The 140,662-nt window shown below is 34.0% G+C and overlaps 10 protein-coding genes across 24 annotated transcripts; 2 read left to right on the top strand and 8 right to left on the bottom strand.

Annotated features, from left to right (window-relative positions):
- Positions 1 to 891: 891 nt before the first annotated feature.
- Positions 892 to 9,958, bottom strand: LOC108992689 (tRNA (guanine(37)-N1)-methyltransferase 2). 4 transcript variants are annotated; one of them, XM_018967316.2, is made up of 13 exons: positions 9,600 to 9,958; positions 7,555 to 7,674; positions 6,637 to 6,794; positions 6,457 to 6,554; positions 4,926 to 5,030; positions 4,606 to 4,668; positions 4,401 to 4,474; positions 3,157 to 3,685; positions 2,966 to 3,070; positions 2,576 to 2,734; positions 2,156 to 2,262; positions 1,504 to 1,578; positions 892 to 1,367 (listed from the first exon to the last, which is right to left on the bottom strand). In XM_018967316.2, exons 3-13 carry the CDS (start codon positions 6,729 to 6,731, stop codon positions 1,278 to 1,280), a joined length of 1,500 nt encoding a protein of 499 aa, XP_018822861.1. In that variant the 5' UTR covers positions 6,732 to 6,794; positions 7,555 to 7,674; positions 9,600 to 9,958; the 3' UTR covers positions 892 to 1,277. The 4 variants fall into 4 exon arrangements, with proteins under 4 accessions (XP_018822861.1, XP_018822860.1, XP_018822863.1 ...); XM_018967315.2 differs by lacking the exon at positions 7,555 to 7,674; XM_018967318.2 differs by lacking the exons at positions 6,637 to 6,794; positions 7,555 to 7,674.
- Positions 9,959 to 22,769: 12,811 nt separating this feature from the next.
- On the bottom strand, positions 22,770 to 35,362 carry LOC108992692. 2 transcript variants are annotated; one of them, XM_018967324.2, is made up of 15 exons: positions 35,040 to 35,362; positions 34,615 to 34,692; positions 33,319 to 33,368; positions 33,143 to 33,196; positions 32,532 to 32,584; positions 32,267 to 32,339; positions 31,846 to 31,907; positions 29,010 to 29,078; positions 28,240 to 28,345; positions 27,158 to 27,228; positions 26,726 to 26,826; positions 25,322 to 25,417; positions 24,233 to 24,300; positions 24,095 to 24,140; positions 22,770 to 22,988 (listed from the first exon to the last, which is right to left on the bottom strand). In XM_018967324.2, the coding sequence occupies exons 1-15, from the start codon at positions 35,106 to 35,108 to the stop codon at positions 22,908 to 22,910; spliced, it is 1,077 nt and encodes a 358-aa protein (XP_018822869.1). In that variant the 5' UTR covers positions 35,109 to 35,362; the 3' UTR covers positions 22,770 to 22,907. The 2 variants fall into 2 exon arrangements, with proteins under 2 accessions (XP_018822869.1, XP_018822868.1); XM_018967323.2 differs by having other exon boundaries at positions 28,995 to 29,078; positions 35,040 to 35,349.
- Positions 35,363 to 45,086: 9,724 nt separating this feature from the next.
- On the top strand, positions 45,087 to 50,219 carry LOC108992699 (nudix hydrolase 20, chloroplastic-like). 2 transcript variants are annotated; one of them, XM_018967329.2, is made up of 9 exons: positions 45,087 to 45,492; positions 45,685 to 45,749; positions 45,941 to 46,127; positions 46,521 to 46,601; positions 47,810 to 47,935; positions 48,208 to 48,287; positions 48,407 to 48,522; positions 48,655 to 48,775; positions 49,741 to 50,219. In XM_018967329.2, exons 1-9 carry the CDS (start codon positions 45,196 to 45,198, stop codon positions 49,808 to 49,810), a joined length of 1,143 nt encoding a protein of 380 aa, XP_018822874.1. In that variant the 5' UTR covers positions 45,087 to 45,195; the 3' UTR covers positions 49,811 to 50,219. The 2 variants fall into 2 exon arrangements, with proteins under 2 accessions (XP_018822874.1, XP_018822873.1); XM_018967328.2 differs by having other exon boundaries at positions 45,932 to 46,127.
- Positions 50,220 to 52,764: 2,545 nt separating this feature from the next.
- LOC108992697 (strigolactone esterase D14) lies at positions 52,765 to 55,059 on the bottom strand. The gene is made up of 2 exons (XM_018967326.2): positions 54,582 to 55,059; positions 52,765 to 53,360 (listed from the first exon to the last, which is right to left on the bottom strand). The coding sequence occupies exons 1-2, from the start codon at positions 54,965 to 54,967 to the stop codon at positions 52,916 to 52,918; spliced, it is 831 nt and encodes a 276-aa protein (XP_018822871.1). The 5' UTR covers positions 54,968 to 55,059; the 3' UTR covers positions 52,765 to 52,915.
- A 10,211-nt stretch (positions 55,060 to 65,270) lies between these two features.
- Positions 65,271 to 75,298, bottom strand: LOC108992683 (fe-S cluster assembly factor HCF101, chloroplastic). Its single transcript, XM_018967300.2, has 15 exons — positions 75,138 to 75,298; positions 74,902 to 75,042; positions 73,853 to 73,995; positions 73,721 to 73,771; positions 73,265 to 73,420; positions 70,535 to 70,678; positions 70,313 to 70,455; positions 69,987 to 70,056; positions 69,686 to 69,781; positions 69,414 to 69,503; positions 69,246 to 69,299; positions 68,666 to 68,789; positions 67,981 to 68,105; positions 66,212 to 66,334; positions 65,271 to 65,679 (listed from the first exon to the last, which is right to left on the bottom strand). The coding sequence occupies exons 1-15, from the start codon at positions 75,202 to 75,204 to the stop codon at positions 65,605 to 65,607; spliced, it is 1,602 nt and encodes a 533-aa protein (XP_018822845.1). The 5' UTR covers positions 75,205 to 75,298; the 3' UTR covers positions 65,271 to 65,604.
- A 1,020-nt stretch (positions 75,299 to 76,318) lies between these two features.
- On the bottom strand, positions 76,319 to 84,730 carry LOC108992679 (VIN3-like protein 1). 3 transcript variants are annotated; one of them, XM_018967295.2, is made up of 6 exons: positions 84,601 to 84,730; positions 83,443 to 83,519; positions 78,850 to 79,480; positions 78,040 to 78,350; positions 76,760 to 77,938; positions 76,319 to 76,637 (listed from the first exon to the last, which is right to left on the bottom strand). In XM_018967295.2, the coding sequence occupies exons 2-6, from the start codon at positions 83,477 to 83,479 to the stop codon at positions 76,624 to 76,626; spliced, it is 2,172 nt and encodes a 723-aa protein (XP_018822840.2). In that variant the 5' UTR covers positions 83,480 to 83,519; positions 84,601 to 84,730; the 3' UTR covers positions 76,319 to 76,623. The 3 variants fall into 3 exon arrangements, with proteins under 3 accessions (XP_018822840.2, XP_018822841.2, XP_018822838.2); XM_018967296.2 differs by having other exon boundaries at positions 76,760 to 77,935; XM_018967293.2 differs by lacking the exon at positions 76,319 to 76,637 and having other exon boundaries at positions 76,644 to 77,938.
- A 7,530-nt stretch (positions 84,731 to 92,260) lies between these two features.
- LOC109000172 lies at positions 92,261 to 96,414 on the bottom strand. The gene is made up of 2 exons (XM_035684467.1): positions 95,757 to 96,414; positions 92,261 to 92,670 (listed from the first exon to the last, which is right to left on the bottom strand). Exon 1 carries the CDS (start codon positions 96,210 to 96,212, stop codon positions 95,760 to 95,762), a length of 453 nt encoding a protein of 150 aa, XP_035540360.1. The 5' UTR covers positions 96,213 to 96,414; the 3' UTR covers positions 92,261 to 92,670; positions 95,757 to 95,759.
- A 6,812-nt stretch (positions 96,415 to 103,226) lies between these two features.
- Positions 103,227 to 105,266, bottom strand: LOC108992660 (protein SODIUM POTASSIUM ROOT DEFECTIVE 2). 5 transcript variants are annotated; one of them, XM_035695622.1, is made up of 4 exons: positions 104,812 to 105,259; positions 104,300 to 104,526; positions 104,089 to 104,164; positions 103,227 to 103,623 (listed from the first exon to the last, which is right to left on the bottom strand). In XM_035695622.1, exons 2-4 carry the CDS (start codon positions 104,498 to 104,500, stop codon positions 103,496 to 103,498), a joined length of 405 nt encoding a protein of 134 aa, XP_035551515.1. In that variant the 5' UTR covers positions 104,501 to 104,526; positions 104,812 to 105,259; the 3' UTR covers positions 103,227 to 103,495. The 5 variants fall into 5 exon arrangements, with proteins under 5 accessions (XP_035551515.1, XP_018822810.1, XP_035551512.1 ...); XM_018967265.2 differs by having other exon boundaries at positions 104,300 to 104,633; positions 104,812 to 105,258; XM_035695619.1 differs by lacking the exon at positions 104,812 to 105,259 and adding an exon at positions 104,790 to 104,807 and having other exon boundaries at positions 104,300 to 104,633.
- Positions 105,267 to 114,818: 9,552 nt separating this feature from the next.
- LOC108992670 (probable ADP-ribosylation factor GTPase-activating protein AGD14) lies at positions 114,819 to 124,677 on the top strand. 3 transcript variants are annotated; one of them, XM_035694904.1, is made up of 14 exons: positions 114,819 to 115,084; positions 115,678 to 115,787; positions 118,317 to 118,378; positions 118,521 to 118,608; positions 118,703 to 118,764; positions 118,842 to 118,938; positions 120,034 to 120,489; positions 121,730 to 122,392; positions 122,497 to 122,658; positions 122,748 to 122,846; positions 122,946 to 123,026; positions 123,457 to 123,628; positions 123,773 to 123,818; positions 123,998 to 124,677. In XM_035694904.1, exons 2-14 carry the CDS (start codon positions 115,689 to 115,691, stop codon positions 124,134 to 124,136), a joined length of 2,226 nt encoding a protein of 741 aa, XP_035550797.1. In that variant the 5' UTR covers positions 114,819 to 115,084; positions 115,678 to 115,688; the 3' UTR covers positions 124,137 to 124,677. The 3 variants fall into 3 exon arrangements, with proteins under 3 accessions (XP_035550797.1, XP_018822823.1, XP_018822824.1); XM_018967278.2 differs by having other exon boundaries at positions 114,826 to 115,084; positions 115,681 to 115,787; positions 122,494 to 122,658; XM_018967279.2 differs by having other exon boundaries at positions 114,826 to 115,084; positions 122,494 to 122,658.
- A 1,324-nt stretch (positions 124,678 to 126,001) lies between these two features.
- LOC108992671 (probable serine incorporator) lies at positions 126,002 to 132,984 on the bottom strand. Of its 2 annotated transcripts, XM_018967281.2 has the most exons (13): positions 132,758 to 132,980; positions 130,343 to 130,694; positions 129,781 to 129,854; positions 129,414 to 129,573; positions 129,256 to 129,280; positions 129,016 to 129,105; positions 128,405 to 128,576; positions 128,245 to 128,318; positions 127,938 to 128,007; positions 127,539 to 127,610; positions 127,332 to 127,465; positions 126,691 to 126,764; positions 126,002 to 126,545 (listed from the first exon to the last, which is right to left on the bottom strand). In XM_018967281.2, exons 2-13 carry the CDS (start codon positions 130,530 to 130,532, stop codon positions 126,487 to 126,489), a joined length of 1,194 nt encoding a protein of 397 aa, XP_018822826.1. In that variant the 5' UTR covers positions 130,533 to 130,694; positions 132,758 to 132,980; the 3' UTR covers positions 126,002 to 126,486. The 2 variants fall into 2 exon arrangements, with proteins under 2 accessions (XP_018822826.1, XP_018822827.1); XM_018967282.2 differs by lacking the exons at positions 126,002 to 126,545; positions 126,691 to 126,764 and having other exon boundaries at positions 127,354 to 127,460; positions 132,758 to 132,984.
- Positions 132,985 to 140,662: the final 7,678 nt, after the last annotated feature.

Here is a 140,662-nt window from a genome sequence, read left to right as displayed (position 1 = left end):
TGACTTCAACCTTGCAAAGACCTGAAAATATAAAGTGGATAACAATCCAAAGGCAAAGATAGGTAAGTGGAGTCTTTTGATGGCATTCCAATGAGTTTGGATCTTGAGTTCTTAACCGCGTAAAGTGAGAGAGAGATAAATACATGAAGTAGACAACACAACATTTATAACTACTCGAGTAAATTACATGAGTAAAGAGATAAATACATGAGTAAATGAGTAGACCACACAACATATATAATTATCTGAGTAAATTACATGTACAGCATAAATGCTCAATAAATGTTATGGAATCCACATCATGCATGTCTCACACTCTAGATTCGATTGAACTCTAGATAATCTCTCTCCTTCAAATGGCTGGAGGCCAACACGTAGTCAAATGCTAATAAGTTCTTGATAACTAGTGTGAGAAAGAGATAAATACATGAAGCAGATCACACAATATTTATACCTGTCCGAGTATATTGCATGCATGTCTCTCCCACTTTAAATTCGGTCAAGAACTCTAAAGAATTTCTATCCCCTTCAAATAGAGGGAGGCATTTCTCGAAATACAAGCATCAAGCAACACTTAGCCAAATGTTAAAGTTTAATACCCACTTAAATGACCAACTAGAATTAGACTAGCTTGACTGGTAGAAATGACCATTTTAACTTTTCTTAGCTTTGCAGTCAAGAAGCCATCTATGAGGATAATTGTCAAGAAGAAAAGGCTTCCAAATCTCTGTTAAGTTTTTATATCAAGTTGCATCTTGGGTCGGGTCAGATAAACCCGTCTAATGAAGAGCTGGGATGCCATGATGTATATACCCGTTAAGTTTAATACCCGTCTAATGGGTCAGACACGAACCCCCATTTGAGCCAACACAAATTGGTAGGCTTAGGGAAAACGCAAATCAAAAGACAATTATCCTGAGAAAACAACAGTTTTAGAAGTTGGACAGAGCACCAGTCGAATCTTTGTTTATGTTGAGATAGATCGTAGTCAGACAATGTTGACTCAGGTTTTTGTTGATGTTCCGATTGACCATAAGGCCCAACAAAAGGGAATGATACACTGTAGGGCTCATGGAAGAAAGGCACTTCAAATTGTTAATTTATCTCAATAATTCTCAACCTTTTTGCCATCAACTAACTCAAAGTGACCCATCGAGGCCATCCCCTATTTTTTGTTGGCAGTTTTCTTTGGGTTCAAGGTCACTTAACCCATTGTACCCGCACCTAATACTGCGTCAAACCCAATCTTGAAGCTTTGGCAAAATATGAAGTGCTAATCACTCTCCAGCAGCATTATGAATTACATTGTCAGTGGTATCTTCATTGAAGCATGCTTCTGGCAGCCTAAAACTCAAGCAAAACATTGCCTGCATATAGCAAGACAAAGTTAAGAAAACAGAAGGGCCACCAAGGCATGGCTATAACTACGGAGTAATATATATATATATATATATATATATATATATATATATATAAAAGATAAGTGGTAATAATAGGCGATACCTTGTTTGGAGCCACATCCCTAACCCTATGAAATATTGGGTCTTGTATACGGGCATTCAAGGCAGATTCTGCCTCCTGCAAATTGGTTGGAAAAGCAGTTTCAATCACAGTACAAGAATGAGAATGCTACTTATCATACCCACACCAGACACTACCATTTGATTTGTCATTTTTATCATTCTATTTAAACATATATATATACACATTAATATGTGTGTTTAAATAGAAGGGCAAAAATGACAAGTCATATGTTGGTGTGAGGATGATAAGTAGAATTTTTCAATTAAAAATGAATAAAAAGAATTTCCTACGCTGAACTGGAATAGTTAACAGTAAATCTACAATAAAATTGGCCGAATGGGGAGGCAAATGTGAGAAGGCAGTGCCCCTAGGGACCCACCCCCACTACTTCGCAAAAATACCGTCTAATGATAATATAAAAAAAATGAAAATTTTATTAATATGAATGAAGTAGGCAAAACCCATGTACACATGATGTATACAAAAGAACACCTAAATACATTCTAGGAACCAGAAATTAAAAACAGAAAATGATGATAAAAATATAACCAAGCTAAAGGACTTGCAGGAAACTAATCAGCATTGCAGATAGAAAAATGAACAAGGGAAAAACAGTGCAGAGTGAACTTACCGAAACTATAATTTCTTGGGTTTCATTTGCCCGCATGAAGCAATAGCAATGAATCCATGGAAGAGGTCCCTTCCAATATTCCCTATGGAGTATGCCCCTAAATACATCTGAGGAAACTTATTCTGTCACTAAATCTTACTGGACAGGGAACAGAGAAGCAAGCGAAAATGTGAACACGGAGAAACATATGACATGGCAATGTTTATCAAAGTGCTAACAATAGAAACAACAAAATCAAATCTTTATCTAAAATTGTGAAAGGCATTTATGATCTGGTCTTCCCAATTCTAAGAATGATAGTTACAATGTGACATACCAAAAAAATATACTAATTAAAGCACACAAATCAAAAGATGTTTACCCAACAGAACAGATGATGAGATGATCCATTAAAAGACAATTCGTTCAAAAGCACGTTACCAAGAAATTGAAGAGCAGAAGCAGGTAAGTTCATTATCAAATGATCAACATGTTCCCAAGTCTTAGCATTTGATATCTCAGAGCCTCTCATCCTCTTATTTGTGCTCCATTTTCTTCGACAAGCTTCAGAGGAATGAGTTCCGTCAGCACCCCCATTCTCTGTGGAGGAAAATATGTAGGAAAATGTAGCCATTTCGATTGTTGATATAGAGACTAGTCACATTTTATTAAAGGGATTTTTCATTTCTTTGGGCAGGCAAAGGTAAATTGCACATGCATCTAGCTCCAGCAGTGAACATACTGACACAATGAGGAGGCACTTCACTGCATCAGAATTAGTTACAGCCCATAGCCTGATTGCAGTGCATATGTTACCTTCTTGACAATTACCTGAAGGCCTTTTAACTGCAGAAACAGATGTATCTGCTTTCCTACTTGAGCCTTGCGCACACTCCAGATCACTAGTAATAGTATCTGGTACGTACTTCACCTCAACTGCAGGAAACAGAAAAATTGGATGAAACCCTACATCAGCATGGCATGCCTACAGCAAAATCAAAAATATGATTACACATTTATACCACCAGTTGGCTTCCCATTTTCCGACTTTGATTCCTCGTTGGCCTCCATCTCATATTTCTCACTACATTTCCTATTGAGGAAATCAGGATCCATTTTAATCTCACCATTTGGCACCGCCATCAATTGCATAATGAACTTTCTTGCATCCATGTTGTATGCACAAACAAGATCATCAACTTTGTTGATTTCTGCATTAATCTTCAGAAAACGAATGCTATCTGGATTCAAGTCATTTGCATACACTACGCATCCTTTCTGTGCTGCTGGAATAGCAAAGGGACCAACGCCAGCAAACATGTCACAAATGGTCTCCCCAGCTCGGAACTGAGAAACCAGCCGCATGTGTTCATGTTCCAATCTTGAATTCCAGTAGACCAAGCTGTAATCAAGCTTGAAAGTTGCCCTATATTGCTTCACTTCTGTAACCATATCATTTTGCCCCGCAAGAACTTCAAACTTTGGCACACGGAACTCATTTGTAATTGTACCAACTTTATTAACAACCGTTTTGATTCTTGGATAATTTTTCTGCAGATATTAAAAAATATTTAAAATATAAAAAGTCAAAACCACGCATAGAAACTCATGGTAACAACTACATATATATATATATATATATATAAAATGGTCTGTTCAACAGTAAAGAAGTGACCAATATGAAGACTAGAAAGTACAAATACTAATCTCTGTGAAGAGGAACAAAGATTGGCTCAAGGGCATAGCAACCCACATTAATGTTTCTAGGTCAGAGCATCCAGATAATCCCAGTATCAGGAGTAGCATTGTTGACAGGTCTAAGCAGCTGATGACCATACAAGTTTTTTGAACCCAGAAAGGAGCACTGTTAATGAGAAAAACTCTTTGTGTGTTTGTGAGAGAGAGAGAGCGAGAGAGAGTAGTAACGTTGACAGAATCAGTAAAAATATTTAGATAAATGATTTGACTTAAGTTACTGCTTATCTCATGACATTGCAAAGCAGGTCAGTTAGACCATGAGCCCCCCCCCAACACCACAAACACAAACCAAAAAAAAAAAGGAAGAAGAACATTTAACAAACAAAAATTAAGCAATGCAGCATTGGAGTCAGAAAGGGCAAAGTATCCTCTGTGCTAAAACATGTATCACATTCATCCTGTTAGATGGCATTCCACAAATAAACAGAACAAAGGCTCAGTTAATGTAAAATCCAGAAACGAAAACACAAAGGCTCAGTTAATGTAAAATCCAGAAACGAAAACATACATCATAGATAACCTTTGCAATAACATCCTTGTAGAGAAGTAATTCATCGTGTATATTCAGATGAGCAATGTGACCTGTATAAGCATGAAGATATGTTAATTCATCTTCAGTAAGAGATGCACAATCAGTAAGACAAACCAAGCAGTGCAAAGTAAGGTTTCTGCTAAATCACATAGCAATCATAGAACATAAACTAGATACTCAACTATCGTTTCAAAAGATGAAGGAACCTCCACTCCAGGAGGTAGAATCTGCTTCAATACATGATCTATAATCAAAAGAACCATTCAGAAAGTAGTCCATTAGTCACACAGTAAAATATTGGAAAGCAAATAGACATCATTATTATGTCGACATCGAAAATTTCAATATATAGTCCTTGGCACTTAAACCTCCATAGATCAGGTTTGTTATAAATGAAGACAGAACACAGGCAGAGCCTAAATCTGGATATTTGGGGGTTCTTATAAAGACAAAACAACTAATACTGGCTTGGCTGTATAATATGCAAAGAAGCCAACTAACCTGTACTCCAATATGAATATCCAAGTGTCAGTGAATAGGGAACTACTTCAATCTTGCATAAAACTTTCAGTTCACCAAGTTTTTCTTCTGGAATATCAGATAAATCTGCCCAAAGTAAAAAGTTGGCAAATAATGAGAGATATGCACAACAAGTGAAATGACACAGCCTAAAAACACAAATGACTAAATCCCAGAGCAAACACAAATTCATAAACCAAGATTTAGTCTCCTCTTAGTACAATCAAGAAAAAAAAGAAACTAAAAAATCCTTTAAAAAATGCAACAAATATAAGTACCAATAATCGGAAACCCAATTGAAGAACTAAGAAAATGCAGCTCAATCACAAAGGGAACCAGTCAATCTTCATAACAGCTCACGCCAAGTCCAATGTGTAGTGCATGTTTGGGATTGCGGTGGGGTAATATAGCTTTTAGGTTTAGGGCTTTTAGTTGTAGAGCTTAAGTAATAAGCTCTATTATTAAAAAGCTATTTACTGTTTGGTAACCATATGTCTAAAGCATTTTCAAACCTGTTACATTTGTTTGGAAACAATATAAAAAAGTGTTTTTTGAGGTAGAAATGACATAAAAGGTCTTCTGATTTTTTAAAGATTATGAAATCAAATTTTATAATCAAATAACAATGAAAATAGTCCAATAGGATTTTCAGTAAGTATAATGAAAAAAAAATCCCTTCGATGATGCATAAAGTGAAATAGCAATACAATTACACTCAATATTCATAGGGCAAAGCTGTAATTATTTGAAAGTTGTATAGGTATTTTCGGCCATTGACAATCTTCTTTAAAATTCGAATTACGTTCCACATTATTCGGAAAAGTACGTTTGAGGAAAAGCATTAAAATGATCAAAATGATGCTTTTCCTGAATCGTACTTTTTAGTTTTTTTAGATTAAAAAATACCGTTACATATAACAACCAGACAACCTAATTTTATCATTAAAGAGCTTTTGAGGCTATTTAAGCACTTTTTACGACCCCTAACGCAATCCCAAACAAGCCCCAGGTGTCTGGCCTGGTAGCCTTGGGCCCTCATCTAAAACAAATATGTATGAGATCTTTGTATCTTACACTTAGTGCCACAAGGATCCACCATATGATATAGGGAGACTGCTAAAACAACCAATAAAGCTCAGTACGCACTATGCCAATTACGCAATTGAGATCCTCCCGAATTCCTGCCAGAATTTGATGGTTTGGTTCAATTCGGAAAGAGAGGGACACAAATGCTCATTTGTGGTCCATACTGCCCAAAAATTCCAAACACTCAACATTAATTGGATCATCTAATTTGGTCTGGCAATTGGAAAGGATCTCTTTTCATAATTACATTTAATGTACAAAGAAACCTCAACATCCTGATCTTTGTAACTTCACAACACAACAGTCTAAAATATTTGAGTTTTAGTTGCTCTTTTATTTTCAATAAGGGGGACCATTATATCCATTTTCTGCAAAATACCAGAACAAATAATTCATCTAAATAAATTTTACTATTTCTTATTCGTACCAGGATTCTGAACTCTTTCAGATAAAATCATGTAACGGTTTTTCTCACATGTTGGATCTTCAGTGATAGGCTTAATGCGAGCCTTGTCAAGTAAATACCTGCAAATAAACATCCAGGACTTTAAAGAAATAAAATCAAAACTAGAAGATGAACAGAAAAAATAAACAATATCTCACCCACCCGTTTAAAATTCGAGTGCCAACCTTGCAAAACTCGCGAGGAACTCGAAGTGCCCACAGTTTTAGATGCACATCAAACTTGCTTTCATCCAACATTTCTTTATCTCACAGAGTATTGTTTAATTCACCAGTGAGTGAGCACTCAATTAAAACTCGAACCTACGATTTTTTAAACAGAGAAAGCGAAATGGGAACATCAAAAGAAAGAGCATGATAAACCCTCAATAACTAGGGCTCAAATTTAGAGCTAGAGATTTAGGAACTAAATTTAATCAAATATGTCGTAATGTAATCCTGGATAAACCCAGAAACCATCTATTGCAGCGGACAAGAAAGCGATGACTAGGGTTGCGGATCCAGGAGGGGTTTGTTTGGTTCGACGTCGTTTGGTATTGGGCTGAACACAGGCAGATTGGATTGGATTGGATTTTGGGGTTAAAAATCTGATCCAAAGCCCAATATCAAAGGTTTCCGATTCAATTCAAGTCGATATAAAAGATGAAAAGGATAATATTATGCCAGGTAGCATCCCTCCCGCCCCCCGGTGTCACAACCCGTACCCAGAGGGTTAGGGAGCGAGTTCCTTTTACCTAAAATCAGGTTTCCAACAATACAAGAATAGACTCCAAATGGTGACAGCGAGGCCCTATAACATGTAAAACTCATTTATTAAAAAATATACATTCCTCCACAGAGACATCCATGAACTCTATTAACATATAAAATCAAATAAAACTCCACAAAGTCTCAAATAACGTAGCATTATCTCATAATACTATTCAAAAAGAAAAGTAATTAATTTCCTGAATAAAAATCCTCCAATAGTCTCTTGTACTCTTTGGCACTTATTCCAATCTGTTAACGCACTTGTGGCTCTTGTCACTAAAGTGAGTGTACTCAAAACAGAGATCATGTTTACCTTGTGAGAGGAGGGTTGTGCATTATGAAGATAGCCAAGCAGAACATAAATCACTTTGTCACCGAGGTGATTGCACCCAAAACAAAGGCTATGTTTACTCCCATGGCAAGGTTGTGCATTCTACGGAGAGCCAAACAGAACATAAATCAATCACTCACTAAAGTGATTGCACTCAAAACAGATGTCATGTTTACCACATGGCAGGGTTGTGCATTTTGCAGATAGCCAAGCAAAATATACATCACTTTGTCACCAAAGTGATGACTCAAAATAGAGGTCATGTTTACCCCGTGGCAGGGTTGTACATTCTACAGATAGCCAAGCAGAACATACATCACTTTGTTACTAAAGTGATTGCACTCAAAACAGAGGTCATGCTTACCCCGTGCAAGGGTTGTGTATTCTACTAGTTACCCTCATGACAGGGTTGTGCATTCTATTGTTTACTCCCGTGGCAGGATTGTGCATTTTGCGAATAGCCAAGCTGAACATAAATCACTTTGTCACCAAAGTGATTGCACTCAAAACAAAGGCCATGGGATGGTGTGTTTGGAAGGGTTGGGCTGTGCTGGGTTATGCCAGAAGCAGTGGTCGACTTCCTAACATGTTGGACCAACTTTCAAATGAGTTCCCAAGTGGCAGCTGCATGGAAAATGATGCCATTGTGTATTATGTGGTGTATTTGGTTGGAAAGAAATGAGAGGTGCTTTAATGATCGGGAACGCAATAGAGATGCATTTTGGAAGTTTTTTATAAGCATTCTACTTAGCTGGTTCTCTGCTATTGTACTGAAGGGTGGGGCTGTAAACGAGTTCTTGTCTTCGTTTTTCTAAGTTTTAGAATGTATTAGGTGTTTCTTGTGTATACTTCCTGTGTACTCGGACTTTGCCTATTACATTGTGCTTAATAAAGTTATTACTTATCAAAAAAAATAATAGAGGCCACATTCTACACCTATGGCCAGATCTAGAGGTGTAACCGGTTTAGTTCGGTCCTCAAAAACAAATTACACACCGGTTACCCCCTTAAACCAGTACTTCCGGTTTTACCGGTTCTAGTCTGGTTCGGTCCAATTTTTCAGTTTTAATAAAATGCAAATTTGTTAAAAAAAAACCTGTTTTATACTTTTATTCCAAAATCTGATCAGTACAAAAAACTCAAAAGATAGCAATATAAATGACAAGAAAAGAATTGCAATATAAATGCATGATCAGTACAAAAAGTCAATTTTATATATCATATGTTGTCTAAACATACATACATACATATATTATATATATATATATAAGCAAGCTGCAGGTTTTAATTGTTAGGGGAACAGATGTTAGCTTATCCTGATAAATAGAAATGAATAGATCCTCTCTTTGCCATAAAACATGTTAGCTAGATCCTCTCTATGAATTTGTTTGAAGACCAAGACTTGTTGAGACTGTTGAGGGCCTATGTTGTATGAAAATGGATGGAGAGAATGGAATGAGTGTTATGTTGTAATCTGCACTGTACATAGATCTTCTCTCTATCAGTAAATCCAACATTCATGTTTATGGTTTAACATTTGCTACTTGAACCTTAGAACTTGTAGAAATTAATTCCTAGCAACCTCGAAATGTTGTGCATTGCTACTAACATATTATAAGTAATAAGAATAATATTCATATAATTATTTTACAACTTAATGTGATACATTCATTTCATTAAAAACATTAAAATTCAGATTTATTTAAATTCAAATTTTACATAACTACCCTCCATTTGGAACCGGGTTGTAAAAAGAGTTATAGCAAAATAACTTAACTCTATAACTAAATATAGGCAGCCTGCAATCTGAAAATTTGAAGGGCTACCATGCAAACTACATCGGATTAACACAAACATTTATAAAAAGTTCATCCAAGTTCATGAAAAACAACACACACACACACACATACATATACAGATATTACAGATCACTAGCTATATATAAAGTCTGATTATGATTCATACCATATTTCAAATAACTTAAATAAGTGAAATGGATGGAAAAAAAAATAAGTGTGAAAAATTACCGTCGAAGACAGAGAGACGTGAGAGAGGGGCTGAAGGCTGCGTGAGAGATGGGAGGGCTGCGTGAGAGTGAGATGGTGAGAGACAGAGCGGGCAGCGCAGCGTTGAGAGAGGCGCCGAGGGGCTGTGTGCGTGATGGGAACGGCTCGAGAGGTGAGGCCGTGAGGGGAGGTGCAACGGCGAGAGAGCGGGTCTGTGTTTCTGAGGGGGCGACGGCGAGAGGGAGGGGACTCAGACTGAGGGGTCGACGGCGAGATGTGCACAGTGCAACGGCGTGGGCCGTGGCCGCGTGAGAGGGCAGAGAGGTAGAATAAGAGAGTGAGGAAGAGAAGCGCGGGTCTTAGATTGGGAATTTGGGATACTGGAGAGGCAACGGCGCCGTTTCCTAATACAATAATGTATTTATCAAAATTATTACCAATAGTCTAATACTATTAGTATTAAAATAACTATATATTAGTATTTATTATAACTATATGATATATTAGAATAACTGTATATTAGTGTTTGTTATAGTGAGTTTAATTTATTATAACTACATTATTGATAGACTATAGTGATAGTATTAGTATGCAAATACTAAATTACTAATAGTATTAGTATTACTATATCATTATTTCATATGTAATTATTTAGTATACTGATTTATATATTAATTTATATATAGACTTAAATTATATTACTAATAGTAATATAATATTAGACTATTAGCATTAGGCCATAAAATGTAAATTAGTAATATATATTAATATTACTAATTTACTAATGTATTATCTACTTATCAAAAAAATATATATATTAAGAATTTATTAGGCCATAAAAATTTGGTAATGATATTTGAGTGATTTTCTTTCTTTTTTGGTAAATAATATTTTAATAATCTTATTTACAACTTTGGTATATTATAAATATCAAATCTTTTGATATTTAAGATTTGTTTTTCAATTTTAAACTGATTTTAAGTGATAAAAAAATATTGATGTGATTTATAAATTTCAGTTTAAAGTTTTACAATTTAAGTTTATTTTTAAATTAATTTATGATAAAATATTATTAATATATATATTTTATGTTTAAAACATATGATCAATTAAATTGTCATGTTTAAGATTAAACTTTTATTTTATAAATTATAATAATATTATCTTATATATAATTATATATTATATAGAATATTTAAAAAAATAAATTAAAATACATATTAAATGGAATCGGTCCGGTCCGGACCTAAAAAGCCTAGAATTGGGTCGTGCTTGCCTTACAAACTTAGGGTGGGCAGCGAGGGCCTGCCCCTCCCTACCTCACCCCTGTAAGGCAGTCTCGCACTACTTTATAATGGAGGTAGTCAACATGGGCTACCCCGCACTGCCCATGCTGGGGCGGAGGCCCCTGACCCGCATGCGAGATCCCAAGCGGGGGTGGGGGCGGGCTGACCCCAGCAGGGCCCCACCCCATCTCCCGCTCAGCACCCTTCCCTTATAATATAAAAAATAATATATATATAATTTGTTTAAAACTTGAAATTGAATTCAAGTTAATGAATTGTTTTGACCTCATATATAAAAGTTGGTCAATGCGGCTAAGACAATCCAAACTAAAATTCTAATGAGTTTATATTATTTTTTAATGTATAAATTTTAATTATATTATAATTTGAATCTAAAAAAAAATTATAGACCTAATGAGTAATTGAGTTAAGTGGGGAGCGAGGCGGGGGGCGAGATGGGGGTACGGGTAGCACCCTTATTACAGAGAGCCTATCCGTCCCAGTCATACAAACAAATCAATGGAGGGCAACAACCGGTCGCTCCTCCGTTTCTAAACCATTGACAACTAAAATCGAAACAAAAACATATTTAAACTGTAAGGGAACCCTATCGAATCATATTGCAAGTCCACGAAAGATTTCGGGGGAAGTAAGTCAGAGAGCTTGGTCAAGCTTAGCCAAGCCCAACTACCCTCCACTCGGAGGAGTCAGTGGGTCTCTACAGACTACTCGGCCTACGAGCAAAATCTACCCCCGAAGCAACCCATGCATCGGGAAAGTAGATAGTAGGGGGAGATGAAACGCGTCGTCCTGCACCACCCCCTAATATCCTACCCTTAGGAACCTGTGCAAGCAGGCGGGTCAGAAATATAGAGAACTCTTGATCTTCTGACAACAGGCATGGAAGGGCTCAACAGGGAACACCTGCTAGGTAAAGTGAATTAGGGAGCCACACTGGATTAATGACGCCACTTTCCAGACTCTATGCTACATTTAATGACGCTGCCCTAGAAGCCACACCGTAGTAAAAGATTCTGACAGAATGAACAGTGAAAAGGACATAAGCTCATCAAAGTCAGGTACTATCTGTCCCCATGAGAAATCTAGTATAAAAGTTGACATCCAGGAATGAGAAACTCTCATTGATTCCTTTAAGCTTACGTACAAACTACTAAGGAGATTTACTTACTTTAGCATCGGAGACTCCCCGTCCATCACCAAGGCCCCATATTCTCCATGTTTGCTTAAGTGTGCATGTCAAAGCTCGAAGACCCGAGTTGCAAGAACCTAACCCAAAGGCACGTGAAACACGACGCTAATAGTGGCGTCATCTATGGGATCTTTATAGACTTCATGTGTCCTTCGTATGCCTGCTACAACCCGCTCCCAAACAACTTGGGGACAATAAAAAACAAAATCAACAAACATGGAAGCGAGATTCACCGCAATGGAACAACTGAGGAGAAAATTGACTACTGAGGTGGAGACCCTCCAGAACGAAAACGAGATGCTCAAAGCAACCACCAATGAACCATAAAATGAAGTGGAACCGTGCAACAATGAGCACGTGGGACCCAGGAATGCAGGAGAAGGAGACGACACAGAAGAAGAAAGGAAAAACATGCAGGTCATGGCACGAGAGCGTTACGTGCGAGAGTTGAAGCCCAAGAGTGTTGAGGTACATGCGGTCCACTTCTCGATCGATGGCCATGACCTCCCACCCCAACTCGAGTAGACCTCAGCAGAGGGGGAGGTCCGAGACGAGTAAGGGCTCAAGAAGGTAGAGATGGACGAACTACTAGAGTTGATCCCTTTGAACCTGAGTTGCCTAGAAGCTACCAAAAAAATTAGCAACCGCCCAGGCTCCTATCCAAGACGAAGGAAAGCTGGGCCAATTATGGGAAGGCACCTACGTGGTCACCGCCAACAACCTCCCAGGCTCCTACTGACTTCTAGACTCTCAAGGGAACGGGCCGCCATACTTATGGAACACCAAACACCTGCGGAAGTTTTATTACTAAAAAACTTTGAGATATGTAACTTGCATTCTCGTATCAATAGTGTAAACTCCATTAATGAAAGTGTGACTTTTCATGGATAAAATACGTCTTGCCCATCAGCATACCTCCACCAACGTAATCTCTACCAACGAAATCTCCATCGATGTAATTTTCACCGACATAATCTCTATCAACGTAATTTCCATTAACGTAATCTCCATCAATGTAATATCTACCAACGTAATCTCCATTGACATAATCGCCATCAACGTAATCTCTATCAACGTAATTTCCATCAATGTAATCTCCATTGAAGTAATCTCAATCAGTTATCTCCATCAACGACTACCTACCCCCTCGTGAAGCACCAAAGGGATGAGTCAGGCCAGAGGCTGCTCTATCCTTGTGGCAGTGGAGAGCGGGCCAAACCTCAGCTGCTCGACACTTACGTTCCTTGTAAGGGTCAATAGGCAGGAGTGGGAGCGAGTCCTATCCCAGACTGCCCGACAACTTACCTCCCCACGTGAGATAAAGGGCGAGATGAGCCTTAAGGCCATTTCAACTGTCTGACAACTTACCTTGACTTCTACCATGATGAAAAGTGGGGTCAGTGCTAGCCTGACCCAACACTTACCTTCCTTATGATGTCAACGGGTGGGAGCGGGTCCAATCTCATGAAGATTAGAAGGCGGGCAAGCAGGCAGACGGCCCAACCTCACTCGTGGGGAGAGTGGGTCTAGTTCCTCAACTCCTCTAACAAATTACCCCGCCCCCATCACGATGAAGATTGGACCAGCTTCATAGTTGTCCAATACTTACCTCCCTACGATGCATCAAAGGGATGAGTCATGCTAGAGGTTGCTTTATCCTTCTTGCGGTAGAGAGCGGGAGTGGGTCCAGTCTCAAAATGCCCGACAACTTACCTCCCCGTGGGAGATATAGGGCGAGATGACTTAAGGCGCATCTCACCCCTCCCACGATGGAGAGCGGGTCTAGCCCTCGGCTGCCCGGCAACTTCTCACGTCGTTTGCCACGACGAAAAGTGAGATTAAGTTAGACGACCCAACACTTACATTCCCTGTGATGTCAACTGGTGGGAGTGAGTTTTGTCTCAAACTATTCGACAACTTACCCTAGCCTTATAAGGCGAAGAGCTTACTAGCTTCTCAGCCGTCCAACAAATTACCTCCTCGGGAGACCAAAAGGGCGGGCTTGGCCTAAGGCATCCAAACCCTTCCCCTGACTGAGAGCGGGTCTAGTCCTTCAACTACCCAAGCAACGCCTCAGACTCCTCGCCACGATCTTTCTCCACCAAACATAACTCCAAACGACTAACACCTCACAACTCCAGCAAAATATCCTAGGTTTGCAAATTTTACACTCGTATGTCGAGAATGAATTATGTTAACTTATTTATTTTTTCTAACGGTACATTAGACGTCTTCTCAGGGAGACCAAAGGAGCGGGCTTAGCCTAGGGAATCTCCTTTGACAGCCTGACATTACGTCATCTCTAATGACAGAATACCAAACAAGTAGTGCCTCAAAATCCTCTTCGAACTCCTCCTCTACCAAATGGAAAGCCAGAGCGAGACAACTCCTCGACTACACGGTGACTCACGCCCCTCGGGAAAACCAAAGAGAATGGCTTAGCCTAAGGCATCCCATCCTCTCTCCCCATAAAATGTGGGCCCGTTCTCTCCACTACCCAAGTTTATAATTGTAATAACAGAAAAACATTACTCGTTGTTGTTCATCATCCCTAGAAGAGAGAAAAACATACATGAGAAACTTCATTAATATTATAGCAAAGTACATTATAAACAGAAGAAAAAGAAATACATCGATATAGGAGGATGAATGTTCAGTTTGTCTAAGAGTGCACTTAGGATGAGCTCTTTCCCTATCAAGAAGCCATGCTTCAGTGCCGCTAGGTCCAGAGGGAGTTATTGCACTTTCAGTGCCCTCAAATTATTTTGGGGATTCAACAGCACATGATCTCTCATTCTCTCCAAATCCTTAAAGTAGTCGTAGTTCCAGGCATCGTCATGAGTCAAGCGGACGTGCGAGAACTCCTCACGCAATTGAGGAAGAGAGGCTTCAACGCTGTCAAGGCGAGAGCGCAAGTCCAAGATAGTGGCCTCATGGGTGGCTGTCGCACGATCAACCTTGGTTTTCTCAAACTCCAAGGCCTTCACTCTCTAGTCTTTAGGCTTGAGAGAATCCCTATTTCTCTGCAGAGACTTGAAGGCCTCCTCAAACCTCCTTTCCAACCACTTGTTCAGCCAGAAGTTGGAGTTGTGATGTTCTTGTAACTTCACTCTCAAGGGCCTCGGAAAAGCATCGTCCAAGTGGGCTTTTCACCCAAACATGAACGAACTCGATCCGACTCACTTCCTCTAGAGTCGCTGAGGGTAGGGAGCTCTTTTCATTACCCACGACTCCCCAGATGGAGCAAACGGGGTAGTCATGCTAATTGGACTACCCGACAGAGAACTCTCATACCCTATCGGACAAGAAAAAAAAGCGTCGGGTCCCTTCACCCTATTGTACTGCGGCTCCAAATGAGTCAATGCTTGAATAGATCTGAAACTACAAGTGTTGCCACTCTGCTTCAAAATATTATGGGTGATGAGGAACTCATGTGCGGTGAAATTAGGGTACTCGAAACTTGCCTTCTCCAGTGCTCGCCACCAGATGACGCAACACGATACCAAAATCCTCCAAGCATTTGGATGGAGTTGGGTGGGTGCCATGTGCAGGTAGTCCAACACATCACGAACTGGACGACAGAAAGGTAGCCTAAGGCCGTTAGAGAACATGCTAGGGTACATGGCCACCTTCGACGCATACCCTTTAGAGTCCACGGCGCCTTCATTGGGAGATGACACCTCAAACTCTATAATGCTTGACACATTGTAAGTTGACTTCAGCGACTCCAACTCACTAGGAGTCACGACTGACCGCCACGAGAACCCATCGAATCTTTGTGACTCGGTGCAACCTCAGAGGGGTCTAGGCCTCCGAGAACATGCGAAGAACCAGGGGGCTTGACCAGCTTAAGGTTTTTAGGGGCAGGACGGGAAAATTTCTTGAGAGCCACGTGAATATGAAAATGGAAAACGAGATGCACATAGAAGGAGATTTGAAAAGAAAAAGAGCAAGCACAAATAACTCTGAGAAATGAAGAGAAGGCAAAATGGACTCCAACATCGAAAGGAGAGGGGCTTAAATAGACCCCATTGACAGTTAGCCTCCCCAAGATCGTGTGAACGCATGCACTCCACAAAGCTGGTAGGATATGCATAAATCCCACATCATGTATTGTGCGACGCGGCATAGAAAGAAGGAGTTGTCTAACAGCATCAATGTTGAAAGGGTTGGAGGGATGCAATCAAGTGCAAAGTCCAACAATTAGAAACGTGCCAATGAAGTCGGAAGGAGAACCGTTGCCTGACATCCTTAAAATCGCGAAAACGCCATGCATACATGGTCTAGAGCACGGTACTTGACAAATAGAAAAGTTGGGAATGTAATAACTGCCTATTTATAGGGAATAGGATCTCAACTGCAGCGACTGCTGAAAAATATATAGCATAGTGACGAAGGCAAGAAGGAATTCCCATCGAACTAGTTCGATGAGAATTGATGGAATAACTGTAATTCTCCCTCTAATTGTCCCATATAGCAAGTCCATAAGGGACCACAAGGGAAGCAAGTCAGAGAGCCTAATTAAACCCAACAACCCTCCACTAAGAGGAGTCAGTTGGCCTCTGCAGAGTACTTGGCCCTTGAGCAAAACCCACCCCCGAAGCAACCCATGCATGAGGAAAGCAGACAATAGGGGGAGATGAGACTCGCTATCCTGACACCACCTTGCTAATACCATACTCTCAGAAACCTGTGTAGATAGGCAGGTGAGAAATATGGAGAACCTTTGATCTCTTGATAGCAGGCATGCCACTCTCCGGACTCCATGTCGCATTTAATGACGCCACCCCAGAAGCCACGTAGCATTAAAGGATTATGACAGAATGAACAATAGAAATGACATGTGCTCCTCATAGTTGGGTACGAGTTGTCCTCGTCAGAAACCTAGTATAAAATTTGACCCTCAGGTATGAGAAACTCTCCCTTATTCCTCTAAACTTACTCACAAATAACTAAGAAGATATACTGACTTGACTCCTCAGCCACCACCAAGGCTTCCCATTCTTCGTGTTTGCTTAAATGTGCAGGTGACAGCCTAAAAACCTGAGTTGCTGAAATCTGACCCAAAGGCAGGCGTAACACGACGTTAGCACAAACATAAATAGAAAATCCAAGCAACCAACTAAAATCGAATGAAAATCAAATAAAAAATTGAACAAAAAACAATTTAAAATCATAAAACGACAACTCCATTAGTCTCTAGCCAGGGACCAAAGAATGATGCCGCAACCAGAGACCCATAGTGCCATGGATCTCAGATTCGTGACTAGAGATCCACGACATTATTACCAAGAGAATGACCCATCCTATTTACTAGACCCACAATGCCATAAAAGAAGAAGAAGAAGAAGAAGAAATTGAAACGAGTGGAGAGCATAGGATGACAGAGGAGACGACAGAAGAGGGATGGATTTGATGAATTTGGATCACACATATATATCCTACTCATAACTAGGGGTGTAAGATTATCGGTTCGAATTGGAAAAACAGACCAGACCGATAGTCTTATTGGTCGATCTCGAAGTGTGGTTTTTTTCGACTGGACCGGACTGAGACAGACCAAATGTGTATATATATATTAAACATTATATGTAATATTACTTTATATAGTAGTTGTATAAATTAATTATGTAATTTTCATATAAGTGATTACCATTGTCCATATATACAATGAAATGATTTAATATTCATTAATCATATATAAAATGTTAAACATACCGCTTAATTTTAATTTTACTAATTTAATTAATTTTTTGTATTAATTTGTTGTTAAAATAAGAGGAAAAAAGTTCATAGACCGACCAGACCAATAGCTAATAATCCGATTTGACAAAAATAATAGACCTAAATTTTAGGTCCCTGACCTTTTCGAATCAATTACGCCCCCATCCTGGTAGGACCCTATGTTTTGTGGCCCATGGCCAAGCCACTAGCCATGTTAGCTACATGCTTGCCAGTCGTGCCAACCATGCCCATAGCCCATGCCATGGGCCAGCCTAGACCACCAAGGGCCAAAACATGTCATGGGCCACATTGGCCATGCAAGGCCTTATCATTTTATCATTTTTATTTTTTTATCATTTATTTTATTTAATAATATTCCAAAGGACCTATTGGGAGTTTCTACTTTGTAATCTCTATAAATGGGATACTTAGGTATTGAGTTGAGAAATTTTGATCATTTGACATTTTTCCCATTATGGATGGTTTAGGCTTGTTCCTGTGAACACTTCGGTGCTTTTGCACTTGGGCTACTTGGGTGGCATTCGTGAACTCCAAGGAGAGGATCATCACCTTGCAATTATTTGAATATGTGTTGTTCCATCTATCTATCTTTTGATTATTGTTTCATCATCACCTTGAAATCCGTGGATATGTGTGATTCTATTTTTATTTAATATATGTGGTTTATTCAACTCTTGTGAAATCTGTGGATCAATTGTTGAATTATTATCATTTGGTTCATTCAAGTTCTTAAGTATTATTACTTTTGTTCTTGGGTGTTCTTCATTGAGTTCTTGGTGTTCTTTTTATTGTTGCTCTTCCAATCCATCCAAACCTAATTTTCGACCAACCCAAGTGTTTGTCCATTTTCTATAAATCATTTGCTCCATACACTTTGTCCTAGCCGTAACCCACTTTCCTTATTGGTCACATTCAAATTCGGCAATCACTTGCCTTATTAGAATTGCCCTAGCCGTCCACTTCACTTCCCATATTAGTGTTCTTATAATTTAGGAACCCTAATTGCCCTCATCTTGTCATTCCCTTACTTACCATATTCGGCCATCATAAGCCTTCTCTCCATCAAATCCTAGTCACCCACCTCAAGGCCTATAAGGAAACTCATTCCTTTTAGGAGTCTTGACTTCCTCACAATCAAATTCAAATTACAATTCAAATCTCTAAATTCAAGGAACCATTCTTGTCAAATTCAAATTCCTAAACTTAAGGAACAACGCTAGACTTATTCAAACTCCATCTCATCTCCATAATCCAATCCCTTAAATCTCTCAACTTCTTCCAATCCATCTAGTCAACCAAGATCATATTTCAAAACCGAACCATCCTAACATTAAGGGTGAACCAAACCCAAAGTCGGCGTAACCCTAGCCACCAAACCCTAGTCTCATTCATCCACATCATCCTCAAACCCTAGCAACTCATCCTAGACTCCAACCCTAGTTCATCTCTTCCAATCTCGAAATCCTCAGCCACCACACAAAACCTTAGTTACACTACTCCATTCAAACCCTAATCATCATCCAAGAGGCGCTAACATCAAGGGCAACCCTCAAACCGTCCACATTGCATCAAACACTCATAATCATTATTTAGAACACTCATTCCATCATCATCATTATCATTCCATCACATAAATACTAAACATTCATCAATCTAGGAGCCCTTCATTCCCATTATTGTTCAAAGATCAAGCAAGAGGGTAAGGTCACTCAGTCATCATTCTCATCAAGGAGAGCTTGTGGACTTAGTGTTTAGGAACAAGACCGGAGTCCCTAACCCTCCCTGTTTTTTCTTTTAAAATTATTTTTATATCCATGATAAAAGGGTGGATTGTCTGCCTGATACAATGCAGGTTGGGCGGAACACACGAATAGACCGAGGGACGACCTATTTCCCTATCCTATCCTAGATAACATACCTTTCATTCGAACAAAGTAGAATCATGAACAAAACACACCAACCTTGAAAAATTGTTTTGGTGCCCGACAATGACAATGCCAAGATGCATATGGAGTGGTAACAAAATTGGATGGTGCTATTCAACGGTCCGGCCGATCACACAACTTCCATTTTTGTTTTCACATTTTTTTAAAAATATATTTTTAAGAAAATACGAACTCACTAAAAATTACTTAACTATTAACTATATCAGCCGGGCAGTTCGTCGGTCCCTGAACATTTTCCAACAAAATTTGAATTTCACTTCGTTAAGATGGGACAACTCAACGGGGGCAGGAAAAGTGAGCGTTTAGAAAAAAAGTGGATACAAATTTTCATAATGTACTTTATATTTGGGCCTTCGTCGTGGCAGTTGGTTTGCCTTTTAGTAACAACTTGTAATACTCTAGAACAAGAAATTTCCAAATCAAATTAGACTTTGCATCTTTTTTTTTTTTTTAATTTCCTTGGGCTAATCATGCTTTGCATCCATGGGTTTTCCAGCCACACCACTTTCCTGGGATGCTTATGCTGTTTTGTTTTGACATTCTATCTGCCGATTTTACTCAGAATATAAGCGTTTTTATTTCGAGTTTCCATTGCTGGGTTCTCTCTCAATTATCAGCAAAATCTCAACAAGTATGGTACTAACTTCGTTTCTCTTTCTTTTTCTTTCTCTTTGATTGAATCGGAAAAGGGTATACAAATCCAATACTACCCACCAAAACTTTGAAACAGGGGATGCCCTTAAACGACAGTGTAAATTGAAACCAAGAAAGAAAATTAAAGAGAAAAAACTGGGTGTTTAGCTCCATGAACAATCTAACAGTGTTTAGCTCCGAGACTGGATTCTCTATTACTAACTCTATATATATATACAAGTTCGTTCCAAATCTTCCTTTAGTGATCGATCTTCTACGTCTTGAGACTTCAAAAGAGCAGGTACATGTCCGCGCGCTGGTTCTGCAACTTTTCGACAACCAATTAATTTGGGTTGCAGCATACAATAGCATTAAAAAGCGAGCAACTTGGGAAGCTAATCCGAGAGATCGTGGTCGTGCCAGCACAAGAGCATAGAGATGCAACGTCCGAGGATGTAGAACCGGGTTTTCTGCTGCTTAGCCATTAGAAAGCAGCGTTTCCGGAACCCGGTTTTCCGGCGGGGTACTTGGGGTTTTGCAGGGATGTAAAGCATCGACATGGGGAGGGGATGGTTTGAGAAGAAAGGAAGGAAGCGAAGAGTAGAGCCGCTTTGGGTAGGATAAGCATGGACTTGATGGCGTGGCTATATATAAAAGCGTGAAGGACTTCAGACACCATGGTCCCACTTTTTAAGATAGAGGTCGTTTCTTGGGTTGAGTTGAGTTGGGGATAAATGCCTTGTCTCAAATTGACATTTCCACCCCTCAAATTATTATTGATGTAATTTCATTTTTTAGGTTTTGCAATTGGATTTTGAGGATATTAATGGAAAAATAAAGTAGATGGAATGTATATGTTAAGATGTGTAGTCTTGATAAAGGCTACCTAAAGGAAGCTTGATTTTTTTTTCTTTTTTGTTCATTCAATTTTTGAAATAACATCCAATTATAAAACTATATTCTATTAATAAAAAATATAAAAATTTTATTATAGACTTATTCAAGCATAATATTACAGTGAAACTATATTTTCCTTTTTTTTTTTTTTTTAACCAAGAGTTGAAAAAAGCTTCAAAGGTCATTTAGGTCATTGCACAAATAAACATACAAAAAGATATACGCAACACATACACTGGTCAAAGATCAGTGGCTTGGGGGGGCGGGGGAACATTTTCAACACACAGATGGAGACGTGAAAGCGTAGAGAAGCCGTGTGGGGATGCAAATCGCCAAGCACACAGCCTTTCAGTCCGCTGCTTTCTTTCCTCATCTATCCCACGTGGCTTTTTTTTCCTTTTTGTTTTGTCCTTGCTCAGGATGCCCACGTTCTCTGCTTAGGCTTTTTTAAGATGGCCGCCAATCTTCGGTTCATCGCACCTCTCTCTTTCGAGAAGGTGGGGCTGTCAGAAACTGCACGAGTGTCCAAGGGTGCATGTCGGCCGGTGTTTGTGTTCAGTTTTGCTCCAATGATCTCGACGTTTTGGAAGTGTCCGGCCGACTCCTCGTGACTTTCGTGTTTTTTATGTATTTAAAATACCAACAGAGTTCGCTTCTCACTTTTATATTGAGCGGAAGAAAGACCATCAAAAGATATTCTGCTTCATCGGCCCCACCTTATCCTCACACACGTTACATTAATAACTGCCCACCTTTAAAACCTTGACCTATGGCCTGTTTCGCACTAGGTAAACAGAAGCATTAAATAGGCAGTACACCTTTAAATAAAGACTACTCTGCCGCCCCCTAAATACCACTTGGTTTGACCGCTAGATATTTTTATTTTTTAATTTAACTTAATGATAAAAATAATAATTTTAAATATATTGATATAATTTTTTAAAAAAATAATTTGTACAAATTTTAAATAGATAAATTCTATACAAACTCTTATAAAAAATAGATCTTATCTTAAAAAGTATAAAAAAAATTATTATTTATTAGTGAGACCTATTTTTTTATAAAAATATTTGTATGAAATTTATCTATTTGAAACTTGTATCTAATATTATTCAATTTTTTATGAATTCTGTTACGGCTATCGAAAAAGTTTATTTTTAAAAAATATTTGAATACATTAAGAAATATAAATAAAAAATAAAAAATAATTACTTTTACAAATAACGGTAACATTGAGCGGTACCTTTAACAAAAGATATATATAAGTATGAGTAATGTTACGAGAGTGAAATTTATTATTAAAAAATTAATTAATTTTTTCATTTGAAGATCGTATTTATTTATTTTTTTAAAAATGATTGTAAAGTATTTCCATACTCACGACTGTAATTATCATATATATATATATATATATCCTTTAAAAATACTATCTATTTTTCATGTGAAATTGAACAATACAAATGAAAACCGAATATAAAGTCTTACACAAACAAACGATTTTTGGCATATTAACAAGTTAGTTCCATTTATGATGAATTTGCTATGTAGTTTCCCTTGCATTACAGAGCATTTATTTATCAATAAACGTCGTTATGGCAATATATACAATTTTCTACACTTTCAGGTGATAATATTTATCAAGTAGCTTCTCGGTATACTCTCCAAAAGTAAGAGCTCCACTTGATGGAATCAGCTGAGGAAAAAAGCAAACGTTTATATCAAATTAGTTGAGCCTCCAAAGTGCATAAAGAGAAGACTCCACCTCACAGATAAGGCGCCGTTACTATAAAGAGGAAATTAGTTAAGGAATCTAATATGGGCAAGAGGCAATTAGTTGGTGTTCTTTCATGGGGGAGACAAAGACATGCCTCGTAATTTTTATCAGAGGTTAAGCAGAATTAGGGTAGCCTCAGTACAGCAATCATATCAAGTGTTGCTTGAGATTTTACCAATTTCTTTCAACTTTCCGGAGACAGGACTTAGGAAAGGGAAGGATAGGCTAACAACACATTCACAACTTATAGATAACTTTAAATATAATAATATTTTTTATTATATTTAAGCACATCAAATCAAATTAAAAATATAAGTCAAAATCAAATTTAAAATAATATTATTTTATTATATAATTGTATACAAATTATTTAGTAATAACTTTATTATTTTTCCATAGGAAAGACCATATTGGAGGAAGGAATAAGATACTGAAAATATATTTATAAAAAATTCTATTCATTATTTATTTTTTTATCATTTTATAATGTGATATTAGATGATAAATTTATAAATATTATTTAATATCACATCATAAAATGATAAAAAAAAATGAAAATTTAGATAATGAATAAAATTTTGACCCCATATTTATTACGGTAAAAATACAGTCATGAGAAATTAAAAGCAGGCTGAGTATGCAGTTGCCCAAGTTTTAAGTAACAATTTATTAGAACAGCCAAGAAAACCATTTGACTGCATTAATGATATAAAGAACCGACACTATTGGTATATAAAAAATATTTGATTCAGATATAAAATTTAGCCACATTCCTCGAGATAAACATCCCTGAAATAACAGTGCGCCCTGGGCACATCTAAAATCAACCACTGATTCATGGCACATGTTATTTTCATCTGCGGTTTATCATAGCCTATATCACTTTGGGAAAGCTCAATTCTACAAAACCTCTTGAAGTTCTACATAATAGGCAGCTGATCAATGTCAGATAAACCTTTTTCCACAACGCAAATTCTCTAATCCTACATGCCAATTATTTTGAGATTAGAGTTGAAAATACATACCTCTTTATAAATATGCACATCCTCTGGAAAATTGAGGCTTTCATCCCTGCAAAACAAGGTTTGGTCAAGGTACAATCTCTGGTGGAACAAGTCAGGTCAATCAACAGAGTTTATGTTCCACTTTATTAATTTATGTACCAGTCCGGTTGCATGAACAATGCAAATGTTGAACGCTCAAGACCAGAAGCGTCCTCTCCTTTAGGTGCCTAAGAACAATCAGTTAAACACCGTTGCTATTAAGACAAATTGGCAATTGAAATTGAATAGATTCATAAAAGATGCAACTATAAATGTAACTGTCATTGTAATTGACAATACCACTTAACATGTAGCTATCGATACTAACTTTGAGTACGGAAATAATTGTCAATAAAACTATTAATATGATTATTCCAACTATATTCAGTATCATATATGTAAGGATTATCATTGGGATCACCACTATTAGATACATTATTCAAATAAAAAAATTCTGATAACTAGGAAAAGTTTCTAGTTAACTAAAAATAGAACTATCATTGTCAATCTCAAAACAATAAAAAGGAAATAAATGGAACTTGCTTTGCAACTTAAACATAGCTGTTCTATGATCTAAAAGACTGGTGTGGGTGGATCCTTGGTAAACCTGATGACCATAATTATGTCATTGAATTCAGCTGCACTCAGTGCTAATCACCACCTATTGCAGTGTCTTAATTTCTAGAAAATGGGTCTGCTATCACTTAATGAACTTGAATTTGAAACTTGGCTCTCAAGTTACAGAAGCAACAATGGTCCCTTGCCAGTTTGATTGGACCTCCCCCTCCCTATGTAACTATGTTGACGTATGCATTACCAATGGAAATCAGATAAAGCAGGAGGGAAACTGTGCAGCATGGAGGCATATGTACATATCAACTTGATGACAGCTTAATATAATATTTTAGAGAAATGAGAGATAATCAGTTTTGGGGAAAAAAAAAAAGAAAAGGTTCCTCATTTTCTTTCAACAATGATTCAACAAATTACATTTCTGTGTATGGTGACTGAATATGTGAACTCAGTCCCAGCTTCCACATAAAAACCTCATTTTGCATATTTGGAGTGACTGCGTTTCTGAGGCTCAAAAGCTTAGAAACTAGGGATTATGACATATGTTATACACCAACACATGCATGTAGACACTGATATTCCACCAAAGGTTGTGCAACATCGTTCCAGGATATAAAATAAGACAGTGGCAAGTACCTGAACACAATGAGGTGTCGCACAAAGATAACCTCTTGACAGTATTTCAGTAGTTTCACCAATCTGGTATGCTATTTCATCTTCTCCAAAGACAACCTGATGCAAAAGAAAAAAACCCAAGTTACTATAAATAACCATATCCATATGGAAAATGCTTGGGTGTCCTCCAAATGTGCCCCAAAAAAGTGCCCCCTAGTGTAATTTATTTATTTTTAAAAATGTTTAAAAAAATTACCACTAGTGAATTTGTGTGTTTTTTTAACATGAAAAAAAAAAAATCAAAATACACTAGGGGCCACTTTTGGGGGGCATATTTGGAGGGCATCCTAGCATCATCCTATCCATATCCAGTCCTATGAAGCATTATTACTATGAGGTATTCAAGTTGCCATGCATCTGGTGGTAATTCATTTGAAGTAATCTTTGAGTTGTAGATTCAAGTGTACAGAGGCAGTGTAATACTCTTGATTGAGTATACAAGGGTAGTGAATGAGATCCCACATTTCCTGTAAGGAAGAAGTTTTTGCAGTTTATAATGATTCCAAGGTGTTCTAATTGTAACTTTGACTGATCCTTTTCGAGTGTGAACCCAAATGTGGCCTGGACTTTCCTTGGGTTGTTACAGGTACGGCAATAGAAGTTTTGTGAACCAATTTGGAAAGAAGTCATTTTAGCTCCTCTCTATGAATGTAGGTATGCTATCATACTCCACAAAACTCACTATATAGTGTATGTAACTGACTGAGGTAGATTTCATGGTTGACTCAAGAGGCCCAATCTAGTTTCTGTTGCATTCTGTCCTCGCCCACAACATCAATGGAGGAGCAAAACAAGGAAATGAAAGTTGATTTATGTTAATTGTTCACTCTAGCATATGATTACATCACTTTTTAACTCCCTACATCTCCATATCGCTCTTTACCTTCCGAATTGCTTCAGATTTCTTGAGACCTACTGCAAGATTTATAACATTTATCTCTTTTTTGTTCTATTTTTCTTTTTTATCTTTTGGTTTTGTCATGTTTTGTTTTTGCAGCATTTCCAAATCCTAAAATGTTTTGGAGAGATAAATCCTTCCAACAAGTTAATCCCATTAGAGAAAGGTACAACTCCTAGAATGACAGGTACAACTCCTAGAATGGATGCAACATGCACTAAAGAAATTTGGAAACAATGAATTATATGTTATCATTTTTTTTTTTGTCTTGCACTAAAGAAATTTCGAAACAATGACAATGTTTTATCATATCTTGGGATATTGACACATATAATTGAAAAAAATGACAGGTACAACTCCTAGAATGGATGCAACATGCACAAAAGAAATTTCGAAACAATGAATTATGTGTTTTCATTTTTTTTTTTTGTCTTGCATTGCTGGAATTTAGGAACAAGAAAGTATACCTTGACAATTTGATCAGTTCGTGTTCTAATATAAAGACCGGCAGCACTATCAGGGCAAGGTATTTCTACAGCATCTCTCGTAAACATGGCACAAGTCAGACCTACATGTTGAATTGAAGCAGAAATCAGACAAATCAGAAAAAATTGTCAACTCTACTGTAGGTATTGTAAGATAGTAATCTATATATATATATATACATATATTTTATTTTACTTTATTGTGTAGGTATTGTAAGATAGTAATCTATATATATATATATATACATATATTTTATTTTACTTTATTGTGTAGGCTTATTTCAACAATAGAACATAGCACAATTCACAATTGTATTTCTGCTAAAGTACTGCCTTCCACAAATCACAACTTGATGAGCGGCTCATAGGCTATGAAGAGAAATAAGTTAAGTACATGAGAAGAAAATCAATAACCTGTCAGGGAACCATGGTCAGTATGCCAGCCGCACCAGGATGATGTGGAATCACCATCTTGTGTACAATTACTGCAAGTCATACTCTACTAGATAAAATTTCACCTCCCTAAGCATAAACCAACTATTCTACCTTAGAAACAGATACAGTGACATTCTCAGCCTTAAAAACTTATTATTTAAACCATTACCAAAAGTTGAGTTCCTTTTTCTAAACAGAAATGTTACAACATAACACTTATACACAATGATAAAAGTTTTAGTACAAGATTCACGAGTAGTGTCCAAAACTAGAGCTAGAGGTTATAACTAAAAGATAAGAGGAAGAAACCCCCAAATCAGAAATCCATAATTTCCCATCCAAGTACCCAACTATGATTGCTCTCTCATCAATTCATGCAAACCCAAAAAAATCAGACCTAGCCATGAAATTCCAAAATTGATGTATAAAAAAAAAATCTCCATCATATAGCTGAACATGATACACTTAAAGACCCACACAACTTAACGGAGCTAGAGAAACAAAAAACAGCTACGTGAGCAACAGTTTAAAAGAAAAGCTTTTCCTGATAATATGTTCCTTCTTGTGCTACATGTAAGTCTTCCGTTGCCTTATTAGTATGATCTTGCCCATCAAGTAATTGGCATTCACTTTTATTCATATTAACATGCCCATAAACATGTTACAGTATTTTTCAGGACCTCAGTTTATGACCCTTTTTTTATAGGTAAGCAATCGTTTTATCAGTTAATGAACTTCATAGCAATCTTGAGATTCTATCTGAGCCCTGCTGCAGTATAGTAATAAAGCTTCCTACAGAAACTTGAACATAAAAGTTTTTGGAAGATATGCTCATTACTTGATTTAAAGAGATCATGCATTCAAGGGATTACTAAAGCAAGTTAAAGTAAACATGTATCTGCTAACTTCAACCGTGTCAATTTCATTATCCTTCTTAATGCAGTTCCATAATTGATTATGCTACTAACAAGCATCAAAGCACAAAGTGATAAGGATCTCTTCGGCCTGTTGAGTTTATCAACTATGGAAAAAATGTGATGAGAAAAATAAAATAAGATCACCTCTGTTGTGCCGGAAAATAATAAAGCAGGCGCCCTTTATGACACCGAGAACGAAGAAGTGTTTGCTCAAGGCCTTGATCCTCATGCATATTCATCCCTTTGGATGCTAATCAAATGCCATAAAAAATTACGGGTCACAAGAGATCACAACAGAATAAGAACAACCACCACATATTATAGTTAAAGAAAATTGAATTTAAGAAACTAACACGAGCAACAAGAAGGCTACAGTTGGGCAGTTTTTTTGCATAGGGCTAAATGCTTGTGGTGCTTAACATGATCTAGAAATGAAATAAAAATAATTACTAAAATTGATAACTGTCTTTTAATGGATAGAAAAGGTAATCTTTTAAAAAAACATTTGAGATCGAAGCATTTATCTTCCCCAAGTGCTTGAGAATTTAGTTGGTGTTTGTTTTGGGGAAACTTGAAGCTCTCATCTTGCAAGGGAGAACCATTACCCACAGATCTCAATCTAAATCTACTCGGAAACCTTTCCACAAACTACCCCACAATTTCCTGGCTTGGCGAGAAAGATGTTTTATTCTTTTGAGGGAAGAAACATTGACACTGTCCCAACTGTTCCAACAACGACAAACTACCCCACAATTTCCTGGCTTGGTGAGAAAGATGTTTTATTCTTTTGAGGGAAGAAACATTGACACCGTCCCAACTGTTCCAACAAAATCTGTTGAAAGAAAGACCTACAAAATACAAGCTCACTTCTAAAATGTACTAACACAAAAAGTACTTACATATGGAGATCTTACCATATCGGTCACAGTGATATGCCACCATTAACCCAACATCAAGGATCAACTTTCCAAGAGCCTTGAAAGCTGCACATGAAAAATTGGTGTTTGGTAATTATATAATAATGCAACATTCAGGATCAAGAGTTTTATAAAGCAAGGCATTGTTAATCATTATCTCAAGCCATAACGACCAATCAAAGGATCAATATATGGTTAGATGCATTAGCTTTATAGAACAGAGAGAAATTATAAACAAGTCAAACAAAAACATAAGAAACCAAAACAGAGCAGTGTACTAAAATTTCATTCCCATTAATAACTGTTTGATCATAAAGTTTACCATGAATACAAATTACAAGGATGAATTTTTGTAAGCAAACTTTTTAAGGCAACGGCATAAGGGATTATCTTCTACAAGCACCAGTTTTCGCCTGACTCGAGTAAAAAATTATTCACTACCAAACACTATACTTCGGTAGTATTCAATTTAAATAACAAATACACTAAAATTAATGCAAGGAATATAATAAACTGAATGTAATGACCCGGTCCAATAATTCTAAGGTTGGAATATTGATAATTTTTATTGGGCTTAAACTATATTTAATGGGCCATATTGGATAAGCTCACGAGCGATAAATTATTGAGGTTGATTAGGAGTTTTAATTAGGTCCAATAACTAGGTTAAATCCCATTTATTATTTATTGAACGAGTTAGACTCCTTTTAGAATTTAAAAATCGGCCATTAGAAATTTATTTCAATTTAAAAGCATCACTGATTGAAATCCCCTACATAGTCTTAGTCACTGCAATCCTACATTGAATGAACTACTAGATCATATTTTTAAATTCAAACTCTTTTCTTGAATGATGTGACCAAGTCGAACTCGTCAGCATCCTATTCCAACAGGGATACAACTCTACAAGTCATCTTCACGTTAAAACTCTTTAACCGACTGCCTTCTCAAACTCTAAGCCATGCACATCTCCACCTTCTGCTAGGATTCATGCCCCAATTGAACTTTCTTACAATTCTACAAATCATCTTCACATTAAAACTCTTAAACCGACTCCTTATATATACGCTCAGCCCCATGCACTTTACGTGTGTCTCATTCCTCTTCAAGCCCCAATGTAGTTTCTGCTTACCCAAAATCACACAGAGTACCTCTAGTCCACAAGCATCCCTCATGTTTTTTCTTTCCTTCTAGTTCATGTGATCAATTTCATGCTAGAATATTGGATTAACGCTGCAAAGTAAGTAGCATGATCATACTCTTACACATATGTACGATAAACGACATGTCTTTTATTAAAATATTATGCATGTATGCCCTCCATTGGAAGCCCCTTTTATGTGAAGCTGTCTTCTATGGGAGTCACTTCGTCGGATAGTCATAAATATAATGATTTTATGCATAAGTTTCATGTTAGTTGCAAGACATGCATTAAATATTTTATGAAAATCCATGATTTATGTGAATGTTTATGCATTAAATTATTTATGAAAATTCATAGTTTTATGAAAGGAGTTGTGCATCAAAATATTTATGAAAAATCATGATTTTATGTGAGGAAATATGTATCACGAAATTTTATGAAATAATGCAATTTCATTTGAAATTTTTGATATGACAAGTATGCAAGTATGATTATGATGAAGTATGAATGATAAGATACGTAATGGCCTATGTTATGATATGAAGACGATACTATATGTTATGGGCATATTGCATTGTCAGGTTGTACATGCTGGTAGTGCACCAAGTGTGTCTTCCTTATGTATGGATTCCACAATCTGCGGCCATGGGCGGAATCGGAATCTACTTAGATTCGCTAACCCTAACTCACAGGGGTCAACAGTGAGTACCAGCCTATGACAAGTGAAAGATAAGTTCATGTTCATGGTATTTACGTATGTATTTATGAGTATGCATATTTTTTAAGAAACCCTATGTTTATCGTATGATGTTACTTATTGAGTATTCGACTCATTTTTTTGTATGTTTTAATTTTTTAACCACCCCAGGTGATGATATTTATGAGGATGAGACTGCAAGACATGACTTGGCCAGGGAAGCGAGGTAGAGGCCTAGATAGTTTATGTCATGCTCAGTTTTATGATTTAAAGTTTAATAAGTTATTTTGATAAGCATATGAGATTTTATTGAATTTAGGTAAGTGCTTCCGCAGACTGTCTTTTGGATTTTAAGTATTTAATAAAGATTGTATCATAATGAATCTTTGTACCTAGCGCTTCCTTTAGAATAAAAGAAATTATTTTTAAGTCAAGTTCAGTAGTAGCACTTTGGCTCTAAGAATTTCTAAAGGTGATTTTATTCTTAAACCTGAGGAGCGGGGTGTTACATTGAAACACGCGCTCCAGAGAAACCAATGGACACTGCAAGACATGATTATAATGGTTTATGACAAACATCATAAACATGATGGTACGTGTTTCATTAGCTTGATAAGTGCCCACTTTATGGGAACAGTGTCATGCAATGAGGGTAGTCCAAAGACTCCTCAGAACTTACATTTGTGTATCCAGCAGTATGCTATACAAAATGTCAGGAAAAAAAATAACAGAAAAGGCATGATTATAATAATTTACAACAAATATCATAAACATGACTTGTTTCATTAGCTTGATAAGTGCCCACTTTATGGGAACAGTGGCATGCAATGAGGATAGTCAAAAGACTCCTCACAACTTAGATTTGTGTATCCAGCAGTATGCTATGCAAAATGTCAGGAAAAAATAACAGAAAAGACAACTGCCATATATAAAGCATGATTTAGCACCACAATTTGCAGCTAAGAAAACCATATAATCAATTACAGACATACCCACTTCAAGTTCTGGCAATGCCCTATCAGGCCAAATATTTGACCCACAGTATGATGGATACCTACAAGACCATGGGTTAAAAACCAGTGGATAGATAAACAATGTTTTTGTATGCACAATGGATGGGCATGCAAATTGGCTAGAACCACTTAAGCATTCTACAGCATAAACAAGAAGTTACCTGGTCAATTGTGTAGAACTCTATGAAAAAACATGTAAGCATTTCACTGAGGATTTGGGATAGGGGGAGAGAATATTTAAATTCATATACCAGTGATTATGAATAATAACATTTCCTTTTTATTAATCTACTTTCCCAAAAATCAATTGGCCCAAACCAGCCTATCGAAATTGGCATCTTTTGCAATGAGTATAAGATAGAAGTACTAAAACAAGAAATATGGTCTTTGCTGTTTTTACCGTTGTATCACAGATGCCTCCATAGTAGGCGTATCTAATATTGGATTTGCATAAAAAGAGCTCTTCAACAAATCTGCACAACAAAATACAAAGCAATACAACAACGTCATAATAAAAGGTAAAAACTCTACCAATTAATAGGGCCAATCGGTTGGAGAGTAATTAGAGTTTGCATTCCATATACTGAACTACATGTGCGTACTTCATTCACAAATAAATATAGACTGCTTAGGGAGTTCTAAAATCTAACACGTCAAGATTTTACCAGGCTTCCCAGATTCAAGCTTCTCTTTCCCATGACTCCACCCAAAGTTGTACCTACAAGTTGGGGGCACCCGGGAACAGTTGGTGAAAGGAACAGAAAATTAAAGCACCTATACAGATGGGTTACCAAAATGGAAAAATACAATCAGCTATAGAAGTAGGAATTCTTACTGCAGCTCTACTTGCACAATACAAGCAGATAGAATCTCTATGAAAAGTGATAAATGTTATAACAATATTTCACACCCACACATTTATCTTGGGTTCCGTATTTTTTATAGGGCTGGAAGGTGTCTTTGAAGGGAAATTAGTGAAAAAATAACAAAAAAGCCTAATCTTTTTTCTTTCTTCTTCAGCTTTGGGCCAGGCACCCTCAACCACCTTGGTGCTGTCCCAAGTTGCCGAAGATGAGAAGAATCTTTGTCGTTGTAGAGTAGGTCAAATTAACCTCTGTGTCTACACACAGCATTACCATGGAGGTGACAGTAGCAAGTAGATTTACTTTCTAACCAAACAAATTTAACCTACCAAGTGGAAAAAGTAATTGAAATGGAACAATCAACAGGAATTGAGACTTGGGTTGTAAAATACTTGAGAAGAAAAATATGTTACCTACTGTGAGGATCTTCAAGTTCCTTCTTCGTCTCTTCAGGCAGGCCAGCCAATCTGGAGAGAGAGGGAGGGGGGAATCATATGAAGAATATGGTAAAAAGTAGTTTCAAATATACTCCTTAGTGAGACACATTTGAGAGCACTCAAAATGACTTGGAATATTTCAAAGGTTATACCTAGGTGAAAGACGTAACAGATTTTGACGCAATGCACTAAATCCTGGAACCTACAGTTAAATAAGGTTAAACTCACAGAAGCAATTAAGATAATACTAGAAAACACAGTCATAAATTCAATATAGAATAGTTGAGCTCTGCCATGCACGGGTTCAAGATACACAGCTTCAGAATACAAAAGAGATCTGACATGAGATTAACACCTTACTCACAAATTGAGGAAGTTCTGATTGCAAAGACAAGGACAATTGGGCAATCGTGTTATCAAAACATAAAGCGAAAATCAGGCATCTAAGTTTGCAGGATAGGTGAAAACTTTCACTGCAGCCTATGAGCACGGAGAGTATACATTTCGATTGTTGCCTAGTTCATGGCAGAATCCTATATTCTAATTATAGAGAATAGTATTTTCAATAAAGCAGCAAATTGGCCCTGTTGTGGTGATAATTAAGAGCAAACCTACACTTAGTCCCAAAGAAAAATTAAAGATACAAGTGAACATATCTCTGAAATAAGTACACCCCTAGAGAAATACGAGGAACTCCACAAAATTTTTTGATAAGCAACTTCACTTTTTTTTTTTTAATCAGAAACAGATTTCAAAGGTTCTTTTTGCTCATGGTATTTTACATTTTAAGATTAATTCAATAAACCTTGTGAACGAGACCAATTTTCATTTGATCATTAAAGATGCCATATATGGTACTCATACCTACCAATAACAAACAACACACCGATATAGAAGTGTTCCAATTAAAACAGACAACGATATATTATCTATTTTTCACCGATGCATTACATGGTCACCATATTTCAATTAAGTTCAATGCAGAGGGTGCCTTACGTTCTCCGAACATTTGTAATGCCACAGACATCACAACTAACATCTATTTCCACAAAGCTTAAAATCACATCAAGAGCTAGCTCCATTTACTTGAAGCCATAACCTAATGACTTAAACTGTCGCAAACAAATTGCTGATATGAAACTAACTTTACAGCATATTAGGATGCTGATTACCATAATATGCTGATTACCATAAAAAAAAAAAAAAACAAAGGGAACAGAAGAAAGAAATAAAAAGAAACTATCCCGTGCAAAAAATAATGGGTATGTCTGTTCCTCCAAAACGATAACCATGATTGATGGTGGCAAGGAAGGAACATATCAAATGTGCTAGCTGCAAATGATACGTTAAGATCATAGTAAAAGTAGATTCATTAACAATTGTATATAAAAAGAGAATAACGAGACAGTAACTTAAACAAGCAGTTTGCATGCGACACAATTTCGTACCTCAGTAATCGATAGAATTCCCAGCCCGTTTGGTCCAAAACCTTCTTCGATTTTCATCGACAAGTTAGCGCTCTTGTCCTGTTACAATCAATTCCGAGAATTCCATCAAGGTGATGGGACGTTAAAAACAAACTATCTATGAAGCGATTATAATCTAAACTATACTGCACAAATAGGATTGCTGTCGAATTTGGCGTACGTTATAATTGTGTTCAACAACATTTTATAATGTATGCGAACAATTCGATCCCCGTTTATAATGTCATTTTAGTTTCAATAACAAAAAAGTCAACTCGTCCAAGTCTTGTTCAGCCGAATTAACATGAACGTTTAGTTTTCTCCACAAAAAGGGCCAGGCAACACCATTATTCTGCTTACCAATAATCTTCTTAGGGGCCAAACAGAGCCCAAGAGAGAATACATACCTTGAGCTCTGAGTACGATATGGTGACAGTTCTGAGAGTAGGGAAGGCGGTTTGGGACGAGCACGACATTTTCCGACACTTCACCGGGCTGGAAACACGGCAACCGGGCGGTGACGGAGAGGGAGAACCAGCGGGAACAAATAGGGGTTTGGGAAGAAGGCCGGTTTAGTTGAAGGATGGTGGCAGGTGGGAAATCATTGATCGAGTGCGACTTTCAAATTTGAAAGGAATAGTGACGCCCCCGGCATCAGGTGCCTTTGGGGCCTTGGGCTTTGCGTGAGCCAGGAGAGAATCACACACAATCCAAAGAGCAAATGATAAATGATTGCTTCCTCCAAAAAAACTACAAAATAATTCGGCATACAATTACGTGAGTCATACGCCGTTGACCGTTTCAAAAATTTTATTATCGACTTTGTTCATACTCTTAGGCCGAAAATATTTTATCTTACCGTTATAATTTTTTTTATATAAAATATAATAAATAATTTAATTGTTTTAAATCTTAAAATAATAATAATATTTTATTTAATTATTAACTTTTATCTCAATTTATTATCTAAATGATATTTTAATAAAATATAAAAAATAAATTTTAAATTTTATAAATTAAATTTTAATATTTAAATAATATAAATATTATATTCTAGTTTCTACCCACTGACTTAAAAGAATATAATACTACGTTATGCCGTAAAGATGAAGGTAAAAAGTTTTTTTTTAAGTCAAAAGCAGGATACTTTTATTAATGAGGTAATAAGTCATTCCAATTCTTTTTCACCTAATCATTAGTTAATTATTATAAATTTTTTAAATTTTTAAATAAAATATAAAAAATAATTTAATTTTTTAAAATTCTAAAATAAAAATTATATAAAAAAATTATATTCAACCCTCTTTTAATTATATAATTTTCTTATTCAATTTTTTTCTCTTCTTTTTCGAAACTTTATAAAATATTTTAATTCAAACTATATTATTACTATTCACAAATTATTTCACTAATATTGACAGATTTCTAATCTCATCTCCTCGAGCGGAAATCAACCGAAAGTACACAAAATTGAAGGTAACTCATAAATCTCTTCAACAAAAACATAATTCCTGGCAGGCAATTGATGAAAGGTAATGGCTCGGCAAAACTTAAAACAACTTATCCAAGATCATATAGGCTGTAATTGATAGGGACTTGTTAAGAACAACAACTTCGTATTTCATCTGGAACCATTTCATTTCGTCCTCCTTTGTAACTCTGCAGAATTCCAATGCATCTACGACAATGATCCACACGGTATCCAGCTCTCTCCAACACAACAAAAAAGTTCATGCCAAAGATACCAGTTGAAGGACCATATATACCTGATGCAAGAGGAAGAAGACACCAGTTAGTGCTAATGTTGCAAGGCAAGCTACTTTTTCATATGCCATCATGGTGGGAAGAAGTTGACATCACTGGCATTAAAGAGACCAAACACCTTAGAATATGAGAAATGCTTGAGATCTCGAAAATGGGTCCTGAATATTTCTCTCGAAATTTTTTTTATTTTATTTTACTTAACAATTAAAGAAATATTTTTTTAATGATATTGTGAATTTTTTATTTTCTTAAAAAATATTTATGATAATTAAAAAAATACATAAAAAAATAAAATGAATTATTCGGGACATCACTCGAGAGATGTTTTCGGCGACTGTAGCACCACTCTTAGAATATTAACATTGGGCAAGTGCATTACGGCTAAACCACTCAAGAGTGCTCGAATAAACATAAAAATAGTTGTAGAATTCTCTCTCTTTTTTTGGGTAATTCAGATTTCATTAACCAAAAATAGGGATCCTATATTATATACAGAGAGTTACAGATCAACACTACCATGCAGGGCAATTCAACTGGATAGAACGCATGCCAGCTCCAAAAATACCCAAAGTGTTTTTGCTAAACACAGAAATATTGAGCAAACTTTGCTAAAGCACAAACCAAAGGCAACACAACAATTTCTCAAAAAATACCCAAGTATCCCATCTGCAGAGAGGCTTTAAAAGTCTATCAAGAGTTGGCAATGAACCATCATAACAAGAGCAGATCACGAAAAGGGAACTCAAGTAACAGTCAACAGTAGCACCATCAGAGGGGATATTCAGATAAATATTAATGCAATAACAAATAACATTTCCAAACAAAATATATACCGCCTTACTCATAAAGCCTTGCAAGATTAAGGTCCTATTTGATATAGAAACAGTTTCGTTTCGTTTCATCATTATAATTTTTTAAAATTTTTACACAAAATATAATAAATAATTTAATTTTTTCAAATCTTAAAATAATAATATTAAAAAATAATATTTTAACAATTTTTTATTTAATTTTTAATTTTTATCTTAAATCATTACATCTTATCTCAACTCACTGACCTAAGGTTTTAGCACAATGACCTAACACCAGCATCAAACATCAAGATAACAGGCAACAATAGATATCATTAAAGTAAGAGTTTTGTTATACAACCTCCACCACACTCCACACTCCATATTTTTTTAAAATTTTTTAAATTTTTAATATTTTTTTTAAAATTTTTTTTGAGTTTATTCTTTTTAAATTATTTCAAATTTTATATTTATTATTCATATAATAAATATTTGATAAAAGAAAAAATAATAATAATTAAAAATAATATAGAATATTGAGTATTATGAGATTGTGAAAATTTATTTTTAAAGTAAATCTCAATAAAGGAAGTGACTAATTAATTAAGATTCAAAATTTTAAAAGTCAACCTCAGTAAAGGAAGTGACTAATTAATTAAGATTCAAATTTGTGGTGTTATTGTAAGTAAACAATCTTAAATTAAGAAATTAAAGGACATCGATCTGCAAGATTGGTCTTATTCAAATTAACATCATTTTTCTTCCCATAAGTCTTAGGGCTGGATACTTAAAATATATTAATATATATGTGAATAGTAGTGAAATAATTTGAGTTAAGATGTTTTATCAAGTTTTGGAAAATGAAAAAGAAAAATTTGAATAACAACATTATAAAGTTAAAAAATCGTTTGAATATAATTTTTGAATATAATTTTTGTTTTGAAATTTGAAAAAATTAGTATTACTTTTTGTATTTTGTTTGGTAGTTTAAAAAAATTGTAATGATTAAGTAATAATTAGATGAAAATAATAAAGACTTGAGAACAATTATGTTGCCAAACGGATCCCTAGACTACAAGATGGTCTTACCCTTAGACTTCAATCGTTCACATTCAAAATATTCTTTAAAGTTATCTCTCCACAGAAAAAACAAAAGTCAAGTTAAAAACATAATTAATTGAAATGACTATATCAAAATATTTTTTAAATATGAATCTTACAAGTTTCTAATTTTAATTTTCAACATCTTCCATTATATATTGAAAGTAATAATTAATTGAGGGAGCCTTTAACCACTTTTGTGTACAGATAAGAGCTTCAACTGTTGTCAGGACCAATGAACTACGAAATAAACCTAACACATGACCTTCACACTAAATGCCGACTCAAAACCAATAATAGAAATGAAAGTAGCTAACACATCTCATATATATTGGCAAGGATTGGTAACTTGGTTGAATTCACATTCCACCATATTAAAATGTTAAAGTTGGGCATCAATCAAGGCTCCCTATAAAATATCGATCCAACTCTGACTTGGACTCTACAACACTCTTTCATGCTTGATACTTTTGATACCTACTATAAAGATCATTCTCATTATCATAGGATTTTGTGTTTTTTTGGGTCTAACCATCATTTCATTGGCTCCTACTTGAACCTATTAACCCAGATAACCCATATCATCCAGCTCAACACATAGAAGAAACACTCTCAACAACACTCCTAGAATCACGGCCTCAACACATAGCAATTTCAATCTCAACTACACTCCCACAATCACGGCCTTAACACACTCGCCAGATATGGGAAGCACCAAACGGCTACCTACACAATATTACCAACATTAAAGAATCACTAAATATAGTATCTTATTTTGTATAATGTATAACGGCAAAATAATAGAAGAAACACTCTCAATACTCTCACAGTGACTGAGTATTTTTCTCAAACACCTTGTGTTGATTGTCTTCATGGTATCAGAGCCTATGTGAGAGTAAAAGAGTCTTCCTCCCATGGCTACCATCTCCCTCAACGTTTGGAATTTTGTTACCTTGTGCCTCACCAACTCCAATTACCCATTGTGGCGTGAGCAAATTTTGGCCTTAGCCGAGAGCCAAGACTTGGTTGATCATCTTCTCGGTGAGAGCTCTGTACCTCCAAAATATGGTGCTCTTGATGCAGCTTCTGGCGTTGATCATTGCTCCTTCAGTGGCATAAATTCAATCGCTTACTTTGTGGGTGGATTATAGGCACTCTTTCATAAAAGGCACTGGGTTTGGTTGTCAGTCTGGAATCCACATCTCAAGTCTAGTCCTCTCTGAAAGAAGCCTATGCTCAAGATTCACAAGAACGTAAATTTCACCTTACTCAGCAGCTCACTTATCTGTGAAAGGAACCGAACACCTCCCTCACTAAACATTTACGAACCTTCAAAGGCTTACGTGACAACCTTGCTGCCATTGGCCTCCCTGTGCAAGATAAAAATGAGGTTTTTTCTCTCTTGATTAGCCTTGGGGCCAAGTATGAGCCCTTTATGACGTCTATGTTGAAGCCGCCCATGCCCACTTACACTGGAGTGATCCCTTTACTTCAAGGCTTTGAGATTTGCTCTCTACTACATGAGGCTTCATTTGGCTCAACTTTTACTTTCTATGGACAGAAATCTAACCACTCTAGTGTTAAAGACCACCGCAACAATGAGCGAAACCAATCCCACATGTTTTCTTCCAAGGGTTGTGGCTTCACACCAGCAACAAACACCACTCGCACTGAATCTGTTTCTCACACTTTGAATACTCGTGCGCCAATTGATCGAGTTAATTCTTCTACCAAAGGATGTGAATCTACTCAGGTGGACATTTATCAAATATTTAGAAAAAAAAAAAAAAAAGACGTGTATCTTAAATGTTGGAACATGTATCGGTGCTTGTTGCACTCACTCTTGAGAATTCCTCCTATGATACTGAATGGGTTGCAGATACCGGTGTTTCAGCTCACATGACATGTAATGCAGGTATACTTGACAACCTTCATTGTTATTTTGGTCAAGATGTTATTGTTGATGATGGTAGTTCACAAGTTATTACACATATTGGTGACACGTATATTGGTAATGGCACATCTTGAATTAAATTAAAAGGTGTTCTCTTAGTTCCTGATTTAGCCAAAATTTTGTTATCTATAGGACAACTTACTTTTGATTATCCTTATAACTATGAATTTTATAGAATTGGTTTTGTTGTTAAGGAACAGAAGACCAACCACGTCCTTTTCACCAGATGACGGAAGGGTAACCTCTATACATTGTCACCTTCCTATGAAGCTCATTTCTCCACCCGGTTCTAGTCGATCTCTAAAGAAGTGTGGCATCAACGTTCGGGACATCCCTAGGCCTCTACTCTTCAAGTCCTCAAGTCTAATGTCCTTATTCAAACTGTTGGTTCTAATAAAATGTCTTCTATTTGTGAAAGTTTCAAGTTCAGGAAACTTAGTAAACTACCTTTATTAACATCTTCTAGTGTTACACATGATGTTTTTGAAAAAATCTATTGTGACTAATGGGGACTTGCTCCTGTGATTTTTGTTGAAAAATTTCACTATCATGCATGTCTTGCATATACTCATTTTAAATACATGTGGCTTATTCATTAAAAAATCTGATTTTTTTTAACATGTTTGTCTTATTGAAAAATATGTTGAGCACCAATTTAATAAAAAAAATTTAATCTAATGGGGTGGCAAATTTTCTAACCATCAATATATGTCTCATCTTCAATGACAATGTATTCTCCACCATTTTTCTTGTCCTTATACCCCAAACAAAATGGTGTTGTTGAGCGTCGTTATCGCACCATTTGCGAACTCGACATGACTATGCTCTTCCATAGTGGTGTCCCAAAGCATTTTTGGGTTGAAGTCTTTTTCACTGCAACTTTCCTCATTAATCATTTACCATCATCTTCTCTTGATTTACAATCTCCATTTTCTATCTTATTTGGAACCTACCCCGACTATAGCTCATTCCGTGTTTTTATGTCTAAATACTATCCTTATATTTGGGATGCCAAAAAAAAAAAAAAAAAAGTTTGACCTTAAAACCTTACCTTGTGTATTTTTCGGGTCTAGTGATCGACACCAAGGATACAAATGTTATCACCCACCTTCTTGCCGCACTTTCATTTCTCGACATGTGGTTTTTGACAAACTTGCGTTCTTTATAAAAATCCGGGTAATTTACATCTACCTTCTCCCTTAGAACAAGTTCTATCTACCTTTGATATGTGGAGTCTTCCTCCACCGTCTGTTTCTAGTACCCCCTTCTCCCACTATGTTGGATATACCTATTCCCTTTTACCCCTCGCTCACCTTACTTCCTTGTTTTGATCCTTCACCACCCTTAGGCACTTCTTCACCCACCATCATTCCACAATCTCAACACAACACGTTTCCCTCAGATGCTTCACTCACCCCATCTATTTCTTCCATCTCTACTTCTTCACTTATGATCTCTAAGCACCCAATGATCACTCGCTCTAAGCATGGGATTCACAAATCTAATCCCAAGTATGCTAATCTTCATGATACTTCTCAAATATCCAAAGAGCCCAAAATCGTTCATTTCGCTCTCGTCCACAGCTTGGTCTCAAGCTATGAATGATGAACTCAAATCTTTACATGACAACAACACGTGGACCCTTGTTCCTCGTAACCCTCACATGTCGGTCATTGGCTGCAAATGGATTTTTAAAACTAAACCCAATGCCAATGGCACACTTGATTGCCTTAAAGCATGCTTAGTTGCTAAAGGTTTTCTTTAAGAAGATGATACTAATTATAATTAAGCTTTTTCTCCGGTTATCAAACTGAGCACAATTCAGATTGTTATTACACTTGCCTTGATCAATCGGTGGTCCATTCATCAACTAGATGTCAATAATGCATTCTTGCATGGAAATATTCAAGAATCAGTCTACATGAAACAACCTTCAGGTTTTGTACACCCTACTCTCTCATCTTATGTATGTAAATTAAATAAAACTCTTTATGGATTAAAACAAGCGTTGTGTGCTTAGTTTGATAAGTTTAGTAGTTTCTTGCTTGGTTATGGATTTATTTGTAGCACGACTGACTCTTTCCTATTTGTTTGTCATTCTCATCGTAGCACTCTTATTTTATTGTTATATATCGATGATATTCTCTTAACCGAATCTAACACTGCATCTCTTAATGATTTTATCTTTGTTTTGAGTCAACAGTTTGCTATGAAAGATCTTGGTCTCTTGCACTATTTCCCTGGTATTCAAGTCACTCCAACTAGCACGGGTCTTGTTTTGTTCTTGATTATATATTCTCTAGACATTTTAAAGCGTGCTCAAATGACTAATTGCAAACCCATGAGGACCCACATGATGCCCAAGACTAAAGGTCTTACTTCGAACACTCTGTTCTCATACCCTGGTCACTATCGTAGCATAGTTGATGCTTTTCAATATCTTATTAGGTGTCGTTTGGATAGTGATTTGAGATGAAAGTTGAATAAAATATTTGTTAGAATATTATTTTTTAATATTATTATTGTTTTGAGATTTGAAAAAATTGAATTGTTTATTATATTTTATGTGAAAATTTAAGAAATTCTTGTGTGGGATGAGATGAATTGTTTATTATACTCGTCTTGATTATCTTATAGTGTTAATTATGTTTCTCAATTTATGCACTTGCCAACAAAAGCTCATTATAAAATGGTCAAACGTATATTACGATATTTACAAGGTACAACTAATTTTGTATTACATTTTAGTTCAAATTCTACACTTGATTTATATGCCTTTTCAGATATAGATTGGGCAGGTTGTCCTTTCACTGGGCGCTCCACTACTGGGTACTATGCTTTTCTTAGAAGCAATTGCATTTCTTGGTCTGCCAAGAAGCATCATACAGTTTCACGTTCTAGCTCTGAAGCTGAATACCGCGCTATGGCTTAGACTACCGCTGAGCTCACTTGGATTTCATTTCTCTTACGTGACATTAGTGTTGCTCTTTTCTCTCCACCACTTCTTCTTTGTGGCAATTTGAGTGCTCTCTATATGACAGTCAATCCTATCTTTCATGTTTGAAGCAAACACATCGAAATTAACTACCATTATGTACGTGAACGTGTTACACTAGGACTTCTCCATACACGGCATATTTCCACTTCTCTCCAACTTGCTAATCTTCTTACTAAAGCACTCAGACGACTTGCACTTTCTTCTCTTCGAGCCAAACTTGGCCTTGTACCTCGACCTAGTTTGAAGGGGAGTATTAACCTAGACCACTTAGATCATCCAGCTCAAGTCAGAAGAAATCGCCTCAACGACACTCCTACAATCACATCCTTAACATAGCTCAACATACAACAACTCCAATCTCAACGACGCTCCTACAATCATGACCTCAACATGCCCTCCAGATATGGGAATCACCAAACGGCTTCTACACAATATTACAGACATTAAAACATAAACATAGTATCTTATTTTGTATGATGTATAACTGTAAAATACAGATTGTATTTGATATTAGGAGGCTCAAACATACTCTATAAATAATAGAAGAAATACCCTTAGTACTCTCAAGGTGAGTAAATATTTTTCTCAAACACCTTGTGTTGATTTTCTTCAGAATCTACATTGAATTTTGAATATTGGTTATAATTCTACTTAATCATCCTCCTTAACCTTGTAATAAGTTCAGACGCTTACTCATGGCCAAGAAAATTGGTAAACCAAAACTCTAAAACTTCCAACTTAGAGTGCGGATCAAGCATAGCCACAATAAATAAGATTTTGTTTACTTTCTCAATATCTCTTCGATACTTGACATATATCAACAACATCCTTTTTTGACATGATTTTTTAACCTACCATCCTCAGATTCCTCACTGATAGAATGACCAATACTTATTTGATACCTCTGACGATTGTGTTTTTCCAGGTCTAGGTATTTTAAATATATTCTTAGATCAAACATGTTCTTTCTATCAATTGTAGTTTGAAGTCACAAGCAAACGGTCAACTTGTTAAATCAACGCAAACCGCCTTTGATAATTCTCTAGTAGGATTGTCCCTTTTTTTTTTTTTTCATGCTAGCGTTATTGTAAATTTGTAATGGAGTTTTTGTACTAGACATCTTATCCTCTCCTGTATCTTTCATTTAATTTAATACATCGTTAACTAAAAAATAGCAATAGCTAAATCTTAACAGATTGGACAATTTATTTGAAGAGTAACTAACCTTATTAAAAAATGTTTTGCTATCATCATCCTACACTATACATCACATATGTTTTAATTTTCTTTGTTAAATTAATTGAATTTTTTTATTCATCATTCCTAAATCACATAATAAAAAAAGATAAAAAAAAATATGTAGTATATGATATAAGGATGATTACTATAATTATTCTATCAAAAATATCTACCCAATAAAAACATAATTAGGAAAAAAATGCACTAAGTAAATAATCTCTAATCCAATGTGTACTTGGTCTAGAAATTTTTTTTCGTAAATTATCTGGAATGTACTTGCAAAAAATATATTACTGAATATCTGTGTACTCCCAAGATTAGTTGGATGCTATTCTTGCACCCAGCGTCAATAAAAAAATAATAATCTCTAATCCAAAAGATAAGAACATTAAAGTTGTGTTTGGTTGTTAAATTAAATTCAACTCATTTTAAACCAATCATTAATAAGTTCTATTATTTTTTAACTTCTCATAAAAGAATAAATTTATCTCAATTTATTTCATATATTTTAATCTAAAAACTTAAACTCATCTTTGTAAAATTTACAGAATATTAATATTTGTAATTCAATTCAACTAGAATCAACCTCCAAACCGGGTGGGGAAACCCGGGACGGACCGGACGTGTTCTCGCGCCGGAACGGACGAAATTAGCATGGAGGGAGTGATATCACGGTTATCACTTATCCTTGCTTGCCCAGTTGCCGAAGCTCTCTGATGGCCCGCAGTTGCACTCTTCTCCTCTCTCACAAATTCCAAAACTCGTTCGTTCCCTCCCTCTGCATCTCTAAAGCTTCTCCTGCTTTTCCCATGAGAACTTCGACACCGTTTCCATCACGTTTTCTCACTCACACTTGCTTCAAATCCAAGTCCACTACTCTTTCAGTATCCGCCGCCGGTACTTCCTTCACTTGGGACGACGTCTTGCGAATTTCTCAACCGGAAAGCCTTCCAGACGATCCTTCGGATATCTCGGGATTCTTCCAGAAGGTCAAAATCTGCAATCGTGGATCAGTTAAGTCCTTTGGAGTCCCTCTTTTCCTCTGCTTGGTTCCCCAGAAATTCAAAACGTGAAAGGAATTAAGAAGCATTTTGGCTGTTTTTGGACCTACTTCTCGCAGTTTTTGACTCCTTCTCAAGCCAAACGGACCGTTTTTCATTTCCTTTTGTTAGATTTACTCATTTCTCTTTTGGAATCGCTCCCAGGAAATGCAATCCGAGTTCCTTCCATTTGTCATCGAGGACCAAATCGTTGGTTATCTTCATAATGGGTAAGGCTTAGAGCTTATAGAGAAATTCGTATATGGTTTTTTTTATTACTGACCTCACTGATATGTTTCGGTCAAATTCTCCGAGAACTGAATTTCTGTCATGTTGAATTGTATTGCGGAATTGATTTTGTTTGTATCTATTCGGGAACCAAAACAGTAGGTTTATTAGGTAATTTTTCAAGTTCTCGCAGTTTCGCTCAACATTTAAGGAGATTCAAGGATGTCTTCATTTTCCCTAGAGATGATTCTTATGGAGGACGCATTGGTGCCCATGTGACCTTACATCCAATGCTGGGGAAACCCGAGGATAGGACTGGTGCAGTTGGAGATGTGGTCAAATGCTTGGGGGAAGAACTGATTCCAGGTATACGGAACGAGGTACTCATTGTAATTAAGCGACGCACTGATTCGCTCATGTTATTTTTTTGTGCGTACCAAGTGGATGTGTGTTGGAATATCAAATATATTAAGATATAAATTAAATAATATAATATATCTCTTCCATCAGTTTAAAATTTTAACGTGTCAGTGATTTTACATGGTATTAGAGCAGAGATCTGAGTTTGAACCCTAGATTGCACTGACTCACACGTGAGGGAAAGCATTAAGGACAAATGATGATTTCACAGAATATTTGTGCGTGAGGATTACATGCTAGAATATGTCACCCTTCGCCCACTCCCTTATTTAGAAGTTTCCACCTATGTTTATGTTTCCAAGTATCCAATCGTTGTTTCCTTGACTGATATCAATTCTACTGATTTTATTCAGCTTTACCCTGTGACATCTTCCTTTGGTTCGCGTGTCTTTTTTTCACTGGAACGTGCTGCAGCTCCCTACTTTGGAATAAAGGTGGGTGGCATTGTGGAATGTCTCATCTTTTGGATACACAGTTCTCTGGAGACAAAGTTGACACCATTGTTTTGTAGTCCTAAATTTTAAGAAAACATGTCAAATATGATTAGACACTTGCAACTTGATTTGGTTCTAGATTCGTTTGCTTTAAAAACCAAGTGGTTTTCTTTAGCTTTTATAAAGGAAAAAAAGTCCTCTCCATTGATAGATTTTTTTTATAATCTATCAATGGAGGGGAAAATTCAGTAAAAAAAATCTATCAATGGAGGGGAAAATTCAGTGGTTAATACTTGTTATCTTTTGGATGCTCTGCTTTCGCTAAGCTTATATTCTTCAATGACAAAGGTTCCTGAGACTGACCTAAAAAGAGGTGATTCTGTCAACTCAGGACTTGAAATTATATAAAACAAAATGCTGAAGGTGAATTGTCCAACCTGTTGCTTAGGAATCATTTCCCAATATGACTGGCCTTTTCACTATTTTGTTATCTTTTGTTCTCTTTTTCATCATTTAATGTGTGGAACTCTTATAGACAATTAGTAAAATGATCACGCCTAAGAATTTCATCACAACAAGCTCTGCACTTTTTTTTACCAGTAGTCAAGGATTTTCTTACATTTGTTAGGCAACTATAAAGTGAGTTGAGTCCCATAGAGTGACGAGTCAATATTACATATTAAATCCATGGTTTCGGCTAATCAAGACTGAGGTCTGTAGACCAATTGGCATCTCCTCCCTATAAAGTGGGCTCAGTGGTGAGGTCATAGGTTCATCCCCATATAATTTTGTGCAAGTTGTATCACCTATAAACACGAAATGGGCTTCTGCTATGAAAGAAGTGGAGTGAACTTTCATCACATGCTACAGAGAAAAAAAAAATGGGCTTCATGACTTCTTGATTACCTTTTGACTGTATTATTAACTGTAGGACAGTGTAAATATAGTACATCGGTCTTACTGGCTTTAAACTTCTTCCTCTTTGCAATACCATTTGTGCTAAACTTATGGACCTGAATATTACCATCGTATTTCATGTTTACCCCCAGATATCTGCATTACTGATTGAAGACAGAATATCAGTATTTGAACATACCAAGCAATACATTTTGTTTTTCTATCTGATTGATGATCCTGACTGTATTGCAATCAGGTTATTGATGACTATAAGTTTTGCCTTCTTTTCTCTTATGCTTTCCTGTGTATAGGCTTATGGAGTTCACATGAATGGCTACGTTGAAAGGGATAGGCAAAAACTTTTATGGATAGGGAAGAGAAGTCAAGGGAAAGCTACTTTTCCAGGGATGCTTGATCATCTAGTTGCTGGAGGACTGGTTTGTAATGACTTAGTTATGATTTAAAACCTGAGGCGGGTGGGAATCTGAGGATTTCTTCCTCGCTGCAAATTTTTGGAGGTCAATTCAGTTTTTCTTGTTGAAGCAGTTAAATTGAGCAGGGTTATTTATGCCCAATCTTGATCAAAAATTACAAAAAGATAAAGCTCTTATGGTCAAGTCATTACTAAGGCCTATTAGCTGGTTTATGTTATGCCCATAATGATTACGTTCCAGCCACTCATTTCGTATTTCCACAATGGTAATTGCAGCCTCATGGGATTTCTTGTGCGGAGAATCTTGTGAAGGAATGTGAAGAGGAGGCAGGAATTCCCAGATCCATAGCTAATGAGTAAGTTTTCGCTATCATTGTTTCATGTTACCTAGTAGTGGCATCTGCCATTGGTTGAGAAAGGATTCTTACAACCTCTCTCTCCGCCTCTCACTGATTCATAAATGCATTTCATACAGAGCTATACCAGTAGGCGCTGTTTCCTATATGGACATTGATGGCTACAGATATAAGAGAGATGTTCTACTTTGTTATGATTTGAAGCTTCCTGAAAGTTTTAGACCCGAGAATCAAGGTAGGATGATTCAAGCACACCCTTCTTTAATGCTTGTATCTGTTCCTAACCACAGTCTTTTCTAGTTTTTCTTATTCATTTGATGGTTGCATCTCAGTAATCTTCATTTGTGAACTGTTTGTTGAGAGACAGATGGAGAGGTGGATAGCTTCAAGTTGATTCCTGCGAGACATGTAGCCAATGTCATTCGCAGAACACAGTTCTTCAAGCCAAATTGCTCTCTTGTCATCATTGATTTCTTGTTTCGACACGGGTATTTCTCTTTTGAATTCTGATATTTTCTTAACTTCCAGCAATCGGTTGAACAAGAACCCAAAACAACTTCTTGCCGAGGGCCTGTGCAACCCTAGGATTAGTTGGGACTTTGTTCTCGAACACCCGGTGTCAATAAAAAAAAAAAAAAGAACCCAAAACACATTTCTATCCTACCCACTGACTTTACTGCTGATGCTTCGAGATAACTGTGGCCATTATGCTTTTCAGCTTAGAACCAATCCTACCCAATTTCCACCGTTAACAAATTATTGAAATAAGTTTTTGAGCCTAATATTTCACTTTCAAGATCACTTCATTTTCCCTCATTTTTATCTGGTAATCTCTCTCTCTCTCTCTCTCAAATTGAAAAATAAAAAATAAAAAGAACTTACAAGCTTAATGTGTATTTCTAGAATCTTTTGCATACTAACATTGTTGTCAATGTTGATACACGATTTTTATTTATGCTCAAGTTTCTACCTAGAGATTCCCTTGCTTATTCCTGGAGAGCTAAAGACTTGTGCCCATACCAAATGACCGAGTCTTACTAAAGCCTGCTTATCTACCCTCAGTTGTTACTTCATGCATGAATCTCATTGTGGAGAGTGTAAAATATAGCATATATATGCTTTCTGAATTTGTAGAACTAGGCAAAGTACGAATAGGATTGCAATGCACCCCCAGTAGCTTCTTGTTACAAGAAAAAGGGAAAGAAAAGGCAGCCCCATCCTATCACCGCCATGACCATCAAAACAGTTATAATTTATGTTACACTTGGAACAATGATTATGGAATTAAGTTGATATGCCTCTCTGAATTCTTCCCCTGCTTTCATCAATTTTTGGGTGTGTAAAATAGCTTTCCAATTAATAGAAGTAGATAGTTTTTCAATGAATTCCATGCAACACATATATGGCATAACTATCAACTTAGGCTACTAATTTTTATCTACAAATATTGCAGATACATGAAACCTGAACATTTTGGATACCTGGATCTACTACAAAGTTTGAGGAGTGGGGATTGCTCCTAATGATACTCGTGCATCGTTTCAAACCCAACCCACCCCCACCCCAGGCGCCTCTCGGTCCGCTCACTTGTTTTGTGAAGGAAGAAAGGGTGTGTTCTAAGAATCGATGTTGTGAGTTAAAAGCCAATTTCTTTGAAGTGGAAAAATGTTGTGCTACCAATCATTTAGGGGATAAAAATAGTACTACAGTCGTCTATTGAAAAGTGTTTGGAAAAAATCCTACTAGTTTAGTGGGGGAAAAAATAAAAAGAAAACGGTTGTTCTCAACAACTCGTAGAAACCAACTGTTAATCAGAGTCACCATCATCAAGAAGAATACCATACACTGGTCACTGAGTGGGATGGCTTTTGCTCATGTAAAATGAACTATTTTTTCCACAGTCGGAAATATAATATACTTCAATAGCATCCACAGCCCATCTCTCAGTTGTTGATGAACAAGGAAAAAGCTGCCGCGAAAGTAATAATATATTATCCCATCTTAACTCCTCGGCTCGTGGGCTCAGTGGGTCAAGAGTAGAACTTCACTGTGATTGAGTTCATCCACACTTTCAGGATTCCCTTTATTTTTATTTTATATTTTTTTTTATAAGAAATAGACTTTATTCATTCATAAAAGAAAAGTTACAATTGTAACCTAATATATACAAAGAAAATCTTAGATTACAAGTCAACTACTCACGATTGAGATTCCACCAGTACACAAATTCCTTTGTGGTTGATATGGTCTTAATTTTTATAACTCTCTACATATAAACTATCTGAGAGACTACATTTTGGCTAAATTAGAGATTTCAAACCCCACCCTCTAGATAAGGAGAAGACTCTCACTCTATGGACAAAATGTCCAAGAGACTATTTCTTTTTTATATTTATCAAAAAAAAAAAAAAGGAAATAACAATAAACATAAAGATAAATGTGAAAATGACGGATTTTAAGTGTAGATCCAAAATTTTAGTTTGAAGGAAAGCAAAACACAAGAAACAAAGAGACTGTGGTGACTCGTGAGGGATACGCGCCACACTAGGAGTGTGGCAGCCAGTCGAGTATGAAGAAATCGAGGTCCTTGGTCCAAAAAATGCAGCTCATGGCGGCAATAGAAGCTTCCTAGTGCGGTGGCGCATGGATTTCACGCACTTCTTTGACCTGCGCATGTGACTCATGCGTCACTCCGTTTGACGAAAACATTCAGTCGTCCGAAGGATCGGTAGATTGGGACTCCTATGGTGGGGCGCGTGGTGATCGTTGGGTTTCAGAAAATAACAGATTGGCGTTTCGCCATATTTTGAATAAAAAAACAAACAAAAACAGGAAAATAAAGGGCTACACAATCTCTAGTCTAAACCCCCCTCCCTCTCGCAGGTTGGGTTTTTTGCTGAGGCCAGTCTCTAAAGAGAAAAGGGTGAAAAGAGCTACCAACATATGGACTTTGAGTTGCTGAGTCTTTTCAAGATTCCCCTTTGGATTGGTTATATATATAAAGTCAATATATGTTTTAGGTGTCATTTAGATAGTGAGTTGATATGAGATTAGATGAAATGATTTTAGATAAGTTGAATAAAATATTATTAGAATATTATTATTATTTTGATATTTGAAAAAGTAAATTGATTATTATATTTTGTATGAGAATTTAAAAAAATTATAATAATGAGTTGAGATCACTTTTTAATCCAAACGGATACAATCTCACTTGTGGTAGAAGTAATTGTGGTTACAAAGCAAGCAAGCGTCCAAGACATCCATATAAGTTTTTAACGATGGATTCCCCCCTCTGGGTTCTGCAGAGGCATAATAATCATGAAAAATTCCACGCAAAAAAAGTTATACGTAAAAGGCCCCCCCTTCCCCATCCCGAAAAAAAAAAAAAAGAACATTATGATATCATCATATATCAATATTTAAAAAAAAAAAAAAGGGGATAATTCTATTGGTAAATCTATGTTTTAACACATAAACGATGTGGAGGATATAGAGATATTTTGAGGATATAGAAATATGTCACACCTACTAATAAATAAAGTTAATTAACTAGGATCCTACTACAACAAGTGTGTTGACACGCCAGACTTAAAAATAGCATAACTATTTTCAAAACCCAAAGAGGTAAACCCTCTTGGATAATGATATGATTACCATTTTCTTATTACTTATTTACTATTCTTTTTATATTTGATTTTATTTTTTATTTTTTATTTTACTTAATGGTTAAGAAAGTGATTATTAATAAAATTATATATTTTTTTAATTTTTTCTTAATGATTAAGTATGTTAAAAAAATACTTAAAAGAAAATAAATAAATAAATAAATAATTTCAAATAAATTATGAAGAGTAAATGGATTGTAATAGGGTAGCAACCCTATCACTACCCAAACTCTCTTATCTCCATGGTTTCTCGGAAAAATTAATGAGAAATTTGAGAGTAACCAAATCAAAATCTCTACCCAAAACAAAGACACCACTGACCACTGGAAGCACGATCAATTCAAAGGCTAACTATATCGAGGATTTTATATATCTATTGGTTTGAGTCACGTGAAACAACGTGTTTCGCTACTGCCTACTGGATCATATCTTCTTGCTCCTTTCTTTGCCTGTTTTATTTGGTCGACATTGTTGGTATAACTATTATTCTTATTCGTTTATATTTTTACTTAGTGTGTGGATTTTGTCCTTTCAAAATTTGTGAGCTTTGGAGTTTGGACTTTACAGGCTGAAGGCCCGTTGATCACCGAATGATTACGGGCTTGACACATGCATGCATGTACCATTTGATGTCTTCAAAAGTATGATACAGTCTTAATGTATACAAGAATCTCGTGCAGTCTTTTTGAAAAAAATGAGATTTATTGTATGAGATTTACATACTCGAAAACTCTACAAATCATTTTCTTATCAAATGGTATGTTTTTTTTTTTTTTTTCAGATAGACAAATAGTATGTTAGATCATAGGTTGACACGGCAAAGACTAGCAATTTATTTCCACCAATTCGTTTACAAGCACCATACTAACAATTTCAGGACAACATTAATTATAAGCACAAAACATTAATAAAATAACAATTCCCATGATATTATCTTATTATATATTTTTTCTTAATTAATTAATCACGACTAAGATCAAAACCCAGGACACGCCCTAGCACCTCAAGGAGCTGGAGGTGAGCAGTTAGCTGTGGAAAATGCCCATCACCCTCTATCATCTCCACAGTCGATTTTCCCTTGATTTTCTTCTGCATGTAGAGTGCCACTGAATTTGGGACGACACAATCATTGGTGGTCTGGATGATTGTGCATGGTGTAATCACCTTTTCAAGAACCTCTCGTTCATCGCTTTGAAATACAATCTTGGCTAAGGGAAGTGCCACTTCGGGTCTCATTCTTTTCAAGCATTTTGCAAACTTATCAACCGAGAGGGGATCTTTTGCGTCGACTACAAGAGAAGCAAAGGCTGAGGTCCAGTTTTGATAATTGGATTCAATGTTTGAGATGATCTGATCAATGTCCGAGTTCCCAAATCCGCCTTCGTAATCGTCCATGTTTATGTACCTGTGATGTAGCATCAGAAATTCTGAGACTTGAATATTTGAGGTGGATGCTAATTAGCTAGGCATGCATTATACCACGCAAAGAGAAAATTAGCGGTTTGGCAAAAAAGAAAATTTTAAAATTTAAATAAGGAATAATATTATTTATGGTTTGTTAAAAGAATAATGCTACATGCAGTCGTGAAGTGCATAAGCGTTGTGCAGTCGCTTTGAAAAAGAATATGGTTCACTATTAAAAAATTAATTTTTTTTTATGTAGGTTTCATATATATTCATTTTTTTCAAAGTGATTATGCGGCGCTTGCACACTCACAACTGTAATTATCATTTATTTTATTAAAATAGAAAAAGTAGGTTTAATAGTCATAATTCGAAGAAATTTTAGAAAACGAGACCTGAATGCGCTAATACCAACCCTATAAAAAAAAAAAAAATTCATATGCAAACGATAATTACAAAAACACAAGTAGAAAGCTAAAAGCAGAGAAATGGGATGTTTGTCTCATTGTTAAGAGACTTTACAGTGAAAACTTCATCAAAGTCAATAATGCTTTGAGGCAGCTTCAATGATATTTTGATGTCAACAATCTCAATAGCATGCTCTATTTATAAGGCATGCATCCAAACTAAAGGGTCTCAAAATGCGAAAAAAGTCAAAATTAGAGGAAAGGAAAACTTGTCTTTATTTCAGTTCAAGAATGCGCATGCGCGCCCTCGAGCTATCGGATCTGATGTCAAGTCTTCATTTTGGTTGTGGACACAAACAGTAGCCCTAAAAGCTGCACTGGCCCACGTATAGAGACCAAACATAAACAGAACATGACAAAGGAAAGTTAGAAACCCGGCAGGCCGGCACCAACATGAAACCATATAGTACGTGTCCACATGTTTGATTGGCTCTACTTGGATAAAGCACATCAAATTTCTCCATTCGTATCAAAACCTATCACTTAAGTACTTCTTCTTCTAGCTTGAATCCATGTCCCTTAAGAGACAGGCCAGGAATAGTAAGCTCTCTAAATTATGTTTGGTACAAAAGAAAACCAACTTGATGCCAATCTGGAAATAGCATGCTTTTTACAGTTAAAATTTAAAATGGATGTGCCTGGAATCATGTTTCAAAAAGAACGAAAAAGATAGAAAGACAAAACAATATATAATTAAGAATCAAGGAACAGCCGACCATTTGTAAGCAACAGAAAGGTAATCTTTTTCCAAGTACCTTGGAGAAGATACAATGAGTACGAGCCTCTTAAAGAGCTCAGGTCTTTTGATGGAAGCGATGCATCCAATCATGCCAGACATGGAATGCCCGATGAAAACCAAGGATTGAAGGTTCATCTCATCCAGGAGAGAAATCAAGTCATCGGCAAAAGCATCGTACGAAGAGTACTTGACAGGATCGTAGAGGTTCGGATCTTCGACAGCACCAGAAAAGGTCCAGTCGAAGACAAGAACACGGCAATGTTGAGCCAAGGAGGGCAGGATTTTGTCCCAGACAGACTGGTCTCCTCCATACCCATGTGCTAGAACTATGACTTCACTGCCCGAGCCAATGATTTTTGAGTTCATGGCAGTTGAGATGATGCCATTTTCTAGCAGTACCATGTTTGGAAGAGGAAGAAGAAAAGCGAGCTATCTAGCTAGGCAGAAAATTAGTACATAGAGGAGAGTTGAAAGCAAGGCCCTCTTTAGTGTGGTTTGTGCTTGGTTTGGCCTCTAATATATAGGAACAAGGAGTCACGTCAAGTTTATAATTAGCAAATAAAGAAAGATGGCTTCTCGGATTGAATATAGAAAAGTAGTAAAAGGGAGCAGTTATTCAAGAGACTCTAATTCTAACATTTACGTTAAGTTTAGTTTGGGTAGTGAGAATTTTTCAGAATATCTTATTATTATTTATTATTATTTAATATTATATCATTACTATTCACATAATATCTAAAAATATTTTACTATCCATTTGAAAGTTCAAGTCCGATGACTTCATAGATATTGGATATTCTTGATCTTTTTGTTGGTAATATTACTTTTCAAGACATGATGATGTACTTGTTATGATGACACTTGTATTTGCATTATTCCTATGCATTGAACACATGAATGTGTGTAACAAAATTACTAAAATCTTGAAGATGAATTTTCATTAAACAATAACTAACCTCAAGAACTATCGCACTCATCACCACTATTTTATTCTTTGACGAGCATATATAGATTTGGCTTTAGAAACGAATGAAATAAGGGTCGTCCGATCCTCTCAATTAGAGTAATTTTGTAGTATATATTATCTCTCTAATATTCTTAGTTTAATTGTTAATCCAGCTTCCTAATGAGCCTGGTTTCTACTACTTGTACGTAGTCATTGCTAGCTGCAGTACTGCACTACATTTACGAGAAAATATAAAACTGAACTAATTACTCGCAGAGACAGGTAACCCATCTAATTAATTCCTACTTCAAGAATCATCAAGATTTTTTTTTTTTTTTTTAAGTTTTTGTCCGAGCATTTCAATCATAGATAAATAAAGTTTAATCTAAAGTATTTATTGTTGTATGCGTGGATTTTTTTAGTAGGTTAATAAATATTATACAAATTATTTCGTATATTTATTTTGTACTTGAGTCATTTTCTTAAAAAGACAAAAAAAAAAAAAAAGGTTATAAATGCAAGGAGTTTAAGTAGTTCTGTCTATTTATTATTAAAGAATAGGCTCGAATAATAAAAATTGTATGTACAGTCATTTTTATATATTATTAATGTGATTGATTGCGTTAATTTTTTTAATATAAAATAATTATTTTAGTCAATCACGTCAGTAAAATACGTAAAAATAATTGTATGTAACAGAATTCTGTAAAAAAAATACAAAATATCTGTGTAGCTAGTCATTATTTATTATACATTCTATTAATGTCATTGATTATATTATTTTTCTAATATAAAATAATTATTTTAATTAATTATATCAATGCAATGTATTAAATATGTAAAAATGATTATAAATAACCTATCTCATAAAAGAAGATAATAAAAGAAGAAAAATGTTTTCAGGATCCAAATTTATGTCTCGAATGTTATTTTTTTTATTTTTTATTTTTATTTAATGGTTAAGAAAGTATTTTTTAACAATATTATAAATTTTTTATTTTTTAAAAAAATATATATAAAAAAAAAATAGACTATCGAAACACAAATTCGAGATCTTTTCGGTAGGCGGAACTCATAAAAGAAGAATATTCAATGCCACATGTTATATGTGGGAAATATTTGTGGCCTTCAAGTCGTGGGACCACCCTCTGTGGACCACAAAACTCGTGGAATCTCGCCACGTACTCCACGACTAGGTGCCGGAGATTGAGATGGGAACATGCTCATTTAATGTAGCCGTTGCCAGCATTTATCACCACTGGACTGCTTTGAGAGGTCCTCTTCACTTTTCATATCTGGAGGCTTCTGAAAGAGCTTGTAAAAATGTTACAGAAATTAGGAAAAATTATTTGTATTGGTTTATGGGTTTTTTTTATTAAGAGAAAAAAAAAGTGTGATTTTAAAAAAATAAATTTATAAATTAATATATTATATCATATTGTTAAGTTATTTTTATTATAAAATTAATATAACGTAATAATTTATAATATATTTTTATGAAATCTCTTTATGATTATAATAATTCTCTATTTCTTTAACTGATTTATGTGATAAAAAAAATGTTTCCAAACTCCCTCTAATATAATTTTTATATATCAAGATGGTTCTTCCCTTCAAGTCCTACTATTCTTTCTTCTCGGAAATTATATATATAAATACATATTTTTTTTCTTGTTTTGATATACCTTGAACTTGAATTTGGATCCTATTTATAACTTCTTCTTTTTTTGTCAAAAATAGCTCTGATAAGTACATCTTTCTAGTAGAATTAAAGATTTATATCAATAAATGCAAAGGCTACTGATATTTTATAAGGAACAAGAGAACTTTTTCTTTTTTCGAATTAAGCTATCTCCATATATTACTAATTTAGACAAGGAAAAAATATATTTACAAAGTCTCGCATCGATTAGTATAAAATTTTTACTCTTTTAAATAATGATATTGAAGATATTTATGTAAAATAATGTTGATTTTTTAAGTTATTTTATAAAAATATCTCTCATTTAAAATATAAATAAGTAATAGATTGTGAAAATAGTTGAATGCGTATTATTTTACTTTTTAATATAATAATAAATATCACAATAAATAATTTATTTACACGTCAATATTTTAAAACTGAAATAAAAATTGGTATCAAATTTAGGTGTAAGAATAGTACGGAAAGATATAGCCATTAAGAATCGGTTTAGATTAAAAGATCCTCTCAATTTATTTCGTTACTATTTAAAAATTTTAACTCATAAATTTTATTACTATTAAAAAATTATCGTAATCCTATCTCCTCCTATGATCCCCCAATCCAAATCGTCCTAAGAAAGAGATCAGCAGAGCCATAGGAAGAGGTCGACTTTATGATCAGCGGGAGATGAATTCAGATACAAAAGCACCATTTTGTCGTCTTGTTTTGTTAATAATGTTTGACAATGAGACCTGGAAAAGTCCAAGTCCTACCTTTTCTGCATTAAAAGCTGGCATGCCCCACCACGTTCCGTCTCACAACCAACCTGAAATACTTGCATGTTTACCGTGAAAATCTCTCTCTCTCTCAAGAAAACATGTATGACAAAGATAGGCACTTCTAGCAGTATGTTTGGTAATAAGCATATTTGCAATAACTATAATATGGTTGCAAATATGTTATATGTAATATTTTATTATGAAAAATGTTTTAATCATAAAAGTAATTATATAAAAATAAATTCATAAATTGATATAATACGTCAGATTGTAAAATTATTTTTATTATAATATAAATCTAACGTATCACATAAAGTTACGTCAATTAATAAACTTATTTTAATGAGTTCTCTTTATAGTTGTAGTAGTACTGCTATTATATTATTGACACTAGATAATTGATATGTTTACAAGCATCCCACGCAAAATTAAAGAAGTGAGAGCATTGTATCTGTTTAATGGTGATGATGATGCATCGATATCAATTACAACATTTAGACGTTGGATAGTTGAGAAAGTACATCCTTAAAGAACTACATTGTCGGACATCAACTTAATTTGTGTTGCAAATGACAAAAAAGGGCAGCTTGAGACCTTTTCTATCAAGAGGTGGATGTGTAGCAATCCAAATATAGAGCGCCTTGCCAATGTAGTTGTAGCAAATCATTTAAATGGTGTCTTGGCGAAATTAGAAGGGTTGTGTCGTGTTCTCAACAGAAGATGAAAAACAGATGATGAGGCTTTTGAATAAGACACGATGTTCCTAGGCCTCATAACATTTAGGACCCGCCCAAGGACACTGCAAAGCAAGCTTTGTGGCGATTGGTTGAGAAATGGGTGAAAGCCAAATATTGACCGGTGATTCACTCTCCTTGGCAATAAAGATTTGGAAGGAAGTAGGCATCAAAACAACCCATGTAATTACTAGACCTGAACTAGAGCTACTAGACTAGGATTCCTTCCATGAGATTGTCAAAGGAGCTGCAGTTCTAGCTAGACACACCCCAACCTAGAAATTCAGAATAGTAAAGTCATTGCAGACAGTTGGTAACCATGTCGTTGGTTTTTGGGTGATGGCGTAAATGACTCCCTTGCACTAGATACGACCAATGTGGGTATATCAGTTGACTCTGGTGTAAATGACGAAGTTCCCATGGGTGGCGGAAGAGAGCAGTGCGATCTGAGAGAGAGATGTGGGTGGCAAAGGGAGAAGTAGAATATGGATATGGGAGAATGGGAAAATGGGGTGTAGAAATGGAGAGATGAACGGGAAAACAAAGAACATTCCATCTTCTATCTTCTTCTTCTTTTTTTTTTTTTTAAAAAAAAAAATTAGTTGTAAGCAGATTTGCGCACTAATAAGCACACCAATATTAAGGCGGAAAGGTAGATTTTAATGAAACGGTGTGAATTTAAAAATAAAAATTTGACAAAATGGTCCACATCAATATTGGTATATATATTGGTCTGCGAATATGCTTATATGTAGAAGAGCTTTTTTTTTTAATATAAAATATCCTGCCACGTCAGTGGAGTGCATAAGTAAAATAACCACATAATTACATATTTCCGTTATTTGGTTAGAATTTTACTATTAAGTAAAATAAAAAGAAAATTATTCTTCATTTTCAAATTTGAATATTTAAGAAATAATGATCGGATTCTACTACATGCAGGTGTAGATGATGCGACAGAATTCTATATTAGTTGTCATCAATGTTACGAGGTGCCAATCGAATTTAGTAATCTCTATTATGGCTTTTGTTTTCAACTTGTGTTATTTTATTAGACCATTGGTAAAATAAAACTTGGAGCTGTTATTAATTGATTTTGGGTCTGGTTTAACAGGCAAAAACACCTCTATATATATGTATGTATGTATGTTATTAATTATACAAAAGGACATTGTTACAAAGTTACTGAGCTTTTGTACCGACGGTGTTAAATTTTTTTTTTACAGTAATTTTTTTTGGTGTATTTTAAAAAAATAAAACAAAAATAAACAAATACTAATACAATAAAAAATAATAATAATAAAAGATATTTTGATAGCTTTAGGAAATGTTTGCATTCAGAGATAAGTTGAGATGGATTGAGATGGTTTGTGAATAGTAGAATAAAAATTTAATTATTTATTATATTTAATGTGTAAATTTAAAAAAATTATTTTATAATTTAAAAATGTTAAATTATTTATTATATTTTATGTAGAAATTTAAAAAAATTATAATAATAAAATAAAATAAATTAAGATAAATTTTGAATTCAAAAACATCTAATCTTTTAGGATATTAGAAATCATCGTGGCTATATCATTTTGCTTTTAAAAAAACAGCTGTAAAATGAAATATTTTACTGCAATTATAAAGCAAGAATTTGGACCTTTCTTGTGACAGGGAAACGGGGTGGGGACATGCCAGCTGAAAAGGTAAGGATTGGACTTATGTTAGGTCTGAACGACAAGCATTATCAACACAAGCAGACAAGGGGAACCTTTTGCGTCTGAATACGTCTCCTGCTCATAAATCCACGGCCTCTTGTCGTTCGTGTTAGCGCTTTCTTTCTTTTTGGCCCCCACGTTGAGGGGCGATCATTATCAGTATTGCTACGGGCAGGAGAGTTGGCGCAGGAAGTTGTGCACGCCTACCACATCTACAATGAAACACACCGTATCATTTTACGCTTGCGCAACTTCCTGCACCAACTCACCTACATTTATCATTTTCCATATATATATATATAAATATGTATATAGACCCAACAAAAACCCAACAAAATATCGTCATTCAACGTACGATTTTGCGCATTTTGTCACCACAAAATGCCGAAAAATCTCTTCTCCGTTCGACCATCTTTATTCCATAAGAATTGTACACCATTCATGAAATGTTAAAGCTGGGGAAGCAGAGCCACTGTTCAATGTTCATAAACCCGACAAGTTTTACTCCAACTTGGAAAGTACAAAGGTTTTTTTTTTCTTAAAAAAAAAAAAAAATTCATTCCCCTTCAAAGAGTATTCAATTATCACTCAATTACAGATATTTTTATTTCATTCAAATCTCCTTGATTATGATAAAAGCAATATTTTTAAACTTTGTGTTCAAACATATACCTAACGCTCTTCAGATGTTATAAATGCATGATCTTTTTGGTTTGAATGGAGACTCCAACGCAAGGTGAATGCCATGTGTAAGGTGTTTTTTTCCCCTATCGGCCTATACATTTAAGTTATATGTATTGTGTGCTCTACACACCTGTTTGAGAATAGAATAAATATTAACTCCTAACAAAAATGTCATTTGAACTTAATAATAAAATTTCGATCATTCTGTGATCTGCACACTCTTTTTAAGAAGATTTTAAATTTGTTATAAAATAATTTCGACATAAAAAAATCAAAACCTTAAAAGGGAATAAAATTATAAATACAATATTACTTCCAATACTAGTAGAATGGATGTGCCAAAATTTGAAATAGTTTTGCTAGTGCATTAGACACTAAAATTTGGAAAGAGAAGTGCTACTGTCATGAAAAGATCATACAAAAGTACAGTAAAAATTTGACATGATTTTATATGATACGTTAAATTTACTTTATAATGAAATTAATTTTACAATTTAACATAATACATTAAATTAAGTCAATTTATAAATTTATTTTTATATAATATACTTGTTATTAAGGCCTTGTTTGATTGTTAAACTCATTTGAGTTGAACTCAATTTAGTCTAATTTTAAGTTATGTCTAATATCTAAATACTCAACTCTCAAATTATTAAACTCGTATTAACTTAAAACCTATTTATAAGTGAGACTCACAATATTTTTCAATTCAACACTTCTTTACACGTGTGACTTACAATCTTTTTCAATTTTTTATAAATATATATAAATTCATCTTAACATCTAAATCCATTTAGATACGTTTAGATCATAAACCTATTTCAACTCATCATTATAACTTTTTCAAATTTCATTACAAAATATAATAAATAATTTAATTTTTTCAAATTTTAAAATATTAAAATATTAAAAAATAATATTATAATAATATTTTATAATCTTAATTCAATTCAAATCAATTTAACATTCAAGCTTAACCTTAAATTCATTTTAAGTAAATCCTATCAAACGCAGCCTAAAGTAGTTTGGAATTAGAAAAACATCACATAGATATTGTTAATGAGAGGTTTGGATTCAAAACTCACATTAACTCATCTCATCTCATTATTACAACTTTTTTAAATTCTCACATAAAATATAATAAATAATTTAATTTTTTCAAATTTCAAAACAATTTTTTTAAATTTCTACACAAAATATAATAAATAATTCAACTTTTATTTTACTATTTATAAAATATTTCAATTCATCTTAATTTATCTTTAAATTTAAATCTTTTTGAAGAAGAAGAAGAAGAAGAAGAAGAAAAAAAAAAAAAAAAGAAAAAAAAAAGGAGAAATGTCATGTGACAGCGCATGCATGACAAAGCTAAAAGGAAAAATGAACCTTCACAGAAAAGCATGACATAGATATTGTTAAAAGGGTAGTGCTACCGCTCGGGCTGTAGTATTATTTAATATATATTTTATTTAAATAATTTTTATATAGATTTTTTAATATTTTAAAATATTTTAAAAAAATAAAATAAAATAAAAATATTATTAAGAAAATGTTTTTTTAATTCAAAAGTAAAAAATATATATTAAAAAATATTTTCTTAATCATGAAGTAAAATAAAAAATTATAAAAAAATATTTTTTTATAATTTTTTATTTTACTTCATGATTAAGAAAATATTTTTTAATAATATTATGATTTTTTTTAAAAATATTTAAAATAGTCATATTACAGCCCCCGTTGGGGGCTCTCGTTGAGCTTAACATGTACTTTTTTATGTGTAATTTTTTAATTTATTTTTTATATAGATTTTTTTTACACTTATAAATATTTTTAAAAAATAAAATAAATTTAAAATATCATTAAAAAACACTTCCTTAATCAGAAAGTAAAAAAAAATATATTAAAAAACACTTCCTTAATTAGAAAGTAAAAAAAAATCATTAAAAAACACTTCCTTAATCAGAAAGTAAAAAAAAAAAATACTTCCTTAATCAGAAAGTAAAATACAAATCATTAAATATTAATTTTTATTCTACTTCATAATTAAGAAAATATTTTTAAATAATATTATAACTTTTATTTTATTTTTTAAAATATTTAAAATTATTAAAAATATCTATATAAAAATAAATTTAAAAAATATATATAAAAAAATGCTACATGCCCCAGCGGGAGCGCTGGGGGCTCCCGCTGGGGCATGTAGCATTTTCCTTGTTAAAATAGGAAAAATGACAAGTGACAGCGCATGCATGACATCACTGAAGCCAAAAGGTGAAATGAACCTTCACAGAAATGCAATTAACATGGGATCTCATTCAAACAAAGACCAGCCAATGCCTGTGCCCATTAACCGATTATCAGGGACTTAATTGGCAAGTGGGGACGCACCAAAAAAGTTAGTTTGAAAGTCAGTTTTAAAAGGCTATAAAAAGGTGAAAGAAAATGAATGCTGAGGATTGCGGTTGAGTAAGGAAGGGGACCTCTTTGACACAAGCTGAACATGACAGTCACAGTTCCTTCTCGATTAAAAAAGCTGCTTCAGATATTTCCCAGCAAATGATATTAATGGGACTGTTTTTATTCTGTTTATAATGTTTATGATATTATTTAAATTTATTTGTATATTTATTTTTATAAATTTTATTTTAAATTAAATATTTCTCAAATCTTTTCTTTTGGGACTTCATTTGTAAACCCTACAGAGCAAGAGTTGCACTAATATTACTCTTATTTTTCACTATTATGATGATTATTATCTAACAAAATTTAATGTGATGGGGGCAGCATTACTCAATGCTACGTTTCAACAGTCTGACCAAGAGGCACTGATAGTGAAATATACAGATGGGTGCTGCTATTATTCAACGAATTCAGATTATTTGGGGTTGGGTTCTTGCACCACTTGTTTTGGGGTGGGAGCCACCCCCAAATTTCTATAGTTCTTGCATCTATTAACAAAAAACCCACCAAAAAAATATTTTAATTTAAGTTATATTACAAATATTAGGGTTCTTAAGATGGATCCCTAAGATTATTATATAATATTAGCCTTTGTTAATATGAAGAAGATGCTAATTAAGTATTATAGATTTTATTCATACATATCTATAACAAAAAAGAAAGGTTTTGTATTTGAAATAGAAGTGGCATTTTAAGATATGATTTAATAATGCATGTGTAAATTTTACATATGGTTACGACTAGGGCAGGTTTGGAGGGTGGAATGAGACACAAAATTCTCATCTCATCTCATCTCATCTCATCATTACACATTTTTCAAATTCTCATACAAAATATAATAAACATTTCAACTTTTTCAAATCTCAATTCAACTTTTTCAAATCTCAATACAATAATAATACTAAAACATAATATTTTAAACACTAAAACAAAACACAAAATTTTCATTTAACCCCCAAACCTATCCTAAAAGTTATGATAAAATAAAATTTAAAACTTGTCTATTTTATTCACATAAACACGTGCACAAAAACGCTTATGCTAGGTGCCTACACCATGCAAATGAATCCCCATTGCAGCATACTGCTTATCATTAAGTATTTTTTTTTTTTTATCTTGTATTTAAAAATCCTAGTTTCCTTTTATCAAATTATATAAAATGAAGAAGAACTCTATGGATCAGCAACAGTTGCTTATCCCACACCACACACCTGACGTGTGGGATTTTATTTATTTATTTTTTTCTTCTCTTCCCTTTTAACATGTTATAAAACAAAAATTGAGGAAAGCTTGAGGAGTGAGAGGTCGAAGAGATAGGCTGAGAGGAGAGAGAGAGAGAGATTGAGGGGAGAGAGAGGTTGAAGGTGATGATGATGGGTCTGACATAAAGCTGAAAAAGCAAAATGTGGGGTGTAGGGTAAAACAGTGGTTGATGTATAGCAAGACTCTAAAATGAATCCGGCTTTCAGTGGTTGTTCTCCATGCAAATTTATGCATGCCAAGAAAGATGTCATGTGGCCACTGTGCTGAATTATTGTGCAAAACAACAGCCTGAGCTGGAGTTTTAGTTAGAGGATTATCGGAGTTTGGATGTCAAGCTTTCTTATTGAGCTTTACCATTCTCAGCTAGCTGCCTATATATATACACGCATACAGGGAAATATTGGATAAGTAAAGACTATTGCTGTACGTCAAATGAAATCCAAAAGTCAGAAAAAAAGAATAAAATACCGAGACATGAGATACCTTGCATATGTGTAGCAAAGAAAAAAAATAGGAATCTCTCATACATAATTGCCTAAACTGTATAGAATGGAAAAAAATAAACTAATATGAGTAGAGAGTCCCAGGATGTCTGACTCATAAAAGATCAGGTAACTGTTTAGACTTACCTATTGATCTCAAGATTCTATTAATCTACACTTGATAGTATCATGCCCGCAGGCGAGCAACAAAAAAAAAAAAGGGTTCTAAACTTGCATTCTTTATCGTCCTAAAGGCATTGATGCAGTCCACCCAACCGAGTTGTATGTTGACAAATACTGGTCAAGCCTGTGCTGGAGTTGGTTGAGGACAATCGACTAACCTCTCCATCATTTGCAGCTGATCATAGGGTGCGATCTGCACCATAAGATGAAACTCAGATAGTGACATAGAACAGTTATGGAGAAATAAATCTGTTATTACTGTTATCCCTTCATTAGTCACCAAATATAGACAATGAACACAAATAAATTTGGAGATATGCTACCGAACAAGCACATGCATCTATGCTTGACGGCAAGTATGCATATAATGCTCATATCGTAGTTAAAATCAAAAGATATAAATTTGCATTTAGACTACTCGGTTACAAGAATTAAACTCAAGATACTAGTCACTCGCATATAGATTATTGACTGCTACTATATGAGCAATTTCAAAGAAAGACTGCCCAATCACTATGTATCCCTCCTATAGGAACAGGACAGCCAGTGACCAAAAGCAATTTTATCCAACCAAATCAGTGAGCTCAACTGCTGCTGTCGGACCCCCAGTTTTATATCATCGTATTAATTTCATGATAAAAGTTGCCAGCCACTGGCTTAGACTTTTCATGGCAATCCCCTTCACTTTTTTCCCATTTCTAGCATTAGTTAAAATGTCAAGTCACCTGGCTGAATCCATCAGGCCATGTTATCGAAACAGCATAGTTCCCCATAGGACGAATATCTTCAGGTTCAATATCTTCTGGAACATCTGTATATTGCAGTTTTTGCTCCCCTGTCCATTCATCCTGTTATGAGCCAAATTAGCCCCAATTAGTCAAGGGGTTGAAAGGTCAGATATGAAGAATTCAAACACATGGTAGCATGAACTGAAATTGACGCCAGTGTAGGATTTGTAGAGGCCTTATTTTTCCTAGAAAGTTACATTGTTTGCTTTGAATAATCAGCATTGGGAAGAACTAGTATGCAATTTGGATGCTTCTACAACCTATCACAGCGACTTGAGTCTCTTTTGACTGGAATCACATGTATTTCAGCAGCCACCCACTACATCTATCTATTGATTTATCTAACAGTAAACAGTGCAAGTATCTGATGTCAGTTTCTGACTTCTTTATGGTTCTGCACAAGGTAACGGAGAAATAAAGTACTTAACAATGCTGATGCAAAAAGATGAGAGCATTCTCAAGAATAAAATCAACGCGATATCCTATACTGTGGCATTAAAAAAAATTGACTGCCCACTAAAAATTTTAATTTATTACGTTTACATGCACATATATCTCCTTATTGTGTTCAAAGCTAAACATCACCTGCAGATTTCTTGAAGAACGTATGAAATCAGTTATGGCCCATAAAAAATATAAAACCGGCTATTTATTCTGCTACAAACCAACTCTTGTTTTTAACTTTTGGACGTCATTATTTGCAAATACTATTTTAATATGTAATAAATCACTAAAAAGTGCAAAAGGTGCAACCCAAGTACAATCAGTATTTGCAAATATATCCTCTATAAATATAAACTAAGCAACAATTTCGATAGAGAGAGAGAAGGAATTTTCCAACAAAATTATAGTATAAGGTTTGCTTTATGGTATTTGCAAGTTTTCTTAAAGAGATCTGTGATAACGCCTCTGATATGATAATAAATTCAGAAATTAGAAACAATTTTCCATGTATAATACCTTTCATACGTTTATAAAGGGGAAACAAAAAGCCAGAGGCTACAAGTTCAGAGTGCCATGCATTTTCTGTTAGTCTAGAAGAAGTTTGAAACCCCACATCATATAGCATTCAGCAACCATGAAAACAAATCCTCAGCAGCAGTGCATATACAACCAGCAATATAATTATTAACATGCTGTCCATCAGTTTTAGCATTAAATTTTGGACAGGTCCTGAGCATAAAGGCAATAGTAATCACCATCTCTATGCCATTGCTGTCTTGTATGTTAGTACATTACTAAAATTAAGGTTTTACAACTGCTGGTTTGGATGTTGAGATGATCTCATCTCATCTCATCTTAACATCCAAACATCACTCAAACATAAACACTTTTCAATTTCAAATCTTCAACTTTTTATCTAATCATTACAACTTTCTCAAACTTCCAAATAAAACAAAAAATAATTCAACTTTTTCAAATCTCAAAATAAAAATAATATTAAAAAATTATATTCTAACAATATTTTAACTTTATAATATTTTTATTCAACTTTTTCTCTCTCCTTTCCCAAAACCCCATAAAACATCTTAACTCAAATCATTTCACTACTAGTCACAGATTTTTCATTTCAACACATCTCATCTCAACATCCAAATGAGGCCTAAGGCAGATGTAACAACTTATCTTACGTTATCATGGCATACAATGTAATTATTTCAATTAGAACCATTTATATTATATAAATTGAATGAAACTCGTCATACCACACTTTGGGCAGAACGATCATTCCGTCTAACAGTTGCAGGATGCAGAAGGAATTCTTCATCTGAATCCGGTACCTTCACCCTGATTGCATTGATAGATTTATCGTATCTGACAGCTGTAGACACTAGAAAACAAAATGATTTCTCATCAAACTGAGGTCAAAGGAAACATATGGGAATCACAATAACCAATGCAGAAAAAAAGCCTAGGATTATAATGATCTAGTCCTAACTCCAAGAGCAATCCGAACATGTCTCCATTTTACTTACAAGGATAAAAAATTCTGAATTTTTTAAGATAATGATAAAAGAAAAGAAATCTCTTTGAGTATTACGCCTCGTCCGTTTTCGTAGATGAGACGAATTGAGATAAAAGTTGAAAATTGAATAAAATAATTTTAGAATATATTTTTTTAATATTATTATTATTTTAGGATTTGAAAAAATTGAATTATTTATTTTATTCTGTGTGAGAATTTGAAAAAGTTGTAATGATTAGATGAGATAAAATAAATAAGATGAGATGTGTTGTGAAAACAAACGAGGCCTTAATCGTTGAATGTTTTATTTGAGCAATTGCAAAGAAATTTATAACCTTCTTTATATGGGTGTGAAGAGAAGTAGCTTTCTACTCTCACTGTCTTGGGAACACTTTTCTCAAGATTTTCAAGCACAGATAGGGTACCTTGTTGGCGAATCTTGGCACACTGTTGCACAACACAAATTCCAAGGTTCTGAAATGTCTTTGCAACTTCACCTTGAGGATTGGCCACAACTTCAGGCATTCCGCTATCTCCAGAAGCAGACAGCTGTCAATAGGTAATCAACAAATATAAAATTGACTCTTGTTGCTTATCAGATATGTACAATGTCCAAATTCTAATAAGCTAAAATCAAACGAATTATCTAGATATACAGAAGGTTTCTACACGGAATTAATGGAGAAATTATAATGGAAAATTAATGGTCAAAACACAACCTGCCATTAATAAATAAAAAGAAAAACGAAAATCTTTTCGAGCAATAAAAAGGTAGTTAAATTTATGTGAGAAAGTTGAAACATAAAGGCGCTTGATCTAGGTGTAACAAAAAGCATAAAGCATGCAACTTATACAACTTGGAGAGGGAAAAATCTACTATTGCTAACAATAGAAATCACAGTCAAGTTTTTTTTTATCAGTAGAAATCACAGTCAAGTTTCAAGTGAGCATCCAGAGTACATTCCAGACAATTAGCAGCAGTGAGTAACTTATCACAGGACATACGGTTGGTCTGATGGGAAGATCAAACAGATGAGGGATTCCAAATTGCTCGACCACCTGCAAAGATGTGTATTATTTTCTTGTATATATTTTTCATATAAAAATTTACCGATAATGCTAAAATCATGAGATTTTCAAGTTTTAGATTTTGCAAATAGAAGATTTTGGTACCTGAGAGCCTGAACCTCTTCCAAATGGATAATAGCGTTTTCCATCAGCATCAAAGTGGCACATATTCTCAACGACAGCAACACATGGTACCTAATGTATATGAATAGAATCGCAAACATATGCTTAACAAGAATTTGAAGATGACAACAAATAGAAACTCATGAATATCACTTGTTGAAAATTTGCAACACATTTTAATCCTCAAACATGTCAAAAAACTGATCCAGAATCATATCTATAAAGAATATAGTGATTTAAAACAGAAATGTCACCTTAAGCTTTGAAAACATGCGAACTCCTTTTGCTACATCAATAAATGCTAGCTTTTGAGGGGTGGTAACAATAACAGCCGCAGTTAAAGGGACTACCTGAGAAATGTGATTTACCCATCTTTAAAAGTAGAGTGGTAAGATTAAGAAGCAATGTGCTCTGGACAAGTATTTTTCTAGCTATCCACATACGCATAATCATTCAAAAACCATAGAAGGCAATAAATTAACAGAAGATCAAGATTATGAAACTAATAGGGTGCTATAAATTTAGGCACAGAAGTAGTGAATTTAAAAACAGAACCTGGCATAAAGTGAGCTGGATATCACCAGTTCCAGGGGGCATGTCAACAACCAGATAATCCAACTCTCCCCTGCATTTTGGAATAAAGGATTAGACATTGCATCTCTTTGAAAGACAACAATTGAGAATTTAGCCATAAATTCATGAGGTGCCCGGAAAGATAACCACATCAGTGAAGTGTGATGGGAATGGGATGAGAGTGTAGTATATAGCATAACTCAACAATATAACTCCAGCAGAACTGAAACTCTAATAAAAATCATGAGTAAACAAATCTTACCCTAGTTTTTCTTTCTTTCTAATTCATTAATGGAAGCATATCATACCACTCAGCAGTAGTCAGAAGTTGGTTGATGACCCCGGAAACCATTGGACCTCGCATTATTGCACGGCCTTGTCCAGCAAATCCAAAAGAAACCAATTTAACTCCCAAGTATTCAGTTGGAATGATGGTACCCTTCTCTGGATTCTGTATAAGGTTTTACCATCATTAATGCATCTCTTCACTAACTTGCATATAAAATTCATTTTAAACTTTGAAACATTACCATTTCTAACAGTCGGTTTTCAGGGGACACCATTGTCGGTAAACTGGGACCATAGACATCAGCGTCAAAGATACCAACTCTGGCGCCCATACCAGCCAAACTGTAAGCCAGGTTTACTGCCACCGTTGATTTTCCCACACCTCCCTGCGCAATTATCCAGAAGCAGCTTAAAATAGGAAGGTATTAGTAAATTAATTTTTAATATTTTTACAAAACAAGAAGATAATCGGATCACCTTCGTTGGGATTGGTGAAGCAGGTAAAATATACATAAGTTAGTGCTGTGTTAAAAAAGGAAACACTTCCTCAAGTTATTTTACCTAAAATATCTGATAAGGACCAGTATGAACGTTTATATTCCTTTTCCTCTTACAGTAGAAAGCCATGAGAACCTTACATTCCTTTCCCACCGAAATTGAAGGGGAAGCATCAACTTTACAAGTAATTGCCTTTTCTCTGACACTTCAATCAGGGAGACTATGATTTTAAGAAATCTTTCATAAAGATAGATTTCCTCATAATGATAAGTTAAATACATAAGCAGTGCCTAGGTTTTTGTCTTCCCCAGTTCTTAATGTTATCAATTTACTCTGTGGTTTGCAAAATTTATCAATCAGATCATTCAACATTAAATAAACTAACGGTAGCCTTTCCACATGTCCAGTGGCGGAACCAGCAACTTTTCTTAGAGGGGCCAACTTTTCTATCTCACGAGATGTTTATGTAAAATGAAAAAATATTACAAAATCATAAAGCATATATAAAATTAAATCTCGATAATTTGCCAAATAATGAAGAAATGAAATTTTTAAAACACAACTTAATGCCTGTTTCAGATTTTTCATGACAATATTTCATAGAATAATATTCATCCATTATTATTTTTGTAAATATGAAATATTTAGAAATTGTATTCTTTTAGAATGTCATCTTTCATTCTAATATCTAAGCTAGTTTATCAAATTTCATGTAAAATCTATCTATTTTGGTGTCACATTAAGCATATAATACTACAACTAAAACCTTAAATAAACTTTTCCTTGCTCAATGAAGTTTAGAGGATAAATCATCTCCACTATTTTTAATATAAATCATCAATCTTAAATGGGTTTTTCTGGTAATTTTACTTTGGATTCTTTATTAAGAAACTTAATATTGTATAATAAAAAACTTTAGGGTCCCATGTTAATAGTTTATTATTTCTCCTAATCTTAGTTTTAATTTAATTTTAGTGCGGTCACATCCTTGAAAATAGATAATATATAGAAATTGTACAAAATATAGGGGTTATAGGGAAAAAATTAGAGAGACATTTCTATGTATATTGAAATTTTACAAAATTTTAGAAAGCATATGGGAATAAGGAAATTATAAATTTTTTTGGGGGGTCAATTTCTATATACGTGGAATTATGAATAAAATTTAGGGGCTATTTTGAACTATGAAAAAAATTTGGGGGGGGCAATGGCCATATGTAGATCCACCACTGCACATGTACCCAAAGCCACATGGCACCCAATGAGAGCACGATAAATGTTAAAAAGTTGACGTGTCAGCTTTAAAACTTAGAAAAAGAAAAACAAAATTGCCAAGTCAACTTAACAAACAATATTTTTGAAAATATTAAATGGTAATCAAGAGATAAAAAAAAATGCCATGCTAGCTAGCCCCTTATACAAATAAATAAATAAATAACATATAGCAAAAAAAAAAAAAAAACCTCCAAGGAGGGGCTAAGGAGGAGGAAGGAGTAAAACTCATATCCCAGCCTTTGGGTGGATTTAGGGCAACACATCCAAGCCACCCCAGAGGTGGCTCCTGAAAGTCACCTCCATGGTGTATCAGTAGATCTCGTCACCCCAGAATTGACTTGGTGTGACCAAATCATTCCACCTCTGAGTGGTTCAGACCACTTCTAGGGTGGCCAGATCCACCCACCAAGGGATGGAGGCCCCCGGCCCCTCCACCTCCTCAAATTTTTGCTTAATTTTGTTTTTAATATTTATCATTTAATTATTTGTTAAATTTTGTTTTTTTATTAAAGGTTTGAAGTGCAGATTTTTTGTTTTAAATTATTTTTATTTTCAAAAACAAAATTATTGTTTTTAAGCTGACGTGGAATTTTTTATGTTTGAAAGCTGAAGTGTCAAATTTTTGACACGTGTTCTACTCTCATTGGTATCACGTAAGTTTGGGGACACATGGGAATGCTGCTGTTAATTTATTTAACAAAATATGAACAAAAGAATCTAATTGATGAATTTTGCAAATCCAAGAAGTAAATTGATAAAATGAAAACGTAGAGTCTTTTGGAAAAACGTGAAAAACCCTAGACTATTGTAGCACTTAATCCTAAAAAACACATAACCTAAAGGGAGATCTTTATTTTGTAGTATAATGGAAATTCTCCAGGCATATAAACAACTGAAGTTTGAACAATAGAGAGATAACTTTTTTTTTTTTTTTTTATAACTATAGAGAGATAACTGTCAGACTAGACCACATATGCCCAATTCGTCGGTGGAAGTACTACTAATACATGATAATAGGATTAACAATTCAATGTGTCTATAAGTAACAATTCAATATGTCAACCTATAAGAGTCGGTGGTAGCACTACTAATACATGATAATAAGAATAACAATTCAGTGCGACTATGAGTAACAATTCAATATGTCAACCTTTAAGGAGAAAAGGGAAAAATCGTCTGAAAAATCAAGGAAAATCTACCTTGCAACTTGAAACTGCCACAATACTTGAGATTTTTTGTAAACCCACTGGGAGTTGCTCAGAAAAAATTGGTCGTGCAGGTTGTGCTGACATTGTCACATTCACGTTCTTCACCCAAGGAAGCATTGCAACCACCTCATTTGCCTTCTGCTCAAACTGTCATAAGTACATCTAATTATAATTCCCATGCAAAAACTAGATTAAAGCAATCATATAATCTGCACAAGCAAAAGCATAATTATGTTGAAAAATGCTCATGAGTCTTCCAAGATACACCATTAAAAAAATTGGGTATCATTTTCAGGGAAAAGAATTGATGTTTAGGACAGGGAAGGAAGAAAAAATGAGAGGTGGATATTGTTTCCGAGTAATTTTAAGTGAATTTTATGAAATAAAAGTCTACCCTTCCCAACATATGTCAGATCCTGATCAAACAACGGTGGGTGTGTCATTTACCATGTCCTTGATTGGACATGCTGGTGTAGTAAGCTCCAACCGAAATGAAACCTGAAATGTAAAGTCATGACATTTAAATCTGGACATATTTTTATATTAGTAGAAATTTGTCACATTCAGATTCTAAATGACCTCTCCTGAAGACACATTGATGTCCAGATCTTTCACAAAACCACACGATACAATATCTGTCCCAAAGTCGGGGTCAATGATTTGAGACAAGGCTTTCAGCACATCACTCTCAGCCACTCCAGTAGTTATCTCTGAAGCACCAGCTACACATATGTAAAAAATAAATATATTAAAAAGGACAAGAAAATGAACTCTGGTAAACATTGTCCCTGAAAGTACAAACCCCGTGATTGTTAAAAGGTGGACAGAACAGTGGCAGGAACAAAATTTTGTAATGGGAGCAACAGCACCACAAAAAGACTTGGTTATCTCTATAGGTGCTCATTTGCAAATGGTGAGCACACAATGGTTTAAGCTTTTGAATTAAAGTGATGTTTAACATGCATTTCAAAGACCTTCCTCAACCCTTCCATATGAATGATAGTCTCCCACAACAATCTGGTAGCTAACATGACCACTTACTGCAAGCTTACATGCATGGTACATACTGATAATGCGATCAAAAGAGGCTTTTGCATAATAAGATAGCTCCTATGAAATTAAATCAATCCTTATCATTTGAACACGTTTAAGGTTATAAATCTCTCTCACATGCACACTTACGCAAACTATCCCTACATGAGCTACTAATTCTAGAGGCCAAAGTCATATATTTTTATTCAATTACATGCCATCTAAATTGTATAACATTAGATCACGATTTTTTTTTGGAAAAAATACATCCCCTAAAAACATCTTTAAATTTTACCTATAAAAAAATATCTTTAAATTTTACTAGAAAAATGATTTAAGATAAATCCTGTAAATTTTACCACATATTGATGTGAGGGAAGACACCGACCTATCTGATACTAGTGCATTACATTTCAATGAATCAACCAAAACGTTATCAGAAACAGAATTTGATTTGGGTTCTTCGGAACCTCAGAAATCCCCGCCTAATTCAATTGAATTTTTCAAATTCTTAGAATGGCTTTGTTTCTTTATACCAGTGAGCCTATGGCTTGCCTTGAAAGGGTTGTTGGGGGGGGTGTTGTTGGTGGCTTTACCTTCTACAGAGGCAGCTTTAGTAGTAGCAGAGCTAAAAACGGACCGTTTGCTCGATGCCCATATGGAGTTTTCAAGTCTTTTAGGCGGAATAGAATAGTATATATCTGACGATAGAAGACAATTCTCTGGTGAAAGTAGTCCTACAACAACAAAGCAGGCAACAAAGCAAGTAAGCAACTCAGTGTTTACAAACTTGAGAAAGAGTAGGGAACTTGAGCGTGGTGTAAGAAGTTACCTGCTCTGGGTCGTGATTTTGTGCTTAGTAAGGAGAGATATGGTGAAGATGGAGCATGGAGTAGCATTTTAGAAGAAAGGAAGGACAGGGATAGAGAGAGAGAGAGCGAGAGATGCAATGCAAGAAACGAACGGGAGGTGAGTGGTCTCGACCCTCCGTGAGCCAAGCTGTTGTGTCGTGTAATCGCTCAAAATCCAATCCGATTAGCCAGAACGACAACGTCTTGCTGACTGTGTTCGCTTTGTTTTTCATTTTCCTTTTTTTGTGTGTGACCCCAGTTTTGCCTACTTGGCAAAGATGTTTCTTTTTTAATATTTTTTTATAAGAAAGTTGTCGTAGACATAAATATAATTTTAAAAAAAATAATATTTACGATTCGTATACTCATTTAAAAAAAAAAATTTGGAACTAACATAAAAAAAAAAAAAAATTATTTTTTAATAATATTTCTCACTTTTTTTCAAAAAAATATACAAAAATTATATATTCCAAATCTATATATAACATTACTTTTAGTTTTATTCATAAGACAATACTATCCCATTAGTTGATTTTAAAATATATTATTATTATTATATCATAATTTTAATAAGATAACACTACCCTACACCAAAATACAACTTCCTCGTAGATTGAAAATTCAATTGGACAATTAATGAGAACCGACCTCTTTATAAACGAATTACCGAATCAGGATTCCTTAAATTTCATAGGAAATAATTAATCAAATTTACCAGCATAAACAAGAATGATTATTTCCAAATTCACTGTGGCAATTACTAAGATAAGAAACACTTAAACTTAATAGTGATAAAAAAAATATCAATATGATAAAATCTCTAACATTGATGTCAGGAGAAAAAAAGTTGTAAGAAATTTGGGAGATTTTCATCCACAAACGATCATTCACCAAGACATAGATGAAACCAACATAAGCGCAGCGATGGACCGAGTATTGCAAATTTCTCAAAATTTGCCATACCAGCCCGTAGCAAATTGACAATTTGACCCTTTTGTTTCCAAATGCTAAATCAATTGATAGTTTTTTTTTTTTTTTTGGAGGGGAACTCCAGACCTCCATTTTGGAGGCTGGGGGTAATGCCAACCTGTGGCCCTTTGGCATGTTAAATCAATTGATAGTTGAAAAATAAAGATTAGGGAATAAAAAGAACAAGGTAGAATATGAAAAATAGGAAGATAATGTAATGATGTAAAATCCAGGATCAATTTCATGTACCCTTCTTTGATTTAAAGAAGGCAATGCAAAAGTAACTAATACATATATCCTCCAATCCATGATTGAGTAAATGCTATGCTGCTCCTACTTCAATGTAAATTAGGATAATATAGGAGATGGAAAGTGCCTTTTACAGCACGAACCTCAAGTGCTAGGCCCTCCCCGTTCCAGGAATCATCAGGAACTGTCCCCACAATCAGCAACTCAAATCTATGCCCAGCGATATAAATGAATAACTTCCAACGGTGACTAAGAAAAAATGCCTGTACAAAGAAGGGTGAAAACACTCAGTGGTAGTTTATGGCAGAGAGAGAAAATTAAACACAGGAAAATTAGCAATCCTGTAAATTAGACTGCTGCACCCTTGTTTAATGCCACAACTTACTACAGAATTCGTTTTGTGGCCTCTTGAAGGATATAATATCTGAAAAGGAGTCGACTAGTTGTCCTGCTAAGCTACTAGGATCATCAATCAGTGTTTGAATGAATGTGTTGACCACCCTACGTTCTTGCTCCGTTGATCTCAAGCTAAACCATGTTAACAATTTCAATCTAAATTCCTGTTTAATGTGACCCTCACATTCCAGCCATCGGATTATCTTCACACAGTACTCAAAGTTTTCATCCAAGCAACAAGAACCATTAGAGGTTCGGAGTGGTGACCCGTTTATCAAAGTGCTATCACAATCATGTGTCTCTTCATTAGAGTTTGCAGCTCTTTTCCTGCAAAATTCTGCCCCGGAATCAACAGCTGGGACTTCTATAGCTGGCCCATGTATCCAAGTCTGCAAGTCGCCACTACCGTGTGATCTACCTAAACCATTCTTCTGTAAGTCACGAGAAGCTGCATCATCATCTGCCTCAACAGCCTGCTGCAAAGTGCATCCGTTATCTTCATCCCTGGAGGACTCGAATGGAGGGGTGAGCTCTTCATTCAAATCTGGCACCGAAACAACATTCAAGTCAAGCCCACGTGAAACAAAAGGTGACCGCTCTACTTCAAGAGCTTCAGGCTTGATCACTTCGCTTACTCCACAGCATTTTTCCACCTCTGGATTGCAAAACCCCTCAAAACATTCTTCCTCTTGGGCCCAAGCCAAATGCAGGATCTTTGCAAGGTCTCGAACCTTAAATCCAGAAGAAAAACCAAGTTCTGCTGTATTCCTAGGCTCCCTTTTGGCACTCAAAGAACTGCCATCAACAATGGGATTCTCTTTGTTACAGTTCAGGACAACTGCTGAATTAGGATTCTTGCTAATTATCTCGACACTCTTGGTAAAGCACTTGGCCTCGGAGTGACCCAAATCACCAGCCTCCGTATAAGAAATTATTCGGAAGGTATACTCCGTGCAGGGCTGCAGATTTGAGATTTTTATCCTTCTCTGAGCTTTTGGAAAAACATATATGGGCTCTTTTGTGTGTATCTCTCTACTTTTGCAATACCAAAGCTTGTAGCCCTTAATATCATCAGATGATGCATTAGACAGTTCGATCAAGATAATCACAACTGAGGATGATGTTACTTCTTCAAAAAAGAACTTGCAAGCAGCAGGAAGTGAATCTTCTGCAAAGGAAACCAAGAAAATTAGTTAAGCGTTTAACTAAAGCTTGTATATGTTCTTCAAAACAATTAAAGATAGAATACCAGTTAGTATGTTTCCCAACCTCTGCAATTTGTATTCACATTGGAAACAGTGGCCAACCATTCATCTGCTTTCCCAATTGCAAGAGAACAGAGTTTCTGCACATCGCCTGCAATAGAGAGTCTGCTGACAATGCCACGTGCCATCTTGGCAGATACCCCATTAACTGGGCCCACTTCAGTTTCTAGTTTAGCCTTCGCATCTTTTACAATCTCATGCAGTTCTTTAAACCTGAATGTGCCTTCCAGAAGCCTGGAACTCAAGTATATCCTATAACAGAGAACATCAACACGGCGAGCATCCTTTGCTATTGTTAGCTGCTTCTTCCAACATCTGCCACATAAAATCACAAAATTCCCATCAGCCCTACAACTATCGTTAAAAATCAGTTAACAGAACACAAGAATAACTTCATCCATGCTCCTTTTATTTCTTTATTTATGTTTCTGGATTCCATCACGATCTGGAACCAGAGAGATTTCCTTATTCACCACCACTCAGTTCGCTAAAGGCCAGGATCTCATAGCAATAATTTCCAGCAAAGAAATTTACACCCATAGAAAGTTGTGATGATGCTTCGTTTAGAGCCGGGGAAAACAATTAAAGGTCACTCCTCAAAATTCTTATAGAAAGATAACGTGTATATATATATATATATATATATATATATATATATATAAGATAACTCATCTAAAGGGAGAAAATGATAAAAATAAAAAGAAAGGGAGCCTTATTCATAGCTGAGCAACAATTTCCACAGGCAAGAGAAGCCTGTGAAGTGTCAAGAACTAAAACTGCATCGATAACTCAGGAGAAGCAAGAAAATACATACCCAAGTATCCCTGAAACTTTTCCACAAGAAGCACAGCAATAGCTACCATCTAGCTGCATCAATTGCCCAAGATCAACAACACCCACTCTTTCACGTTGAAGGGCACACTCAATGTGACAAGATAACCCACAGGAGTCTCCCTGACCAGATTCAGATGTGCATACCAACCAAAGACTAGGGTCCTTATTATCATCAAATAAGTGACATATACAACAAGAGCACCTCTTGCAAAATGTGTCATCTGTGGATAGAACAGCTCTACAAGCAGAATTTTTACAGATCCATGAGTTTATATGTCCAAAATCTGGAGACTGGTCTGCAGCTGATGGGAGTCGCATGGGATTTTCCCCCTTTCGTTGTTGCTTCCTCGAAGACTGAAGGTTGGAACTAGAAGAAGCTTTTCTTGAGTCTTGCTTCTTAATTGTCTTGTTACTAGTCTTGTGGAGTTCTGTCATTTTCCTTTTTGATGAGCTTTTCCTTTCCTTATCAAAGCATGTTCGAAGAAGTTCCTTCTTTGGACCAGACTTCAGAAACTCTTGGAGGAGTTCTGGACTTCTTGATGCGTCATCTGAATGCCCATTTTTCTCTGGGGTGCTTTGCACACTGGAAGAAAGGCTCTGAACACCAGAAACTAGAAGGGCAAAGAAACAAACTAAGAACATGAGAACATATTTGGTGAAAACAGATATTACAAACAAAACTGAACACAAATTTTAAATGTATATTATCCATAAATGTTGATGTTAATTAAGTCTATAAAATGTCAACTATCTACTTTTCTCCTTTTTTTCTATAAAAATGTGGAAAAATTGTTAAGTCTACTTTTCTCCTTTTTTCTATTCCATAAAAATGTTAAGTCTACAAATGTGGTTGTTAAGTCTATAAAAATTTTAAGTGTATATTATCCAAATTTTTTGTGCATTCTTTTTTTTTTTTTTTTTCTGATAGGTAGTTGCTGCATTGCTTTTACTATTTATATAACAAGTTAGATCCTAACTGCAACATTTTCCCTGATTGATTTCATTTTCTAGGTTGACGTCCTTATTGTTGCTACTCAGATACACCTGATCTTCATCTCAATTACACCAACGCTATTAAAATACATCATAGCATGTTTGCCAGCATATTGCTCCACTAATCTTAACGTAACAGAAGAATATTGTGTCCCACAAAGGTTTCTATCTATATTTACTTAAATTTAAATTAAAAAATAATCCAAACATCTTCAAACCCAGCCCAACACTAGCCCTATGCCTCTATTGGTGAAATTCAGCCTCAATCCCGCACTAGGACAATTGAGCGTGAAAGTTAGGGATATTGCTCAAATAGTTATAACATCAATAACAACAACAACAACAACAATAACAATAGTAAATATAGTCATAGAGAAAGGCAGCTCCCAGTTATTACAACATTGAATCAGCCAACAAATACAAATATATTTTCCATCTCATTTGTCTCTTCGACAAGTTAAAACTCTCAGAAACACAAATGCAGGAAGAATTGATCAGCCATGTCTCTGACCTGCAAAATTGCCACCTGTCCAGAGACCAAAGTAACCATTCGTCCTAAATCACCTATCAGTAACTAGTCGAAAGTTCGATATTGAATCATAAACAGGTAACAAATAATGCTAGAATGTGTTAACAATACTAGATTGCGGCATATTGAATACCTTTATTTTTTTTTTCAATTAGTACATTGAGTACCTTTTCAGAAGGGAAAAAAAGTCTAGGCCTTTGGCCCCTTCCCATTAGAAAAAAGGATTAAGTAATTCAACATTACCCCAAACTTTAATTATATTCAAACGTCATAATACTAAATCATACCTTCAAGAAGAAAATGTGACAAAAGGGTAAATTCATTTATTAAAAATGAACAGAATAATTAGTACGTAATTTCAAGCCATCTTGAACTAGAAGCACAATCAACAACAATGGTCAAAGTTTCCGCATAAAACGGGTTTTTGGAAGAAACAACATAAATAAAGATCAGGTCTTCTCAATTAGAAAAGAGCAATATGATTTGACATAAAACCCAAACAACAGACATGATTTTTCAGAAATTAGTGCATACCGGATGAACAACAGATCTTTCTTTTCTATAAGAACAAAATGAGGGTTAAATAAATGAAACTGAAGGAGCATCTAAGAAGTCGTCTGGAGGCTAGTGGAGGAGCCGCCTCTAGTCAAGATACTCAAGACTGCTAGGGTTTAGATAGGGCTCTCCACGTATAATTTATCTATTTGCACTTGCGGGAAACTCTTTGCCGAGGACCTATGCACCCCTGGGATTAGTCAGGACGCTGTTTCTGGACACCCAGTGCCAATTAAAAAACAAAACGTATGTGTATGTATGTACGCACATTTGCATGTGTATGTGTATTGATATGCCTGCATATAGTGTCTTCAACTACAATATTACCTGGCCATTGTTTTAGCCCAATCAGATTGTGAACTTGGTAGTTAATGGATCTAACAAACTGGATACCAATTACAAAATTCATAAGATGAAATAGGTCAGACCAAAGATCGGTCTACTATCATGCCTACTTGTCAATCACGTACATGAACTCCTTTATGACAACATGCCATCTGTTATCCCATAATATTGTCATAATCCCATAAAAACAGAAAGTTTGAGGTACACATAGATATTCCTTCAATGTAATCACTAAAACAATTGAGAATTCAAATATATGAAACATGGTCTAGCCAACCATCCTTTCCCTATTTGGCAGTCATCAAAGTTCAAGATTCAGTTTTATTAGGCATTTTACACTACACGACACCAGTGTAAAAATTTCATAGAAGATTTAAAAAGTTCTGCTCTGACATGTTTTTTCTTTGGAAACTAAAGACGCGTTCTAGATGTCTGAAAACATCAAATAATATTTTTCTGGATATGACAAAAAAAGAAATATGATTGATATCTGGAATTTTCTCTTGTACTTTTTCAAAACGGGAATAAACTTTTTTTTTTTTTTTGATAAGTAAAACAAGAATTTATTAATATACCAAATGTCGAATACAGAGAAAATGCCCTAATTATGTAGGCACATTAGAAACTAGGAAAACATGAAGGTCCATGCCATTAAAGTCTACAGCAATGGCCCAAGTACAAAGAGTCCTAAAGAAAAACAGTTTAAGCTCCTCTAAAGATCACTCTTTGTCCTCAAATGTCCTCTCATTACTTATGAAACATAAACAATGGACAGCAAATTGTAAGAAAATATTAGAGGATAAAAAGGGGGATGGGATTTGTTAAACAACATGCTCTATCTCTGATATTTTTTTTAATAAATTCGTGACATTACTTTATGGCCTCTATTGTGGTCTCTTGAAATAATATATACAAGACAACACCAAATTAAAAACTAAATATGCCACATACACTTCATAATTTGTTTTATGAGTATTAAAAGCAGAGAGTAGAATAAGATGCAGTGAGCGTGGATCAACATAGATAGATATTTTAATATAATTAAGATAACTTCCTTTGAATCCTACATTTTGCTTTACAACTTTTGATTCATTCAGATGTCTCTTCGAGAAGCTTGCTATCTGACTCTGAACTGCTTATCATAACCACCTAATTGGTTCTTTCTTCCACATTATATTTCATCTTTGGACTAAGGTTTCAACTTAATAACCTACATATTTTTATTTTATCTAAATACAACTATGCACCCTATGGGTTTTGGACCCACGACCTCAGCCCCCCCCCCCCATCTCACTCATAGCTCATACTTGTGACAGCCAACTCTAAGCCTATTAACTTTGACCATTGAACTTTTAATTAGAATATAAGAAGTACTGACAAACTTATAACGCTGATATTAACTGATTCTTGACCAACATTAAGTATATGAATTCAATTTCCAGTGTATATATAGGAGCTCAAAAGAAGCAAAACTCCAAAAACTAGGTAAATGAAATCCTTACCCCAACTTTGGGGGCCAATAGACAATTTTCCTCCCAATCACCTTCATGTGAGACTGAATAAGTTATTAAAAAACCCCCTAGAAAGATTTAATATCTAGACAAAAGCATTGCTCCCCAAATCCTAAGTCCAAAATCTCTGAGCCTACCAGAGCTTGTTGACTGTGCATCATAAATGCCAAGGAAAATACAACATTAGAACCTAAATGAGAAAAAAATGCAGCAAGCACAAAATTTCCATTTATAGGAAGTGCTTCAACATATACAAGGCAACCCAAGAATAATAATAATAATAATGTTGATAAACAAAAAGAACTTCAATACTAATTAGAAATGACCAAAAGTACTTAATACGCAGCATTTTTCTTTGGTAGAAGACTGGCACAGTAACACACCAGCGGATAGCCATAAATGACAAATTACAAGAATATTAAGAAATATTTTCCAACAGAACAAAGTCAATTATATTTCAACCAACAACACGCCATTTAGGTAGAGTACGCAGTGTCATAAAACACCATTAATGGTTACCCAGCTCCTGTTCTTTTGACTACTAGCCACCTGTTCTACCAAGACTTTGAAAGGCGATAAAAGCAAAGGTAAAATGTGTACCTATCACACAAAAGCACAGAGGATGGATGAAAGACTTTACCTTTAGCGATAAATTTATCTTCCACGTCCATTTTCATAAGCTAGCCAGCTAACTGAAGTCTGAAGCTGCGCTCCCCTCTGACAATAAATAAGCATTAAAAATCTTAGTACATTTACATTTTTTTTTTTTTTTTACAAGTCAATTACATAATAGGAGAGCGGGCAAAAATCAAGGGTAGCTAGATAAAAATCTATTGCCATGGCTACTTCTCACGTTGGTCGATGTAAGAAAGACGAAAATAAATAGATAGCAAAGCTTAAATTTTATTCCCATGTTCGATATTTCGGCTGAATTATTTAGCTGAATGGAGAACCACAAATTCCATTTACACCGAGCTGAACGTCCTTAACTAGTTGGCTTAGCTGAGCTCAGTTTTACCAAACATAAAAAAGCATAACCACAGTCATTGAAGATCTATTTCTGGTTCCGTACCCCATTTTATTTTCTCATCACAATAAGTCAAACAAAAAATTGACTTCCCTCGCCACAATGCAGATCACGAAACCAACCGAATGAAACAAAAATTACAGTACAGCTACAAAATCAGCATTTGAAACTTAACAACAAGATCATCAAGAACACAAAAAAAAATCGGAAAAAAAAAAACCAAAAATCATAAAACATGGAAAAAAAATTTACTTATGCTTTATAAGAAAGTGACATACTTCCATGCCCATTTTTTAAGCCGAATTTAATACGAAGAGCATGCTTACCATGAGTCGTGAAATCTCGTACGAGAGAAAATACTTCCGAAAACAAAAGGCAAAAAAAGTATCTTTACATATATGTATATATAGATTACTAAGATTAGAACTGAATCAAATTTAAAATAGTGGAACCGAAAGCAGCAAAAACGAGAGCATCTTTGCTTCTTCAAAACTCTTCGGCACATACATTGTGTCAATTAACGGTAAGATAAACCAAAAACGTCATATGAAAGCAAAATAATTTAAACACGGGAATTTAGACGGATAGAACGATGTTAAAACTTCCGAAATTTGTGAGCGAATGCGAATAAAATTTTGACAAGCGAAAGCAAAATGAGAATAAAACAGAGAGAACGGAAACAGGAACGGATCTGGGCGAAGGAGTCGTCCAAAAATCACGAAAATCGTTTCGTAAAAACAAAGAAAACAAAAACGAATCCGGAAAAAGTACCTGAAGAGAATGGGAGCGAATCTAGGGTTTCGATAAGCCAAAGCAGAAGAATTCGCTCCGCGAGCGCATGAATCCGAGAGAGAGAGAAGAGAGAGAGAAACTTCTTCGTTTTTGTTAGTTGGCTTGTTAGAAAGAGGGGGGGGGGGGGGGGGAGCCTTCTACGAGTTCACGTTTGGAGAGGATAGGAGGCGAGACTTCACGCGCGGTTGTGGCACGTACAGTTTTCTGGGTCAGTTCAAGAGCAGGGTTGGTTCTGCGGAGCAGAAAAAATACATGGAGCACGGCCTGGTGTTGTGATTGGTCAGTGTTTCAATACGCGCTTTATCGGCGGGTGAGAAAAATATTCACCCTCTATTTTATCCAGTTATATACCCCCCTACTTTTTTAATATTTTGTTCACCGGTGTCTGTTGGAAACAAATGTGTCACCAAGTCCACGTCATTCGGCATTTTAGTGCATTCGGATTCGTCTAACAATAAACTTATGTGAACCGTCGGATCTAGACCCGTTCAGCATCGATCTCTTTTTTATTATTATTATTGTTATTATTATTATTGGGTATCTAGGGCTTTTTGTCCGCGGATTCTCTAGTACATGCAGTATCCCGTGCATACGTATTGGATTCCTTCGCCATGAACAATAAGCAAAGGATCACTTTTGTTATAAAAAGAAACATATAACAACGTTATTGATCATGGTTTAATATATCATTCTTTAAAAGTAAAATATATAATAATAATATTCTTAGTTCTAAACCATGTCATTTTTATTTGCACTTATAGATATGACATATTTTGAGCAGTTGTCTAGAAGAAATTAATTACGTGGGCTGATTTGGATAGTGAGATGAGATGAGATGAGATGATTTTAGATGAAAGTTAAAAGTTGAATAAAATATTATTTTTTTAATATTATTATTATTTTTTAAATTTAAAAAAGTTGAATTATTTATTATATTTTATGTATAAAAAGTTGTAATGATAATATGAAATGAGATAAAATACTCTCTGAATCCAAACAAACTAATCCCATCCTATCCTTAATTTAAAATATGATTAAATTATAAAATTCAAGCTAAATAATAATATAACTAAAAAAAAACAATGGATAATATTTTTAAAAATAAAAGCAATCTCATCCTATCCTTAATTTACTTTATTTACAAAGAGAAAAAGTATGATCCATTGAACCAAGATACATCGGCGACGAATGAATGATACGCTGATAGCGCCATGATTTGAAGAATTCCTCAATAAGATAGATAACAAATGAATGTAACATTTTAAATAAATTAATTAATTAAGAAGCAATTATGGTCATCATGGGTTTCACGCGAAAAAAAACAAATAACTTAGAATCTTCAAAGTTATAGAAAGAATCGGTCAGCAAAAGAATGCATGTACTTTCTTTTTTCTCCATGCATGACTGAGTCGCAGTCCAACTTTTTGTGCTTTTGTACACGGAATTGCACTCTGGATAACTTCATCAACCGGCCTAGTAACCTCATTGGTGGGTGTGCGAACTGCAAAATGACAAGTCTCAGGGGTCGATAGGAATACATCATCATGCATCCAAACTTTGGAATTTGGAAGTGCATGCTCCTTTGCCTTGTACCAATGTATAATGCATGAATCTCAAGCATTACCATGCATGCACTCATACTCAAAAGCTGTCATTATTGGGCAATATAGATATTGGTAGAAATTAAAATCCCATTTGCTAAACATTCAGGTTGATAAATTTGACCATTTCGAACGTTAAAGTTTGTGATTTTAAAGTTAGTGCTTGAAATAAAGGGTAATAGACACATGATAATCATGAGTCTAAGATAATTAATGTAACTATATGATACGTTAGCTTGGACCCATTATTAATAAAGTAATGTGAAACATGGTAAGTTTGACCCAAAGATTCAAAATTGAAGGAAAATAATATGCATGTGATTCGTGATTTTTTTAATGGTAATCTAAGACTTATTTTTCAAATGATTCATCAATATTATAATTGAAGTCAATTAAAATATTTAGTAGTACACAAAAAAGATATTTTCATTTTAAGTCAACTTTGGACATTTTTGTCCGTCAATTTTTTGTAGCCCTAAGAGCACTAGTATTGAATTATGTATCTGGATATGTATCTACATATTTGCATAGTATAACTTTAAATTGGGTTGTATTAGATTATATAGATATCCCAAAATTTGTATGCTTATGAATAATGTTTCTTTAAATTTAAAAATATATTGTTCACTCTCTAAATCTTATTTTATTATTATTTTTTCTCTCTTTCCCCCCTCTCTCTCTCTCTCTCCACCAATGAAAACAAATCATCTCTAGAAACATTTCTTTCACCTTACTCTCTCTCTCTCGACACCAACAAAAAGTAATCCAAAATAAAAAATAATAATTTTTAAAAAAAAATAAATAATAGCTCAAAGATATATGATCTAATGTAAGAGCTTTTATTGATATGTAAAATCAATATTCAAAAAATATGATTTTATATATGCATATAAAGAAACCAATATATACTAGTGCTCTAATGATTGTTGCCCAAGCAACATACAATGTTAAAAATGCATAAACAGCACATTGTTTCTAAACTTTTTATAAGGAGAAGTGATATACCAACAAAAAGATCGATCTCATAAAAGTAAATTTACATACTGATATGATTATTTAATCATATGATATTACGTTATATCTACTTTATAATAAAAATAGTTTTATAATCTAAACTGGGTATTGTTTACCATTTTTTATCCACGTCATGTGTTGCCCGCATAAAGATCGGTAATCATCTCTCTTTGTGTAGTTAGTGCAATTTGAGTCACACATTCTTGCACTAGTGATTAACTTTAATACCATTTAATTATAGTGATCGAAGAAAATTATAAATCACCGATCAATTCATATTATGAAAAGACTAATCAATGTTACAGTACTCAAAATTTCTTAAAATTATAATTATAAATTAACCACAAGATCAGTTTCTCTTTTTCACCAACGTGGAATTTGATCATCATTCTCCTGTGTCTCCCGATACTTTACTAGATAAAGCGGCCTAGCTAGCTAGCTTATATATAATAATGCATGTATCAATTAAAAGGAACATTAATTAACATATATAGACCGATTGCACATAATAACTTGCATGCGACCATGGCAAAGGGACATGATACTTTGGACAAAGAGTGCGACAGTACTACTCATGTTGCATGGCCATGCATTCAATGGCCGTAACGTACGCGCGTGCATGCATGCTTTTGGCCAATATTTTAGATATCACACAGTCACCCCCGAGACAGGTGAACAGATATCGGAAGTGAGCCTGCAGCACCACACTGATCATGACACCAAACACGTACATCATGCACCTGCATGCATGCGAGACTGCATCTTTCTTAATTCGCATGCAGCTAAAAAATTGAGTACTTTGTTAATGTAGTTATCTATATATCGTGATCTATATGCATGCAGGCCATCCATAACTAAATCAAGAGTGCTTTATAATAATACTCATGATCATGATTTTATTAATTACCATTTTAATTAAAGTAAAGTCTGTTATAATAAGCATACGTGCATTAATATTGCATTAACCATGTAAACTTTATACATGCATATATATATATATATATGGTTGCTTGCATGCATGCAGAAAAGATAAGCTTTAATTCGGATCATATATAGCGGAACAAATAGTAGTAGTTAAATGATCAGTATTTATTTCCCACCTAACATTTACGTACGCATTGCTCTATAATTTTCTTCTTCTTTTTTCCCCCTTAATTCATTTCCATCCAGCTCACAACATGATGCAGAAATCAAAGGCAGATCTAGAAGGCTAGCTAGCTGAAACATCTATTATTGCTATTTATGATTTCTATTCCCTTATTGTTCCACTTAACGTGTGCGCGGTTCGCTTCACATTAATTGGTTTCGACCAGTACTAGTACTACATACCATAAAGGGTGAGAATTATTAGGTAATTTGTAGTAAATTATTTTATTTTTAAGTATATGTGTAGATTACTTTATTTACATCATTTAAATAATAAAATTTGATTTATAAAATTTAAAATTTAAAATTTATCTTTTAAATTTAATTATATCACGTACACATGCAGTGTGTAAAAATATATTTAAAACTACTTATATATGAATCAAATTTAATTAACTTGAAATTATATAATGCGATAAAAATTTCACGTATTAATCGTACTTATGCTAATCTATTAATTACTCCAATATAAAAGCTCGCAGTGGCTGATCTGGTACTTATAACGAGTACTCGGCATTCCATGATTTTTGTTTATTGGCAAATTCAACTATACTAATTAACTACTTCCATGATTTCTGGATGGAGTTTTCTGGATATATGCCCCCAGAATCTTGTGGAGAGAAGAATCAACAATAATAACCAAAGTGCATATATCTCTCTCATGATTACTTCTCTACAAAATTATATAGCTTGCACTTAAGGGATCTATATATGAGCATACTCCTTTTAACATTTATTTATCTTTCATATCTTTTTATAATTAGTTAATAATTTTTGTTTTCTAAACAACCAAATATATATTCAGATAAGGAAAATGATATATTTGAATAGGGGGTGATGTTCCTCAACAAACACTCTATTACAACAACCACAGCGAAAAGTGAAAAAAAAAAACAAAACAAAACAAAAAATGGGTTTTGAGACCAAATACTTGGTCTCCACCCATATCTTGCAAAAAAGGCACCATCTTAAATGACGGTTTTTTATAGTTTATATTATTGTGAGAGCTGTGGAGCTACCGTTAGAGCACTAGCATTGGACTCATCAAATGAGTTCAATCTTCAAAATTTGATGATTTTGGTTTTAAAATCCTGGCATTGGATTCACCATATGCTCAAATGTCAAGTTTTTAGCTACAGTACATTCATCTTCATCTTCAAATTTGAAGACTCACTATTCACACTCTATAACCATTATTTTATTTATTTAAATTATTGTTACTCAATTTTGAGCCACAATATATTTAAGTTAGGAAATAATAATTTAAATATTAAATTAAATTATTAATTAATATATAGTTAGTGTAATTGTCAAATATGAAAAAAATAAATTAAAAATATTATTATTAACGAAATAATATTATATTATTATTTTGATGAATCTAATGGTTAATCCAATGTGGGGTTATGGATAGAGAGGTTTTGAATTTATGAAAAATATATACTTTTCATCAAATTTTAAAGATAAAAATGATAAATTCAATACTAATGCTCTTAGAAACGATGTAAGTTGAAGGTACACTACAAATTATTGTATTGAGATGTTTCCTCAAAAAATCTATATTTCGTCCTTCAAGATTATCGATTAGTGAAAGTAGAAATATAATAAAAACTAAAAAGACCGATATGGAATGGACAAGACTGTTACAAGCCAAGTTTCCTGTGATTATAAGATAGGGTGGGATAGATCTGCAAGATCTTTAGATGAAAAATTTACTGACACAGCGCGTGTAGCTAACAGATTATGGTGCCAGTTAATGCATGTAGCCGCGCCAGTTAATAAAAGGTTTATGTGGAAGAATAGTATGCATGTATTTATATACGCGTGATTGAATGCAAAGGACTCTGACAACTACCAGTCATTATCCCTATATGAATTACTATCACTCCAACGTTTCCCACTAGCCATGAGGTCCAATCACATTAACAGCTAGATTTCAGCAATCAATCGCTTTTAATACATGATTTAGAAATCATGGTTGTTCTTATTCAACATCCGGATCCAGATCTTATGTTCATATATATAGTTTTTTTGCCACCTGGTTAATAATAATAATAATAAAGTATTTCATTCATTGTCTATTTATTAAACATTTATTATTTGTTTATTGTCGAATGATCTCTCCCTCTCTTTTTTAAGCAACCTATACTTTTAAGTAAAATTGATAGTATATATATATATATATATATATATGTATATGTATAATATAAAACATGAGGTATTAATTAAAGACTATCTGAATATAAAAATAATTTTATCTCATCTTATCTCATCTCATTATTATAATTTTCTTAAATTCTCATACAAAATATAATAAGTAATTCAAATTTTTTAAATTTTAAAATAATAATAATATTAAAAATAATATTATAATAATATTTTATTCAATTTTTATTTAAAATTATCTCATCTCATTATCCAAACAGAACCTAATTTGACGGTTTTATGTAACCTCGCAACGTAAAATAACAATATTTCATATTTTACAATTTACACTGAATGTATGTTATGATCCTTCTCCTATTTCTCTTATTCTCCCATTCCTTTATAATTCTTCCATTCATTATTCCCTGCCATCGTCCCTACCTTCCTCAAGTTGGCATTTCCAATGGCATAATTATCAGATGGAGAGTATTTTGGTGTGCCCCTTTCATGTATGAGCTGTCATTGGTGCACGTGGCACCATCCGTTTATCTCCTTCCTATATTTTTTTTTCTCAATTAGTAAGTTTTATTATTATTAAGATATAATTTAAATAATTAAATTTATATTTGTTTATCAATTTAAGTTTTTTAAAATAAATAATAAATAATATATATATATATAGAAAAGTGATTCACACTTTATCCTAATTAAATATTTCACATCTTAAATAAAATAATGTATATTGGTAATTTAAAAAGAGAACAAAATTGGATGTGAAGGTTATCCCTCATTCCACGAAGGTTACTTCTTTGTACTCTCAAAAAGTACAACCACCCTCCGAGGGCTGTGCAAATATACAGAAGTGGCAATATCTCCTGTAATCTTACCAAATTTTTGAAGGCTGTGTGATATCGATTTAGCTATCGTTTTAAAATAGTCTATATATAATAAATTAATTATATATATTATATTTAAAAATAATATCAATATAAATCTTAAAAAGTTAAAATATATATTTATAAAATTTAATAATACTTCTAAATTCTCAATCTAATTATTTAAAAAAATAATTACTCATATTCATTACGAAAAGAGAAGTAGAGATTTAATTTTCAGTACTCAAGAAAAAAAGATTAAAAAAAATTAAAAAAAAAGTAATCTTCAAGTGTGAAAATTATGAAAAAGACAGACTTTTTACATTAATTATAAAAATAATAATTTTGACCAGTACACTAAAAATCGATCGATATTGACTAAAACGCATCAGTACAATCAATATTTGATCCGGTACAAAATTCCTATCTCACCCGTATCGGCTACACGGCACGGCACGTCACGTCCGGTATTCAAAACATTGAATTTTACTCAATAAAGTCGTAGATTTCCTTTGGTTGACCGTACAATCATGTTACAGAAGTGGCACCAAAGTACTAATTGTAGCACCAATTGTCTACAACAGTCATATTTGCATGCAAATCCCATTCGAATACACACCAATACCATTGTAGTTAATTTACCCTAGTGATATTCCTCCTAACCTCGAGAGCGAATAAAAAGAGAACATTCGATTGACTTGTACATCTTCATAAAGTTTATGCCTTACTTAAGCATGTGTATAAAATAATAAAAAGTAATCGTTACAAAAAACTAACAATAATCTAGCACCATTTGGCAAATTTGTTAGCCACTCACTCAGGTAAAAGGTATGATACTCCCAAAGAAAACAATCAAAGTAAAAAGATAAATATACACTGCATCTTTAAATTATTAAGGCTCTAAGCAATTCAAATTGACAGATTATATCTTCAAGCACTTTATGCATTCAACATGCATGGCGCAGTGCCAAGTATCATTTTTTGGGAGTGAGAGAGTGTAATAATGTGCTAGTTTTGATAATTTTGGGTGCAAAGTGCAGAGTTCCTGTGCTTTTCTATAAAATAAGGACAAAGTGGAATAATGACTGCAGATACACAGTGGAGTTATACACATAACAAGACAGGAAAATTCGAATTTATTACCCACAATTCAGACTCTACGTGCTGCTAACACTCTACTCTGATTCCATAGGTACTTTTCAGACTTATGCTTAGACACTATGTCACTACCCCCATCTTTTAGTCCAATGAAGCAGCAAATAGATGCCCTGCAAAAGAGGGGAACCAATTTAAAAGTAAGTATGCTGCCAATTTATTCACAAAAAGATGTTATAATGGGTATCCATTATAGTTCAACATTCATTAAGTCAATTGATTAACCGCTACTACCTACTTTATGCATCCAAATACTGTACAGAGAAGCAGAGAAGATGGTGATACAATGCCTAACACTCGAGTACAGAGAAGCAGAAAGATTCACTCAGTTTTTAATTATCATATATAAGATAGCTTGAAGGTGAAGGAACATCAAGTCAAATTTGAGAAAAAAAAAATTAAAATGAAATAAAAATAGAATAGAATCTTGAGACCTTTTCAACGAGTTTTTTTTTTTTTGTTTAGAAGTAGAAACAATGACTCATGGGCCCAATTCAAGTTCCAAAACCCCACGCGCCCCAAAAATAAAAAACCATATTCTTATCAACATGACTTCAGGCTCTTTTTTTCACGGATAAGAATACAAAGATACAAAGATATAGGGACTTCAGGCTCTTAGAAACATATAGCTCAGGATTATCCTGATCCAGGACTATAGTAATTGACTTGATCAGCACCGCAACCATGTACAGCAGTAAACAAATGGGCCCAAAACTGAGTCTCCAGCTTTGAGAATTCACAAACAAGCACTCAAGCTTTCTGTGAAGCGCCTACCCAAAAGTGCACCCAACGATTCTCCATAACCAAATAGAAAAATAAGAGAACATGGCAAAGTATTCCTACCAACAGCCTGTACAAAGTCCAATCTGAACATGAATACTTTTAATCGCTACTGCAGTCAAATTTCACATTTGCAGTCCAATTAATAGGCAACCTTAACACTCAATTTGAAACTAATAAAAATTTGAAAAAGCATAGAAATTAGCAGAAGTTGAAAACCAAACACTAGCACAATTGCTTCTTGCGTCAAGGGACAACACCCTGTCGTGAGATTTTTGGGTATTCTAGTCCAATTTGTATTACTCTTTTTTTTCTTTGTATATTTTAATGTGTAACTTATTTTATTTCTTTACTTCTTGAATGGGTCACTGTCGTAGGTCGTCAAATCCTCAAGTTGTGCATATCCAGTAGTTATTTGGAAATGCTGTCAATGTGTCATGACTCTAATTGTTAAGATTTGTTGACACTTTTTGCCAATACATACAAGTACAATTTTCAGACCCCCTACTTCCATAAAGATAGTAAAGATAAGAGAAACACCAAGCTGGAAAGTTAAGGATACCCATGATACCAGACTTGTTTTTTACAAGTAATTGAAAATTTTCTTTAAAAACGTAAAGGTGTAGTCCAAGTACAACAAGAATATAACAAAAGGATCCAAAATTGCATGATCCAATTTAAGAAATAATTAAAAATCCACACAAATGGCTGGAAATGGTATTTTACCATGTTCAACAATAAGTAACAGTCATAAACAACTTAACCCATTTAAAAAAATCTGGCAGGAAAATGGTATTCTACTATGGCCAACAATAAACAATAATTACTTATTAAAAAACCTAAACAATACACACAAGGAACTTATCAGCACAAATGAGCTAAAAAAAATGTAACACACCCAAATCCTACCGAAAGTACCTAAAAGGCCTAAATAAATCTGCCTAACACCCTCTTAAATCATTCTTATGTCATAGAGATTGACCATTCCATATTAGTATTATACAGGATTTGTTTTGTTCAAATGTGCTGGCGCGCAAGGGAATACAAGGACTGGAGCTAGGGAATACAAGGATCGGATAAAAAAGTCTTAGTTTAAACCAAGAGAATTCAGTAAGCAAAAGGCAATCACAAGTCAAAAGGCTGAAATATATCAAGCCACAACAAATGATATCATACCACCAACTAACGTATAGGTTACAATAATATGGAATGGTCAATCTCCAAAAACCCATTTAGGCTTTGTTTAGGAGTTTATAAAGGAATGGAATGATCCCTATATGCATCATGTGGTGTTTGTGGCAGGAGCGCAATGAACGGACGTTCAAGGACAAAGAGAGATCGATGGAGGAATTGAAAGCTTTTTTTATTAGAACTCTTTGTACTTGGGTCATTGCTGTTGACTTTAATGGCCTAGATTTTCATGATTTTCTTATCTCTATTGCTCCAACTTAGCTAGGGCAAACTATACATTGTATCAGGTTTGCCTATTCTTTGATTAATATAATTTATTTACTTATATAAAAAAAAAGGAATGGAATGGAATAAAAAAAAATAAGGGGAAAAATGAATGGAATGGAATTGAATGGGTATAATTAATGGAAAGGAAATGAATAAAATGGAATGGAATCAATGCAAATCTTGTTTAGATATTTTGAAAGGATGAAATGGAAATTTATAGAAATAAATAACCTTATTTACTATTATAATAAAAGTGAATAGATATAGAATATTCTGTAAATGGTTTTTTAATTTTCTTTGGTATATTTATGAATTGTACGAGCTTTCACATATCATTTGTACCAAGTACAAATTATTGAGATGGAGTTTTAAACATATTGTCAAAAAAAGACAAACAAAAGGGATTCACGGTCAAAGGTAGTGCCCGAAGAAACCACCCGTATAAGTACAATTGGTAAAGACTAGGCAACCCTCAGAGCATAGCAACAAATTTGGGAACTTTCCGGCAACGCCATCATTTGCAATTTGGAAGTTTATTCAGGAAGAGTACATATTGGAGGGAGTGAAGTGAATAGATGCTTATTAATTATAGATGACGGCATTTGGAAGTTTCTTCAGGAAGAGTACAAATTTTAGATGAATAGTGGCTGGTGATTCGGTGAATAGCAAAATCCTGTTTCATCCATACCATGCAGCACATTCAGGTAAAATTCAGGAAAAAATCGAGACAGAGAGCTCAAATTCGGTTCCCTTTTATATAAAGGAAGAACAATGGATAACTAATTAAATGAAAGAGATATTCAATAATTTAATAAAACATCGTGTTCAACTTAAGCAATGAACAATTAATTGACACCACAAATATCTATCCATGCAAAAAAAAAAAACCCTGCCCGCAAATTACTTGCCCAAACCGAAACCCTAAGAAGGCTGAATCAAATTGAATGTCAAAGACCCAAACCTCTCAGGAAGCAGAGTGCTTTCCCTCGCAAGCCGGGCTCTCGTAGAAATTCTTGGAGGGGTACTTGGCGGTGACCATACCGACCTCGAACACCAAGTCATCGCCGCTGGACCGGATCCCGGTGATGGACCACCACTTGAAAAATGCTCGGACCCGGATACCATCGATGTCGGCTATTCTACCAGCCACGATCTTGCCGGTTATTTTCTTTGAATAGGTGGCCAAATAGTTGTCCGGCGGGAGAGTAACCTTGCAGGAGCCGCCGAGGTCGACGGAAAAGTCTCCAGTGGTAGTATTAACGGAGTAGCCGAGAACGGAGGAAGGTAAAAGGCCGATGGGGAAGCCATAGTTCGTGAGCTCAGAGTGGGCTGGAGTCGGGTTCTGGGAAGAGAAAGGTAAGAGGAGAAGGAGAAGGAAGAGGGTGTAGAAGGAGAAAATGAGACATTTTGTGGCCATAGTGCTATTTTCGTTTAGTTGAGGTTTGTAAATTTTTTACTCGGAAAAATGAGAGTCTGAGACGTGTGCAGACTCTGCTTTCTTATATGCCTTTATTTCTCTGGTTTGCTTTTGGTGTATGCGTTGGCACGTTGTAGCAACTGACACCAAAGGAGATAAGGAATTCCGTCTTTGATTTTGTCAAAGACTGCTGCTATACAACCTCCTGCTATCCCGATGTCAGGGGGCGGAGTAGGAAACAAAACGATTGGCAAAACGACGTCGCCAAGTTAACAGATGGGGGGAGAAAAGTAGAGAGGGGGGAACGTTATCCGATTGTGCAGATTTACAAACATCATTTTGATGCCTGGCTGGTGGATGTAAATTTACAAACCAAATGGAGAATTACTGCTGTTTATGGACACCCAGTGGTGAGTCGTAGAAAGGAAATTTGAGCATTGATAAAAAATATTTCTGTCTGTTGAGAGTCCATGACTCTGTTTTAGTGATTTTAACGAGGAGATTTTAAATGAGAAAAATAAGGAGTAGGAATCGACGTGAATGGCAAATTAGGCTTGTTTATAAAACCCAACCCAATCTGGAACCCGGATAATGTATGAGTTTCAATTACAAGTTCCGGCCCGGAACAAATCCAGGCGGGTACCCGCATAAAAAACCCGAGTACACCCGGTTTGGATACTGGATTTTAAACCCGACACTTTTTTTCTTTTTTTTTTCGGTTTACAACTTTCTCACATCCTTTAATTTACTTTCTTTCAACATCAGACATTTTGAAACATGCACTCCTTTATAATTTGTTAAGATGTAAAATTAGTTACTCAAGGGAACACCAAGCAGCTAGCTACTGCTTTTCCTACTCCTTCTTCAACTGCAACAATTTCCTTCACCCCATTATCATCAATCTCAAGTATTTTCAATTGCTCAAGACAACTTATGACTGAGGTTGGAAATAAACTTTTCATGAAAAAATATTAATAACATGCAGCATTTGATTTTAAAAAAAAATGTGCAACCTAAAACTTGGGTTCCGGCTCGGTTTTGAAACCTAGGTTCCGGTCTGGGTCGAAATCCAGATGAACAGTCCTATGGAAAATGAGGGATTTTAGATAGGCTTTGGATTATTGTCATATGCAAAGTATAAACACAAAGCGGCATTATTTTACATGGTCTAATATAAGGAATAATATTCACGAGAGATTAGATAGATTTATTGCTAACTTCGATTGGTTTTCTTTGTATCCATCTATGAAAGTCAGTAATTTTATGGTCACACATTTTGATCATAATTGTTTATTGCTTGATACAACTGGTTTAGTTTATGATCCAAGATGCTAGGGGTTGAAAGCCTTGCACATTTGAATCTATGTGGATTGGGGCAATGAGATGGGAAGAAATTATTGCTTCTATATGGGGTAAATGTACTAATGAGGTATTAGTTGATGATTTGAATGAGTCTATATCTTGTTGTAAACTCTAGCTCCAATCTTGGAAGTATAAACAGTTTGGTAGAATTCAAAAGCAATTGATAGAAAATAGGGTTGAATGTATAGATTAGTTCCTGATTCTGATACAGTTTCAGAAATCAGGGGGCTTAAATATGATATTAATTTATTATTGGAACATGAGGAAATTATATGAAAGTAGAGATCTAGGGCGTTGTGGTTACGTTCGAGTGATAAAAATATGAAATTTTTTCATTATAAAGCTTTTCAGCGAAGAAACAAAAATCATATTTCTAAACTTCAAGATGTGAGGGGTGTATGGAAAGAGGGAGAGAGGAATTGGATGAGGTTATGGTTCCCTATTTTTCAAATCTATTTTCCACTATTTATCCTAACATGATGGATCCAATTACAAATATTTTGCAAAAAAAGTTACTAATGAGATGAATCAATCACTATTAAAGTCCTAATCTGTTGAGGAAGTTAAAGAAGCTTTATTCTAAATGCAACCTATGAAAGCATCGGGCCCATATGGGATGTCATAGGTCTTTTTTCAAAAATATTGGCACATAGTGGGGGAAAAGGTTAGCAACACAATTTTGTCTATTCTGCATCAAGGGATAATTCGTAAGGAGTTGAATGACATTTTTATTGTCCTTATTCCAAAGAAAAATAAGCTTGAAAAAACTCAAGATTTTCAACCTATTAGTTTATGCAATGTGGTTTATAAGATAATTACTACGACGATTGCTAATAGGTTGAAATTAAATTTGCCAAGCATTATCTCCTCTAGCCAATCAACTTTTGTACCAAGAAGAATTATTACTTATAATATTATTCTTGCATATGAGGTTGTACATTCTATAAAACGGAGAATGAGGGGAAAATGTGGTGTTATGTCAATTAAATTAGACATGAGTAAGGCTTATGATAGGTTGGAGTAGAAGTTCCTTGAAAGGGTGTTAGTCAAAATGGAGTTTGATTCTAAATGGGTAGTGCTGATTTTGTCATGTATCTCTTTAGTTTCTTATAAGATTTTAATAAATAGTATGCCCTCTTCATCGTTTGTTCACCATGGGGTATTCGACAAGGAAATCATTATCACCATACTTGTTTGTCTTGTGTGTGGAAGGATTATATGCTCTTATTCAAGATGCCGTGAATAGGAGAGTGTTAACGGAGATTAAAATTTGTAAAGTTGCACTAGTTATTAGCCATTTGTTCTTCGATAATGATAGTTTATTATTTTGCAAAGCTATTGTGACTGAAAATGGAGCTATTATGAGGTTTTTATAAATTTATGAATAGGCTTCTAGACAACAATTAAATTTGGAAAAAACTGATATTGCTAAGTAGAAATGTGGATTTTGAAGAAGTTGAAACTATTAAGGATATATGACATGTGGTCTCTATTCAAACACGTTATCATTATTTGGGATTATCATCTTTTGTAGGGCGCTCCAAAACAGAAACTTTCCAAGACTTGAAGTATCGTATTTAGAATAAACTACAAGGGTGGAAAGAAAAATTGATATCACAAGCGGGTAGAGAGATATTGATTAAAGTTGTGGCCAAAAATCTTCCTACATTCACTATGAGTTGTTTCAAACTGCTCAAAGTGTTGTTTAAAGAATTGAAACATGTGTTTGCTCGATTTTGGTGGGGTCAAAGAGGATCTGAATGTAAAATGCATTAGATTAGTTGGAGTAAATTATGTGTTTCTAAACTGCATGATGGTATGGATTTTAGGGATTTGGAACTATTAATCATGCGCTTCTTTCAAAACAAGGATGGAGAATCATGACTAATCCAGATTCATGACTAATCATGATTTGGTACAAAAAGCTTTTTCCTCTTTTGTGGCAGCTTCCATTTTACAAACTTCTTTGCATTTTTAGGCTATGGATAAGTTTGTTTGGAAGGAAAATAAGAGTGTACAATACACTGCCAAATCTAGTTATCATTTTAGGTTGAGACTTAATTCAAAACCTGATCAGATGGAAAGTATGGAGTCCAGAAAGTATCCAACTTATTGGAAAAAAATTGTGGCATTTGGATCTACTTCCAAAGGTAAAAAATTTTTGCATGGAGGGCTAGTCGAAATAGTCTACCAACGAAGTGAAACTTATTGAAGCGGGGTGTGTTGTCAGAAGGATTGTGTGGAATTTGCAACACTCAAATAGAGGATCAGCTTCATGTTTTGTGTTTATGCTCAAAGGTAACTCCGATCTGGTTATCTCATTGTAGTCAAGTGTTTCCTCTCTTTTGTACTACTACTTGCTTTGATGGGTTAGTGTGTAATCTTTGGTTTTATCATTTATTACTATTGCTTGGGATGTGAGGAAACTTAGAAACCAAAGCTTATTTGAGACAACAACTCACTCTCTTGAAGTATATGTTGATCATTATATTAAGTATGTAGCTAGCTTTAATTTTAAAGAAGTGTTGAGAAAAGAAAGGATTTTATCATGGAAATCTCCACCAGTTGGTTTTGTTAAATTGAATTTTGATGGGCTCTCTTTAGGGAGATTGGAGCTGCTGGAGTGGGGACAATTTTTAGGGATGATAAATGGATTGTTTTGTTTGCTTCAAGTAGGAAGGAAGTTGGGAGTTTTTCAATAGATGATATTGAAGCTTTAGCAATATTAAGAGGTCTACAGATGATTTTACACATGGGGTATACAAGATTAAAACTGGAAGGGGATTCTTTGACAGTTCTTGAAGCTATAAATTCTCAAGTTCACAATATTACATCTCAGGAGCCTTTGATCATGGAGATTCAGTGTATTTTATACTGCTTTTAAATGTTTGATGTCATTCATGTGAGAAAACAAGGTAATAAGGCAGCACACCTACTAGCTCAACATGCCAAATAGATTGATCTTCTACACATCAACGGTGGCACTCTTATTCGAATTTTATCTCTAGTAGGGTGTTTATAGATTCTAATTTGATGTAATCATTACTGTTTATTTCGTTTTGGGACGGAGTTTGTACTTTCTTCTGTTGTTTGATCTATTATGAATGAATCAAGTTTATAAAAAAAAAATAAAAATGTTGCCTAATATCACATTTATTATCTTTTGTTTATCCTATTTGAAATATAATTTTATATTAGTTTATCCATCTAAATTCTATATAATGATAAAATATTATTTATTTTATTTTTTAATTAAATAAAAATATATTTTATTTTAATTATTATAATTTATAATATGCATTTTTTTATGAATTTTTTTAAAACATAACGGTTATATTATTCATTCTAATTAGATTATTATTATTTATTTATATTTTCAATAATTTTTATTTGCAAGTGAGAATCTAATAGTAAATATTTAAAATTCTATGGAGTTGTTAATTTAACTTTATATAAACTTTTATTCGGATTGGTGAAATAAGAATAAAAAATTAAAATGCCCTTTTTATAGTTGAGGCCAAATTTATTGAATCTCTTTCAATTACTGTAATTAAAAGTCAGAATAATTATATATTGTCTAATCCAATGCAAGTCATTAAAGTCAATATTGATTTTTTTTTTATAAAAAAATAATAGTACGACTTTTAAATATATTTATTAAATGTGCTCACTCATATTATTTTATTTTATTTTATTTTTTTAATAGTTAAAAATGTTGAAATAAAAAAAACTCATTTACGCTAATGTACATATTTAGAATGGATATTTGATGTACATCCTAACATTGTCCTTCTTAATAATTGACAAAAAGTAAAGAAAAACTATTTTACTTTCTACCCAAAAAAAAAGCGCAAAAAAACAACAAATAATGATTGGTATGTCTGACGTTAATTTGCCTGAGCATGGTTCTCAATTTAGTAGTAAATTAGGCTTTGGGCAGAAGAACTCAGAAAGAAAGGCAAGCATTATTATTGTTGATGGGCCAGCAGAGGAGAGCAAAGCATGGGCAGTAGCGGCCCCCACAACCCATCTCCTATTGGTATTTACGTTTGTACGTTGAAGTGGTCTAGATGATTTATAACTAGTAATAAAAAAAAAAAAGTAATGGATAATAAAAAATAATAATATATAGTTTATAAATAATAATAAAATAGTGTATTCTCATATTACTTCATTTATCAAACATAGTCTAAGGTTGGCAAACATACTTCAAATCATCTCAAATTAATCATTGATGAGATCTATTACTTTTTCAACTTCTCATAAAAAGTTAAATTCATCACAATCTATTTTATACATTCAAACACATATCAATAGGACCTACACAATATTACTATTCACAAATCAACTCAAATTATCTAAGATCACCTTAACATCCAAACGCAATCTAAACTTTCCTACATTTACCATGAATTTCTAATTTACCTTTCTTTTGTTGGCCTTTTAACAAAGGTGGACTGTAATTGCGTTTTTTTTTTTTTCTAAACTCTTAAAGTTTTAAGAGAATTGTTATACTTATAAAGAGATTTTATAAAAGTAAATTTATAAATTGACATAACTTTATATGATACATTAGATTTACTTTACAATAAAAATAATTTTACAATCTATTAATATTATCAAATCATATTAGTTTGTGAATTTATTTTTGTGAGATTTATTTGTAACTAAAGTATTTATAGATTTCAAATGTATAATTTAATATTTATTGGCATTATCTTTCAAATTAAGTTACACCTGAATGACCATATTGACATATCAATTAATGTAGACATAAACTACTTGCTTCAATAATTATAGATGTTATAAATAATGTTTCGTGGTTAGAATCCACTCACGTTGACTTATGTGCCTTGGTTTTGTTGTTCAGGCTAAAGGGTCGGATTCAAATGGATTATGGATTATGGATTATGGATCATTGCTTTTGGGCTTGTGTGCTTATTCCCTTAGAACCTATGAACCCATTCTTTAAAGACTAGTCGCCATAAGGTTGCTTTTGTTATTTCACGACACTAGATTGGATCAAAACTAAAATGAACATTTAGGCTGGTTTGGTTATATAAAATTATTTCATCTCATATTATTTTTATTATTTTTTTAAATTTTTACATAAAATATGATAAATAATTCAACTTTTTCAAATCATAAAATAAAAATAATATTAAAATTTTATATTATAACAATATTTTATACTTTCAAAAAAACATCTCATATGATCTGAACTGTGTACTAAATGAGGTCTATAAGATGAGATGATTTTAAATGAGTTGAATAAAATATTATTAAAATATTATTTTTTAATATTATTATTGTTTTAAGATTTAAAAAAGTTGAATTGTTTATTATATTTTGTATGAGAATTTAAGAAAGTTGTATCGATGAGACGAGATGAAATGAGATGAAATCCTATCTAAATCCAAGAGGCCTTATTTGCATAGAGGAATACAATCATTCATCTAAATTCAAACATGTCACACATGCTGATGTTACAGATATTAAGTGAGTATCAGTTAATATAAATTAATTGATTGAAGAAGCTGGCATTTGAAGTATGATACATTAACGTGTTCGACTGAGGATGATAATGTGTTTTAGGATGAAAAATCGCATTGCTTACACATCTATTAATTTTTACTTAAAATCAGCCGGAAATATATTAATTTGTTTGCAAATAACTATTTACATGATACTGCATTTGAGCTCAAGATAGCATGCAGATTCATGGAGGGATGCAGACTTTTGTTTCCCTCTTCCTGCAGAAGATCAGGACAGCAAACAGGAACTAACACGTATTTGATATATGTAGTAGTGTACATTAATGACAACCATAAAAGATACATGAGAGCATTTGTTTAATGTCTTCTTCTCTTTCTGTGGGTGGATTAGCAATTTGGGTTCGAAAACTGTTGTTCGATCATTGATCAAGATGGAGAGTTCCAAAGCTCTGCGTTTTTTACCTTAGAGACACTCTCCAGCACGTCCAAAGGAAGAATGTCTCCGATGACAACCACCATCTTGCTTGCCAAGTCTACTTTGTACGAGGTCACTCCTGTTTTTTAGGAGATCAGGGAGAGAAAGAGATCGGAAAGTTCAGTTTCCAGCAAAGTCAACATGGAAGAAATCAAAGCCAAGTTAAGGTTAACATTAGGAAAACAAGTCTCATATATATGCTTTGGTTTCGTCTGGTTTGTGATTCGATCTTGTGGTCTTTTTTACTCACATTCAAAAACTGCATACACAGAAACGAACACACAAAGCTTTTTCACAGCATTGATCTTTCCTTTTGTGGGATTACCTGATTCATCATTGGCATTCAATGCCCGTTAATCACGAGAAAGAAGAGGAAAGAGAAACCATAGGGAAATTGCTTCTTTTTTTTCTTTTTTTTTTTTTTTATGAATTTGTTAAAAAATAGTTGAAGAAATTGTATTACAGTCTCAAATAAGAACTGTTCAAATAGCTGATCTTTAGAGAAAGGGAAAAACAAAATTGTAAAAAGCCCATTTTTACGCACCTTCAATCTTTGAGATGTGTTTCTCAACTTTTCTTGCACAACCATGGCAGTGCATGGACACCCTTAGCATCACCGTCTGCACAGTTCATGATCAACACAACGGAAATTGTAAAAACTAGTAATTCTTCTCTCTCTCTCTCTCTCTCTCTCTCTCTCTCTCTCTCTCTCTCTCTCTGTGTGGAAAAAGAAAGCTCAGAGAAAAGAACCTCACCTTGGGCTTCAATTGAAAAGCCAAGGTCTGGCTTCCAGCAACGAAATCTTTCAATCTCGGCAGCTGGCCTTTGTCACTTGCGATCAATGACCTAGTCTCAAACTCGTCTTGGCTTTCCATAGAGTTCATGCAGAAGCAAGGGCTTGAACAAGATGAAAGAAAAAAACACTCTAACGCCCTCCCAAAGTTGAGCTTCCCCATTTTCAACTAGATCAAGTTCTTACTCACTGATCAGACAAATCCAAAGGTAAACAGAATCTCCCCGCATAAGAAACCAAAACCTTCTTACCTACTTAACCAACTGCTTCGGTAATATAAAGTCCACGGCAGAGTACTTGTATTGAGAATATTATGTAAGGGTGGAGAGAGAGAGAGAGAGACAGAGAGACAGAGGGGGGTGGGGGGGAACAAAGGAGCTAAACGTCAAATATTCATTGGGGGAAACAAAAGTTGAACAAGACCCAATGAAGCCTATGAAGAAAAAAATTACCAATTAGCAAGATCACCAGTACCTCAGATGTAACCAATTGGTCAAAAAATGTAGACCGTGATCCAGAAGTCCAAAAGGGCGCTCTTAGCTCTTATCAATACTCCAACTAGATTTTGTCATGTGATGAACTACAAAAAAGCTCATGTTTTGAGATCGAGTTCTCCATATATCCAAACTCGCGAGTCTCCCTGATCATGAGAATGTTCTGCTAATCAAAGAATCCCAGAGTGCATTAAAAGTGATTAAACCTATTTCAGATGATCGAGAGGTAAAAAGAGGATCAGTGATCTCCAATGGAAGAGAGAGTGACACTGAACTTTATGAAGTGATTAATGGCTAAGCTAGATAGCCAGCCAAGTACCCAAGATTGGGAAAAAGATACTCAGAGAGTGACACTGAATTTTATGATGAAGGAAGGGCAGGCATTCCTCGTGAGAAAAAGGTTAAGTAGAAGACGTACATATATCAGAGATGAGGAATATTTTTGGTAACCCAACGTAGAAAATAATCAAACTTTTAGTACGTAGCATTAATTTTTCAAATCAGTACTTGAAGCCCTACGAGATATATAAGAAATAGTTCTTTCAAGTGGCCTTTGGTGTGGAGCAATGGATAGAATATAATAATTGAAAACACTTTGCATGAGACTAGAAGTTGTACGTGTTGACATATTTGTCATTGTCTTTAATAATAATTAAAAAGAAATAGTATAGTGGCAATGGGACATGCATGCATGAAGCCTTGAATTATTGGGTGGCCATGACCTCATCAACAGGTTTTTATGAATTATTAGATGATTGAAAGATTCTGTTAATTAATGGATCTTTTCTCTACAGGTTGGTCCATGTGATATGATGGTTTCTCACGATTGGATCACATGACTTCGGCTCTGCAACAGTTAAAGTTGTTCGGTATGAAGAGAGTACTCATTTGGATGCATTTGAACATACAATGGAATCGTTTTCATTAATTTACTATAAACATAGGGTATTTTAGTTATGAGTAATGCTATATCTCCCGAACGATATAGCCCAAAAATCCATGGAAAAGGTAAAATGTATTTTTTTATTTTTTTTATTTTATATATTTTTTTAATCATCATAAACATTTAAAAAAAAAAGTAAAAAAATTTATAACATCATTAAAAAACATTTACTTAATCATTAAGTAAAAAAAAAAAAACATTCAGGATATAAATTCAGGTCTCAAAGCATTTCTCTTTAGTTATTAACGCATAATATATATAAGTGAAAGATGAATTTCTATATATCAGTTACTATTCACTTTCACACTTCTACATTTATAATTTTTTTTTCATAAAGTATAAATATGTTTTTCATAATGTGTGGTATGTATGGTAGTAGAATTTAAATAAGGGTAGTGATAGGGTTACTACCCATTCACTACCCACCTACTACCCAAGCACATTTCAAATTTTTTTATTTTTTTATTATTTTCTTTTAAGTATTTTTTTATCATCCTTAATTATTAAGAAAAAATTAAAAAAATATATAATTTTATTAATATTCACTTCCTTAATCATTAAGTAAAATTAAAAATTAAAATAAAAATCAAATACAATTTGAGTAGTAATAGAGTAATAACCCTATCATTATTCTTTAAATAATGAATGATAAGAATAATTTTTTATAAGTGAAATAATCGTGATCTGAATATTTTATATGTGTTTTTATACTGAATAGATACGATTAATTTTATATAGAGGATCTTTATACGGGATCGAGTACGTACACTTTCATTTTTTGAATCAATATTTCCTCAAATTCTTTTACTTAAAAAAAAAAAAAAAATCCTTCAAATTCTTGCTAATTCAAGCAAGAAGTCATAGATAAAGTGGATCTTACATAATAATTTATTGCTCGAAATATTGATATGGACAGTAATAAATGATGTAGATCTGAAGTATCTATCTCTTTATCATGATGACTTGAGGGCCGAGATCTTTTTCTTTCATTTTTGTAAGTTGTCAGGTTTTTGTTCATGGCCAACTGTACTGCACCAGCCAACCAGCTCCTTCGTACGTAGTGCATGGAGCACTTTCGTTATATAGTACAAAACTAAGGAAGTTTTAATTCGGTCATAGTAAGAGTGGCAACAACATACATCACATGACGGCAATCGGTTTTAATTCCTTCAAAGGGACCCGGCCCATAAGAAAAACAGGAATATGCATGGCTGGCCACCAAATGATCCTAGCCCTTTTTTCAGGATTACAGACTGACTTTTTCCGATAATTATCATAAAAATTACCCATAGTTGAGTACGTATAAATCACATGATGATCATGTATTAATAGACTGTTAAAAATTCAGCTCTGCTTATTGGAATATGTTAGAAATATTAGATCAAACTATACAGCGAAATCGATATTATCTTATCGTAAATATTTAAGATCTAGTGTGGTTGTTTTACAAATTCTTCGTCGCCATTGTCGTCGTTCATCCGGAATCTCCTGTATCGATGGTGGAGTGTGTTATGTGAAAATACTAGAACAACACTCACATATTCTACTACCTAAATGTCAAGATTAGAGAGAACCATTTGAGATAGAGATTTCTTGTTTGTGATGCCAGTTTCATCCAAAGGGGAGAGGAGCTATGTAAATAGTCCTTCTAAATATAACCTCCGACTGGCCCTTAATGACCAATCATTAAGTTTCATGAAATAGTTTAAGAATCATTGTATAACTACTAAGAGAATGTGAAAGGGTATTCATTATAGGTGCCCTTTTCTTACATAATAAGACAGCTCGGCTTAGCTTCACTTCTCCAAATATAGATATTTGCGCGCGGTCAAGTTCCGCCGGTGACTTTACTAACCTTTTTTGGGCTCGGAGTACAAAACGTTAAAGGAGCTCAAGGTAATTTTAGAAAAGTTGGAAAAAATTAGAAGAAAATTTCAACGAAGTTCAAAAGATTACAAGCAATGTTAATATATATATATATATATATTCTTTTTTTCAGAAAAATTTTTGGGCAAAATTAACTTAAAAGTTTTTAGTATATTTGGAATTAGATTTGAGATTTATCAGAAATATAATGTTACAAGTCTGGATGATAGCCCCGTAACAAAGATGCATTTAACGATAAAAATAGGTTATTCGAGATCGATAATCTAAACATTATATAAACATAAATATTTTAAAAATAAATATAAACAAATTCTTTTTATTAATCCAATAAGTACTTTTAGGTCTTTTAGCCAAGTTGATAAGTCAAGAGTGCTACTAACCACTCCATGCAATTAGGAGTGTAAACTCAAACTGAAAAATCGGATTGGATCGGACCGAACCGGACCGGTTTTACCGGTTTTGAACCAGTCCAATCCAAAACCGGTTTTTAAAACGAAAAAACCGGCCGGTTCCGATTTTGGGATTTTTTGGACCGGACCGATTGATTAAAAAAAATAAAAAATAATATTTTTATATATAAGTTTTATACAAAATATTATATATATATTAAATATTAATATATATAAGTTTTATATATAATGTATAATTATAAATTTTTATGTGAAATTTTATATATAACATATATATTCATATATGAAATAATTTCTTATTATAATTTATAAATTATTACATAAAATGTTAATACTAAATCACTAAAAGTTTATAACTAATATTAATATATAACTTATAACTATACCAATAGTCTAATATTAATACTATTATATAGTTTAATATATTAATAAAAGTATCAAATAATTTTTTTCAAATAATTTTTTTTTTATAAACAAATTTTTAATGATAAATTGTGAAATTTACATTTTAAAAAAACTGAAAAAATGACTGGAAGTACCTGTTTAGGAGGATAACCTGTACGTAATCGATTTTGAAAAATATAAAACCAGTACATATCGATTCAATCCTAAATTTTATCTAAAACTAAATCAAACCGGACCAATTACATCTCTACATGCAACCACCTGATCATGTAAAATTTCAATTGGGAATATTGTTCATAGGAAAATGCCATGTTGCCTGTTAATTTTGTCCGCTAATGTATATTTTTTATTTAAAAAAATAAAAATATATTAACGGTACAAACCCATGATCCGGCTACAGGACCTTGTTCATAAGGTCCATTCTAGGCCGTCCAGCTGCAAGTTCTAAGTTCATCTAGGCTTTCTTAGCTTCTAGCTAGTGATAGCTTCTTCGATTGAGAATCAAGATGATAATTGACAAATCAAGATTATAAATAATTCTATTTAATAGTCTTTACATAATATATTATTCACACGATATAATTTAATTTAAAATATAAATTTTAAAATTTGAATTTTATAAATTAAATTATACTATATAGATAGTGTATAATGTAAACACTGCTCCCAATTTATTTACACAAACAATAATAGATCTAACTAGATAGTTCTCGTGATCTTTAAACTATAAATCTTAAAATTTAGAAATAAACCAAAAAATATATTGATGGGACAAGTACACCTATGAGCCAGCGAAGGGAAGACAATTGCAGGCGGATCTACAAGGGAAGACAACTCAAATGCCAGCGAAAAAATCGAAGGAGTACTCGATTTTTGCACCGAAAGCAAATAGACAATGGATGATGCTTCTTAGGCATATTAATGTATAGCACGATGCCAAGTTGATAAAAGGAATGAAGACAACCTGACATGACTCACTCCCCTTCAATGCAACGATATATGTCAGTAGATTTAAGTTTATTGTTTTAAATATATGAGCTAAAACAACCACAAAACCTTTTTTTTTATCCTTTTGGGAAATAAGAGTGCTACAAGCCTACGTCCACAAATAAATTACATAAAAATAATCTTACAAAAAAAGATGTAACTTAATGTAATCTGTTAGATCTACTTTATAATAAAAATAATTTTATAATTTGACAAACTACATCAAACTACATTAATTTATGAAATTACTTTTGTATAATTACTTTATAACTAGAGTATTTCGCAACCGACAAATTGCAATATCATCTCTTCAAGTAGATTCATCTGTTCAGTTTAACTTGTCATTTTTTTTCCCATTTTAATTCATCTTTCCACGAGTCCCTTCCATTAGGATCCTCCTGAACAAATAATAAATTTCTCAAGGAAAAATAAGAAACATAAATTAATGAGATTACCTGTACAAGGATGGGCTTAGAGCCCATTTTGAATTACAGAGCCCATTTTGAATTACGATGTCTTTCTATGTCTCGTCCTGAGTTCCATGTGGGCCGCAAAAGAGACTGGGGATGGACCCAAAAGTACCAAGCCCAATGGTAAGGTCATACCGATTAATCTGACATGTCAGAAAGGCAGAAGATGTATCTTAATTCGTACCATTAACGTCCGGTTCGATAGTAAAATTCTTCGTATCTCATTTTATTTTGTGTCAATATTTAAATATCATAAATATAAATATTTTTAATTTTAATTTTTAATTTTTAATTTTTAAATTATTTTTTATTTAATTATTATCTAATTATTATAATTTTTTTAAAATTTCTAAATAAAATATAAAAATAATTCAATTTTTTCAAATATTAAAATAAAAATAATTTTATTTAACTTTTCTCTCTCATTTCTCATGACCTTATAAAATAATATCTCAACTTAAACTATTTCATTACTATTTATAAATTATTTTACTATTATTCATATATTATCTCATTTCACTATCTAAAGAAAAATGCTAATTTATCTATTCAACTTGTCCCCTCATTTTGACACATCATATATTTTTATTATTTTTATTTAATAGTTAAAGAATTGACTATTATTATATTGATATTTTTTGATATTTTTTAATTATTTTTTAAAATGATACAAAATATGAATAAAAAAAATTAAAAAATATATGTATAATTTTAACCTATCGATCGATTGGAGCGATCAGTTGAAGCGACAGAATAGCACCGCTCCTATCCAAATACCCTTAGTCCAACTGTACAAGTGTGAAATCAACTTCACCAAACGGTAAGAATATGTTTATCCCCGTATTTTTCTATCTGATAACTCATTTTTTAATGAAAATAATTGTTGCCATTGCGATGGCAGTCAAGAGACAAGAGATACCATCGTATTAGTTTTCCAACACTCAACGTTATATTTATATCCAAGGTACAAATGTACTTCTGCTCACCGTTGTAGGAATTAGTAAAGGAGGCATACACTCGAGGGAAAGCCACGAGAACAATCTTACAGAGCATCAAATCTCGTGTGAGAATGTCATCTTGTGGATTTAAGAATGCGTAAGGGTGAACAAAAGCGTGTTATAAAAGTTGAGCTATACCGAATGCGTGTGTTTACTCAATAAAAATAGAATAATAATGTATGAGAAAATATACTTACAACCGTGAATTGCGTAACCGTCGCGTAATCGCTTTGAAAAAAATGAATAAAACATGGGACCCACATGAAAAAAATTAATTTTTTAATAGTGGACCCTACTCTTTTTCAAAACGATTACGCGGCGGTTACGCACTTCACGGTTGTATGTAGAATTACTCATAATGTATATAGTCATGAGTTATATAAGTGATGTATATTTTTATTTTTAAAGTATATTTTATTATTAAAAATTATTTTTTTATATAAATCTCATATTTATTTATTTTATTTGATATTTATATATTTTACGATTCTAAATATTATTTTTTATTTTAATTTTATTTTATTTAATCGTATTATTCTACGTGTCACGTATTAAGTAACTTTTCATTTAAATGATTGATCTATAAAATAATTTAAATTGTGTCACATCAGTTAGTTAGTATAATTAAAAAAAAGTACAGTAGCGTTACTATTAAAAAAAATGAATTCTTAATTTTAGATCTGAGTAATTAGTCCTTGAACTATGAGATTAATTGCAAGTCTAAAAAATTATCTTACGTATGTTTACCTTATAATTGACATCCGTACCCATCACATGATTACAGTTCGGACTTTTGTTTCTCGTATGATACGTATATAAGAATTAATATTAAACTAGTCATATAATTTTGGGGCTAACCAAAATTAAAAGTTTAAGAACAATTAATTAAGGGTAGTGTAACTTATATTTTTTTTATTTTGCTTTTTCTTTCTAATATTTTTTAAATATTTTTAAAAAATAAAAAAAATTAATACACTAATAGTCATCTCCTTAATCATTAAATAAAAAATATTAAAAAAATAAAATAAAATACATGAACAATCAAATTAAAAAAATAAACTCAAATAATATAGTATCATCTTCCATTAATTAACCTACTACTTGAGGCCCACGTTATTCTTTTGGGAAGTTTCGCGTGTGTTTCTTTGACTGCAACGGGATCACGAATTTTTGAAGTGTTGCCATCTAGAAACCTGCCTTGATTGAAAACCTTAAACAATCCACTTGATTTGTCAAAAATTAGTAAAAACTTGACGGCAAAAGGGTGAGATGGATCACATGATTCATATCATGTTGTTGTTGTTGTTGTCGTCTCGTCGTTGCGGCGGTTTTCAAAACTTGGACCGGCGAAAGAGTAAAGACAAGACAACAACAATAATAAATTGTGATAAGTGCTTTTATGCTTTTATGAGTAGATAATGTCTTAAAATATGTAAATTATTTTTACATATTTTTTAAAAATATTGGTTAAATTTGCGATTTATATGTAAAAATAATTTTTTTTAATAATCAACATCACTTAAAAAAAAAGAGACTTACATATAAAATAATTTATCTTTATTAATTAAACTCGAATTTAAAGTTGTAAATTCAATCACGATTATATATCCAATATAAAGAGAAAAGTCAATTAGTCAAGGACTTGATAAAATTCCACAAAGAATAACCAATTGACTCGTGCAGGAAGAAAAGAGTCTTTTCTTTGTTGTGTGTTGACCAAGTATATAATAATATTCAAGTTTGAATTTTTTAAGTAAAATAATCTCTAATTAATCAAATATAAAAAAAAATGTGTTCATTAATTTTTTTTTTCTTTATAAAAAAAAATTAGGAAGAAGGTGTAAAATGTAAATAAAACTCAATTACTTTTACAGGAAAAATTCAAAGTGGAGTGATGTTTGAAAACTGATTTCCAAAATGGAAATGGGCATTAAAAATGAAAAGAAATGCTTTCAGAATTGCTTCAACTTTAAGCTCTTGATCTGCTATTGTTCCTTTTATTAATGGTAAGGTCTCTCAAAATTCTGATGTTCAATGTTCCCCACATGCTTATCTATTGTCACAACAAAATATGTTTTGAAGTATCTCTCTTCAATTCCTTTTTTTTTTTTTTTTTTAAATTTGATGAGACCTACTTATGCTTTCTAATTTAAAATGTAGGACCTCTGGCGCCCTTAATTATACTTCACTTTCTTTGTCTATTTGTTTGGTTGTTAAACTCATTTGAGTTCAATTCAATTTAATTTAATTTTAAATTAAATTTAACATCTAAATATCTAATTATTAAATTATTAAATTTATCTAAACTTAAAGTATCTTTACACGTAAGACTTACAATATTTTTTTAATTCAACACTTTTTTATACAGAAAATTTATAATCTTTTCAACTTCTCATAAATATATTTAAACTTATCTTAACATCTAAATATATTTAAATTCATTTTAGGTAGATCCCACAAAATTTAGGCTGCGTTTGGATGTTGAGCTGAGTTCAGCTGAGTTTAGCTCTTTATGAATAGTAGTGAGTTGAATAGTAGAATGAGTTATGTGAGACGCATCTAAATTGAATTTAAAGTGTATTTATATGTTAATATGAGTTTAATACTTTTTATAGAAAATTGAAAAAGGTAGTGGACTCCATGCATAAATTATATGTTTTAAGTTTAAAAAGATTGTGAGTCCTATGTGTAATAAGGTTTTGAGTTGGGATGAGTTTAATAATTTGAGAATTATGTGTTTGGATGTTAGACTCAATTTAAAATTAGACTGAACTCAGCTGAGCTCAACTGAATTTGGGAACTAAATGCAGTCTTATTCTACCATCCCAACTCACAATTATTTATAAATAACTCAATTCAATTTAACATCTGAATGTAGTTTAAATACATCTCATCCTCACACCATGTGCACTTTAAAAAATCACAAAAATCAAACTAAGTTGCTTAAATTCATACTAATTTTATATTTTTATTTCAAAAAATTAAATAAAAAATAATTAAGAAAAAAATGGATTCTGAAGTTATCTAATGAGTGATTATCTTCCATTTCTATACTCGTATGTTTTATGAAAATTGCATGAAATAAATAAAAATTGAAGAATATTGTGACGAACCTATGTCGCCTTGAGAACCATGCATAGCCCTTGATAATAATTTGTCGTAACGACCCGACCTTGTTTATTTTTCATATAAGATGAAATAAATTGAAATTAAATTTAAAAATTAAATAAATTATTATCAAAATATATTTTTTAAATATTATTTTTATTTAAAAATTTAAAAAAGTTAAATTATTTATTTTATTTTATATAAAAATCTAAAAAATTTATAATAATTAAATGAGATAAATTAATAGGAGTTGTGAAAATAAACTAGGCCTTACGAACAAATACTGTAATATTTACTTTAGATTATGTTTAGTTGTAAGACTCAACTAAGTTTAGTTTAATTTTAAACTGAATCTAATATCTAAATATCCAACTCTCAAATTACTAAATTCATCTCAACTCAAAATCTCCTTCTACGTGAGACTCACAATATTTTTCAACTTAACACATTTTTATACATAAGACTTATAATTTTTTTAAATTTTCATAAAAGATATTAAACTTATATTAACATCTAAACATATTTTAAATTTAATTTAAATAATCTTATATAATTCTATCGATTAGTTAACTCATTATTATTTATAAAAAATTAACTCACCACAACGTACAAACGCAATCTTAAAAGTTCATGCGATCGCTCGCCACTGAAAATACTACAAGCAGTATTTGAATTTCGACGTAATTGAGTCGCCTTGTATGACCACGGACCATCGTCAAGCAAAACTAAAGATCAGAGAAGACCGTGCACCGTAAATATAGGGTACGCACGGATCCGTAGGGACAGGGTACTCTCCCCGTGTCCGAGATCACCGTAAAATATCCCACTAGGCCCTCTTGTCCGATTGATCTAGGCTCTAGCTGTACAGCGGAGTTTTACCAATCAACTATTAAAACGAAAGAAACGAAGATCTGCGCAACTCTCTCTCTCTCTCTCTCTCTGAGCGAGTTGCGTCAAAGCGCGTGGCGGATCTCTCCGGGGGCTTCACCGTCACCTGCAAAGGCTGCGGAACTAGAGAAGCTTCTCCATCTGTCGCAAAATTCAGGTCTTATTTCCTTGTCAACTTTCTAGGGTTTTTAACTCGTCTTAGCTTAGTCTACTTGTATCGTTCGACTCTTATTGTGCCCGGATTGCTCAGATCCGTCGGTACGGAAGGTTGAATTTGTATATCAGTGTCTTTCGATTTTACCTCTGGTTGCCAAGTGACGAAATGTAGGGAGAGCAATGATAATTCCGATTCTCAATTTTATTATCGTCTTTTTTTTTTTAATCTTCGTTTGCGTTCTTAGAAATTGACAAAAAAAAAAGCTCAACTGTGCGTTTTTGCGACTTCCTGTCCTGGTCTATGCGAGTTATAAATGAAAATAATCTAGTAAGAGATAAAATTCGGAGTTATTTGTATATAGTTTCGTAGTTTCTCGAGCAACCAGACACTAGATTATTGAACTAATTGTTCTTGGCCAGTAAATTCGGTGCCATTTTGAGAAAACTTGAGGAGCGGTCTAATTTAGCTTATTGGCTGCCCTTTTCTGATTCTTTTGTGGTTGTTGTGATGGTTGTTGTGTCGGTTGTTCTGTTGCTGTTGCTGTTGCTGTTATTGTTGTTAGTGTTCTTTTATAAATTTTGGTTTAATTGTAGTAGGAATTGTGATGGCTAACCGACTGAAGGAGGATGAACGAAATGAACGAATCATACGAGGCCTGCTCAAACATGCTGAGAATCGGAGATGTATCAACTGTAACAGTCTGGTATGCTATCTGTAATGACTAATTCCTGAGAAACTTATTTTCCAGAGTCTTATGTTCGAGATCTGCTTTGCTGTATATCATCGAGTATTTGATGCAATTAGATTTTTTGTGATTAATTGTACGTTTGGTTTTGTCTAGTTTTGATCAGTTTTTTATTGTCTTGTAAAAATAATGTAAAGTATCTCTAAATGACCTGCCATGAACTAGTGAGAAACTAAGCGTGCTCAATGTAATTAACCGCAATGATGAAGCATTAAAACATTTTCTCGACTTTGTCTATTTGTTAAATTTGTTTTTGGAATAAACCTTTTATTTCAGTATTTATCGAGCATAAATAAACCTTCTATTTTTAGGCTTTACCGAGACTGATAAAACTATAGGATACCTCTAGAGATTCAACCAGTAATGAGAAGGACTTTAATACATTACTTACCTGGATATCTTTATGGGACTAAATTTCTAAGTGCAAATGAAAGCTTTATGATTTGGGATCTTTTTCCTTGTTGGGGCAAGGGAATTTCGACCTTGTTCACACTGAATAGTGTGCTTGGAGTTCGTGTTTCCCTTAATAAGCCATCAAATTTGGTGCATTTTGATCCCTAGTTACTATGGGGAACAAAGAATGAAATATAATCGATTCCTCTAGTTAAGTGATTGTTGCTTCTTTTTATTTCTCATTGGGAAGTGGAGCACAAAATAAACGAATTTTCTTGAGATTGAGTCAAAAGTCGGATCTATGGCTATATTATGTTAATTTTTTGAAAAAAAAAAAACCCATATGTATTCTTTTGAGGCCAAAATTGTGTAGATATGGTTGTTTTAGGTTTAGAGAATAGCACGTGAAAGAAGTGTAAACATTACTCTACTATTGTTTGCTTATGTGTTTTTAGTTGGAAGTCTTTGTGCCCATAACCTGAATGGTTTTGGACTGATAGATTGATTGTGAGTGTTATTTATTAATCTTTATATCAACAAATGATCTTGTTTCTCATGCATTATTATTATTATTATTATTATTATTATTATTTATACTTCTGTCTATAGAGCACACAATGAAAGAGTGTTTTTTAGTGGTTAATTTTTTTAATGGCTAATTCAATCACGTCCAACCTCAAAACTCCAGAACCTCCTTGCCCCCAAAATTATGTTTATGGAAATTTTTATCTCTAATGGATTTTGATGATTGTAAGAAGCTGATTTCAAAAAATGGCTTTGCATTGAGTTTATAGTGCTTTCAAAAGTGAAGCCAAGGCTTACCTATAAAATAAAAAAAAATGAAGGCAAGGCTTACTAGAATTTGTAGATGATTGTTATCTGATTCTGCAGCTATTTCTAGGGCATGGTTTGGTTGCATCTTTTATTGCTTTGAAACAATAGAACTGCTAACGGTATTGGTTTTTTTTAATTTGAGAGCTCCTCAATTTTCTTTTTTTGACAAGTAAACTGAAATTTTATTGAAACAAGTAAATAGGTGTGGCCCAAGTACATACTTATACTCATAAAAAAAAAAGGTGTGGCCCAAGTACACAACAAGTATATAAAAGAGAATACCTAGTTACAAGTTAGGAGCTAGAGATGGACAAATTTTAAATTAAATGTTTGCCTTTGTATACTTGGTGCATGCATTTTTTTTATAACTTTTTGATAAGTATCTCTTTTGATAAATAATTGAAAAGATTTTATTAATTAATGCAAAAGGTCAAGCCAAGTAAAAGAAAGTATCCAAGAGAAACACCTATTGGCAAACAGGCCTACTACCTTCTTGGTATAATTAAGCCAACCCAATTTGATTGAAAACGTCATTGCACATGGCACTGGTAGTCTCACAATGGAGTAACTGGTGCTCTACATATTCCCACTCTTTTTGCACAAGCACGCCAATATGTCACGATGGTACGATGCTTATTTAAATTATCTATCATAATACTTATAAAAAAAAATTTAAATTATCTATCATAAGGATCTTCCCTAATGAGGTTATCAAAGCAAAAGAGCTGCTTTTAGAGGTACTTTAGTCTGCCAGATAATCAAAGAGGAGGAGTTATTATCCTAGGGTATACAGAATTTATAGGAAGATCAAACAGTAAGTACATGAGATTGAAGAATTCTATGGAGGCATCAACTGCCTAGTTACGAGTTGCTTTGAAAAAATTAACATCTCTTGGAGCCACTAAAGAAGTCCAATAGCTTAACCACTGAAATCTCCTGGGCTCACTCAACACTAGACACTTTTGGGAAAGCATCCTTGAGGTTCTTGTTACAACTTACCACATCATAAGTGATGCCAAAATCTAGTCCTAGAATCATCACTCACCTCAAGGCTAGCACAAGGCTTCTATCTCATGTTGGTGATGTCAAAGTCACTTCCCTAGAAAGGCGCAATTGAACAAAGCAAGTTCTGAGCTCCTAAACCTCCCTTAAAAATTGGAGAGCACACCTTGGGCAAATTTACTATGTGATATTTTGTGGTAAACTTTTTATGATTGCTTGTTTTCTGCAATCTTTGAGTCTTTATCTTCTGCTAAGCAGGGGCCTCAGTATGTTTGCACAAATTTCTGGACATTTGTTTGCACAAACTGCAGTGGAATACAGTAAGTGCTCATATATTTTGCTTCATATGTTGCTTAGATTTCTTGTCTGTGTGTGTGTGTGTGCGGATAGAGAGAGAGAGTGAGAGTGTGTGTGTGACTGAATTTCATACCATTAATTTATTAATTGGGTGATAATTTTCAGTCGGGAGTTCACACATCGAGTAAAATCAGTATCAATGGCCAAATTTACTTCGCAAGAAGTTACTGCCCTTCAAGAAGGGGGAAATAAGGTAGACTTGCTCAACTTCTTCTCAGATCTCTGCCAAATGTTCTTTCCCTTTGTCTTTTGATCTTCTCAGTTACTCATCTATCTTCTATTCACAGCGTGCGAAGGAGATCTATTTTAAAGAATGGGATCCACAACGTCATTCTGTTCCTGATAGCAGGTTGTTACTCATTTATATCATGCTCCATTCATATATGTTAAAAATGCTCCTGTTCTGATTCAAAATTCTGCTGCCAGTAACGTTGAGAGACTTCGCGACTTTATTAAGCATGTGTATGTGGATAGAAGATTTACAGGCGAGAGGAGCCATGACAAGTCTCCAAGGACAAAGATGGTAATGCCTCTTACTCTCTGTTTGTAATATCTCCAAGATATTATTTTGTATTGTTTGTAAGTATATAATAGTACTAGAAATTGATTTAGGGATTTGTTTTAGATGTCATTGGATCTGTCTTCTCAAGTGTTTTCCCTCCTTGTACATTGCAAAAAAAAAAAAACACGAAAGAAAGAGTTTTCTAGTGTGATCAATGAGCTCTAGCTCAAAAAGATTTTCTAGCGTGGTCAATATGCTCTAGCTCAAATACAGGGTGCAGGTTGAGTTATTGGGTTGAAGATTTGCTGTGTATTTTTTATTTCTCGTCAATCACTTATCAATTTTTTTTTCTCATCAATCTTTTTTAGTTTTTGATAAGTAAAAATATATTAATATCAATAGGCATAACCAAGTACACTGAGTGTATACAAGAGAGAACACCTAGCCCATAATAGAGAGCCCCTAAATGAACATCGCCCAAAGAGGGAGAAATTAGAAACCTATTCAATATACACTAAAGCCCTATTGGGACAAAACATGTCTTCCCAAAGCAAAGCAAGTCACTGTAACTACCCCAACCCTTTGTCTCCCACACAATTAATACTCCACCCAAATTATCCTACGAGGACTTTCCCTCTAGTCTTCCCTCGACTTGTACTACCTCCCTTTGCGTTGTAGTTGATTGTCCAAGTAAGACGCTTTAGCTCCCTGCTCTTCTTAAATCTTGATTTTGTTTCAAGCGAGTGACCCGCATTAAAAAAAAAAAAAAAATCTTTTTTAGTTTTTCGAGCCTACACTTTGAGAGCAAAAAGAGTCTGACTAAAACCTGCAAGTGTGCTTGATTAATTGGGTTTGCCTGGGTAGCTCAAGATAACTGGATTAGATGTAGATAAGATTTTATTTCAAGTTTCTGGCCAAATAAATGTGAAGCCAAACTGTTTTTGCTAATGTTTCAAAATGTTTGCAAAGAGCATATTTGAATATTTGTCTGTGTGTGTATGCGTACTTCGGGCATTCTATGTGTATAATGCTTTTGGTGTCATTGGGTTTCTGTTAGATGTTATTGGATCTGTCCACTCAAGTGTTCTTCCTCCTTATACATTGTGTATCAAACAGGGTGAGAAGGAAGATGTTTATGAAAACAGGAGAACAGATGCATATCAAGGAGGGTCTCGAAGCCCACCATATGAAGATACATTTGAACGTCGTTACAGTGAAAGGTCTAGTCCTGGTGGAAGAAATTATGATGAAAGAAGAAGTCCTGGATATGATCAAGAAAGTAGGCAATACGGTGATTATAGGAGAAGTCCCGTTCGCCCTGAGGTTGTCAATGATTGGCGTCGAGAGGATAGATTTGGAAATGGGAGGAGACTCGAAGACCGTAGGGAATCTGATGGAGATTCTAAGTGGGAAGGCAGATCACCTGATCAACCTAAAGATCTAAATTCATCCAGTCCCCCTATTGTGCGGCCTGTGAGAGAAATTTTAGGAGATAATGTATTACCTCTCCGCATAAGTGAACCTCCAAAAGCCAATGGTGGCAGGGCTGCCGATGGCTCTGCACATACACAGGTGGGACTTCTTCTCAATAAAGCTGCCTTCATCTTAATTTTATGATATATATTTAATAGACACTCATGCTAAGGTGGGTGTCACACTTGTATATGCCCCGTGTACTTGGGCTATGCCTATCTTATCATTAATAGAGCTCTTTGTTTACTGATAATATATATACACACACATATATTTTATTCCTTAAAGCTTGAGTTTTTTGTAACTCTTTGAGTTTTGGTCGGTGATAGCAGTATCAGTATGGTCTACATTTGCTGAAGCTGTTATTTGTTAAGAAGTGGTCTCAAGATTCATTGGGGTCCATCAAGATCAAATTAGCTTTCATTTGATTGTTATGTTGTTTGATCCATTACAATCAATATATAACCTGTAAAGTGGATTATGAACACTCCTTGTCTCATCACATAACATTCAAGTTACATATCATACCTAAAATAGGTTATGGGTTTTTTGTACAGCTTTCTTGCTAGCGGGAAAATTCTAGAGTGCGGTCACTAATTAAAAATAAAAAAGGAAATCTATTGTGGTCAAAGAGCTCTAGCTCAAAGGACATCTCCTCCCTTTGTAAATACAGGGTGCAGGTTGAGTTCTTGGGTTCTAGATTTGCTGTTCAATTCATAGTTGGATGGGAAGGATGATGTTGCTTCCTTTAAATTGTTCATGGATGAACTTTTTTTAATAGGTAAATATGCAACTTGAGTACCCATATGGGTTTGAGCCAACGACCTCCCCCTCCATCTCCTGTTGTCACTTGAATCTATTGGTAGAAGTAAAGAAAAAGGCTATATTTATTTGTTACCTTATATGGAGTAAAATTTCTCTTCATGTGTATACAGCAATCCATTATCTTCATCCTTAGAACCCTAAACTTTTGTGCTCTTTTCTTAGGGTTTTTCTATTTTCTTCTGATCTTCTGCACATATATGGAAGTAGGTTATTGCTGTTATTTGTCTTATGGAAATGGTGCATTTTAATTGTTCAGATTTAAACTTATGGTATTAAAGTATTCATAAAGTTGTACCTTACAATGCTCTAATGTTAAAGACTTGATGGCATTCATCTTCAGCCATTGTACTCAAGCATTAACCATTCCACATTTACTGGTTTTGCATCTGTTGCTGTTTAGAGTCTGTTATTTGAATTCTCTGCACTGTGGTGTTCACTTGAAATTCTCTCTTTATTCAAATTTTCCTTGAGAAAATATATGCAGACTTGAATCTGTTATAGCTTTGAATTACAGAGAACCGCATCTTCCAGTAGCTTGGGATCCAATACTGGGAATACAGCTGAAGTCAAAGTTGAAAATGCTGGAAGCTTAATTGATTTTGATGCTGATCCTGAACCTCCAGTTGCTCCAGCAGTTCCACAAGTACAACAAACTTTGATGACTCAACCCACTGCACATCCAGCAACTTCTAACAACGATAATAATTGGGCCTCTTTTGATATTGCACCTGTGGTGAAAGTCTCTCAGACCCCTTCAAATGTGAATACATTGGAATCTATGTTATCACAATTATCAGTTTCAGCATCTGTGCCTAGTCATGCTTTTGGAACTCCCGGTGGTGCTGGTTCTCTGACAACTGCACACACTGGCAACATGACAATGTCACCTCTCAGTGGTGATTTAGTTGCTGCACCTGTAGGGAATACACCTGTGTTGCCCTTTAGTGCCAGTGCTCCTGTTGCTGTATCGGTTTTGTCGATGTTTCCCCCTGGTGGTGTACCAGCAAATTCCCCTGGATTGACACCAGTCAATGGTGGTAACCCTGTTGTCACAGTTCCAGGTTCTGGGCAAGGGCCTAATATGCAGCATCAACAGGCTTCTTTCTTCCCTGCTACCGGTAGTCAGTCTACTGCTCAGCAATATATGCCATCAGTTGATGTAGCTTCGAGCAATCAGGTGGGCTTATGGCGTGGTTTTCATGATTTTGTTATTGTGGTTCGGGTTCCTATAAAATATATTTTTTTCTTTACCTCGTTGCTTTGTTGGGAATTGTGCAGCAGTGGAATCTATCACTTACCAGTAGTGCACAAGGCCCTTCAAGTACTCCAGCTGCTCAAGTACCACAAGTTGTCTCAAATCTGGCACATTTGCCCACTTCTGGTGATGTGTCTCAACCTTCTGTTTTGGAAGTAAAATCCAATGCAAGAAAAGAACTGCCTGCGGTAATTGTCTCTATAGTGTTCTGTTCGACTTTGATGTTATTTTTATGTATGCATCACTTATGTTTCAATAAATTGTGATGTATCTGCAGGATCTTTTCGCTGCAACCTATTCATCCTTCCCTGCATCAGTTCCAGCATGGCAAACTGGTCGACCCCCTGGTATGGGGTTCAATATGCACTATACCATGGTAACATCAAATCTCGATTTTATTATGTTTTTCAAGCGATGACATGTATAAATCCCTTAAGCAAATCACTAATGCTTGAGTTTCTAATCATTGGTGCAGTCGGTGCCCACTTTTCAACAGTCAAAATCTACAAACCCGTTTGACTTCAACAGTGAACCACCTCCAGTTCAAGCCCCAACGGTATGTGATTACAACTAATTTGAATGGATTCCATTCTCTGCTTCCGGTTTTTCATTGTCTTATTTCGATTCATGGTTATGCAAATGTTTAACACTATAGCTGGTCTGAGTAAACTTGTGGAGAGGGTGATTTGAACTGGTTATAAATTTATAAAAGGATGCTCAGATATTTAATCTCGATTAGACTGTAGAAATCTCTATATTATGCCACACTTGGAGATGGCTAATTACTTGAAGAGTGCTCGATTTGACTTTCGATTTGGTCTACTTAGTAGGGGAGAGATTGAGAGAACTTAGGGGGAAAAAAAAACTAGCTTGGTCTACATCATCATAGCTCATTGGTTCATTTATTCTGTTGGGTCGAATTAATGCCAAAGAGCCTTTTTTCTGCTGAAAAAAGATTTCATTTCCTTGTGTATTTCGTGTTGCAGTTTCCCTCCATGGCGTCCTTGCAAGGTGCTCTGCCAAATGTCCCACCTGCATCTGGTTTCATGCGGAATTCCAGCTATGGTACTCCTTCAGCATGGTTGCCTCCACAGGCATCTCTGTACACATCAATGTTGCCTCCGCAGGCACCATCTTACACATCAGCAATACCTCCAAGTATGTACATCATTTGGGAAAAAAATCCCCACCATGCCTATGGTTTCTATACTCTTTTTTTTTTTTTTTTTTTAAATATTTTTAGCAGGTAATGCTACATATGTGATCTTTTATGCACTGAACTCTACTTTTTTATAACCTCAGGGGCATACATGGGTCAACAAGTAGCTAGTAACATGCCACCTCCAAGGTAATTGCTTTTTAAACTATAATGTTAATGTTTAAAATTATTGTGTTGGATATTGACAGCATGTGGATTCATAGCATTCCCCTGGAGTTATGATTACTTTCCTCACTAATTCACAGTAAAAAAAAAATATTGTATTATCTATTTATGTCACCTATTGAGGTTTTTGAGTATCCTTGTAGGCATCAAGGAGTAGGGGGTTTTGGCAATGATGGGGCTGCTTTTGGCTCTTTAAATATGGATCCGCAGCAGGCGTTAAGATACTCTGCTCCCGCTACCCCAAATTCCTTCTCGGCTGTTGGTGGAAACCCATTTGGATGAGGATGTGAAAAAGAAAGCTTATCCAACGCCATTTAGTTCAATCATCATCTTATTGCTCCCTGTCAAGTTGCCGGGTGGAAAGTTTTGGTTTCTATATTGTGGTAGTTTTTTTGTGAAGATAGCCAGCCAAAGAAGAGATTTGTTGTGTCCCCCCTGCATAAAAGTCATATATTCAAATTGGCCGCGTAGGATTTGTTCGAATGCTGTAGGGTGAGGGAGGGAGGTGCAGAAGGCTACCGCCCCATGGAGGCACGGGGTATATATTTTGCGTGGCCATGGTGCTAATTGGTATTTGTGATGATCCATTGCACAATACGTGTGTTTGTTTGATGCACTTAGAAGAATCTGTATAATTAATTCTATCATCCGAGTCTTTGTATTGTTGTGTGATTTCGCAATCTCTTTCATTTGTGGTCAGCTGTCCGCGTCTGTGAAATTATATGAAAGAATAAATACAGTGATGGCATGGTATATTAGTTTGTATTATATTATTATCAAATAGTGAGATGTTTTTCTTCCGGTGACAGTTGGTTTTCTTGCCTATATGGTGTGATTATTTAACTTCACTGAATCGGGATTTTTTGGATCTGAATCATACGCTTGAAGATATTGACGATTTAAAATAGTCTAATGTATATAATACACTTTTAAGTTCAATGCCAAGGTTGAAAGCCTTGACCTTTTATTCTGTGTATCCCTCTGTCCAAAAAATAAGGTTCCTCGAGTCCCTCAGAAGGTTGGAGAAATTGGGAGAACTCGTAGGCGGTTGAAGGATTCCTTGAAGGGTTGATCATCAAGTAACTGAACTCTGTTGTGTGCCATTTTTAAGTGGCTATTGAAATGCTAGATTGTTTATGTCATAGGTAGGAAACTTGTTAATGTTTATTTTGATATTCTCTACACGATGAAAGAGAGAGGATATACTTCAAGAATGGATTCCATGATTCTCAAACCAATCGGAAGTTGGCGTCTAGATGGGGGTTCCTCTTCAGGCTTAAGGGATTTACCTCGCTTTGGATTTGGCTCTGCCGAATGGTTCTTTGTTGTAATGATTCAAAGATGGGTTGAAATGATTTTAGATTAGTTGAATAAAATATTATTAGAATATTATTTTTTAATATTATTATTATTTTAGAATTTTAAAAAATTGAATTATTTATTATATTTTATGTGAGAATTTAAAAAAATTATAATGATGAGATTTCTAATTATGTGAGCTATTGGAATTGTGTACCTGTTTGTGCAGGTTGAGCAATTTCGTTGATGGATCTAATCTGAGATTGTAGCGTGGCCTTGTCTGTTGTTATATATATGGACTAGCAGAGGTTAGTCCTGCAGTCCTAGTGCCGCAATTTGTTTGTCGTCCATTGTTAAGTTGTGTTACTTAGCTTGCAGTGCTGTTGTCGTGGCCTGGCTGACATCTTCTGCATTTTTTTTTTTAATTTGTAGCTTTGCATTGTTTGATTTGGCAGGTCAAGGGTAGCCCTTTTTTGTACCCTGCCAGCTCTATTGTGTACAAAAAATGAAGAGCATTATAGGGGGTAATGCTCACATGACGATATATTTAGGTTCTTTTTCCCTATCAAATGAAGTTGACCCTCATCCAAAATAAATCATAATATTAATTGGGGATTTTATTTTTTTAATAATTAGATTATTTATTCTTATAGTGCATAGGTCCAAGCTTTTGGTTTTTTTATTTTTTTCTTTTTCAATAGGTACTTCGAATAACGAATTAGCAACACTTCCCTCTTGTTAGCCAGTTTTGTTTTTTTTTTTTTTTTCCCCTGGCCTGAAGCTTGGTTCAAATTTTCAATATTAGTGGCTGCAATTCGATTTAGTAACTTGCCTTGGGCAATATTTCATAAAGGAAGAGGCAAGTAGCTGATACTGATAATTATAATTAGGTCAGCATCTAACCCTTAAAACCAATGAAACAACTTTTGTGACAACACGTCATGGGCCAACCCCTCTCTCTCGAGTAAAAGGAAAAACATTAGCAACTGAGACCCTATGGTTACATAAGACATGCATTATGCTCTGACATTACTGTAATTTACAAATAACAACATAGATCTCATCACTCGAGTGATTTGAAATAATTTGGGTATTTTTTTTTTTTAATACCATTTGCATGGTGCCAGAAGATTGAATATTATCTTCTTCGAGTGGAACTAAAAGAAATCCAGTCAATACCTTTATACGTAAGGTGGTGGCTGGGTTGCTCTGGCCTGAGTCTTCTTGAGTATATTGCAATTCCTTTTACTATTTGGCAAGGGATGAAGGATTCCCCGTATGCCCAGATCAATGAATGGGCAGTGACAAAAAATCTTGGTACATTTCTTTAACATCATGCGGATTCAGCTGTTTGTCTGCTCTTCCATATGATTGGAGACACCAGCATCCATACTGCAAAATATATTTAATCTTTATAGTAACTACTACTCTCCCCTTCAATCATTATGTCATGTAGAAAATATATTTACTTGAAAAATATAATCATCATCCTCAGAATAGCTTCTTGTTACATTCAGTGATTGTTTTAAGTACTTACAGTAGACACAGACTGCCAGCCACTCATTAACGATTCTGACCCATGTGCTGGTCCAACCCACGTCAATAGTCCACCTGTACAAAAGCACGGCTCAGTGACATATAGTTTCCTTCCAGCAATCAAACTTATGTTGCCAAGAATTAGACAGACTGAAATAGAGATTGAACTTTGGGAGGTATGGATTTAGAAAGAATCTTCCTCCTTTTGGCTTTACTTTTATAAGTTATTTTACAAAAACATCACTCATTTAAAAGAATCATTTTCCTCTTTTGTTAACGGAGCATAAACAGATAGAATATATACAGTTAAGAAGGCAAGAATTTGGAATTTTATGCAATCACACAACGGTTAATTGGATATTAAAATTCAGATTAGCAGGGTAATTACATTTGTTACCTCTAAAAACTACCATCCATTTTGTCTACCTTCAACTGCAAAAACTTTTAACCACCAAAAAGTTGCAATGTGCATCTTCCGTTAAGATCCGTCCATTGAGATTAACAAAAAATAGACCATGTGCAACAATGTACCCTTTTTGTAGTTCGGGGGTACAATTTCCTCATTCTTTTGTCATTTGATTTCAAAAATAGGATATGGTTTTGTCTATATATAAAAATACTAAAGATTATATGAGAACTTACTTTTTTATAGCATGATGGGTATTCCAACCAATTAATAGCATTGCAAAGTACATTGCTCCCGTGGCAAAGACAAAATGAAAGAAGCCATATCCATATGGAACATCATCTTCGGCTTGCGTCTCATCCTTTCTGAACTGCAGCTGAAGTCAGATACATCTTGGTGGAAATACTCATATTATAAGAGTAGATTGGAAAAATGGATCAAACCTGAAAGCATTGGGAATCTATGCCTGTCGAAAATGTGGCAATAACTATTGCAAGCACAGCAACAACAAAGCTCTGTCAACATATGACAGTCATCGTTACATTAGGATAAAAAAGAGCATGAAATTGTTACAATGAAAAATGTAAAAACAAAAGGTTTGGCAGGGTAGGATGAAATATACTAGCCAAATTCGAAGATTGATTTATTATGTTACAAAAATTATGAGATGCTTACTGTATGGTGTTTTTGATTAAAAAATATATAGAACTCTCATTCATAGATTTAGTTTGGTTTGCGTGTCTGCACTTCACATAAACTATTTGCTACATTGCTAAAAAGCCAATCAAACAGGTTGATTGAAAGATGATACAATAGCCAAGGAAACAATGAAGATGTATTACTATGATGGTAAGCCAGTCTGTCCTATCTGAAGCTTCTGCCTTCCTGATGCAATTTTCCCCTGCTGGTTCACTGCAAACATGGAAAAAGTGTAAAATTAAGATCTCAAGGTGACAGATTTTCTAAAAGCAATAAATCAACAGAACTCACGAATGAACCCATATAAAGATTCTGTTTAATTGAATTAAGCTGGCATTATTTAAGCAATGTCATGCATGAATGAAAATTTCTTTTTGGCAATTAAGAAGGCTTTCAGTAGACAGAATCAAACAATAATATCTAGTTTAACTAAAAAAAGATTAGCCATGCCTTCTAATTGCACACCAACAGATGAATACCACATAAAGCCCCATGAGCCCTGGTGTCAAGATGCCAGCATTCACCTGTTTTCAGTCAAAGTTTATCCACGCGCACCAAGTTAGGTTGGAAGATGAATGAACAAAAAGGCAGAAAGATGATCAGAACTCACTTTCGGATGAAGAGAGACACTGGTCATTAGTTGGAGGAGTACCAAGGTCCAGGTAATGAAAAAAATGTTGAGGAGGCAAGATGGCTCGGGTGTATACCAAATATACATCAAAATGATCCCTACCAAGCACACAACATATGCAGTAGTTGCCAGTAACATCACATAGACTTGGCTGCAGTGATAAGAAGGTGAGAAACCTGGTAATCAATATCATTTTCTTTGATATCTTGCAAGCCATACAAAACTTCCCATTTTGCAAACAGCATTATCTAGTGTGTGAGCTGAAATTGGCAGCATAAAATTTTTTAAGTCACCTACAAGTCTTTTAATCACGTAGTCTTGGATGTACCAAAGACTTGTGTAAGCAATTGTAGAGTTTAGTAGGTAAAACCTCAAAAACATATTTGTTGTCTTGTCATTTGCCCCGCTGGGGAGGCTCAATGACTAGTCGTATATAAGTATAACCAAACATCAAGATCATAAAGCACAGCAATGATGGGTACAGAATAACCCACAGTATTAGATTTCTACACAATAACTGAAGCACATTAACTGAAAATGAGAATACATCAATGAGGGCTTGGAATGATTGTTTGAATGAAGAGTCTTACCATCTTTCTGCATTTTTGTCAGGCTGACAACAATCGTTCAGCCACATAATGAAACTAATTATGCTTGTCAGCTGAATAAGAAGAAAGACCCTGAAATGGATTTGAAAAAACTTAATTAAAAAATCTCCGAACAATTTAGTGACTCGACCAAGATAAAATACTTATGTCTTCAACTCCTAGTGCAACACATTCTATATACATGATTTGAATGCAGGATAATATAACAGGAAGCATAGATACCCGGCTCCAAAATGGGCAATCTCCCCTGCCAAAGGGAAAAAATGTGTCAGAGGCATGACATTGGTAAACTAAAAATTGCAAAAAAAATGAGGTCTTTTATATAATTAAGTTCAAGAAAGAAAATTGGCAGACTGGCTGGGAAATATGATTGCACTAACCATAGAGCTGAATAATGACAGAAGGAAGCAAAAAAGTGATAGCGGTGAAACCAATCCACATGACGATCTTGGCAAACCACCATCCAGAATGCCATGAATCTCTGGACTCATTCAACTTTGTGGTGCCAGCTGTTGAAAGAAACATTGTGATAAAAAATGCCTGATTTCGTATTAAGGCTCACTTATTTTTTAGGTAATAATGATGAAGATTACAGGACCATAGTCCTAAGATAGAGACTGCACGAATGGATTCAATCATTCTCTCATCAGAAAGAATAAAAATAGCTGCTTTTTCATCACAGAAAACCGCGAGACAAGCTATATTTGAGAACAAACGTGAATTCCTTGATCATTACTGAAAGGATACAAAGCACCCCAAGCTCACTCGCAGAACTCCTTCAGCACCCAAACAGTCCTTGGCACCTTTGCATCCTTCTAATTCTGCACCCACGCCAAATGTGCATCACCATCATGTACTAATGATCAGGTCAACATAGAAATATGTCAAAGTGGTCTATATTTTTTTACTCAAGGACTTCACCAGCTTTATATCGAAATTATAGGAAAACATGGGGCATAAAAGCTTCCCTTTTATATGCCCAGCCCCATTCATGCGCATAAATTCACCAGACATGTTAAGCGTGCATTTCAAAAAGTGCCTCTCAAATGTGGATGTTATGAATGTGCAATCCAATGGCGTTAAATGCCTACAAGGATGCCCATTTTGCAGCCTAGAGAAGGATTTAGATTTATTATGCACAGAACAAGCCCGAACAATAAGAACAGGCCAAAAATTCTTAAGAACCGCTGATCAAAATCATCAAACACGTCAACATCTAAAATGTAGAGCAAAACTGAAGAATAATAACTAGTCATTGTTATTTGAAAGTAATATACACGACACATGCAAGTTTCTCAAGCGATCTTACTCTCCATTTCCGTCAAGGCATTGCGGCCATAATCCCGAGCAGCCCATGCTAGAAGGGTTGCAACTAGAAAAATCAAGCCGTAGACATATCTGGCCATCCAAGGATTGGAACCATCACGGAACTGGCGAAACCATGAGGAATCCTTGAACACGGCGTACCTTTCATTGCTGCTGCTTTCACCACTCTCCATTGCTTCCACTTCTACCCGGCAATGCTCTTTGTGACAAAGAACCTAAAAATGGAGCAAATGAAATCCCTAACCAGTTTTTCTTATCCAGCTAGTTACTCTTTCTCTCTGCATTGCTTACGAGACCGAGTTACAATTACCATCGGATATTTACGCACCGTTCACCTGCGCATAAAAAAAAAAAAACTAAAATCGGATCACCACCATATACATCAAAAAGAAGTTGCCCACGTGGCGCTTGAGCTTGCAAATTATTGCCTTAAAATAATTTATTCATCATTTATAGTTTTTTATTATAGTCTCGTTATTTTATAATATGATAATAGATAATAATAAGTAAAATATAATAAATAATTTTTAATTATCTAATATTATATTATAAAATAATAAAAATAATAAGAGAAAGATGTAAATTGAGGTGATGTTCATCATACGTTCATTTCACGCAACAAAGCCTACATGATCCGCAGCTGGTCTACATCTACGAACTTATGCATATATTCTACTCAATCTGGGCAAATATTTTATAATTTATCTCTGACCCAAAAATAAAAAAATGAGAACATAATTGAAGTGTTTAAACATGTGCCGGCATAATCATCGGGGTTATTTTAGCACCCCTCAACACAGACACTTCCTACTATTCTTTTATTATTTTATAGTGTATTTAAGATTTTTATTTTATTATTTTATTTTTAGTATTTTTTTAACATTTTTAATTATTTCTTAATTGTTAAAAAAATTTAAAAATATATAATTTTACTGATAATTACTTTCTTAATTATTAAATAAAAAAAATAAAAAAATAGTGTTAAAATAGTAATATCATTCTCTTTATTTTCCGCAATCATCCCAGATACGCGCAATGCACGGCAGCAGACTATTGATTTGATGGATCTAATCAGAACCGTTCAATCCACTCAAGCATGCGTGAAACGGTTGCCAAGTCCCAGGTCTGAAGGCATTTGATGAGTAAACGCTCTTTTCTTTTAATTTGGGACCCACACTCAAGCAAAAGAAGAATCAGAATCTAATAAATTTCTCCTCAGAACTATTGAGCTCTACGGGATGCGTGCAGGCTTCTTGATTAAAGCTACTGTTTTCTCCCTCTCTGTGCCGTACCGGAATTTCTTCTCCGAAACTATAAAAGTTTTCAAGACGATTATACCCTCACCTTTCGAGCCGACTCACTCCCTAACGGTAACGGAGTTGGTTTTTTATATTGAGAAGGAATAAATCTTTACAATATCTTAATACTTTATATATATATATTTTTTTTAATTTTTATTATTTTTTTATTAAATATTTATTATATAAATAATGAATAATAATTTTAAAAAAATAAACTAAAAAAAATATTAAAAAACTTAAAAATTTAAAAAAATATAAAATGTAGAGTATTATAAAAATTGTATAACAAAACTCTTTGAAAAATACTTCTTTACCGTCTGAAGTCTACCGCTCAAGTGTATGCTTGCCATGATAATTTTTTTTTAATTTTTTTTCCATGATGATTAAGAAATTAATTTTAAATATATTGATGTATTTTTTATTTTTTAAAAAAATTAAGAAATATTAAAAAATTAAAATTAAAAAAATTAAAAATAAACTAACGGTACACTTGAGCGGTGCTACTCAGCGGCAGAGTAGCACCGCTCTTTTACTTTTCAGGGGTAAGCTGGTCGTTTGGTCATTACACTGCGATTGAGTGGGGTTTTTTCTGCTTCGGCATGTGTTCGGCAGAGGAAAGAGACTGAGAAAGAAAGCAAAGTGATTCCTTGTTGATCTATTCCTTCGCAGAGAAATCATATCCCCCATTCAGCGAAGAGAAAATGACAATAAAAAAAAGGGATAACTCTCAAGTATTTTGTTTATTAGGCTAAATTGAAAAACGTCGGATTAGAAACTAAAATAAATCGAAGTTTCCAGTTCAATCTTGTACTATTTTCCTTCAGTTTCGCAGAAACGGAGCATTATAAAGGACAAACTGCATCTTAAATACGGTAGAGAATTAAAAAGAACGAAGCAAACTCTGAGATCGATTAAAGGAAGGAACATGTAGGTAATACCGTAAGGGAAAAAGTGTGTGTGTGAGAGAGAGAGAGAGAGAGAGAGATTGCCTTCAGGTCTAATTGACAACATTTTTTTTCTCTGACGGATACCGAAGGAGTTTGTGAAATCAAAGACGATTATGGAAAACGCATTGACAGAAATGGAAGACGACGTACCTGTGAAAGATGGAGTGATCCAAAGATAGACCAATGGACGTTTCTTCAAGATGCTAGACTCTGCTTAAATATCTCCCGACGGACAAAACCGAGAGAGATAATTTTCAGAGTTCTCTTTGATCTTTGTCCTTGAGGCGCTTTTAAACTGATTTTCATATAGAGAAAGAGAGAGAGAGAGATCGCTTTTTGGAGGTTTTCTTTTCTTTCTTTGGTCACTTGTTTTTTCCCGCCGTAAGGTTCTTGTTTCCTCTTCGTACCGTACCTTTTAAGTTATATATGAGAGAGAGATGATATATATGAGTCGTGGAGTTGGATGATGTTTTGAAAAAATTAAATAAATATGAAATTTATGTAAAAATAAATAGTTTTTAATTTTTTTAAATGGTTGTATAATATTTGTGCAGTCTACTATTATACATAATATTATTTTATTTACTTATCTAAGAGTATATCTCTTTCTTTTAAAAAAACTAATTAATTTAATGTTAATTCCTCCTAACAAAATTAATTTCCGATCTCACGATATAATCTCACACCAGTGCTTAATTATATTTTGCCATTAAATATTATAATTATTAATAGAAAAATTGTATACGTCATGTTATTATATCACTTCCATCTCACTATATAAGATATAATATATTTATTATTATTAAATTATTAAGAATCATTCAATAATGATAAATATATATATCTTACGTGATGAGATGAAAATGAAATGACAGTATGATATGTAATATTATTCTTATAAATAAGGGCTGATGGGAAAACTTTCAGACTCTGGTCGAAAAGATTCTCCTCCTTGCAATCGAAGGTTCTGACTCCAAAGTCTATGTAGATGAGAGGGAGAGTGGATCATTAATCAGACTCGAAATCGGTTTTTAAAAATTATTTAATGAAAAATTTAAGAGAAAATATACTTACAACCGTGAATTGCGTAACCGCTGCATAATCGCTTTGAAAAAAATAAATAAAACATGGGACTCACATAAAAAAAATTAATTTTTTAATAGTGGACTCCACTCTTTTTCAAAGCGATTACGCAGCGGTTACGCACTTCACAATTGTATGTAGAATTACTCGATTCCTCCAAAGTCAAGGTAGTATCAAGCCATGCATTGACAAAAAAATGACGGGGTGAGTCTCTAGATCTTCCGCGGCTTTAGTATTGTTGACGTAAAGACTCGAATGTATCATGTCCTCAAAGTCCACCCAACCAAATTAATAAACAATATTTTATAACTAATTCATAAATAAAATAAATTTTGCTCCATTTAATATAATGTTTATATATAGTTCACTTCACTTGTAGAAATATTAACAAAGTTTGTATATGCAACGCCGAAAATACACAAGGATTGATTGAATTGCACATCAAATAATAGTTTGATCAATATTCATGCTTGTCAACCAAAAATATTTTTACTTTTCTTTAACATTATATACAAACCTTTTTTAAAATCCAAATTAATCTCTATCTCTCCCCAAGCATGAAGTTTTATCTTATATTTAATCACTTTTACAAAACCATCACTTTAACAAACACATATTAATACATCTTAATTTAATTTATTTTTCTCCAAACTTCTCTTATTTTTGTGAAATTATCGCTTGTCTCAAAAGTAGGTGAGAATAGATAGATTTTATTAATGATTTTAAATACACTCTTCTTTAATAAGTATACTCAACATGTAAAATATTTAATTAAATGAGATAGAGTATAAAGTCATGATTCGAATTCAGAACCTTATCTATTTTAATACCATGAAATCATTACTTATCTCAAAAAGTTAAGTTAATAGAAATAAATAAATTTAATCTTTTACATTTGTCTTAACAATTTTTCCTTAAGATTTTCCTTAAACTCCTACAAATATATAACTTCTCCCTCATTGACCAAACTTTCAATGGCCACTTTTGCCATTGATGCATCAGCTTCCACAACTACCTTTTACATATTATATGTTTTCTTGTATTTTGTTTCGTCTTATAATAAACCATGCATGCACAAAGGCATGAAGATTGCCAAAAGAGCAAGAGTCATGCAAACAAGGTAGATCAGAATAAACATACAATATATGATGTTTAATTCATGGTGACATATAATAGGGTTTATTGTACATAATTAATTCATTAATTAGTTGGCTCGATCACTCCCATGAGGTGTTAATTGGGAAGTGGGAGATGTTTTTTTTTTTTTTTCATGTTGTAGAGGCAAAGTTATTATAAGTATGATCCATGCTTCAAATAATGATGTTTTCTTAGTAATAATGGTGGGCACTTGATTGTAGTCTCCACCCATACTGTAAAAATGCTCATGATTTTTGGCATGGTTGTTTGCAATCTTTAATTGTTTTACGCAGTACTCAACAAATCAATCCCTTGTTTTCATTGGCTAGCTTTTACCTGTGGTTTCTGCCATTTTCCTTTTTGTGTGTGTATATATATAAAGAGAAATTCTATTTGCAGTCTTGAGGTGGGAACTGCATGTGCAGGCACATGCTTAAATGAGAGAAAACATTATTTTAAGAGGGATAATTTTGTATTTTAAAAAATTTTAAAATTAAAATAGCCTAGACCTGCACATGCAGTCCCCACTTACCTGCACATGCAGTCCCCAAGTGGGGACTGTACCTAGCATTGCTCATATATAAATATAAAGAGTTTTACTACTTATCATCTCTACACATCACACTTAATTTTATTTTTAATTTTTTTAATTTTATTCTTTTTAAATTAATTGAGTTCTTTTATCATTATTCATACATCATATATTTGATAAAAGAAAAAAAATTAAAAATTAAAAAATTATATATTATATGTGATATGAGGATGATGAATAGAATTTTTAAAAGTAAATCTCTTGGCTTGATTTGGCATGCGAAGATGCATGCACGCTTGCTTTTCAATGTTTTCAAGGATCCGCTAAATATTATATAAATGTTAACAAAAATTATTTTCTTAAATATCTTTAAATATTTTTGAATATTATTAAATATTTAATAAATATTATGATTTGATTTGAAAAAAAGATCAAAGTGAAGTTTGCAACTTTTTTATTATCAGATGATTGATGATGCATGAAAAAAAATACTTTACTACTTTAAAGAAAAAATTCCTTTAAAAATATCATTATCATATAATATTAAAAAGAAATGATATTTTCAGTTTTATGATTTGTAAGTCTTGCACACTTATTTTGAAAAAAATAAATAAATTTAATATTTATGAAAAAATTATGTTTTAATAGTAGATTCTATTTTTCTTATAAAGAGTGCACGATATTTATACACTCTAAAATTATGTCTAATAAAATTAATTTTAATACAAAATAAATGATTCAATTACTTTATAATTATAATTTGATAATTCAATTATATAAATATTAAAAAAAAAAGGTACAACATATTATCTGCAACCGCCCACCAAGGCACCAACCAACCTCTTTCTCTTTTCCATTACGGAATTATGCTAACCAAAGAAAGTGAAACAAAACAAAGCACATGTTCACAACCAACTAAAGTAAACTGCAAAATCATCACCACCAACACATTCCGGCAACTAAAGTAAAAAATATCAAGACAATAAAATTCTGTACAGCAGCCATTACGCCAAACCTACCCTCGGTGACGTTATTTTAATTTTATTTATTAAAATCACCAATCTTAATGTAATATATATGCACGTAGACTCCTACTGAATACTCTCATCATGTACTTCTCATTCATCTTGTAATAAACATTGTGGGGGGATGTTTTCTCTCAAGAATTATCATTTCGTTTGACCCAATATAATTAAAGGTGTGGAGATCTTAACATATAAAAAGTAATTTAATATTATTGTAATGTTTTGCTATACATCAGTCACGTACTATTCACCACCACAACCCACACCTAATAATTTTTTTTTTTTTTTCATAGAATGTGAGGTGTGAGATAGTAAATAGTAGCTGATAAGAAGAATTATTCTAATCTAAAGAGAATTCTATACATCAACCACTATTCACTTTCACACCACATACCTATAACTTTATTTTTCATAGGGTGTGAATGTATATTTCATAGGCTGTGAGGTGTAGAATAATGAATAGTGACTGAAGAGAATAATTTTTTTTTTTTATTTTAAAATAAAACCACATGTCAATAAACCCCCTAAAATAAAAATGAAAAAAAAAAATTATTTGGATCTGAAGTAATTGGTTTTCAGCTGCCAACTAGTAGGCCAGATGAACAACCATTGACCAACCCACCTTATAAAACACAAATTAAGATTTCTTTTGCAAAAGCAAAATGCAGATAGGAAATATTGGAAGCCAATAGGCCCTTTTGCAAAAGCAATTTAATCTTGTAAGACTGGCAAAACAATTGCGTGCACTCCCATGCTTTTAAACAAAGAGAGACATGAATTCACGTATTACCCTTACACATCAGATTCTCGATAATGTCGAATAGAATGAAAGAACATTCTCAAATCTCAATCAATCATTCCCTATTTGGTTCGAAAAAGACCCATATGCCCAAAAAGAGTACTAAGAGATCACAGCTGATTGAATGAGAATTCTAATTAGGTATTAATGTGTTGTTTTTTTTCAATATATCTGTATAGTTAATGCTCTCTTTTTCAATCGTAGACGTATTGTTCATCATGTGCATGCACGTGCCAAATGCAGCTACTCGTGCCAAATGCAAGTACAATATATTTGAAGGGAAAGAGTAATTTGGTACGTACGTACAATAAAAGGAAAAGAGTATATGTTTTTGTTAAATTTTTTTTTTCTGTCCTTTTTCTTTTTAACAGCTACGTTAAAGGTTGATGTAACTCTCCATTAACGTCAATCAAGGAGCCGTTTGTGCCCCTAAATCAAGATTAAACTTTATCATAAAGGTCAGTCCTTATTATTAATCGTTCACTGTTACCAGATCATCCAGAATATTTTTGTTTTTTTCTGAAGGAAATTTTCCCGAGAAAGGTAAATGAAGTCTAGCTAGCTAGGTATATAGAGGTACTATAGGAAATATCTTATAAAAATAATATTATTTTATAAAAATATTTTAATTTTATAATATTATTATGTAATGTATTATTAATATTATATATTGATATCCCTCAAAATCTACTGTACAATAGGGAGCTTCGAGGCCTCAATTTTCTTCTCCTTCTAATTTCTTTTTCACTTGCAAAGATTCTCTTTTAAAATAAAGGCTCCTTTAAAACAAGATGGAACCTGATGAGGCATTGAGGGGTGCATGTGTCTGCTAAACAAGTACCAGTGTCTCTCATATTCTGAAAGATATATAAGAGATAGAAGGTTGGCCAGTGCAGAATAAAATAAGTAGTGGGCAAATGGAGCTGATAACGTAGTTGCTTTTAAAATATAAAATAAATAATAAAATTTATTTATTTTTTATTAGTTTAAGCTTTGGGATAAATAGTAATTTTACATGATATTATAAGATATTGAATTCGAACTATGACTCTATACTTTATCATTTTTAATTAGATATTTCACGTGTTGGGCCACTTATTGAAGATGAGTCTAACTCACATGTGAGGAGAGTGTTAAGATATAAAATAAAGAATTTAATCTACATCTTCTAATCGATTTAAGCTTTTGAGAGAGGTGATGATTTCACACTCGTTAATTGAAGTTGCATTATTAATAGAGAAGTGTTACGGTAAAAAGAAATCTTATTTTATAAATTTACAAACTGACATGATTTCATATGATACATTAAATCTATTTTACAATAAAAATATATTTACAATCTAACATAGATCTATTTTGCAAGTCCTGTCAATTTATAAGTTTATTTTTATAAGATTTTTTTGTAGCTAAAATATATATATTTTTAATATTGTTCACTTGTCAACATGAAGTGATTCTACCGTATTTATTGAATATTTAACAATTTAAAAAAAAAGTAATACAGACAATATTAAATACGCAGGATTTGCTTTATATTTTTTATCTCTCACACTTAAAATCCACCCAAACTTTAGGAATTTTTTGGATGGTGGCTGGGTTGAGCTGAGAGGTAAAAATCAGCTTCTAAGCTTCAGACTCAAATTTTAATCCAGGTACGATCAAAGGTGGGGTTAGCCCAGCCCAGTCTGCCCACAGCTCATTGTAACCCAAAGGTGGGTAAGAGATTAAAGTTAGGTAACTCAACTTATCTCAATTACAATTTTTTTAATTTCTCATAAAAAAAAATTTAAACTTATTTCAGCCTACTTTATACGTTTAAATATAAAAAGTTAAATCCATATCAACATAAAAAAGTTAACTCTGAAATTCATAAAATATTACTATTTATAACTTAGCTCAACTCAATTCGTCTCAATATACAAATTTAACAAAATGGCTTTGGTGAGTGCCAAAAGTTTCAGCTACCAAAGCTGTATGTTGCTGAGATTTTGCATGTTATCCAAAGCAAGAGACTTTAATTCCCACGTGATCAAAAGCATCGGTACCGGTACGTATTTGTCTCCTTCAAGGCCTGAAATCTCTCCCAAAAAAGTAATTGTATATTCTAGAGAGGCATTCTCTAGAAGCTGCATTCGAGTGAATACTGGTGCAACTGCAGCCCAAACATCTTCTTGTACAAGCAAACAAGAGGATCAAATGCTAGCTCTGAAATCTTTTATTCAGCTGTGCAAACTGGACATGAGAGGGGACCCGACCGACTGACTCTCTTTTACAAGTTGTCTTTGACAGGAATAGCATTATGGCGTACTTTCATAATGAGCATTTTGACCTTAGGATGGATGGGTTTGAAAGCTCCATGACAGTTTCCACTATTCAAATTTCAGGTAGGAGAGAGAAGGAGGAAAAGGTTCCAGTCTTTCACTTCTTTTCTAGTTTCTCTCCTGAGAATTCTCTCTTTGGAGCGCTTGTAGCAGGAGCCGTGTTAACAATGATCATGCTGGGATAAAATGTTACGCACATTGGTAGAATAAAAATTGAATGCCAGCTGTGCTTAGCACATAAAAATACTTACAAAAATAAAATTAATTAATTAATAAATTGTGTGTCTTGATTTAGGCTGCGTTTGGTTTCTTGACCGAACTCAGTTTTAGACTTCTCTTAACATCCAAACACCCAATTCTGAAATTATTAAACTCATTTCAACTCAAAATCTCTTTACATGGAGACCCACAACTTTTTTTAATTTCTCATAAATATATCTAAACTTATCTTAACATCCAAACAAAACTCATCTTAGGTAGGTTCCATAAAACTCACTCCACTATATCAACTCACTACTATTCATAAAAAAAACTCAACTCAACTCAACTCAACTCAACATTCAAATACAGCCTTAACATCATTATTTTAAGCATTATTATTATTATTATTATTTAATAAAACTCTTTATGGGCCTTAACAGTTCTGTTTCCTTTAACCCAACAACTCAACTTCGTACGAAGGAAGCTTAACAAAGCAATTTCTTAATGGAATATATACAGAATGTTACAAAGTGGGAGAAGTTGGCCTTTGGGCTTGGGTTGCTGTGATTTTGCAAGTGCAGGCCCGGTTTGATATAGGCAATGGGCTCTTGTGGTTGAACCTGTTCGAGAGTCTGGTTCTGATTTTGGTTTCTTGGGAGCATAATGGTAACATACAAGAGGTGTACTTGTACTAAATTTCTTATCATAAGCTCGTGCATTTTAAAAAGAATAATGCTATATATATATTTAATTTTTTTATATATATATATTTTTATTTATTAATTGAGAAAGTAACTATTAGTGTATTGATTTTTTTTTTTTATATATTTTTTTAAAAATATTAAAAAAATATGAATAAGAAAAATGAACAAAATTAAATGTAGAGTCACTGCTGGGCAGCACTCATTTAAAAATTAGTCGGAATTTTGTGTCGGACACTCAATACCAATAAAAGAA

The sequence above is a fragment of the Juglans regia genome, chromosome 1 (genome assembly GCF_001411555.2).
Source record: "Juglans regia cultivar Chandler chromosome 1, Walnut 2.0, whole genome shotgun sequence".
Lineage (NCBI taxonomy): Eukaryota > Viridiplantae > Streptophyta > Magnoliopsida > Fagales > Juglandaceae > Juglans > Juglans regia.
The sequence above is the reverse complement of the archived record's forward strand: the minus strand, read 5'-3'. Positions and strand labels throughout refer to the sequence as shown.

Excerpts from the sequence above, each read along its gene's own strand:
- LOC108992699 (XM_018967328.2), top strand. The coding sequence starts at position 45,196 with ATGGCCCGCAGTTGCACTCTTCTCCTCTCTCACAAATTCCAAAACTCG. Across the intron at positions 46,128-46,520 it reads TTCCAGGTATACGGAACGAG|CTTTACCCTGTGACATCTTC; the intron begins GTACTCATTGTA and ends GATTTTATTCAG. Across the intron at positions 47,936-48,207 it reads ATCTAGTTGCTGGAGGACTG|CCTCATGGGATTTCTTGTGC; the intron begins GTTTGTAATGAC and ends TGGTAATTGCAG.
- LOC108992692 (XM_018967323.2), bottom strand. The coding sequence starts at position 35,108 with ATGTCGTGCTCGTCCCAAACCGCCTTCCCTACTCTCAGAACTGTCACC. Across the intron at positions 28,346-28,994 it reads ATATGGTAAGATCTCCATAT|CATCCAAAGGGATGAATATG; the intron begins GTAAGTACTTTT and ends GCATTTGATTAG. Across the intron at positions 22,989-24,094 it reads ATGTGCATATTTATAAAGAG|CTGATTCCATCAAGTGGAGC; the intron begins GTATGTATTTTC and ends TTTTTTCCTCAG.
- LOC108992670 (XM_018967278.2), top strand. The coding sequence starts at position 115,689 with ATGGCTAACCGACTGAAGGAGGATGAACGAAATGAACGAATCATACGA. Across the intron at positions 122,393-122,493 it reads ATGTAGCTTCGAGCAATCAG|CAGTGGAATCTATCACTTAC; the intron begins GTGGGCTTATGG and ends GGAATTGTGCAG. Across the intron at positions 123,027-123,456 it reads CTCCAGTTCAAGCCCCAACG|TTTCCCTCCATGGCGTCCTT; the intron begins GTATGTGATTAC and ends TTCGTGTTGCAG.
- LOC108992679 (XM_018967293.2), bottom strand. The coding sequence starts at position 83,479 with ATGAAAATGGACGTGGAAGATAAATTTATCGCTAAAG. Across the intron at positions 78,351-78,849 it reads AAAGTTTCAGGGATACTTGG|ATGTTGGAAGAAGCAGCTAA; the intron begins GTATGTATTTTC and ends TTTATGTGGCAG. Across the intron at positions 77,939-78,039 it reads TGTGAATACAAATTGCAGAG|AAGATTCACTTCCTGCTGCT; the intron begins GTTGGGAAACAT and ends TTTCCTTTGCAG.
- LOC108992689 (XM_018967316.2), bottom strand. The coding sequence starts at position 6,731 with ATGTTGGATGAAAGCAAGTTTGATGTGCATCTAAAACTGTGGGCACTT. Across the intron at positions 3,071-3,156 it reads AAATGGGAAGCCAACTGGTG|TTGAGGTGAAGTACGTACCA; the intron begins GTATAAATGTGT and ends TGTTTCCTGCAG. Across the intron at positions 1,368-1,503 it reads GGGATGTGGCTCCAAACAAG|GCAATGTTTTGCTTGAGTTT; the intron begins GTATCGCCTATT and ends TGCTATATGCAG.
- LOC108992660 (XM_035695622.1), bottom strand. The coding sequence starts at position 104,500 with ATGGGGAAGCTCAACTTTGGGAGGGCGTTAGAGTGTTTTTTTCTTTCA. Across the intron at positions 104,165-104,299 it reads CTTTTCAATTGAAGCCCAAG|ACGGTGATGCTAAGGGTGTC; the intron begins GTGAGGTTCTTT and ends TGAACTGTGCAG. Across the intron at positions 103,624-104,088 it reads ACACATCTCAAAGATTGAAG|GAGTGACCTCGTACAAAGTA; the intron begins GTGCGTAAAAAT and ends CCTAAAAAACAG.
- LOC109000172 (XM_035684467.1), bottom strand. The coding sequence starts at position 96,212 with ATGGCCACAAAATGTCTCATTTTCTCCTTCTACACCCTCTTCCTTCTC.
- LOC108992697 (XM_018967326.2), bottom strand. The coding sequence starts at position 54,967 with ATGGTACTGCTAGAAAATGGCATCATCTCAACTGCCATGAACTCAAAA. Across the intron at positions 53,361-54,581 it reads CTCATTGTATCTTCTCCAAG|GTACATAAACATGGACGATT; the intron begins GTACTTGGAAAA and ends GCTACATCACAG.
- LOC108992683 (XM_018967300.2), bottom strand. The coding sequence starts at position 75,204 with ATGCTACTCCATGCTCCATCTTCACCATATCTCTCCTTACTAAGCACA. Across the intron at positions 66,335-67,980 it reads ATCGTTCTGCCCAAAGTGTG|GATGAATGGACAGGGGAGCA; the intron begins GTATGACGAGTT and ends GGCTCATAACAG. Across the intron at positions 65,680-66,211 it reads GGCCTGATGGATTCAGCCAG|ATCGCACCCTATGATCAGCT; the intron begins GTGACTTGACAT and ends CTTATGGTGCAG.
- LOC108992671 (XM_018967281.2), bottom strand. The coding sequence starts at position 130,532 with ATGGAGAGTGGTGAAAGCAGCAGCAATGAAAGGTACGCCGTGTTCAAG. Across the intron at positions 128,577-129,015 it reads GACAAAAATGCAGAAAGATG|CCAAGTCTATGTGATGTTAC; the intron begins GTAAGACTCTTC and ends TTATCACTGCAG. Across the intron at positions 126,765-127,331 it reads ACCCATCATGCTATAAAAAA|GTGGACTATTGACGTGGGTT; the intron begins GTAAGTTCTCAT and ends GCTTTTGTACAG.